The sequence below is a fragment of the Lepisma saccharinum genome, chromosome 20 (genome assembly GCF_977018435.1).
Source record: "Lepisma saccharinum chromosome 20, izLepSacc3.1, whole genome shotgun sequence".
NCBI lineage: Eukaryota > Metazoa > Arthropoda > Insecta > Zygentoma > Lepismatidae > Lepisma > Lepisma saccharinum.
This window is the reverse complement of record NC_139248.1, coordinates 36,433,351-36,577,529: the sequence shown is the minus strand read 5'-3', so window position 1 is coordinate 36,577,529 and position 144,179 is coordinate 36,433,351. Positions and strand designations below refer to the sequence as shown.

General features: G+C 37.5%; 1 protein-coding gene across 2 annotated transcripts; it reads right to left on the bottom strand.

The window, feature by feature from the left end:
• Positions 1-28,692: 28,692 nt before the first annotated feature.
• LOC146003578 (rho-associated protein kinase 1-like) lies at positions 28,693-125,266 on the bottom strand. 2 transcript variants are annotated; one of them, XM_083141878.1, is made up of 17 exons: positions 125,141-125,266; positions 109,734-109,835; positions 102,832-103,044; positions 101,892-102,050; positions 97,425-97,671; positions 93,687-93,847; positions 92,013-92,241; positions 86,960-87,111; positions 83,504-83,758; positions 80,496-80,744; positions 66,191-66,290; positions 63,850-64,076; positions 60,591-60,879; positions 59,255-59,414; positions 55,208-55,286; positions 33,263-33,455; positions 28,693-29,496 (listed from the first exon to the last, which is right to left on the bottom strand). In XM_083141878.1, exons 2-17 carry the CDS (start codon positions 109,806-109,808, stop codon positions 29,276-29,278), a joined length of 3,009 nt encoding a protein of 1,002 aa, XP_082998004.1. In that variant the 5' UTR covers positions 109,809-109,835; positions 125,141-125,266; the 3' UTR covers positions 28,693-29,275. The 2 variants fall into 2 exon arrangements, with proteins under 2 accessions (XP_082998004.1, XP_082998005.1); XM_083141879.1 differs by lacking the exons at positions 102,832-103,044; positions 109,734-109,835; positions 125,141-125,266 and having other exon boundaries at positions 97,425-97,676; positions 101,892-102,030.
• Between the last annotated feature and the right edge of the window lie 18,913 nt (positions 125,267-144,179).

Genomic DNA, 144,179 nt, shown 5'->3' with positions numbered 1-144,179 from the left:
AATGGATCAAATCTATATTCGGGAACTTCCACAACGCTAAAGAAAACTATTTCCGTAAGTACTTTCTCCTGTAAATTTGAAGGAAATTTGAAGAAATCCGTTTCCCTCATACGATAATGTTACCATTTTCTCCTATACTTCGTGAGAAGAAATCATTCAAGGATATCTCTAACAGACATATTACAATCCAAGTAGTAATTTTATAGTACAACATCTAAAGTTAATAAAATGTACACATTGGATCTAGAGAAGATAGAAGATTTTGCAAGAAAACTCTGAAAGAAATTACACTCGAAAAACTACTGTCCTTAGACAGTTTGAAGCAAGCGGTGAACGCAGTTCTGCAATATGAATTAGGACCGAAGAAGGCTGGAATACAATTCATTGTACCTAAAACTACGCTTCGGAGGGCGGTAAAGAAAAAGCAAAAGCAAGGAACAGCAGAAATTAAAAAAAAAAAAAATGGGTAAATATGTTTGTGTTTTTTTGGCCTGCTCAAGATCTAGAATTAGTAAACTTATCTTAAAGATATGGAGACCAGGTTGTTTGGCTTAACAATGCAAAACTGTCGCCGTCTGGCATTTCAGCTAGCAGAAAGGAACCAACTTGCTCATCCATTTAATAAGAACTCCGAAATGGCTGGTGCAGACTGAATGAAGTATTTTCTAGTGACAACGAAGAAGATGTTCCTTGCCTTTACTGCAGTGAACTTTACTCACAGTCTGTAGAAGGATGGATAGTCGTAGTTTGCCAGAACTGCCTCAAATTGGCTCATAACTCCTGTGCCGGAGTTGATAGTGATGATGAAGATGCTGTATTCATTTGTGAACTTTGTAGTTAATTACTTGTTAGCAGTAATTATTTAAAATACCAGAACACTAATTTGAAGTAGAAACATTTAATTTACAGCTAATGTTTTCTTTATTTGATTCATGCTGTTCTTAACAAACAGTAAGTTAAAGAACTATTAGTTGAATTAAGCCTGTAATGTATGCCTTATGGGTTATTCCATGCCAATTCATCCAGGCCAAGTCACCCACCATCCCCGATTTTGAGGAAATACTTATAGAACATTTGATGCTGATTACAAAAATAACACCTTTTTTTAGATTAGTCAAGGAATTCAGAAGTTACGCGCTTCTTAAAATCACCATGTACAGTCATGGAAAAAAGTTCTTCCCCATAAGGCTTTAATAGGAGCAAGTAATGCAGGAGGGTAGGCAACACATATTGCACCCTTCGATGATCGGGTGATTTTGCCTGTCTTAACACCGAGAAATGTGTTCCACGCGAAGGTCAACATGACAGGAAAGCAAAGAGGGTCACGTGACTATTGGTTACGTGGAGTGTTGTGCTTCTCCACGTCCCCAGTTCTTGATCCACATTGCAGAAAAAGTAGAGCTGCATGCAATATATGAAAATAGGTTGTTTTCAACTACACGCTTAATTATGATTTTCCCAATTGTAAATCTATCAGACGTGTCTCCCGATTTAGTCGGGACAGTCTTTTACTTTGAATTCCTGTTTTTTCATAGGCGTAACTTGACGGGAGCAGAAAGGGCATTTGTAACCCCCCCCCCCCAAAAATCAGGTTTCTTAAAGCTGCTAAAACAGGAATTAAATACTATGATTTGACGCGTCCAAAAAAAGTATTATATTGAAAGATTGTTCCCAAATACGTAGATAGCAATTTAATACTTTGAAAGTGTCTCAGATTTGTTTATTATGTCACATCTTAGTGTGGCACAGGTCTACTACAAAAGTGGAATTTCGTAACAGAAATATGAACCCACTCCTTTTATTTCGTAGCCGATTTCATCTTGAAACTGAAATTAAGAATATTAGTTAACAAGGTAAAAAGGTAAAGTGTTCCCCTGTGCATAGCACCACGCCATGAAGGCGTATAGGGGGTGTGGGGGTAACGCCCCACACTTTCTTGATCCGGTCGTGAGTGGGGGTGATGTGATCAGCATCACGCCCCTGACCGCCTTTACCCCCCAGGGTTTCCCCCAGGTACCCATGTTATTCGACGCTGGGTAGACGCCGGGACCGCTTCCACCGTTAACAAGGTCATTGGTAAACAATAAAAAAATGTGTTAGACCCAATTCTTTAATACCTTATCATAATCTTTATCGCAATTTTAAATTTTGTTGTAAGTCCACTTTATGCAAAAAAAAAAAAGGTAAAGTTCTCACCTGTGCTTAGCGCTACGCCATGAAGGCGTATAGGGGGTGTGGGGGTAACGCCCCACACTTTCTTGATTCGTTCGTGAGTGGGGGTGATGTGATCAGCATCACGCCGCCCCATACTTTCTTGATTCGTTCGTGAGTGGGGGGTGATGTGATCAGCATCACGCCCCTGACCGCCTTTACCCCCAGGGTTTCCCCCAGGTATCCATGTCATTCGACGCTGGGTGGGCGCCGGGGCCGCTTCCAACGTTAGAAAAGTTCCCGGGCTTGAACCGGCCGGGGATCGAACCCGGGGCCTATAGCATGGTAGTCAGACGCGTTACCGACTGAGTCACCGGCACAGATAGACTAATCTGAACTGCATACAGTTTAAAGTGGGATCCGAACCACTATGTGCGATCACCTGGTATCGTACCCGAGACCCCTTGATTACAAGGCCTTACCACTACGCGATCAGTGAGGCGCACGCAATCTTTGTATTTCGACCTTTTTAAACCTATATGTATCATATAAGAGGTTGTTTAAGAGCCCGTATCAGCGTCACTCGAAAAACGCACCGGACAGATGTCAAATTTTCTTCCTAGTCTTGCCAATATTGATTCCATTTCCCCCTTCGAACGCAAATCCATTGCATGGTAGACCGAAAGAAACAGAAGACAAGGTTCCCTGTCCGCTACTCCCCCCCCCCCCCGGGGAAGGTCAGGCTCTGACCATAATAGACCTTTCTTTTGAGCCCGAACGTTTATAACTCCGAGCCGAGAGGGTTTCTGTGACAGGACAACACATGTTCCGAGTGTCTGAAAGAAGAAAAACACACATTGACGAACATCGCAATACAACTTACATGTAATAGAGCCAAGGACTATTTAGGGGAGGCGGGGTGTCCAGGGAGTCCGAATCTTCCACGAGAGACTTACTAAAATTAAATTATGTAAATATGCTTGTTTTGTTTAGCATCTGTCGTATAATCGAGATAGGTGTATTTCCGTCAAACTTATTGTAAGGGAAGGATTACATTGGGGTCATACAACTTTGGATGACTGTATCAAAGAAGATTTATACACACCACTACCTAAGTAATATGCTTAAATATTAAATTAAGAGCTTTACTTTTCGTCAAATGGATCTAGCATCCTTTTTCGTTATTCAATAAATATTCAATTCCTTATCTGTTTCACAAACCCCTTGCCAGGGGAGTTGTTTTTATACAAATTGAAGCGATCTGAACTATTCATGAGCTAGATAATGAATATGTGCGGCTATATTCCTATTCATATACCGTCTTTTTCCCATTCATGTAATAACAATATTAATTAATATTTTAATTATTAATTTAATATTACAGTTATTTTAATTTCTTTTTATTATTAGAAGAAGGTACCAACATCATAGGCGTGCGCAGACCCTCTGATAAGGGGGGGGGGCAATCCCCACCCCGCCCGTGCGCACGCCTCTGACCAACATATATGGAATAGTTTATAACATCGAGTAGCAGGATATCTCTCCTGTATGGTGCCGCGGTGGCTCAGTCGGTAACGCGTCTGACTACCATGTTCAAGGTCCCGGGTTCGATCCCCGGCCGGTTCAAATCCGGGAACTTTTCTAACGATGGAAGCGGCCCCGGCGCCCACCCAGCGTCGAATAACATGGGTACCTGGGGGAAACCCTGGGGGGTAAAGGCGGTCAGGGGCGTGATGCTGATCACATCATCCCCACTCACGACCGGGATCAAGAAAGTGGTGCTATGCACAGGGGAGCACTTTACCTTTGTATGGTGCTGTAAACTAGGGAAATAACGACGATGTTTTGTAGTAGTGCATAGCTATTCACCCTGTTGCGACACATGTGCAGAACAGGCGGAAGACATTCTTTTGTGTTTTCTGCAGTTTGTGGATTATCCTAGGTGAGGGGGTAGTGAGGGTTGGAGTCCGTCCGTCAAAATAGTTCTTAGCCCTCAGATTTGTATTGTACAGTAGAAGCATTTCGACCGAAACAAGATATTTTTTTTTTCATTATAAAACTAAAACTTTCATAAAAGGTCATTACAATGCTCAAGTACATTTCCTACTTCAGGAAGATGTTACCTTATTACCATGTGTTCTAAAATCGTGGAAGGGCAGGGCAACATCTTATCTGCCTGGATCAACAATGGCCACTGATCATTTGATACTAAGAAATTGTTAAATCATGAGTCGCCAAACTTGTCACGAAATTGACATGATATTCTGCTGCCTACCTGGTAAGTGGATTTATTCAGTAGCTGTGAGATTGTTATTTGGTTCTATAGGTTATACATAGAGTTAAATGTGTAAAATTATTATCCTCTACAAGTGGTGTTTCCAATTTCCGGAATAGGTGTGAAAAATGATTTTTTGAAAGTTGGAGGACGTTCAACATCTCAAGAACCGTCAAGTTTATTTTCTGTTTGTAGTGATTGATTGATTTAGTTTACTTTACATGGCTTTTCCGTCACTTTTGGCTAATTGCGAATATGGGGGATGAGTGATGATATGATGAAATTGATGAATGGACACCCATACCCAAGCTGGGATTCGAACCCAGGACCTCTGGCGTCGAAGCGCGATGTGCTAATCACTCCGCCACGGGGGGCAGCTTTTTTGATTGTAGTTTATCATTCGAGTATTTGCAATGAACATAATTGTCAGCGATGTTTTCTCAATCCTTTCATCGTTACATCTATTTTTGTTATTGAAAACATCCGAGAGGCAAAAATTTTTAAGGAATTAAAAGACTAAAGAAACTAACTAACTCTTAAATGTTAATAATTAGAAAGATTATGAGTGAACCTTCCCGCCTCGGTTAGCGGTAATAATGATGCTTTGTAATGGACGGGTCACGAGTTCGATCCACGGTTAGGCACATTTAATTAAGTGGCCCGGATTCCACTATAGGCTGTAGGTTTTGTCCCGATTAGCCTTTGTGCAACTAAACATTGCAATTTAGTGCAAAAATCAGCAAGCTTGGTCAGTTTTATTCCTTGTAAGCCTAGGTCTACATGTTAATAAATTATTATTTATGACGTTGGAAAATAATTTATGCCGAGTGGCCAATTTCTATTCCATGGAGAAGAATCAGATGTGAAACACACATAAAACTATTGGTAGTTATTTTCACTACTAATCACATCTGCCCAGTGCGAGAGCTGCAACTGTATCCATTGATTTATGTCAATGATATCGATAGTCAATGCTTTTGTCTCCTAGTGCAGGTGAATTTGCAGTGAAAATATGTTTGTTCTCTCAGTGTTACCTTCACAATACAATTGGTAACATCCTCCAACTTATAAAAAATAATTTTTAACGCTCGTTCCAAAAATAGTGACATGATTTACATAGGATAATAATTGTTAACATTTAGCTTCGTAGGCATCGTATTATCATCGTTTGACCCTCCAACAACCAAACAGCAATCCCACAGCCACTGAACACATCCACCTACCAGATAGGCAGCAGAGTATCTGTAAATCTTTTTTGGCAATTTTGGAGACTTGTGATTTAACAATTACTTAGTACGTATTAAATAATCAATGTCCGTTGTTGATCCATGCAGATCTGCAGCTGCCACCTCCAACCACGATTTTACGTACAACACGTTGTAATAATCTTGCGATCTTATAAAAGCAGGAAATGTACTTGAACATTGCAATGGCCTTGCCCTAAGGGAAGTTTTATAATGGAAAATATTACGTAAGATAGCTTCTACTTCTTTAATTTTCGATCGCAAGGCGTCTACCGTACTATAAAAATCTGGGGGCTACAGGGAGCTTAGATATGTTGTTGGGGTTTCATCCCCCCTAACCTCCTTGTAGCTCCGTCCCTGGCTGTATGTATTTCGTCCAATGAGTACAAGCTAGCAAAACTGTGAATTTCAACAAGTTTGTAGATAATTCTGCAGCTGTTCATAAAAACAGACGTATTTTATTAGTTTCTTGCTGTGGTTCATTTTCCCATTTCATCAAAAACGTATTCACACTGTTTGCATACGGTGAGTAAATGGGGGGAAGGGAGAAGTTGCCCCTTAATAGCCTCACTAAGAAATTTAGTGCAGAGGAATCTAATAACCGTTCTTAAACAACATTATGCTTTTATAGAAATAAAAGTAAATACTATTTTCAGACCTACGAAAGTTCCAAGTAACTACGTAAGGAAAGGGTAGTGTATTACTTCCTATGTAATTGGACTCTCCCACTAGCAAATTTCTTATTAACACCTCCACATATTTTATTCTTTAGTTGTATTATCTGTATGTGTCTGCAGAATAAATTGCCCATATATTGCACATGAATAAATCATGTGTAGTTCTTTTGAATTTGCGGTACTAAACCACGTTTATACGTACAATAGTCTTTGAACGGCAGAGATGGAAAATAATGCGCCAGCAGAGAACAATGGTGCGACTGAAGTTGAAATTCATCTAATAAAGTGATTTTAGGTGCGTCGGAACACACACGACCCTGTTTTGTTCCCATCAATGTAATAAAAACAGTGAGATGGAATGAGGGCTTTATTTCGTCAGCTGAACTCTTATCAAGGCCCTTGCTCCCCATAATCGGAGGATCTGTCGTATATCCAGAAAGTTGATTGATTTGCTTTATTTTACTTCGCTTTTTGTGCCACTTTTGGCCAATTTGCGAAGATGGGGATGAGTGATGATATGATGAAATTGATGAATGGACAATCACAAACATCCGCGGCCAAGCCGGAATTCGAACCCGGGACCCCTGGTGTCGTAGCGCGATGTGAAACACACATGGCCGGTGGCCGGCCCCAGAAAGTTGAAGTGAATGAAATTTTTATGGTGTGGGTTGTATGGTCATTATCAATAGTAAGTCTGTCATATTATTCCACTAAATAACGTCTTTGGGAAAGAAAAAACAACATATAATTAATGTATTTTATTTTACATAAGACCTATGCCTAAAAGTATTTTTGTATATGATGACACAGAACTATCTTATGTTGTGACTTCTTTGGGTCTGACTGTAATATATATATATATATATATATATATATATATATATATATATATATGTAATTGGTGATAAAATAACGCAGTAAAGTATTAAGTAAATATATTTTATCCCCCTACTTACAAATCATGAAGAGAGTCAAATTCGAAATTAAATTGAACGGACGTTCAAAATTTTTAAAAATAGCACTATTTCCATAACAGGTCATCAAGTATTTTTTACCATTGACCCTCAGGAATATCTCAAACTTACAATGAACGTTCATTGAACTTATTTATGATCGACAGCTAAAAAGTCATTCATTTGCATGACTGGATGATAATCCACCACCAGATAGAATTTACACAATATTTACCTAAAAACTTTGGGTAAAGTCACTTTCACCCTAAAAAAAAATTCCTTGGTAATGGACTTTCGTGTTCTCACAACAAAAAAAAGTTATAATTTGGCACAATTTTTCTTTCGCGGGCAAACCTTTTGTAAAGGTATACTTCAGTCTGTGCAATCAGCCCTTCCCATTTGTGAACAATATACTGGGGAAATCCACCGTCCTTCACTGTTGTCATTGCACTACAACCCCATCGTGATTTAGTATGAGGATATCGCGTAGTGAAGAACTGTTTACAAGCATCGCCCAAACCATTGATTCTCCCCCCAAAACCTTTCCCTGCCTTCTTTTTTCTTTTCCTAGCTCTCAGCATGCGGTTTTCTTGCCACTTGAGGAAGACTGGCCGATTGTGAAAGAAACAAGGAACGGGAGAGGAGGGGAGTTCATGAGGGGCGCGAGCGGTACAGAGGGGGAAACGGCTAGCGCGACCAGCTGAGAAAAGTCGAAGTTAAAATTTACATACATTGCTCTGTACGTCGAAAAACTACAGACATTCTAAAGAAAATTATGTAAGATCAGTTTCATTTCTTTGCTGTAGAAGAACAGTAGAAGCTTTCTTGTTGTTTAAAATGTTGATTTAAGTTATTACATATAATTGGCGAGCAAGTGAATTTTACGAAATTGAGATAAGGAAAACTACGTAATAAATAATGTATTTAAAAAAAGGCTTAACGACATAACAAATTTCATATTTGATCTTTAACTCAGTAAAATTTAAATGCCACACACTTGACTGTTCGAGCACAGAAGGTCGACGCAAGAACCTATTTTTTAGGTATCGTCACCAGCGGTGATACGGGCTCTTAACGTTGCTATGCCTCTATGGATTATATATAGCCAGTATTCGAGCACATAGCGTCAGGTTTCATAGAATATAAGCTTCTCTTGCATGTTTATGGTTTCCTGTCTGCAGTAGAAAAACTGGCAGGTTCCCGTAGCTTTTCTTTCAATAGTCTTCCAATGGTTGCATATCATATCACTCAAATTTGATTCATTCGTTGCGAACACAATCCCCGATGGCGGAGTGGGATCGTGGGCGCCTTGTAATTAAGGGATCCCGGGTTCGGTACTCGGTGGAGGAACATAGTGGTTCGGATCCCCCTTTAAACTGTAGGTCCATTCACGATTAGCCTAACAGGACATAAAGTGAACTTAAGACACCAAATCAAGCAACCAACACAATCCCGTTATTGTCCAGATTATCGAATCCAGATCCTTCGTCGCGAATAACATAAGCAGGAAGACAACGTGAAATAACCGAACAGAAACAGAACCTAAAACCTACATCGGATAGATTGGATTAAGTCGACGATACAGCACGGGTTCTGAAATGAAACAGAATACGAAAGTTGAGGGACCTCTATACGCACCCACTTTTCCTCCACTCAATGGGGAAGATATCCTTCTAGCTGAGAAGCCTTTACGTAGGAGTGCCCTGAGGGAACTTCAAGGCCACGACGATAAAGTGTTCTACGTGCAGCGGCGTATACTCTGGGTCATCTAGGTAATCGCAGATGACCCGGCTGTAATTCTTTTATATATATATATATATATATATATATATATATATATATATATATATATATACATTTCCTCGCAATATTCTTCCAAACCAATTTCGATGCATACATTTTCTTGCTTCCAGCGCGCGAATACTTCCAATCGTTTGCCACCGAATGTCCGGGAACCTTTCTCCAGCCGGTGGAATGACTTCAGGGAATCTCACCCTGACGTCATTCCTCCCGCTTTCCTTACAACCCTTTGCGAGGAGGGAGGAGAAAGGAAAGAGGGGGAGGAAACACTGCTTTTCAGGCGCGGTGATTCCGTGCCCAGGGTAAGCTCCTTCTTGTGAGAGTCCACCGGTCGCACTCTCAACCTTGAGAGCCTTTCCGTTCCCTCCGCTCAACTAGGGAAAACATACCCGGTAGAGTGCGAAGAACAGGAAAACTGAATAACATGGGCAAACCAATTCTACGCTAATTTTCACTTTACATTTGCTTCTGTCTTGCTGATTTCTGTTACTTGAACATAAATTTATCAAAAGGGAAAAGCTTAAATATTGAAGATGAAGCAAACTGAATTAAAATTCAAGGCTTAAGCAATTAAAGCACCTATTTGCTGACTCCCCCATCCTTGTATTTACAAAAATAGTGATTGTTTCTCCTCTCTAATCTTCAAAAGCAGCGAGAATACTTATCTCACGGAACTGAATATTTTTTTAAAGGGAAACCCCCCTCCCCGAAATCCTACAAATATCTAATTTAAAAAGTGTATAGTGGTAATTCATTTTACTTCATTAGCAGGATTAAACACTTTGCTTAATACGTTGTAATAATCTGAGATTCATCTTCAGGACTTCTAACCCCACTGTTTCAAATTTATGTGGCGGCTGCTAATAAGGGATGATCCGCATCCCGAAATAAAATTCTGACTCTGACCTGCAATGATTCGAACTTTTAAAAACCTGTCATTTCGAGCTCGGAAAGGGATTTTTTTTATTATTCATAGGGAATTTCATTCTGAGCCAGGAACACAACAACAGAAGTTTGGCGCGTGAAACTGAATGCGTGTAGTCGTTGGCTTCGTGCTGTGCTTCGTGTTTATTATTTATTTAGGTGTTAGTGTTTGTCGTGATAGTGCTGTGTTAAAGGGTAATGGATGTGATACAAGATTTGCTGGTGAAACCTTTTGGAACAAGATCTTTTCAGGAGAAGTTGCAAATTGTTAATACAGGTAGGCCAGTGTCATCGCTTGAACTTATTTCTACACACAAAGACAAAAATCGGGAATATGTGAGGCATATTCGCAAGCAAATTATGACAAAACACCATGGTTGACAGGAAGTATAAGTGTTAATAAGCTTTGCATTTTTGTTGGCCGTGCTTACTTTTCGGGGCTGAAAAGAATGTATGGACGCGTGGCTGATACTGTAATCTTTGCAACACTTGTGTCAAACATGAAAAATCCAAAAGTCACATAACTTCCTTTGTTAAGCTGCAATCTTTCGCAAAGACACGTATTGACGTGAACTGGATAAACAGCGTGCTTTGGATGTGGTACGGCACAAGTGATCGGGTCCTGGAGTAAGTTGAATTTTGCACTTAAATTAATATTGCGGGTTTTTATTTCACTAGTGCACGTCTTTCATTTTTATATTTCACAGGCTGTTTTTTTATAGCTTTATAATACTGTCTTGTTTTATTATTTGAAATTCTACGCGTATAGTAAACTGCAATAACGAGAATTAATTGATTGTGATCGTAGCAATAAGACAAACATTCCGACACAATATTCCTAAATCCAATATGGAGCGTGACATAAATTGCACGGAAACTTTTGGAGTTTGAGGATTAAAAGGTCGGAGATTACCCACTCGTTAGAACCAGCATACGCCACTGTCTACGTGCAATGACGGGACCAAAACATACGTCAGATAGCTGTGTTCCTCCTTATTTCGTACGCCATTGATAACTGGAACACGTGACCTCGTCTTTGGTAGAGCAGAAGCCTGCTTGCTTGCCACCACCCTTTAGTTCAGTGACCTTCGCCCGTAGTCAGCAAGAGTGAATGACTCACCAGATACTTGTCTGTGAGGCTACACAAGAATAGATATTTCGTTAGTGGCTGTAAGTACTGTTTCATCTGCAGTTATATCAGTTAACATTTCAATAGTTTTCTAATGGTTACGTTAGTGATAAACATGTAAATTAGTTCTCGAGAGTGAACGTTTTATCTATTTGAACGGGGGATTTTTATAGAGCCTGCATGTATTATTTTTTCCTGAAACAAGAAGAAATTCGAAGACGCAAAAAGAGTTGTATAAGAGTAGTTAACAAAAGGAAAAAAGAAGAAGAAAACGAAAATGTAAATTCTGAAATAAATTATGGTAGAGATCGAGTGAATAAAATTTTGTCATGGGGCCTCCTCGATGGAGTAGTGATAACGTCGTCGCCTTGTAATCAGTGGATCCCGGGTTTGATACACGATGGATGCACATAGTGGTTAGTATCCCACTTTAAGCTAAAGGTCGAGTCCAGATTAGCATATCTGTGCACCAAACCAAAACTAAGAAAGAAATTGTCACAGTGTAAGAAAATTTCATGTTCAACCAGATACGAAACAAAAGGGAATAATATATTGCAGGTTGGAGTTCACATCTGTAGCATCTAACCAGCACAATTATGAATCGCAACATATCGTATGAGATCCATTTTTATTATACATGTATGATAATATAAGAGAAGTAGAGGAAAGAGAAAACCAAGCGAAACACGGACGCCTTCTCCAGAATTTCAAATCTCGTTACATAAGGTTCTGGGTTGGAGTCCCGAACAGGCATGACTTTCTTGTTCTTGCCCTTTTATCTGCTTCATTTCATCATAATTCATCGTTATGGTTTACCTGCAGGGGAAGAATAATGACAATAATTGCCAATACAAAGCCAATGACAAACAGAACAACTCGATTACGGAGGTGCCAAGAAGAAACGAGACTTGACAGTTTCTCCGCCTCTCGGTTTGTCGAATTGAAAATTGCTCTCCCGTTCTCGGTCTCGACTAGTTAAATATAGAAATCGAAAATGTATGTGAATGAATATACATGTATTTTATATATTCCGGTTTTGTAGGAGATTTCGTGAGAGATGAAATAAGTACTCTTCCATCGTATTTATTTTTATAATTTTTATTCCCTGTTCGATGATCGCGACGATAAGGACGAGTGACCATTACATGAAATTGATGACGAAATAGTCAAACACCCCCGACAAGGACGGTACTCAAACCCGGGAACTTTGGCGACGATATCGAATGTCAATCACTTAATGAGCTTGACCACCGAGCCTGCTTAATGTTGTTTCTCTCAGGAAATTCGTAATAACTGTCAATATCCCACATTCACTATCATTTTCTTCATAATTTATCTTATTGTTGTGATTAACCTGAATTCAAAGAATTAGTTGAAAGGCAAAAATGCAAGATTGAATGTCTCTGATGTTACTTCGTGCCGAATAATATGACGTGGTATTATGATATGAATTTATTAATCATATAATATGCCTATTCATTCCATTGATTGATCCCAATTGAGCACACAAAATATGCTATAATGTCCACTCCATGGAGGAGTGGTTAGCACAGCGCCCTACGATGCCATGGGTCCCTGGTTAGAATCTCGACTTGGGCGTGGGTGTCCTTGGTAAGTGTCCCTTCATCAATTTCATCATAGCATCACTCATCTTCATCGTCGCTATTTGCCAAAAGTGAAAGAATAGCAAATCTAAATAACAAACATCCAATCAAATCGAACATCTCTACCGATTTAATTCTATACGGTACCGAATTCCCACTTTATTACTGCATCTTAAGTCATTTTACAGCATCTCAATTGTTTTCCGATTCGAAAACATTTGGAATGTTGTTTTGTGCAGTTGATTGTGCATTGTTTCGTTGTTTGGATTGTTTAATTAACGTCACATTAATTAGTTTTAGACCAATCGTGACGGGGGAAGCAAGAGCACAAAGAAAGCGAAAAAGACAAGGAAGAGACCACGGCTTTCTTTAAAGATAGCATCCCGTGAATACAACTCAAGTGACTGCAGAATATTATGAATAAAATTTATTTCGCTTTTTCCTTTTATTTCTGTTTCAGTTATTTTACTTCGCTTTTCTTCTACCACTCGCGTTACTCGTGTCGGTGAGGAAGAATTATAAACTCGTGAAATGGACGATGGTACAAAAAAATATATGCCCCTCCCACGGTTCGAAACTGTCAGTACAAAATATTGTCTTATATTTAAAATTTACGGGCAAATATGGTTTGTCAGGTAGCAATTTTCGCTTATCTCTTTCTCAAGGGGTTCCATTGCCTCTCTGATGTCGTAGTAGTAACGTCTTCGCCATGTAATGAAAGGCTTCCGAATTCAATACCAAGTAGAGAGGCTTTGGTTCGAATCCCATTTTAATCTGTAGGTCCAGTGCATGAACTAGACTTAAACAATTAACGTGTGGCATGTGGTCTGTGATGAGAACCATCATTTCAGCGAACCTTCTTGACAATGACTCTAATATCACTTGATAGAATAGTATTTCCTTACGAGTAGCTCTTGTCAAGAAACCAGTTCCTGAAATTTTCTTCTGGAGGCATCGTAGCACCCAGCTGTTTGTTGTGGCTGGGGCACGAGTCATGTGACTCATGCTATCAAAGCTCAATCCTTCCCGAGAAGTCAGAATCACCAGGCAAACTTAAGCGAATATTTTGTTATTTGGGTTGCATAAACAACAGGCTTTAAGACGTTACGAAATTCTACGTCCCTGGCCCAGGTATTTTTTTCTAAGACTGTACACCACATGCGGCTCCACTTTCAATGACACGCATTATGTTATAAATGATCGTATCTTCCCTCAGGTTTGACGTAGGACCTTTAAGTTTGTTTTCGTTTGTTCGAATAGCGCAAGCTTTCATTTCAATAAGGTTTCAGATGAGTATATCAATAACCATGTATTTTTATGTATAGTTTCATGAATATTTAAAAAAAATTAAATGACTAACTTCAACAGCAAATTTCATACAATGCCCCTGCTTCAATTTCCCCACAATTTTACATGTAGGTACCTCAGAGTGCGTACTAATGCCTAATGGAAATTGGGATAGGCAGTTCAGAGACAGGGCGATAAGAAATCATTTACATCGAATGACATTTAAAGTTAATCTTATTTAAAATGCTTATGTATTTAGCACAAAGCCTGAATTACAGTATGCCTTAAGGTATAATATTCAAAATTTCTGTTCACCATGTGCGATGGTAAACATGGGCTTAACCTGGAGGGGAAAGGGGAAGCACTTGCCCTCTCCCAAATTTATAGATTAATTAAAATTTACAAGTTAAATATGTTTTGTGAACCTCCTGGCACTTGAGGAACGAACATATAAAGAGTAATAATTGTGATTTTTAAAATGTATTTAGCAAATAATGCTGCTATTTTTATGGGATAGAAAACTTTTGATTCTCTCAACGCAAAGATAGTTCCCAAGTTACGCCCATTAAGATTGTACCTAATAATACTATTTTCATTGCCAAAATTTAATGTACTATAAATTGTGCTGTTCACATTTTAGATGAATATTTTGACCATTTCGAACACACTGAAGTATTTTAGTTATCACTAGGTACATATGTCCGTTCATTTGTGTTGTTAATGTCCACTGGACACAGAATACTTTGTGGCCAAAAGTAGGAAGTTGATGGACCAAATGGATGCAAGAATTTTATTGCTGCATCTTCTTTTATCATGTGGACTTCTTGAAGCAATCCTACAAACAAGTTTGAGTCGCACACACATGCTACTACATAACTGTTTACAGTTGGAATTCGGAAAGCCACTTCTTCACAACTGCCAAATCATACAGTTATATAAACATATTTCATCAGCACTTACTATTTTTGCACTGACTGTTAAACAACCAGTGCTTCGAAGTAACTAGTTACAAGTAACAGTTACTTTTTATTTAGGAATTCAAACTGTAACTAACTACTTTTAAAAGTTAATAACTGTAACGTTAACAAGGGTATCAGAGTTACATTTTGCAATAAGGGAAGAGATAAATTTGCTGTTCTCAACTATAAAAAATATATATGTGTGTCTTCTCTGGATACTAGGTGAAAAGATTTCCTTGGAATTGCTGGCAAGGAAGCTATGCTTTGTTGCATTCTAAATTTAGAACATCCACGCTTTACTGCAATTCATTTCTAATTGTATGTGATAACTTCATTGTTTTTTGCCGGCCCCGTGGCGGAGTGTTTAGCACATTGCGCTACGACGCTAGGGATCCCGGGTACCTAGCCATGGATGTTTGTGAGTGTCCATTCATGAATTTTATCATATCATCACTCATCCCCATCTTCGCAAATTAGTCAAAAGTGGCACAAAGCGAACCTAAAATAAAGCAAATCAATCAATAAATATATAAATTCAGTGTTTTTGGTGGACTGCTGCGTTCATTTGGAATGTGTTGTCGGCTAGGAAAAGTCATTGTCGAGGAAGTGGATCTTTGGATCTTGTTGAAATTGCAATGGAGGAGAAAGAAATAGGTGCAAGTGGAATCAATGACACCATATTCAAAATACCGTGGTCGGAATACAAATAATTTCTTAATTAAAATCGTTCCAACAAAACTGACTCTGTGTTCCATAATTTATTTGCAGTAATAATGTAAATATATGAAGACATATTATGTGCTACAAACATAAGTAAAACACGCAAGTCTTCATGATCATTGATTGTGTGTAATTTTTACAGAAATCAATGATCATTCACTGTAAGTTACTTTCAATGTACCAGTAACTGTAACTGAGTTACTTCTTAAATGAGTAACTGTTACCCGGTTACTTGTAAAAAGTAACTTACCGTACACTGTAAACAACCAGTAAGTTCAAAATTGTGCATACTTGCCGGTAATCTTCCTGGTACTGTTCTAGTACGCTGACACATTGTACTGTGGGTTGTTGTCATTTCACCTTATATGATTAATGATAAATTTGTACCTTGAATACTATTTCTGCAGAATTGATACATCATTGCCGCACTTGTAATTGAATACTGTAGAAGTCTATACAAATCTTCTAACTGTTCAAACCATTCCGTCACAAGGAGATTTTTTGTGATATGTGGCAAAATAGTTCCATTTGGAAAAACTTCAATCAACACAAATGTGTATTATTAATTCTTACTTCATATTACGTATCCCCGTGAAGAGTAACCAAAAAATAACTTCTATATTGAGATAAAAGGAACAAAATGAATGTTCTCGAAGATAAATTTGCTAAACTTTAGAATCTTAATAATGATGATTATATTTTTTTAAAAAATGAAGACAGTTGAAACTAACTTAGTTACAGCGGAACCTATATTTTACGTAATTCAGGGGACCTAGCTGAAAAAATCTTAAAACGCGGAAAAATGTAAAATCCAGGAACATTTCTTAACATTTTGCTATGTTGGGACCACCAAGAATGAATGTAAAATGCAGGAAAATAAGGAACTTAAAATCGGGGTTCCACTGTAATTATTATTTGAAAATTTTAATTAATCTATAATTTTGGGAGGGGGTAAGTGCTTACCTTTGCCCCCGCTAGGTTAGCCCTATGCTTACCTTCGTACATAGTGAACAGAAATTTTGAATATTATAGGACCTTAAAACATGTTGTAATTCAGGCTTTGTGCTAAATTACATACATAATTGAGATTACATAAATAATCATTTTAAATAAGATTAATTTTTAATGTCATTTGATGCAAATTATTTTTTTATCACCCTGTCTCTGAACCGCTCATCGAAATTTTTCCAGGCATTAGTACCCATTCTGAGCTACCTACATATAAAATTGTGGCGAAATTGAAGGGCATTGCATGAAATTCGATGTTGAAGTTAGTCATTTTTTTCTAAAAAAATACATGAAAATATACATAAAAATACATGGTTATTGATATACTCATCTGACATCTTATTTAAATGAAAGATTGCACTATTCTGAACAAAAGAAAAAAACTTCAAGCTTCTACGTCGAACCTGAGGGAAGATACGATCATTTATAACCTAATGCGTGTCATTCAAAGTGGAGCCGCATGTGTTGTACACGGAGATTTTAAGAAGCGCGTAACTTCTGAACCTCTTGACCAATCTAAAGAAAGTTGTCATTTTTGTAATCAGCATCAAAAGTTCTAGAAGTATTTCATCAAAATCGGGGATGGTGGGTGACATGGAATGACTTAAGTCAATAATATTTTTTCTTCTATATAATATAATTGGAGAGCATTAGGTAAACAAACATTAAATCCTTAAATTTACACTTATGTTAATTTTATTATACTTTTCATTCATATTGTTACCAACAAATAGTGAGGGTTCCGTTTTACCCCGACCCCGGGGAAAAACGGACCAAAGTGCACTTTTATTCCCTATTCTAATATCTAATTATATGGAAAAGATATTGGGCTCTTTCTGATATAATCATGTAAATAGGTTATAAAACTTGGATTTGGTAAATTTTCAAATGTTTTTGTGCATTATTTTCCATTCCACAGAACTTCAAAGCTTAAGTGTTCCATACGGCCCCGGGTTCCCCTACATGAAATGCATGCTTTTCATCAATCGACTTGGACTGCTCCGAAGATATACTCCAAGTAACACCTATGGTGGGTACTATTGTATAATTTGATAACATTGTGCTTGTGCATCAAACGGTATTTAATAATGATAATTTGGGTATAAGCTGAAAGAAAAAGTTGCAGAGCGTGTAAAATATTGGAATTTTCTACCGTAATCACATATTTTATGTGAATATTACGTATGATCGTACGCTATTGAGTTGTAGCTGATAAGAGAAGATTATGAACATGTAATTACAATGGCATATTTATAATTAAATGTGTAAGTTCTTTAATTATATGAAACATGTTGTACACAATGTATAAATATGATTGCACATTTTTGAAATGGTGAATAGGAGGGCTTTATACACGTGTGATGTTGAGACGATTCCATGCATGGAAGACAAGCAGAATATTTAGAACTTTGCCCACCGCCTTAATCTACGCCATTAATTTATTATATTTTCCCCGAGACTTTTATCCTAATTCATGTCGTAACATTATTATGGTAAGGTTAGTTTCCTACACTTCGACAATGATTTCCTGTCAAAGCTGGCAGAAAATTCTCCCATGGGGAAGGATAGTGTGCTTAATATAGTTAAAATGGGTTTTTAGGCCATCATTATTTAAACTAATTTTTATAACATGAAATATCATTCCAGTCATGGAAGTTATCTACTTCCAGTGCGAATTTCAGCAAACTTGAATTCAATTTACGGCAGTTACCTAATAAGTGTCGCAACATAGATGACTTGCACTCTTGCAATCCCCGTCCGGGGTAAGGTTCAACGTCTCTGTTGTCAAATTGTAGGGCCTTGCATATGGGTTGCCTTGAATTGCATGAGCTGAAAACATTATAGCAAATACAGAGCCATCAAAATGTCAAAAAGACCATAACATGAAGAGAAAGGTATCTTTCCGTTCACGGTACTGTACGTCGCTTGTCTACCTCTTGCTTTCATCGCGACGACGTATTATGAATGTGTGATGGATCAAGCACAACGATAAATCCTTGCTTAACCAGGGTTCGAGCCTGGGAACACTGACTTCTTTGCGTTAGACGCTGACCACTCCAACCTATATACTTAACGTACACGTGTATCTATCTTGATTATGACATTTTAAAATTTTGAATGGTACATATATGGTGTGCATTTACTCCTATATCAATGCTTAAAACGCGGTAGCGTTCAACAGGTTCAACAGAGTATTTTCTTGTAGCGAAATACAGAAAAAATGCAGTGCGCATGCAGTCATCTTGGGAAATGCTTGCAGAGAAAGAAAGACATTACGCGAGAAGACAGCTATCAGCATTGGTGAAAACACAGATTTAGCCTCCTCCTTATCATTACTTGGCGAAAGATGTTCCAGACCACGTTTTTAGCAATGGATATTCGTGTGCGGAAACAAAACGGTTATCCAAAATATCTACTTACTACTTATTCTGTTCCTCGTTAAATGCAAGAAAATCTGATGGGACAATTGAAGTAACGAAGGCTGATTTCTTTAGCTTCCAGCACTAAAACTATATTCTTGTTCAACACAATGCTACGAACCACAGGATGGGACCCCTGTCAATGAGAGACCTTTATACGACTCAGAACAAAGAAGAACATATGTCGACATGTCAATTGATTTTCATATTACTTGCCTGTGTCTTGTTTATGAAATATCGAGGAAAACGTGGAGCAATATTTACCATTACATTAACTTCAATATCATCCGAAGACTAATGGTATCATTACACAGCGAACAATATGTAGGCGAAATGCGTGTCTTGTACGGAACATCACCAAAAGATAATTTACTTCGCAACATACATACAATAACCCATTAGTTGCTCACGAGGGATATTCTACTTGTAAGTCTTTGGTCACCATTTAAGCTATAAAATTTCATAACTATCTTCATTTTGGTCCGGAATGGAAAGGGACAACGTGTCTGGTGTAATTAACAATAATACGGCGTAAATATCACCTGAGTACTCTATTTATTTATCTCCACCTGGCCGTTTCATTTCATTTCATATAATTTATATTGTACAGTCACGGACATTTCTGTATTATAACAATTCCATTAACTTTAAATGGAATCGTTACAAACAAGAAGTGTCCATGACTGTACATGATCGTCGGAAAAAAATTTAAGTGCCATCTCCTACCCCGGCGAAGATTTGAGTATTCTTGTTGTCAAACCTGTTTGAGCTTATTGGACGCCAACTTTAGTCACGATTATGTCGAGAACCAGCAGACAGAAAATTTTGAAACTATACTTGAACACTGAGAAAGGTTGTTTCTAGAGAACCACTTTTGATATTTTCATTTACTACAACAACGTGCCGAAAATTTATTCATTAATTTTACTCTTGAAATATCTTATTTTTCATGTCCCTTGACAGGCCAACCCTGCAGTGGGCTATCCATGTAAACACGTCCCAGAATACAATAGGTTTTGGAAATGAACAGAAAGCGGCATGACTCGTTAACTTTTTTGGAATTATGGACTGGAGTTGCTGGAAAGAATCTGGTAAAATGTATTCCATAGGTACGTAAGTATTAAGTAGTGTGGTGGTGAACGGATTTGGGTTTTATTATTTTTAATTTCACTGTATGCAGAGAAAGGTTTGATTTGGTGTTTTAAGTCCACTTTATGCACAGTAAGGCTAATCAGGACTGGACCTACAGTTTAAAGTGGGATCCGAACCACTTTGTGCCTTCACCGGATATCGAACACGGGACCCTTTGATTACAACGCTACCACTGCGCCATAGGAGAGGCCCTATGCAGAGAAAGGGTAATGGAGACTAGAAGTAGAGTTTAAGGTGGGATCGGAACCACTATGTGCCTCCACCGGGTATAGAAACAGGGACCCCTTGTTTACAAGGCGACGACGTTACCACAACGCAATTGGGGAGGATTTGTTTGTAAAAATCAATCAGGAGACAAACACAATATTGGCAATTACCGCCAAATCTCACTTCTACCAATATTCTCCAAAGTATTCGAATCACTCATTTTCGATCACCTCAGATGGAATCTAAGAACTGTCATAGCCCCTCAGCAGCATGGTTTCGTGCAGGGCAGATCCAGAACCACGAACTTAGCAGTGATAACACAAAGCATAGTGGACTGTATAAACAACAAAGGACAGTTGGACGTAATCTACACAGACCTCAGGAAAGCATTCGACAGAATAAACCACTCCATCCTTCTCCAGAAACTACTTAGTGTTGGAATCTCTGGTAACTTGCACAAATTGCTAGCAAGCTATCTTTGTGATCGCACACAAACAGTTGTACTAAACGGGTTCCCCTCGGCCGAGAGAAGGGTTTCATCGGGAGTCCCCCAGGGATCCAATTTAGGTCCAAACCTTTTCCTTCTGTTCGTCAACGATATTTTGAACCACCTGAAAAAATTCAATATTCTAATCTACGCAGACGATATGAAATTGTACTATCCAATCAGCTCATTGAATGACTGTCACACGCTGCAGGAAGGCCTAAACTCCTTGGGAAACTGGTGTAAGCAGACGGGAATGATCATAAATGTGAATAAGTTGCATCGTAATGTCATTCACCAACAAAAAAACAACCATTACATACGACTATAAAATTGGCAGCTCGACGGTGAGGCGTACGAGAGTTGTCGTTGACCTCGGTGTCTACTTCACATCTGACCTTGTAACGAACCTGAGAGTTTAGGGTTTTATATTTGTAAGAAGTTAAGATTTTTAAAATGTTTGTTACTTTAAATAATGTGCAAGTTGTCACAGACAATTATAGTTAGATTGATACAGTTGTAGTTGGAACTTTTATATATGTTTATAAATACGTCAAAATCTGTTCGTGTTGACGTCACTTTCTCATCTCAGCAGAGGAAGTGAACCCACCTGAATGTTTCTCACCTGACGATAGACTGAGTTTGGAAAACAGGTGAAGGGGAAGTATCAATAAGAACTTGGAAACGGAGAGAATTGAAGTATATATAGATTTGGGGTTTTCGAGTTTTCTTCTTGCCGATAAGTTGAAAGTAAGCAATTAATTATGTTCTTTGACTTTCGCTATATGTGAGGGAATTGACCAACGTTAGTATTGAATGTTCTAGTGTTTTACTGGTAAGTGATTATGAAATATACGCGATTATAAAACTGCGTTTTAACTTTGAAAACAGTGTTGTGTTTCTTTTCTACCCAGCAAGTCCTGATGATTTGCAGATTCTCATGTTCCCGACTAAAGGAGTAGCGGACTAACTTTGTGATGACTGGTGTACAACCGGCGGACGTTGCATAGTTATTTTGGCACACCAACGTGGGGCTTGAGTGCACAGTTATTTTGGTACAATCGTGGGAGCTCGAGTGCAAATTATTTTAGCAATTCAAACGTGATGCCCGATTTAGTGCATACTGAAAGTGTTCGTCCATAGAATTCACGAAGGTGATAGTCCTTGGAATTCACGAAGGTAAAAGTGTGATAGTGAAGTGAAGGTATTAACTGGGAAGAGCCATAGACGGTGTTGTAGAATGGAGAAAGACGCAACAGGAATGAATCTGCGAAGCAGAGGCAGAACGACAATGGATGCAGAAACCAAGTTTGGATGCTGTGATGATCTTTGCAATGACAGGGAATTCTTCCAGTGTTGCCAATGTTTGCAGAGGTTTCATAGTAGTTGTGATGGGCAGGAAGTAACGTCGGTATCAAATAAAGAGATGAGATGCACATCATGCTTGTCAGCACAAGAAACAGAACCAGAAACGAGTGTTCCTACCAAACCCTCATCTGATCACTGGCTACTTGATTGGTTGATGAAAGATAAAGCAGAACGAAACCAGAAAGAAAAAGAGGAGGAGAAACAGCGTAAGAAAGAGATGGCTCAAATAGAGAAAGTTCGAAAAAAGGAGATGATGGAGTTTAAACTCATAGTTGAGTCTACAGAAGAAAAGAGAAGGAATGAGAAAGAGGTGGAAGAGGAAAGAAGAAAGAAGGCAAAAGAGGAAGATGAAGAAAAGAGAAGGAAAGAGAAAGAGGAAGAAGAAGGAAAGAGAAGGAAAGAGGAAGAGAGAAAGAGAAAGATATATCACACTCGTTTGTCCAGTACTGGAATACTGCAGTCCCATATGGAATCCACATTACAAAACATGGCAAGAGGAAGTGGAGAGCGTCCAAAGGCAGTTTGTGAAATGGCTGTGCCTTCAAAATGAACATTGAATATCACAAAAGAACTATACATCTTTATGCAAGAATTTCGGTCTAGAAACTTTGTTCAACAGAAGAGTTGTCAGTGACGTCATTTTTCTTTTACAGAAACTGATTAATCACGACTGTGAGTGTTCTGCACTGCTAGAAAGTATAAACTTTAATGTAGGCCGACACAGTGCAAGAAACAGAAAATTATTCTACACGGAGAGGTCAAGGGTCAACACGCATAGGATTTTCACCTGCAGTGTGCATGCAGGACACGGTGAATGAACTATTAAAAACTGTAGACTTCGATATGTTCACAGACTCACGTAGTGTGCTGAAAATAAAGATAAATACAACAATATGTTCATAAATTGATGTAAATATTGTGTACATAGACGCTCATACTACCATATATTCTTTTTCTTTTTCCTCTTCTCTCTTGTTATTTATTCACAGTGTCCTATGTTCAACATAATTGGGAAATGTATCCTGTGTTGAACAAATAAATAATAACAATAATGTATCATCGGATGTTGAAATTACCCCCACGCCCGGCTGAATGATTGACACTGACGTTTGGCAAGTCTTGTGATGACTACGTAAAAATGTCACGCTTCGCCACTGGTTGGTTGAAATGAACACCATTTTCTATACTGCTCTAAAACATGTTTACAAAGGTACAACATTGATTGTGGATCAAAATCCAGGTTGCCTGTGGAAAAAATGCACGACAATGTCAGCAAGACTTGCATGAAGCCTGTAGCAACAATACCTAGCCGTATCTGATGGTTGCATAATGGGTAAGTGCATTTCCTTAGGAGGTTGCGATGCATCCGTGAGAACAACCTCAACATGAGGAAAAATGCATCATGCTGGGTTCCCGAAATTGTCACCATTGTGCAACCATCAGGTAAGGCTAGTTATTGTTGCGTCAGGCTTCATGCAAGTTTTGATACATTCTTGTGCATTTTTGTCATGATCAAACCTTGATTTTGATCCACAATCACTGTTCTACCTTTGTAAACATGTTTTAGAGCAGTACTGAAAATGGAGTTAATTTCAACCTCCTACATACACAACAGCACTCGCTGCACCAACCACTTTTGACACTCCACACATCAGCATGGCTCCAAAATTGCTCACTGCCTGATAGCACATGCACGGTGTCATTACCTTTTCCTGACAGTGTTGCCACTTTATGTACAACCCACGTATACACATATGCATGGGCGACCGGAGGGCGGGGCAAGGGGGGAATGCCCCCTTGACAATGAGTGTCCACCTAAAAGGTATATATTGGTCATAATTTCATTTGTGAAAGTAATTTATGTTAATTATTATAAGGGCGTTGAAGGAACATGATAATTTCAGACTGCAGCAGTGTCTTTTGAGGGGGCATCAGCATTGTGGGGAAAAAATATGCCTCCTTTGCCCCCATGGAAATATTACCTTGCTTGCCCCTCCCTGGGAAAAATGCTGCGGACGTCCATGTACGTATATATATATATTTATTTAAATTGTTTCTACAATTTACACGTTGTTTCAAATTTCTATTTAGTTGGAATGTTGATATTTTTAATAAACCATTAACTTCATATACGAGGGGCGATCAGGTTGCTCCGACCCTAACATAGAAGGAATGACGCCACGATTGATTTTTTATTTTGTTATTGTTTAGTGATCCTTTATATGCTTTCAATCTGAATTGCAAGTCTAAGTAACGTACAGTTTTCTTTTTACAGGGGGTTTAACTGAGTGAAGTTGTGTCAATGTGCCAGAATGGAGAAAACTGAGGTGAGAGCTGTGATTAAATATTTTGTGAAGAAGAAGTGGACGGTATCCAAAATTCATGAGGACTTGGTGGATACATTAGGGGACAGTGCTCCTTCATACAATATGGTGAAGAGATGGTGTCGTGAATTTAATTGTGGGAGAGAGTCGTGTGAGGATGAACATGCAGGTGGAGCACCAAAAACTGCCATGACGACCGAAAACATTAACAAAGTCCACGATATCGTGCTGAAGGATCGTCGAGTCACTATCCGTCATGTTGCTGATATGTGTGGCCTGTCATATGGCACTGTGCAAAACATAATTACCCAGGAATTGCAAATGAAAAAAATTGCTGCAAGATGGGTCCCTCGAAACCTCGCCCCAGATCAGAAGCGCACCCGAGTGCTCATCAGTCAAGAACTTCTTGACAAGTTTCGTGCTGATATAGACGATTTCCTTGCCCGATTTGTAACTATGGATGAAACATGGGTCCATCACTTCGACCCAGAAACAAAATCACAAAGCATGGAGTGGAAACACCCACATTCTCCACCAACGAAGAAGTTCAAGGTGCAAACGTCAGCCAAGAAGGTGATGGCCTCAATTTTCTGGGACTGCAAGGGTGTCCTTCTTGTGGACTATCTACAAAGAGGCCAAACCATCACTGGCACATACTACAGTGACCTAATCAAGAAATTACGTGATTCCATCAAGAAAAAGAGGCGTGGGATGTTGACCCGTGGTGTGCTCCTTCACCAGGACAATGCACCTGTCCACACCTCACGCATTGCGAGGGCCGCTATCGCAGATGCATCGTTCGAATTGCTGCCCCACCCACCCTATTCCCCAGATTTGGCCCCCAGTGATTTCCATTTGTTCAAACATTTGAAGAATGACATTCGTGGGCAAAAATTTTCTGATGATTCTGAGGTGATAAGGGCTGTGGACTCATGGTTGGAGGACCAGTCGGAAGATTTTTTTTTGCAAGGTATCCACGCGTTGGAGCACCGATGGGAGAAGTGCATTGGAGTTGCAGGGGAGTATGTTGAAAAATAAAAATAAAATTGAAACCCTATTGCCGCTCTTTCTATGTTAGGGTCAGAGCAACCTGATCGCTCCTCGTAACTTTATTACAAGCAATTCAGAGATCTTCAACGCATGTAAAGATTTAAAGTTTATTGTATGTAAGGCATACAGCAGACTAAATTCTTATAAAAATTTAATACGAGCGCTACGTTTGTGCAAGACTTAAATTAAGGTGGGTACGGATCGTCCTTCTTTGAGAATTAGAGGACTCATTGTATAATTTGGGTTCACAAAATGTTATCAATCAATTTGACTGACTGTCTAATTCTTCTCGCTGTAGAATAGTATCAGTTCGGAGACAGAATTTGATCGAATCCATGCTCCCGAATGGTATAGATCAGGTTCGTTTCTGTAGAACCTGAAATTGGCGCATTGAGGTTTTTTTTTTTTTTTTTTTTTTTTTTCAGTAGTATTGCTCTTTGTTGAAGTTTGTTTGTTTGAGATGAGGACTAATTCGTCGCATGAGAACCACAGGAACTTAACTCCAAAAATGTTGTTTTCAGGTTTGTTTAAAAAATTCCCCTGAAGAGCTCTATTTAAATTCAGATGGACATATCTCCACTTATAATCCCTAGCAGTAAGGTGGAGTCACGGTGTCCAATATTTAAGAGTCAAATGTATAGTCCGGCCAAGGAAGACGAAACTACCTAGAAAGGACGATTCCAAACGAGAGATGGGAAGCAGGGAGAAGCACTACCCAAAACTACCCTATTTTATTATTGTGTTTATTACCGCTTTCTGTGTTGTGTTTGTGATTTGTGATGGCTCTTACAATTCGCAAGAAACCGTTTCGAAGTGGAATGAAGGAAATTTGGACGTTTTGGTCCCCTGTTGGACATTCTACACCCTCGTTATGCTGTCACAAACCTTTTAGTTACTACATTTACAGTTATAATACTATATTCAATAATACTATTATTAGTGAATACTATCCTCAATAATGCTGTGCATATTTGTGCTAATTATAATGTTTACTAAGGATATAAATTTAATTGAATGATCTAAAATAAAGATACTGGTTTACAAAGAAGTTATCTACTAATGTGACGTGATGAATACCGTCCTCATATGTTATGTTTGCTGATGGATGGCTTTAATTTCGTTCTGAACCCTTACATAATTCGTGAACACCTCTCTATGTATCTTGGCGGCGATGTTACTGTGCTGAATCTTCATTGTTGTTTCCACAGCAGACTATTTTCAAGGAACCCGCTCCCTGACCAAAGTGCTGTCACCCCTATTTAGCCACTGGACACGTCCGGTTGGCGCATGCGCACTTCCGTCCATGGTCTCGGCTAAGGCAGCCAGACAGTATTTCTCAAAATGCATTATTTCCTCCCTCCTGTAAATTTGATAAATTGGAGCTATCCCAAGTAACCAAAAGTGGTTGGTCCAACGTTGGGCCAACCGTACTGGAAATGGTTGGCCAACGGTTGGCCCTACGCAAAAACATACCGTTGGCCAACGGTAATTCTGGCCGTGGTTGAAACGTTGGGCCAACGTGTGTCTTTTACGTTGGCCCAACGTATGGTTTTACTACGTTGGCCCAACGTACTGAGAACTAAAGAATGGATAGGTTTATTTTCTGATATATACATAATTTATTGTGAGGCCAAATGTAAACAATAGTTCAACTTATTTATGGAAAAAAATACACCTTCTCAGTCACATGGTATCATTGTTTTCAAGGCACCATACCTTCAAGTTGTAGCACAAAAACCTTCTAGAGTTTACTTAGTTTTCCACCTTTCATGGAATTTAGTCTGCACATAACATTGCTTAACCACCTTCACAATAATACCTGTAAGAATGTTCTTGTTACTACAGCAAAAGAGACAAACAAAAAGCAAACCCAACACATCCTTCATCCATGGCGGCTGACAAAGGACTGATGTGTGACTACAAGTTAAAAATAACTTCTACTTTCATTAAAAATATATTATATTTCCAGTATGTGCTGTAACTGAAATATTCGAAAAGAAACACTGTTACATTTCACTTATTGTAAACTCTAGAATTTTAAGCATTCTCCTAAAAGTTGTCTTAGCATCAAAAAAAATTATAAAACTAATTTTGACTCACGTTTCCATGGTTGGGCAACCACCGTTGGCTCAACGTAAGACCAACGTCAATTTGCCAACCAACGTAAAGCCAACCTTTCCCACGTAAAAAATGACGTTGACCTAACGGTGGTGGTTCTCAAACGACGAGGTGTACATTTTTATTTTTAGCTCTCCTTTTATAATGCATATTTTAAAATTATTTACATAACGTTTGCAAAATTTATGTTTTGATATAATTAACAGTAAATCTTCAAATTATTTAGAGGAGAAAAATATTTTTTTCTCATTTCAACCAACAATTTTTTTTTGTTTAGTTAAGGATGATGTAATAGAAGCAAATGATGCTATAGGCACACAAAATAATATTTATTTCGAAATATACAATAAAATAGAAAAATTATCTAACAGAGTGTTAATGTATTGTAATTTTACAATTACAAATTATAATACATATTATGTATGCACTGAATATATATATATATATTTGTGAAATAATAACTTTATCTTTTTCATTCAATCCAACACCAGCATTGGCTTCTTGATATACAGATGTATATTATACAGGGTGTCCGAAAAGTCACACAACCGAGATTTTGAACGTCCGTAACTTTTGTAGTATCTGCGGTAGAGACATGAAACTTACACTTGGTATTAACTTTGTCTATGTGGATAATTATTAAACATTAAACAAGAAAATGATGATCAACATGAACTTTCAGTATGTGGAATAATCTACTAAGATGAAAAAGTTTTGGTAGGAAGTAAAAACAAACATGAATGAAGGACACTTGTTGAGTTTCTAGCAATAATTTACGGTATGTGTCTATAGTCTCTGTGGATATTCATCTAACTGATAAAGGAACAAACATTTTTGTGCATTTTATGCATTAGAGACGATTTATGCGTATAATTATGACATATTCAATTTTTTTAATTACTTGCAACATTGGTCGTATCAGAGGCAGTACCGGGTGTGCTTGGCATCTGGATATATTATTCAATGGACGCTCTGACGAAATATGAGTTTTACAATTATTTTATCAGTTAGATAAAATCCACAGAGACCATAGATACACATTGAATATTATTGCAAGTGACTCCATAGCTGTCTATTATACATGATTGCTTTTCCTTTGTACAATACTTTTTTAACCTAGTAATTTTTTCCGCATAACTGAACATTCATGTAGAGCATGGTTTTCTGTTTTAATATTTAAAAACTATCCACATAGACAAAATTAATACCCAATGTAAGCTCAATGTCTCTATTGCTTCTTGTACAAAAGGTACATACGTTCAAAGTCTCGGTTGTATCACTATGACTTTTTTGACACCCTGTATAAACTGACTAATCATTTATTACAATGTACCTACTAATAGCTAAGAATGTTTAGCGAAATGCAAGTATGAACATGCTTGAATACTACCTAATAATGATAATAAAAATACAAATTAACTTTACACTTCGTCTGTGTCTAATGATGAGCTTGACAAATAAATTTTATTTGCAAGTTGCTGAGACTTTCTGCTTAGATGTTTCACCCAAAAGTCTCGATCCTCCCTGTCAGATGCTAAAAGAAGTAATTCCTTTGCTGCATTCAATGGAAGGCTCGCACTGCACAAGGCTATAAGCTCAGGTTCACGAAGGAGGTGATCCTTGTGGATTTTCATCTTACAACCTGCGAAGTTAGAAGTAAGAAGTCAGTTGTAAACAAAGTAGGGCACCTTTTTGAACCAAAGGTTTGTGAGATAGTTTCATACTAGATACACTCCTTCAAAGTTTGAATTGTTTTTGTTTGCATTGGGGACTGTATCTAAAGTCTACAGTTTAAAGTAGGATCCGAACCACTGTTCAATGTCGTCCAAAGTTTCAAAGTACAGCTTGACAGCGTTAAGTTAATATTAGCTGAAATCAATCTGCGAATCAAGAAATTCACTATATTTCCAAGACCAGCGTTTCTTCCTTGTCAAGAAGTATTTTGCAATTTTTATCTCAAGGTATACGTAATATTGGAGGTTGTTGAAATTTTACTGGAGCTAATATGTTAGTAGAAGACCTGTATTTATATTTGGCCCCTAACCATTAACAGGGTGAAAACATATCTGCAGAGCATATCATCCAAATACTGTTTGTACGATTTTGTTGGTCTATTTTTCAAGAGTAATAATTGTTGAACACCTCATCAAGCATATTTCAAATACATTTTCAATGATTTTGTTCTACAGTATATGTCAACCAGAAAAATTCTTGATGTTCTACATACTTCATTAAGTACAGGGTGCCTCAATAAGTCACTTAACATCCCCAGTACAAGGCCACTGCAGCACGCAACATGGAAATGGTGATGACCAATCGTTATCAGGCCAAGGGGGAACCACATTGACGCCACCCACACGGTCGGCGGCCATCTTGATGTCCGCCATCTTGAATTCAACTTCAGAATTTTAAATGGGAAGGGGTTCGTGCGACATATCGAAATGAGCTAGAATTCGACGAGAAATGCAATGGTGAAGGTTTTTTCGACGTATCTTTAACCAGTAAAAAGTTATGAGTGAATTCTTGTACCAATTTGCTCCTTTTCGAGGTGTTAGAAAAATGCCTTAAAATTTGTTTAGCGCTTCGGTAATGCATCGAGATCAAAGTGACGTCTATGGAGAGACGTTCACATGCCATTGCACATTATTTTAAACGGACAGATCAATCCCATTTTCGACAGATCAAAGCTGAATGGTTAGTGTTGGTAAGTTAATGGTGTGGCGTGCTGTGTGGAACACGATTGGTTAGTCAATTTTCCATCAACGGAACCTTAAATGCTTATGGCTACTTGGATTTGTTAATAAACAGTTTTTTTTCATCCTTGCTTATGGAAGAAGGTACTTTTTACAGAGTTTTTTCAATAGGGAAGAACACCAGAACAGTTATGGGAACGTTATGAACCAGTTTTTGTCCAAAGTTAGTTATCAGATAAAAATCATCGAATATTCTGTTTATGAACTTACTTATGAACATAAACATTAGCCTTGTCACTGTGAAGGACTTTTATTTCAATGGAAGCGTCACACTGTAAATTGTTCGCGACAACCATTCATAATGCACAGCTCTTCATGGATGTATCCGAAAATAATGTGCAATGGCATGCGAACGTCTCTTCATAGACGTCACTTTGATCTCGATGCATTACCGAAGCGCTAAACAAATTTTAAGGCATTTTTCTAACACCTCGAAAAGGAGCAAATTGGTACAAGAATTCAGCCATAACTTTTTACTGGTTAAAGATATGTCAAAAAACCTTCACCATTACATTCCTCGTAAAATTCTAGCCCATTTTGATATGTTGCACGACCCCCTTCCTGTTTAAAATTCTGAAGTTGAATTCAAGATGGCGGACATCAAGATGGCCGCCGACCATGTGGGTGGCGTCAAGGTGGTTCCCCCTTTGCCTGATAACGATTGGTCATCACCATTTCCATGTTGCGCGCTGCAGTGGCCTTGTACTGGGGGTGTTAAGTGACTTATTGAGCCACCCTGCATATTACTGTAAATGTCCATCTCTAAAATGCAATGAATCAAATCAAGTACATCTAATAGCTTGACTTATTGATAACATACTGATTTATTAAACCTATCAACAACACGTATTTCCTTCTTTCCTATACATCTATGAAATTTGATAATGTACTGTTATTTAATGCGATCACATATAAGTTTTTTTTTCATGAAATTAAAATCCAACTGGCTTGTAGATTTTTAAATGTCAGAGTCAAGTGAGATTTTCACATGTAAATTTAGATCACGATATCACTGCATCAATCATTGTTTCATTGTATGGGAACAAATATTTTTAATTAAATTACATGTGCATTGCGAAAACATGGGGCAGATGACGTTTTAAAATGATAACTGGAGAAAAGTTAAGGCAGTCAAGATGTTTGGCTGACGTCATTTCTAAACTATTTCTTCAAGTACAGGTAATGGCTATTAAAGTAGGGAGTTCCAATCTATGTAATTCGCAAGAGACCAAACGTATAGGTGTGTTTCGCCTACGTCACATGATTGAGGCCAATTCTTGTAAGCATACGGAATTCAAGCGGGCGGGCGGGAGATACTGACACACACATTCGTGATCTAAAACAAATGTTCAGTTGATGCAGATGTAACGAACGTTACGTGGTCTATATTTCCTTGCAAATGACAAATGAAATTGGCCGCAAACATGGCGGCTGTGCGCATTCTGACGTCACATGAAGTATCTATAAATGAAACTACTTCTTTGGCAATTGTTTAGTTTCAATTCATTGTTTCATCAAAAGTATTTTACTTACTCGACCTACTCACTTGTGTGTGTCCTTATTTCACTACTAGGTGCATTGTACAGTGGTTCGGATTTGACGTTAACTTGTACACCCAGTTCCGATTAACCTATCTCAGCATAAAGCAGACTTTAATGCAATGAGGCTAATCTAATAACTAGTTGTTACACCTGTAAGATGTTGTATTGGTGTTTACGCATAATCATTTCTCATTTTCAAAATCTTCGATTCGTATGGCATATCTCATTCAAACTTTACTGTTAAAAGATAGCTAACCTGATATGCCCTGACAAAATATACTTAAAAAATCGTATCACATAAAAACACAGTGTTTGAAGCTTGAGAATCATCTGAAATAATCAATGATGTAAAATGTAACTTTGGTTGCAAAGAAGGCAGATATTAAGATGAGCTTTGAGTTATATGAGAGTTATATGTGATACAAAGGAATATTACAAGACAATGTGTATTATGTCATACTACGTGAGGCCGAAGTTGACGATGTGTGGAGTCCTACCACTATAGGTTACTAAAAATGACTAAGTTTACTTTGGGCTTGAGAGACAGTTGTTATTCAGTTTTGACTAAATGTTGCTCAAAAATGAATATATTGATTTCTCACATTTGACTATATAAACACTGAAAATGAACTAAGGAAGTACATCTTTTGACAAAATTCCAGTTGGCGTTATTTTGAGTTGCAAATTTAGTCAAAACCTAACTCTTTTATATTCACTTTTGAGGAAGTCGTTTTGTCAGTGTACAGTTCACATTTTTCTGCGTATAACTGCCGAAGTAAGTTAACTACGTTTGATTTCATGAAAGAAATATTGCTTGCAGAAGCTATGATAGAAAGACGACGAACAATATTAAACTCTATGATTATTTTTGTAGTGATATTTCAAATATGTTATTTTCACATACATTTAGCTTGCATTTTCTTGTAAAAATTACTTACATTAAATAGGAGAGTACGATTTATTTTAAGTTGTCCAACGAGAGTTTCAGGTTTTTTTTTCTTTCTTTTTGTATAATGCGACGAATAATTAAGAACCTTTTTCAGTTTGAAAGATATTGAAACCACAGTTAGACTTATCGCAATTCCAGGGTCACACAGCCCAAGATCGTACTTACGCTTGCATTCTAAAGCTTCAGTGGCCCGCACTACGTTAGAGAGAGATTTTCCACAAGTGTCGCAGGGTACTGATTTGAAGAATGTAGCATGAAAGAATTCGTGTTCCTTTGCTTCAAGAACTCTAGATTTTGAACTGTGGCGTTTTGAATCTTTCTTCTTGCTCCTCATTGCATCTTGTTGAGAATACAAAACCTATAACAAAGGATAGTAGTTAGTAAAAAAGTGATCAACGAGTAATTGTACATTACAAGTTTTTCTTCTAAAAATAGTGTACAAGAACATAATTTTTACGCATATGTGCAACCCATGCACAGGTATCGAACGATCTTGCAGCCAAAGCACTGATAGCTACAAAATAAATATGTAAATGTTCAAACTTCATCCATTGGTTTCTACGAATAAATTTTAAAACACCCAGAAGAATTAATGGTATTCGGTAAGTTTTCACCACCTTCACTAATATTTTATTTTCGCAGAAACGAAGTTCTTTTTTTTTTTTTGTTTCTCTACGCAGGATTGTTTGGAATAACCAAACAGTAGGTTTTGGTCACCGAACAATTGTGTGAATGTGCGATCTGTTCAAGTATTTTCCTTATTTGTAGCTTATAAAACGTTTTCAGCATGCCGTCATCTTTTTCAAGGTCAACATAAGCGAATCGTTTCAAGTTAGTCGTTGTTATTCTCCACGAATTCAGTCAAACGGCCAGAGTGGAAATCACAATCTCAACTCCACTCTGTTGAGGTTCCCTGGGAGCACCACCAAAAGTACATTTACACTTTGGTGGGGGCCAGCACTAAGGTACTAGTTTGCTTCACATCTTGACAAAGAAGCTTGTTTACTGATATGGTCAAATGTTTTAAGCGTGAAAGTCAGAATCTTCCCCATTCCAGTTTCAGCAATTTCCACAACAGACGTTTCTGGTTAATTTCAAAAAATTGCTTTTTAGCCTGGTGCAAATTCTCAGAAATGTGGCTGTAAAAAGTGTAGGAAGCATTTTTGAGGAAAAGCCGGCAAACAACATTTTCTGAATGTAATTGATGTCCTGATTCCGAATATTTTGTTTGCCACTCTCGATTTTGATGTTATGTGCTTCAAATCGCTAAAGAACAAAATGGCGGCCATACGAAATGATCTCCAAATAACTTTTGAAGGAACAGAAACAAAATAGTGATCTTGGTGTCAAACATTATGTTTTTGAGTATGCTGAATCCAAATATTATGTTTTGTAATCTGAAATTTTAAGCTATGTGCTCCAAATCGCTAAGAAACAAAATGGCGGCAATACGAAATGAGGTCCTAATAACTTTTGAAGGAGCAGAAAGAAAATAGTGATCTTGGTGTCAAACATAATGTTTTGGGCATGCTGAATCCAAACATTATGTTTTCCAATCTGAAATTTTAAGCTATGTGCTCCAAATCGCTAAAAAAAACAAAATGGCGGCCATACGAAATGAGCTCCAAATAACTTTTGAGGGAGCAGTAAGAAAATAGTGATCTTGGTGTCAAACATTATGTTTTTGGGCATGCTGAATCCAAATATTATGTTTTCCAATCTGAAATTTTAAGCTATGTGCTCCAAATCGCTAAAAACAAAATGGCGGCTATACGAAATGAGCTCCAAATAACTTTTGATGGAGCAGAAAGAAAATAGTGATCTTGGTGTCAAACATTATGTTTTTGGGCATGCTGAATCCGAATATTATGTTTTCTAATCTGACATGTTTGAAAATTGTTGTGGTGTTTTTCCCCTTTTTTAAACAAAAGAACCACAAATATGACTAAACCTATGATACATTTTTTTTTCTTTTTTTACTTTATTTCAGAATGATAGAAACATAGAACCATGGATCCACTTATGAATTTGAAAAGACCTGCACCTGTGAGCCATCATCTTAAGATGTTTCTTATCAGTTCCTTCATAACATTGCCACAAACAAAGGATTTAGCTACTTCAGATATTTAAGATACTCTCCTCAAAGCTGAAACACTGGGCCAGGTAAAGCTAGACACCTTCGTGAAGGAAAGGATGATGGCCCCTGGTAAAAGTCACACACAAGGCAAGTTAAGTGATCCTCTAAATAAGTCAAATGCAAAGACCTTTAAGTCCCTCTATGAAGTTAAATTGGTAGTAAGTGGCAAGGAAACCATTTTGAAAACTGCCAGGAATATTCTCCAGCGCCTAGTAACTGCCTATGAGGCAGGTCATAATGTGGATCTAAATCGCATTTTGTGTCATGAACTAATGCCAATTCCAATCTTCCTTGCCAACACAAACGGAAGTCTGAGAACAGGAAACAAAGCCATTCTAGCTGATGTGATGACCAAGGATGTAATTTGTCCACCTGATATATCAATTCCGTCTGCGTCATGCCTTATAATAGATGGTCAAGCATTAGTTGTTGTACTTGGAAACCCTGCAGGAGTTTTACACTTTGGTCAACTGGCAGATGCATTTCTTAACCTTGTTGTTTCTATGGGAAGAAGCTTTAAGAGGATTGATGTCAACTTTGATCGGTATAACGCAACTTCAATCAAGGCTGGAACAAGGGATAGGCGCTTGAAACATGCTCATTTAGTAAGGAGAGTAATAGAAAATGGATCCGTGCCAATCCCCAACAAATTCAGTGACTTTCTTGCTAACTCGGAGAATAAGAAACATTTGGCCTGTTTTCTCTCTAATCAATTGATCAACAACGCTCCTGAAGACAAAATATTTGTGGTTTCCGGTGGATTTCACAAGGAGGATGACGTACGGACCAACAATCGTGATTTGTCTATTGAAGGATTGCAGGCAAACCACGAAGTGTATAGTGCAGGAGGCCTTAGAAAGATCGCTTCGCGGGCTTACAGCAGACGACAATATGGGAATGTGTCTGCGAGAACCAATCAGGTCTGCGAATGAGCGAGCCCGGTTGCCACAGCTAGCTCGCTGCACCCTTCTGGAAGGGTGAGTGACCTCTGCCTTTTGCTACCTCGGCCTGTTTGTTCGGCTGAGGAGCAGACGACACTAGAGGATCGGCAATAGTGTGCGAGCGACGTCTGCTGTTAGCCCGCGAAACGCTCTTTCTAAGGCCTCCTGCACTATAGTTCACTGTCTTCATTCTGGTGCTGATAACATTGCTGTCTCAGCACGTGATGCAGATGTATTAGTGCAATTGGTAGCGTTATTTCACAAGATTAGATGTACGAAATTGTGGTTGCGAGCAGGAACATAAAAAAAATACCTTCTAGTACATGAAGTCAGGCAGAAGCTTTCATTTACGGATCCTGTCTTCGAAACTCTCATCCCACTCCACGCCATAACAGGATGCGACACAGTATCCTACATTGCTGGGATCAGTAAGAAGACAGCATGGAAAATATTTAACACTAATAATAATGATCTACTAAATCTTGGTGTTGACGAATTGAAACAAGAAGCAGCACACAAGGCAGAGAAGTTTATATGCAAGTTGTGTGGTGTACCGAATGCAAGCAGCTGTGATGAAGCCAGAGTAAAGCTGTTCAGCAAAGAAAAACCCCACAAGCACTGCCCCCCCCACTACCGATGCTCTACGGTTACATGTACAACGGGCCCACTATCAAGCCATGGTGTGGAGGCAGTCGGTCATACCAAAACCTGTGTTACCACCACCTACTATCTTGGGATGGAAAATGGTTGATGGACAGCTCGTTCCAAAACTTCAATCGCTGCCACCAATTCCACAACCCTGCTACGACATTGTCACCTGTGGATGTTTGGGTGGTTGTATATCCGCTACATGTTCCTGCCAGCTTGTATGTACTGCAGCTTGCAAATGTGCAGATACTGGCACTAAGGAGTGCATGAATATTCGTGACTAGAAAAACGTTATACTATTTTTGTAGGCAAAATAAGGTTGAATAAGGATAACGTGCAGATTTATCATACACTGGTACTGTTAATATTTCAATATGGTCTTATGTTTTGAATAATATTATTATTTTGCATCTTTACTTCAGAAATGTTCTATACTTTTTCTCTGTATTAAAAACGTACTGTTACACTGTTTTATTTCTAGTTCAAAAGTATGGATACGAAACATTGTATGGATGCACGTATTATTTTCCTGTAGTTTACGGTTATTACAAGCATAAGAAAACAGTTTTTTCTTTGTAACGTTTCAGGAGAACACACGCTCCTTTCATCAGACATTATTTTCCTGTAAACTACAGGAAAATAATTCTATCATGCAAGCAATGCGTACATACAAGAAAAACTAGGATGCACGTAACCGCCATTTTGTTTTTTAGCGATTTGGAACAAACAGCTTAAAATTTCAGATTAGAAAACATAATATTTGGATTCAGCATGCCCAAAAACATAATGTTTGACACCAAGATAACTATTTTCTTTCTGCTCCTTCAAAGTTAATAGGAACTCATTTCGAATAACCGCCATTTTGTTTTTTAGCGATTTGGAGCACATAGCTTAAAATTTCAGATTGGAAAACATAATATTTGGATTCAGCATGCCCAAAAACATAATGTTTGACACCAAGATCACTATTTTCTTTCTGCTCCTTCAAAAGTTAATAGGAACTCATTTCGTATGGCCGCCATTTTGTTTTATAGCGATTTGAAACATATAACACCAAAATCGAGAGTGGCAAACAAAATATTCGTAATCAGCACATCAAATACATTCAGAAAATGTTGTTTGCCCGCTTTTCCTCAAAAATGCTTCCTACAGTCGGAATTTTCGAAAATTGTCCCAGTCTATTTCTCTGGTCAATGCGCTTTCCTGTCACACTTCTGTTAACGTTATGATTACGCACATCTTGTGGGCCCAGACTTACAGGCACCTCCAATTATTTACTCCTTATCCAGCCTCACTCTACTGTCGTGAAACCTTCTGTACACTGGTCAAATGAGCAGCAGAGTTTGTGAATGATTAAAAAATAAGTGGGGAGAAATGAACTCGAGAGAGTGGCTGCCTCCTTTCGATAGCGACTCCACAATCCGAGCTGCTCGGATGAATGCTCACCCGGGTATTCTCCTTAAACGTTTACTTTATTGCCACATTGGATCTGGTTTCATCGGATCAGGAAAATCGTCATTGTTTTGTTAGTGTGATGTGCAGAATGTATCGAATAGCCCAACGAACTGTTACTGTTAGAAAACCCTTCAATAAATATTGAAGAGTGTGCCAAGGTTGTTTCCAGGTAGCCAGTGATTTGAGGCTGGGTGAGGCCCAGAGCGGCTTTATGAGGGGACAAATCCGAAAAAATTCCGATTGTAATATCTAAAAATTAAATTTAAACCACAGTTTCCTGGCTCCCAATTGTAATTAGTTTTTGGTTCACCTGAGACCAATGGTGTCAGTGTTTCTTTCAGGCACCTTACCGAGAGAGCGGAGAACCCCCGGAGGAAATCTACCGCCCCCGGACAAAATTGCACAACAAAACCAAAGTATAAAACTTTTCTGCTTCCGTAGTTTCCCTCGCATCGGACCGCATTACGTTGTGTGGCGAATATTGTTGCCTTTATATTTCCCTCTGTAAATAACAACGCCCACACTTGTCCAATTTTACAGAAGAAGCAGAATAAAACTGGCAACCGCAAGGCTTTGTCTCCTCTCTCCCATCTCGAATGTGCAGTAGTGGTTTCAACACCAAAAGCGCCGACTCCTTGTCATCAAAGCCGACGCGGTATTTTCTTTGTAATTGATACACAACAATATATTTGTAAACGATAAGTAAATCGATTGTTGAGTCAAAGATGGACAGTAGTGGTTTCAACACCAAAAGCGCCGACTCCTTGTCATCAAAGCCGACGCGGTATTTTCTTTGTAATTGATACACAACAATATATTTGTAAACGATAAGTAAATCGATTGTTGAGTCAAAGATGGACTGACTGAAAAGTGTTGAGTTAAAATTGAGTCTGGCCAAAGTCATCCCTTTAATTACTTCAACCAAATTGCATTTGCAGGATATTGCAAATCAGTGTGAAAACATGATCTGCAAAAACGTATTAGGACCGAACTGAAGAATATCGGATCTGAAGCGCACCTGGTTGCTGATGAAGATGCTACGAAAACTTTCTGTGGGATGAAGGAATACGTGGAAAGTATAATTAAAGAAATGGAAAACAGGTTCAACGATCAATCTATTGATATCATGAGATTCGCAAGTCAATTTGAAACCTTTCAGTCAGTAGTAGACTTGTAAGACACCGAAGTCAAAAGGTTTTGTGCTAATTTTCCCACGCTTAAGGTGGAAGGCGTTCTTGCTGACCTCAGTAGAGGTTGACCGACTTAAGCTCGCTCGCTATTTAATATTCGCAATTCATTTGCACGTACTTATAACTAATTTGCACGGGTGTTAATTAATTTTCACGTACTTAGAACTAATTTGCACGTACTTAGAATTAATTTCCATGTACTTAGAGTACTTTACATTTATGTATTTGCATGTTTATAACTTTTTATGAATATATAATTATTTATTTTATGAAAAATATGTATATAAAAGGTAATTAGAGGTACTAAACGGTATGCATATGGTTTTATATTCATTACTGCAAAGTATGTAATGTATAAATCGATAATAATTAATGTTTATAATATTGAAAATAAGTTTTCTATGGTTTATGAACCGCTATGAACGGTGGTAATGGCTGTAGGTACAGGTCCAATTACGATTGGGGACGGTCCCGGTACTCGAACCCGCGATATGCAACGTTATTAACTAGTACTATGTAATAATGTATTTCATTATGTTATGAAAGACGATGGTACGACATGCTAGACAGAATACTGTCTCCGAATCTGAGCTCCGCGCTGAGGGTAGACGAGAAAGGAATTTGGGAGATGTGCGGTCAAGGTCAAATGACGTCACAACGTCAGAACAAACAAAGAACCCGATTGACCAATCAGAACCGGTTTTTTCAAGGTTAACCAGTACGCAAGAACAGGGGAAAGCTATGCAATACTGTAGGGCAGGGGAGGGATTCAACCAGACAACAAAGGATGTCTGAGAATGCGCAGCAAGCTATGCGTCGCTTGTAGAACCGGTTTCCGCCGCCAATTAATATTCCGCTCAGATTTGCCTCCAAGGCACAGGACGCTTTAGCGCAGGTTTTTTTTATCTGTACTATGAAGAAGGGAGAGCTATTAGGGACGGGGCCTACAGTTTTCACCATTTGCTTTTATCACGGGGTAACGAACCTAGGACCCTTTGATTATTGATTTAGGTAGTAAATGTATGTTACTGTGTGCTATTTAACTTAATTTTGAGTTTATTTTTTACCAAACTTTGACTTTATGTCAAATCTTTTACAAGTTTTTATGTATTTTTACCAAAATAACACTATTTATACTATTCAGGCAACATTTTTTATTAAATTCTGGACTCGCAAAGATATTTTTACAACTTTTTAACTTATTATTTTACAATTTTATGTTAATTTTTTTACCAAAATAACACTATTTGCACTATTCAGGCAACATTTTTTATTAAATTTTGGACTCGCAAAGATATTTTTTCAACTTTTAACTTGTTATTTTACAACTTTATATTAATTTTTTACCAAAATAACACTATTTGTACTATTCAAGCAACATTTTTTATTAAATTTTGCACTCACAAAAAACATTTTTACAACTTTTTAACTTATTATTTTACAACTTTATGTTAATTTTTTTTACCAAAATAACACTATTTGTACTATTCAGGCAACATTTTTTATTAAATTTTGCACTCACAAAGACATTTTTTTCAACTTTTAACTTATTATTTTACAACTTTAAGTTAATTTTTTACCAAAATAACACTATTTGTACTATTCAAGCAACATTTTTTATTAAATTTTGGACTCACAAAGACATTTTTTTCTACGTTTAACTTATTATTTTACAACTTTATGTTAATTTTTTACCAAAATAACACTATTTGTACTATTCAGGCAACATTTTTTTATTAAATTTTGGACTCACAAAGACATTTTTTCAACTTTTAACTTATTATTTTACAACTTTATGTTAATTTTTACCAAAATAACACTATTTGTACTATTCAGGCAACATTTTTTATTAAATTTTGTATTTACAAAGAGATTTTTTCAACTTTTAATTTATTATTTACAAGTTTATGCCTATTTTTTTACTCAAATAACACAATTCAATCTGTTCAGGAAAGACTTTTAGTTACATTTTCGACACACAAAGTGTGTGTTCTCAACTTCTATCTGTTTATTTCACAAGTTTAGGCTTATTATTACCAAAATAACACAATTCAATCTGTTCAGGAAAGACTTTTAGTCGCATTTTCGACACACAGAGTGTGTGTTCTCAACTTCTATCTGTTTATTTCACAAGTTTATACCTATTTTTAACCTAAATAACACTATTTACACTATTCAGGAAAGACTTTTAGTTACATTTTCGGCACACGAAGTGTGTGTTCTCAACTTTTATTTGTTTATTTCTCAAGTTTAGCCTAATATTTACTCAAATAGCACGATTTGATCGTGTCTTTTATTACATTTTGGACGCACACACACACACACACACACACACACACACACACACAGAGAGAGAGAGAGAGAGAGAGAGAGAGAGAGAGAGAGAGAGAGAGATTTTTTCCAAGTTTACAGGATTATTCTCTAGTTTACTCAAATAACACAATTTAGATGTGTTTTGAATTATATTTTGGATGCAAAAGTATGTTTTGACAAGTTCTACCCTTTTATTATTTTACAAGTTTAGGCTTATTATTACTCAAATAACACAATTTAATCCAGTCAGGAAGGATTTGTTATTATATTTTGGATGCACAAAGAGAGGTTTTCAACTTTTTTATTAATTTTTTGCAGGGTATGTATTAATTTTTATTTATTTTGTTTTGTATCATATATACATTTACAAATTTTTAACTTAGAGTTTAGTATTTATTTAATTTTTTCAAAAACACTAAAAAAAGTACTTTTAGCTAAAATGTAAGCCACAGAATATATTATTATTATTATTATTATTAGGGTTTACTGATTTCCACTATGCTATTTTTTGGTTCTGTATTTCTATATGTATTTATTTAGGGCAGGTTACGCCTGCCACGTAGGGAAGTTTGTTTATTTTAGAGTTTGCTGAGTATTTTGTTATTGCTATACTAGGTAAAAGTTTTCTAAATATACCAGATAGAGCTCTCTATACTTTTGTTTTTGCTATTTTGGAGATGATGCGATCAGCACCACTCTCCATCTGCTTTTTATTTTATGTACCCAATATTATTTTGAGGCTTAGTGAATTCTAGAGCCTATTTATGCAGGAGAGAGGAGAGAGGACTTGAAAATTTTGATCTCAGACAACCCACAACTATTTGTCAGAGTATTTTAAAGGATATTTTATACTTATTATGTGCCACTAGAATATCAAAGCTTGCTTAATTTTTATGTCTGTAACGCATTTATTGTATTTCTAGCTAAGGCTTACTGGATAAAGTACACGAAATGTTTAACATTTCAACTATTTGCTTTTATACGAGGGCAATTTTTTAGTGTAACGAAAATTATGATGTGTCTATGAGGTCTGAAACCCCTTTACCGAGGGTCCATATTTGGACGCTTACTAATATTGTTTTTTCCCCTTACATATAACAATTTAACAATATAATTACAATACGAAGTTAACAGACGGCTTAGGGGCCTAGGTCCACTTTCCAAACTTTTTTACTATTCTAGAAGAATTATTTAGCTTTATAGCCTTTTTCAAGGTATTTTTGAAGTATTACTGGCTTCTTTGGGTGCATCAACACTTGGGTTATTTCCATTTGGTTTATTATACGAGGTTTATTTTTTACTCTAAGATCAATATATGTCTCCGAGGACTAAAATACATTTATTGAAGCTAAAAGCTTAGGCTGTAACTAGGGACTTAGCATGTATATCGACAATTTATAGGACAACACGAACCTTACAAAGGATTATAGGTGATGTACGACCACACGCCAGAGCTTTGTTAATCTGCAAGAAGCAGTTGCAACTAATGCTATGAGGATATAATGTTAATTTTTCATTGTTTCACAAGGAGGCTATTTTTTATACAACCAATATTTGCTTTTTCAAGTAACTACATGTACCAGAAGCACACATGCCAACACTAACTAGATTTTGATTTATACTATCTCAGGTGCTAAATGTATCAAGAACACTGATTGTATATATTTTTGAGAATCCAACTATATCAGGATTTTTCTATGTAAGTATATTTTTATTGACTGGCTTATTTAACAGATCAAACAGAAAGACGGCAAAATTCACTAAATGTAGGTGATTGCATGAAAATAACTAGATCAAGGGGTGACCAACAGTGAGCTGAATGTATATATAGAGGGTTGCGCTCTATTATTCTCACCTTCGCTGGATTGGCGAAGGAACGCACTTGTGGGCGGTAGAACCTGAACGGGCTCCACCATGGCATCGGAGACTCGAAGCAGATGTTTTGGAGGATGAACCCAAGTAGGGTCATAGGCGCTACGACCAATTTGGTCATTGCTTTTTATATGAGGAACCAATTTGGCCCACTCCCAAAATTAACTTAGATTGCTTATAACTTATGAAATTTGAAGTCTGCACAAGATCCGATGACAAAATTTAAAAATTGTAATCGCCCAGACAGGGATTCGAACCCTGGACAGATAGGTTAAAAGCCTAGCGCTATACAAACTAAGCTACCTGCATTTTTAAAAAGTTAGTTATGTTAAGAAATATATTGAAACACCTGAGAACACTCTTGGTCTGGTTCGACAGAGAAGGAGACAACATTTCCAAATTTTTACAGACTGGGTGTATTTTTCCACTATAGAGGCCTTCACTATATGTAATTCGAAACGCTAAAGTTCAGCTAGCTTCCAAAATTGAGGTAAAAATTGTGTTTGGCGAGATTAACAAGTTACAATTATATCCAGTTACGGACAAGTAAAGCTAAAAGTCTAAGATTTGCTGTACTAGCCAAGTTTTAGTAACATTTTCTTCACTTTAGTACAAATATCAAAGAAATAGGTATATTTTATTTATAATTTGACAAAATGTACTAGTATTTAATTCACAAAGTTAGGTAAAAAACAGTATTTTTTTTAAATATTGTTACTGCCTTCAAATTTTATGTTATTTAGCCACTAACAACTGGTTTACACTGCTTGGCATTTTTTAAATAGGAAAAGAAGAAATTATTTGTTTAGTATTTTTACTACTTTATATTTATTTAAGAAAACAATTCTACACTTTAACTTAATTTTAACAAATTGTTACTAATTTATATATCAAAGTTATGTTATTTAGAGTACATAAAGGCGTATAAAGTTAATATTTGTACTTATCAGTTCAACTAACAATTATATTTTACACACAAAAGATACAGTTAAATTACTTGAATCAGAGAATAATATTTTACAGTAATTGATTCATTCAGCACTAGTCAGTACTTTTATGCATCAGAAAGTTTTCGTAATTTTCTATTACGCATGCTATTTTGGGCTATTCTTAAAATGTATTTCTAGGGCAAACTGGTTTAATTTTCTGCTTATAATGCAAAGTTGACAGTTTTCGCACAATGCATTGTACATTTGTTATATTCTCTACGTACAATCCAAATATTATGCTTATTTAATGTATAACTAACTAACTCTCTATTCTTCTTAAACCCGAAGTTTCATGGCTGCAGCAACACATGCCTTTCATCTGTCCCTGTCCTGAGCAAGATCTATATACTCCTTTCCTTCCCCACCAATTTCCTTTAGGTCCATCTCTCCATTATCCCTCCATCTTTGTTTTGGCCTTCCTATTGATCTTTTACCATCAGGTTTCCCAACAAGAATCCTGTATACTCTTCTTTCCTCTCCCATTCGTACCACATGATCTACACACCTAAGTCTTCTTGATTTAATCATTCTAATAATATCTGGACATGAATACAAATTATGTACTTCTAATTTATGTAACCTTCTCCACTCATTTGTCTCCTCATCTGTTTTAGGCCCAAATATTTTCCTAAGGATCTTATTTTCAAATAGTCTCAATTTATGTTCCTTTTTTCAATCTAAGGGACCAGGTTTATTTACTGTATTTAACTTTTATTTTTTGTAATTAACAAAAATTAAAAGCTTATACTGTAGTTATTATATCATTTTCTATCAGCTTATTTTGAAATTAATATTATTAGTTATAGTCTTTGATTTATAACTATATTGCTTTTTTATCAATTTATCTAAGAGTACACGCAGACAAACACATGTGTACACACGTTTATGTAAATAGATATGCCTTTTTTCAATAGTTTAGTATGAAGATTGCACTTTAGCTATTTAAGCAAGGGTAGGAAAGGTAGGATTTCTGAGAATTTGTTGCAGGATTTTGTTGTCCAAGTATAGATGAGAACTGAGCTGGGAGACTGTTTTGAACACTTTCATGAGAGTTTGCATGTGAACTGTATGCAAATTGAGCACTATTGACTGTGCATGCTTCTAAGTTTTGCTGTTATTTCACATCAACTTTGTGAGACTGTAGACAGTTTTCCTATTTCAAGTAGTTTTTATTGATTGTATTTGTATATGTTTTGGGGACTTAGCAGTTTTATGTTATGAGGCAGTTTGTTGTAGAATATTTTTACCGGATTGTTTTGAGATATTGAGTGTCTGCTGTTTTACTTGTAATTATTTTCCTTCTTGTGTTGTGTATTTGACTATATTTTGTCCAAGTTCATAGTATTTAGAATAATTGTTATTGACTTGTAGATGTAGGGAGTAATAATCCTTTGCAAGATGCTCTATACTTTAGTCTGAACATTATTCTTAGTGTTCACTTTTGAAGCCTTAGTATTCTGGTAGTATTATTAATGTAGAGGTAAATTAGGCTGAAATGTAGGCATTTTTCTGATACATTATACTCACTTAGTTGTTTCAGCAGGTAGAAGTTGCATGATGGTTTACTGCTGATGATGTTAATTTGCTCTTCTTATGTACTACGTATGATGTAGCTTACTTGAGTAATTGGAATTTTCTACTGAAAAAAGGATTGCTTGTCTATTTTATTCCTATGTTGTTGAGTTTGTCCATAAGCAAGCCATGTTTTTACTCTATTCTATGCCTTGGAAGAATCTAGATATATTGTGTTTGCAGTTTTATGTTTCTCTAAGGTTTCAGCTATGTAGTTTTTTAAACTGTGCTAGGGGTGTGACTATTGATTTCTCTTTCTGGATGCCATGTTGGTTTCTGTGTATTCCTCTTGCTGGTTGAATTTGACTTAGGTTGTTTGCTTTTTTTCTTAGATCTTTATATGTTTATTTGTTCAGTACTTTTTATTTTTTTAATATTCTTTTACATAAAAAAATCAAAGTACATTGTTAAAGTCAAAGTGTGTTAAAATTCAATTTTTCAAAGTTAAAATTTTAAAAATACAATTTTCTAAAATAAAAAGTTATAATAGTATATTTTTGTTAGTAGAAGTTTTTATACTAGGGCAAATTATTTTGTTAATGTAAAATTTGTTAGTTAATGTAAAATTAAAGTAATTAAACATCAATTTTTCAAAGTTAAAGTTTTGAAAATACAATTTTCTAAAATTAAAAGTTATAATAGTACATTTTTGTTAGTAGAAGTTTTTTTACTAGAGTAAATTATTTTGCTGTTAAAGTAAAATATGTTAGTTAATGTAAAATTAAAATAATTAAAATTCAAAAAAATAAAAAATACTGAACAAATAAACATATAAAGATCTAAGAAAAAAAGCAAACAACCTAAGTCAAATTCAACCAGCAAGAGGAATACACAGAAACCAACATGGCATCCAGAAAGAGAAATCAATAGTCACACCCCTAGCACAGTTTAAAAAACTACATAGCTGAAACCTTAGAGAAACATAAAACTGCAAACACAATATATCTAGATTCTTCCAAGGCATAGAATAGAGTAAAAACATGGCTTGCTTATGGACAAACTCAACAACATAGGAATAAAATAGACAAGCAATCCTTTTTTCAGTAGAAAATTCCAATTACTCAAGTAAGCTACATCATACGTAGTACATAAGAAGAGCAAATTAACATCATCAGCAGTAAACCATCATGCAACTTCTACCTGCTGAAACAACTAAGTGAGTATAATGTATCAGAAAAATGCCTACATTTCAGCCTAATTTACCTCTACATTAATAATACTACCAGAATACTAAGGCTTCAAAAGTGAACACTAAGAATAATGTTCAGACTAAAGTATAGAGCATCTTGCAAAGGATTATTACTCCCTACATCTACAAGTCAATAACAATTATTCTAAATACTATGAACTTGGACAAAATATAGTCAAATACACAACACAAGAAGGAAAATAATTACAAGTAAAACAGCAGACACTCAATATCTCAAAACAATCCGGTAAAAATATTCTACAACAAACTGCCTCATAACATAAAACTGCTAAGTCCCCAAAACATATACAAATACAATCAATAAAAACTACTTGAAACAGGAAAACTGTCTACAGTCTCACAAAGTTGATGTGAAATAACAGCAAAACTTAGAAGCATGCACAGTCAATAGTGCTCAATTTGCATACAGTTCACATGCAAACTCTCATGAAAGTGTTCAAAACAGTCTCCCAGCTCAGTTCTCATCTATACTTGGACAACAAAATCCTGCAACAAATTCTCAGAAATCCTACCTTTCCTACCCTTGCTTAAATAGCTAAAGTGCAATCTTCATACTAAACTATTGAAAAAAGGCATATCTATTTACATAAACGTGTGTACACATGTGTTTGTCTGCGTGTACTCTTAGATAAATTGATAAAAAAGCAATATAGTTATAAATCAAAGACTATAACTAATAATATTAATTTCAAAATAAGCTGATAGAAAATGATATAATAACTACAGTATAAGCTTTTAATTTTTGTTAATTACAAAAAATAAAAGTTAAATACAGTAAATAAACCTGGTCCCTTAGATTGAAAAAAGGAACATAAATTGAGACTATTTGAAAATAAGATCCTTAGGAAAATATTTGGGCCTAAAACAGATGAGGAGACAAATGAGTGGAGAAGGTTACATAAATTAGAAGTACATAATTTGTATTCATGTCCAGATATTATTAGAATGATTAAATCAAGAAGACTTAGGTGTGTAGATCATGTGGTACGAATGGGAGAGGAAAGAAGAGTATACAGGATTCTTGTTGGGAAACCTGATGGTAAAAGATCAATAGGAAGGCCAAAACAAAGATGGAGGGATAATGGAGAGATGGACCTAAAGGAAATTGGTGGGGAAGGAAAGGAGTATATAGATCTTGCTCAGGACAGGGACAGATGAAAGGCATGTGTTGCTGCAGCCATGAAACTTCGGGTTTAAGAAGAATAGAGAGTTAGTTAGTTATACATTAAATAAGCATAATATTTGGATTGTACGTAGAGAATATAACAAATGTACAATGCATTGTGCGAAAACTGTCAACTTTGCATTATAAGCAGAAAATTAAACCAGTTTGCCCTAGAAATACATTTTAAGAATAGCCCAAAATAGCATGCGTAATAGAAAATTACGAAAACTTTCTGATGCATAAAAGTACTGACTAGTGCTGAATGAATCAATTACTGTAAAATATTATTCTCTGATTCAAGTAATTTAACTGTATCTTTTGTGTGTAAAATATAATTGTTAGTTGAACTGATAAGTACAAATATTAACTTTATACGCCTTTATGTACTCTAAATAACATAACTTTGATATATAAATTAGTAACAATTTGTTAAAATTAAGTTAAAGTGTAGAATTGTTTTCTTAAATAAATATAAAGTAGTAAAAATACTAAACAAATAATTTCTTCTTTTCCTATTTAAAAAATGCCAAGCAGTGTAAACCAGTTGTTAGTGGCTAAATAACATAAAATTTGAAGGCAGTAACAATATTTAAAAAAAATACTGTTTTTTACCTAACTTTGTGAATTAAATACTAGTACATTTTGTCAAATTATAAATAAAATATACCTATTTCTTTGATATTTGTACTAAAGTGAAGAAAATGTTACTAAAACTTGGCTAGTACAGCAAATCTTAGACTTTTAGCTTTACTTGTCCGTAACTGGATATAATTGTAACTTGTTAATCTCGCCAAACACAATTTTTACCTCAATTTTGGAAGCTAGCTGAACTTTAGCGTTTCGAATTACATATAGTGAAGGCCTCTATAGTGGAAAAATACACCCAGTCTGTAAAAATTTGGAAATGTTGTCTCCTTCTCTGTCGAACCAGACCAAGAGTGTTCTCAGGTGTTTCAATATATTTCTTAACATAACTAACTTTTTAAAAATGCAGGTAGCTTAGTTTGTATAGCGCTAGGCTTTTAACCTATCTGTCCAGGGTTCGAATCCCTGTCTGGGCGATTACAATTTTTAAATTTTGTCATCGGATCTTGTGCAGACTTCAAATTTCATAAGTTATAAGCAATCTAAGTTAATTTTGGGAGTGGGCCAAATTGGTTCCTCATATAAAAAGCAATGACCAAATTGGTCGTAGCGCCTATGACCCTACTTGGGTTCATCCTCCAAAACATCTGCTTCGAGTCTCCGATGCCATGGTGGAGCCCGTTCAGGTTCTACCGCCCACAAGTGCGTTCCTTCGCCAATCCAGCGAAGGTGAGAATAATAGAGCGCAACCCTCTATATATACATTCAGCTCACTGTTGGTCACCCCTTGATCTAGTTATTTTCATGCAATCACCTACATTTAGTGAATTTTGCCGTCTTTCTGTTTGATCTGTTAAATAAGCCAGTCAATAAAAATATACTTACATAGAAAAATCCTGATATAGTTGGATTCTCAAAAATATATACAATCAGTGTTCTTGATACATTTAGCACCTGAGATAGTATAAATCAAAATCTAGTTAGTGTTGGCATGTGTGCTTCTGGTACATGTAGTTACTTGAAAAAGCAAATATTGGTTGTATAAAAAATAGCCTCCTTGTGAAACAATGAAAAATTAACATTATATCCTCATAGCATTAGTTGCAACTGCTTCTTGCAGATTAACAAAGCTCTGGCGTGTGGTCGTACATCACCTATAATCCTTTGTAAGGTTCGTGTTGTCCTATAAATTGTCGATATACATGCTAAGTCCCTAGTTACAGCCTAAGCTTTTAGCTTCAATAAATGTATTTTAGTCCTCGGAGACATATATTGATCTTAGAGTAAAAAATAAACCTCGTATAATAAACCAAATGGAAATAACCCAAGTGTTGATGCACCCAAAGAAGCCAGTAATACTTCAAAAATACCTTGAAAAAGGCTATAAAGCTAAATAATTCTTCTAGAATAGTAAAAAAGTTTGGAAAGTGGACCTAGGCCCCTAAGCCGTCTGTTAACTTCGTATTGTAATTATATTGTTAAATTGTTATATGTAAGGGGAAAAAACAATATTAGTAAGCGTCCAAATATGGACCCTCGGTAAAGGGGTTTCAGACCTCATAGACACATCATAATTTTCGTTACACTAAAAAATTGCCCTCGTATAAAAGCAAATAGTTGAAATGTTAAACATTTCGTGTACTTTATCCAGTAAATCTTAGCTAGAAATACAATAAATGCGTTACAGACATAAAAATTAAGCAAGCTTTGATATTCTAGTGGCACATAATAAGTATAAAATATCCTTTAAAATACTCTGACAAATAGTTGTGGGTTGTCTGAGATCAAAATTTTCAAGTCCTCTCTCCTCTCTCCTGCATAAATAGGCTCTAGAATTCACTAAGCCTCAAAATAATATTGGGTACATAAAATAAAAAGCAGATGGAGAGTGGTGCTGATCGCATCATCTCCAAAATAGCAAAAACAAAAGTATAGAGAGCTCTATCTGGTATATTTAGAAAACTTTTACCTAGTATAGCAATAACAAAATACTCAGCAAACTCTAAAATAAACAAACTTCCCTACGTGGCAGGCGTAACCTGCCCTAAATAAATACATATAGAAATACAGAACCAAAAAATAGCATAGTGGAAATCAGTAAACCCTAATAATAATAATAATAATAATATATTCTGTGGCTTACATTTTAGCTAAAAGTACTTTTTTTAGTGTTTTTGAAAAAATTAAATAAATACTAAACTCTAAGTTAAAAATTTGTAAATGTATATATGATACAAAACAAAATAAATAAAAATTAATACATACCCTGCAAAAAATCAATAAAAAAGTTGAAAACCTCTCTTTGTGCATCCAAAATATAATAACAAATCCTTCCTGACTGGATTAAATTGTGTTATTTGAGTAATAATAAGCCTAAACTTGTAAAATAATAAAAGGGTAGAACTTGTCAAAACATACTTTTGCATCCAAAATATAATTCAAAACACATCTAAATTGTGTTATTTGAGTAAACTAGAGAATAATCCTGTAAACTTGGAAAAAATCTCTCTCTCTCTCTCTCTCTCTCTCTCTCTCTCTCTCTCTCTCTGTGTGTGTGTGTGTGTGTGTGTGTGTGTGTGTGTGTGTGTGTGTGCGTCCAAAATGTAATAAAAGACACGATCAAATCGTGCTATTTGAGTAAATATTAGGCTAAACTTGAGAAATAAACAAATAAAAGTTGAGAACACACACTTCGTGTGCCGAAAATGTAACTAAAAGTCTTTCCTGAATAGTGTAAATAGTGTTATTTAGGTTAAAAATAGGTATAAACTTGTGAAATAAACAGATAGAAGTTGAGAACACACACTCTGTGTGTCGAAAATGCGACTAAAAGTCTTTCCTGAACAGATTGAATTGTGTTATTTTGGTAATAATAAGCCTAAACTTGTGAAATAAACAGATAGAAGTTGAGAACACACACTTTGTGTGTAGAAAATGTAACTAAAAGTCTTTCCTGAACAGATTGAATTGTGTTATTTGAGTAAAAAAATAGGCATAAACTTGTAAATAATAAATTAAAAGTTGAAAAAATCTCTTTGTAAATACAAAATTTAATAAAAAATGTTGCCTGAATAGTACAAATAGTGTTATTTTGGTAAAAATTAACATAAAGTTGTAAAATAATAAGTTAAAAGTTGAAAAAATGTCTTTGTGAGTCCAAAATTTAATAAAAAAATGTTGCCTGAATAGTACAAATAGTGTTATTTTGGTAAAAAATTAACATAAAGTTGTAAAATAATAAGTTAAACGTAGAAAAAAATGTCTTTGTGAGTCCAAAATTTAATAAAAAATGTTGCTTGAATAGTACAAATAGTGTTATTTTGGTAAAAAATTAACTTAAAGTTGTAAAATAATAAGTTAAAAGTTGAAAAAAATGTCTTTGTGAGTGCAAAATTTAATAAAAAATGTTGCCTGAATAGTACAAATAGTGTTATTTTGGTAAAAAAAATTAACATAAAGTTGTAAAATAATAAGTTAAAAAGTTGTAAAAATGTTTTTTGTGAGTGCAAAATTTAATAAAAAATGTTGCTTGAATAGTACAAATAGTGTTATTTTGGTAAAAAATTAATATAAAGTTGTAAAATAACAAGTTAAAAGTTGAAAAAATATCTTTGCGAGTTCAAAATTTAATAAAAAATGTTGCCTGAATAGTGCAAATAGTGTTATTTTGGTAAAAAAATTAACATAAAATTGTAAAATAATAAGTTAAAAAGTTGTAAAAATATCTTTGCGAGTCCAGAATTTAATAAAAAATGTTGCCTGAATAGTATAAATAGTGTTATTTTGGTAAAAATACATAAAAACTTGTAAAAGATTTGACATAAAGTCAAAGTTTGGTAAAAAATAAACTCAAAATTAAGTTAAATAGCACACAGTAACATACATTTACTACCTAAATCAATAATCAAAGGGTCCTAGGTTCGTTACCCCGTGATAAAAGCAAATGGTGAAAACTGTAGGCCCCGTCCCTAATAGCTCTCCCTTCTTCATAGTACAGATAAAAAAAACCTGCGCTAAAGCGTCCTGTGCCTTGGAGGCAAATCTGAGCGGAATATTAATTGGCGGCGGAAACCGGTTCTACAAGCGACGCATAGCTTGCTGCGCATTCTCAGACATCCTTTGTTGTCTGGTTGAATCCCTCCCCTGCCCTACAGTATTGCATAGCTTTCCCCTGTTCTTGCGTACTGGTTAACCTTGAAAAAACCGGTTCTGATTGGTCAATCGGGTTCTTTGTTTGTTCTGACGTTGTGACGTCATTTGACCTTGACCGCACATCTCCCAAATTCCTTTCTCGTCTACCCTCAGCGCGGAGCTCAGATTCGGAGACAGTATTCTGTCTAGCATGTCGTACCATCGTCTTTCATAACATAATGAAATACATTATTACATAGTACTAGTTAATAACGTTGCATATCGCGGGTTCGAGTACCGGGACCGTCCCCAATCGTAATTGGACCTGTACCTACAGCCATTACCACCGTTCATAGCGGTTCATAAACCATAGAAAACTTATTTTCAATATTATAAACATTAATTATTATCGATTTATACATTACATACTTTGCAGTAATGAATATAAAACCATATGCATACCGTTTAGTACCTCTAATTACCTTTTATATACATATTTTTCATAAAATAAATAATTATATATTCATAAAAAGTTATAAACATGCAAATACATAAATGTAAAGTACTCTAAGTACATGGAAATTAATTCTAAGTACGTGCAAATTAGTTCTAAGTACGTGAAAATTAATTAACACCCGTGCAAATTAGTTATAAGTACGTGCAAATGAATTGCGAATATTAAATAGCGAGCGAGCTTAAGTCGGTCAACCTCTACTGACCTCAAGTCCTACAAATGTTTTGTAAAGTCGATGCTTGAGAAGCTGACAGTCCATTGTTGAAAATCTTAGAAGCTGACGTGGGATATTGCGAGTTGAAGAAACTCTATGAACCATTCCCGTAACGACAGCCGGCGTAGAAAGGTCTTTCAGTGCTATGAATATGATACTAACTAGGACAAGAAGTAGAATGCTAACAGGAACTTCAATGCATTGCATGATAATAAGCATTGAGGGACCTACGATTCCAACTGATGATTTTCTGGAGAAAACAGTAGATTTATATGCCACGAAGAAGCTCGCAGGATAAGATTGCTGTAAATTCTTCATGCCATCTTAAGCTCTGCATGATGTGTTCTATTGAGTTTAATAATTGTAATATTTTTCATGGTTCACAATCTAGGAATTTGTTCTGGATGATAAAATGTAAAAGTAGGTGATATTTTGTAATTTACTATTTACTATTGTAATGCTAATTGCACAAGATAATATTTGTAAATGTTACACAACAGACTAATAAAAAGAAATAAACAAATAAGAAGAGAAACCTATGTCTTTCCACATTGAATTACTAAGTATACTTAGTTCACCTCATCCTACTTTATTTTTGTTACTGTACGTCATTTCCCACCTTTAACGCTCAGCGTCAAGTTCATTGACGAACCACGAACGATCACTGGTTCGTAATTCACAATGTTAAACGCACATATGTTGTGTTTTGCAGATAAGATTCACAACGCCCTCCCGGCTCTCTGGAATGCGCCCCCGAGCAAATTTTCTGAAAGGAACACTAAATGGTGTGTGTTCGTAAACCAAGTCAATAAACTTTATATTGTCCATACTGTCACCCAAACAACGCAATAAGCAAGTATAATGACACTACTCTTGCGAATTCGGCCGGAAATAACAAAATGATTTGGTTCCATTCGATCATAACTTTCTCTCTCTCTCTCTCTTTCTCTCTCTCTCTACACACGACCGTGCACACCAGAGTAGCAGAGTAGCCAGGTTTCAATGTGATCGACCACAGTTGTTTGCATGGTGTTGTTTGTTCTGTCTTTTTTCTGTCGCGTACACACACTAGCCGTGCCCAATGTGACCATAGCCTTACACGAGGAGCAGCTTCCTCTACCCAAAACGCTCCAAGTACTCGCAGATTCATAGACTAATGCAAAGCATCACTTACTTCAAAGACACGATTGAAATCCTTAGCATTGACTTGTCCAGCGTCTTCTTGGGAGATTGGTCTTACAAGGAGAACTTTCCTGTAACAGATCAAAGATTTACATTGTATTTCACTCCTTGTAAATCGTACATATTCTTTCTTGAACTTTCGAGATTTTAAATTGTGGCATTTTGCAAGTGTGCACCCACTTTTCAACAGCAATATACTGACACTTGAAGAGCTCTAGTGGATGAAGGTGTCTAAACGCACGACCATGAAATTAGGCGGGTGGCAGAAGTTGGCGCTGTTGCCACGTCGGAGCACAAACCCGTGTGTTCGGAGGTTTAAGAGAATGGAAGATATCGTTGTAGAGTTGGTCTCTGTAATCCATGCGATACAAACTGACAGTATTTCCTGTAAAGGTAGGAGATGACACAAAGTTGCTCCGGAGAGAAATCTGTCTGACGCTCGAACTAGGCAATGCAGCCCGGTTGACGTCGCCGCAGTGCGCGGGAACCAGCGACTTATGTCCCGCTCTAGCTGCTTTGCCCGTATGTGACATCAGCGCAATTATACCCAGCCGCATATTTTCATGGTCGTGCGTTTTGTATTCCATCACCATCTTGAAGTATTAAGAATATACATTATCATACTTATCAAGGTTTAAAATATTATATGTACTATGTATTTGACTTACCATCAAACACATTAATTATAATTACATACATAAATTCGTAAATGTATGTAAGTCTGTTAAAGTTTTCTTGCTATAATGAATTCCAATGTTTCTTTATTATAATTTTATATTAGTTGGTTTCCATTTTAGTTAACGAGAAGAAATATGTATTACATTTACAATCTTCTTGCTCTTGAAATGTTAAGTAGTCGACTTTCGGATTTACCAGCGAAGTTACCCGGCTCGAATCTCGCCTGCTCATGGATGTTACGTGTGACTGTCCCTTCATCAATTTCATCTAAGGATCACTCATCCTCTTGGTCGCGATGAACCAAAAATGACATAAATGTGACTTTAAATTAAAAAAAAATACAAATATGATACAACATTTTGACTAAGATTTCATAGCTTATCCCAAAATTGTAGAGGAATATAAATATTCAATGGATAAACAATTCGAATACTTGATGGTAAAATATGTGTTGGTAATTGTCCTTGAGTCGATTTTCTGCCATTTTAGGCTATTGACGTTGATGAGTATGAAGCGGAGTTTTAGGTGTTAAAAACTGAAAAAGATTGGTCTTCTTTATGTTTTAATTACTAGAAGCCATAAATATTTTCATCGAAAATGACTGACTGAAACACACTTCTTCTTCTTCATGCCCGTTTGCACCAACGCCGATTTACTCGCGAGTAAGAGTAACTCACAGTTAACTCGGCTGAATACCTGTTGCACCAACAGAAACGCCGGGTAAGCTGGGAGTAAAAGGAGGGTAAACTTTACCCTCCGATATCGTCGAGTAAAAGCGGAGTTAATCCACGCGCAGCGGAGTAATGGCTGCCGTCCGCAACCGGTAATGTATCACTTCAGAATTTCAAAATTAAATAAATGTACAATGGGAAGTAATAGACTCAAACTGCGAATGTAGAAAGCTATAAATATATAGTATGCTATTAAGTATATACTTTGGCAGATGCTTACTGTGCACATTCTTCAGTACAGAGTTTCTAGAACTGAACGTGCAATACAAACATATACATACACCCACTAGCCGGAGGAAATGGAATAGTCCTAGCCATAAACGATCGTGAATACTACGTGAAGGTACATGTATACATCGAAAGCTATTGCAAACATCACTGTAGAACTACTTACTATGATCGCAAGCTGCAATAAAATATCAACATTTATTCACGTAAATACTTTTCCTCAACTTTATCACGTGCTTGAGATTTTCTTGTGGCAGTCCGTTGTCACTGTTTACGGAGATACCAAAGTCCCGTTATCGACATCCTTTCTCTTCTTTTGTCATGGAGCCACACCATTAGCGGAAACACGCCTTCTCGAAGCAGGTAACCAATCACGTGCTTCCATCTGTATGACGTTTAGGCACTTGCTCCGATGCTAGCTGCTATCCTATAGTGAAGCCGGGGTTTCGTGACTCGCGCGGGGTGGAATGTCTTTCAGATTGGCGCAATTGAAAAGGATCCTAACTCGAGTGTCACCCTGACCCGTGGATTTTCCAACTCGCGAGTTTGTTCAATGTTCGCGCAAACGGGCACAGTTTCTTCGTAAGACTGTGGGATGTGGTGTTTACGTAACGTGGATTCATTGTGTGGAGCAAATTGCATTTATTATGACAGAAAGTTTCAGAATCGTATTGTTTCTTTTCTTCAGTGTGATGTTCGCTGCATCGTAATGCCTGTCTCCTGACAAATGCTGGTGAATTTAGATGAACACTGTTCTAAATGAATGCCAAATGGTTGACAAAACAACAGAAACAGTAGTGACCGGTATGTTGTGGAGTTCTGTATAGACAGTAATTTAATAATTTATAGCATATTTTGTCTATTTTATGCGTTAACGCCAAAATATGTATTTACACAAATAATTTGGAAAACTTTATAGGTATTTACTGGAATGTCTAATAAATATATGTATGTTTTTTTGTAAAATAAGACTTAGCAGAGTACACTGCAACCGCATGATTATTGTTAATTGATTTGTTTTACTTTACTTCGTTTTTATGCCACTTTTGGCTAATCTCGAAAATGAGGATGAGTAATGACATGATGAAATTGATGAAGAGACACTCACAAAGAACACCCATGCCCAGATCGGGGCTCGAACCTGAGACCCTTGGCGTCACCTTGTGCGGTGGTGCTCCCGCACTATGCTAAACCTTATCTGCAAAGAGAAATATACTGTATTTTCCCCACCAGTTTAAGCACCTTGCCCCCCCCCCCCCCCCGGTATTGTAACCCAATCGCCACCACTTGTGTTAACCACTCTGGAGGTCAGCCTATTGCAGCCGTATGGTCGGCACTCCTACCAAGCAACAATATAAACTAAAGCTGTAAACTAAAATGAAAACACTATTATATGTTGGATTTCACTTGGAAATAAAATTGGAAATTTTAAATTGCTTTTCAATAGGAAATTAATATTCTTCCTGGCACAAAATCTTACTCTTCTCATTGATAGAACATGAAATCGGATTGCAAGTATTAAAACAACAAACTGAAAATAAGTCCTATCTTGTGCATTCTCATGAAAAAAAACATGCATAGAGAACAGTTACCATTTGGTACGCTATCAATGTAAGGTTTTAACAATGTTCTCTTCTGATTTCGCTTGCATTAATTTCACTAAATCACATGTAGGGATGTAGTACTTCACTTGCACGTAGTACACCGGTAACTGCAGCCTTGCAGGTGAACGAGATTCTAACGCCTGAGCACAGCTGCGAGGCTATATGTTGTAGATTTGTGTGCTCAGTGCTCCTTTACAGCCTCAACTTTTAGCATAGGCCTCGGATATTTTGATGCTTTTAATAGAGTAAAGAATTTATCTCCACATTATGAACTTTAATAAAAAATGTTTGTCTTATTTAAGACCTGTCCTTGGTATGGTTATTTGTAAGGTACATATTGACGATGCAGCTGAGACACTCAACATTTTCATTTCAATACAAAAATGTACTTACTACTACAGAACATTAACTAAACGCACGGTCATGATATTAGGCGGGTGGTAGAAGTTCGCGCTGTTGCCACGTCGGAGCACAATCCCGTGCGTTCGGAGGTTTAAGAGCAGTTCGACGTGTAGATATGGGACTCCGATTCTGTGGCCTGTAACGAACTTTCAATTCACACGACCACCAGCTCTGTATCGAATGGGATTCCAAAGTGACCCGAAGAGAGGTCGGTCTGAAGCTCGAACTAGCAACGCAGCCCGGTTGACGTTGCCACACAGTGCGCGGGAAGCAGCGGCTTTTGTCCCGCTCTCGGTTTGCTTTTCGCATATGTGGTAACAGCGCAATTCTGTCCAGCTTCCTATTTTCATGGCCGTGTGTTTAGTGACATTTAGATACTGCTGGTTATTTTCTTACTTCAAGTCCAGTGCGAATGATGGCTTGGCACTGCTCTTTCCTTTTAAAGAAGTGTAGAATACGAAATGTTCCGATGTGAGGATAACATACTGATTCTTCCATCCGTGTTTCTTAGGACTTCCTTTAAACGGCACTCCTAATGAACCTTCCAAAAGACTTTCTGAAAGAAAAGTTGAAAGGAAAGAAGTACATGTTAGAAAAAAAACATTAATTGTTAAAGACATTTCTAGTCAACTGAAATTTATTATCCTTAGGAACATTAGTATTATTATAACTAAGGCAAGAAGACATAATACCACAACATATCTTTCAACGTGATGTTGCCCAGAAAACAACACTTTAATGAATATTGTAATAATATTAATGATTTAAAACTTTCATATTATGAAGATATAAGAAGCCGAAATACAAAGTTAACCTTTTAACAGTTATCCATCCACATTTAGTGGAAAATTTAGATTCGAACAGGACTCGAACTGAGTATGAAGTCTACCATGCTCAAGACGGATGGAAGAGTTATGCCATGCCAGAGAACCGGGATTCGATCGTAGTTTAGCCAAAATGTTCCATAAAGAAGCTGTGGTTTGATAATGTCATTATCTAATACAGTTACGAGAATGGTTGATGTTTCTAAATTTAGGCTGTTACAGACGTAAGTAAGAAAATAGAATACAAGAAAAATTATTGAAATTGAAACCACAGCAAAAATAAAAATATCAGAGATTGACATAAAAGTGTAAATGAGTTTAGAAAAAGGATGTAAACCTAGAATAAACTTGATATATGCTAAAACAAAGAATTCTTGTGTGATGTGAGTTACATTGTAAACAAGTTAAAAATTACTTTAATTAATTGTTCATACAAGAGACAAATCACAAGTAAGAAACATCCACAGAGGATAAATCTGTACAGAATCTACTGTTGCTAAAATTAAAGCTACAATTATACAGTTTTAAAATAACCAGCACGTTTAATGGGTTTCATATCAGCAGAATTAATTAAATATTGTGGAAATTCACAGATTAACTTGTCTGTACATCATAATTTATCGATCAAACACAGAAAAAATAAAAATACAATTAGAGCTATTCTATTCTCTATCAGATGTAATATTTATGTTAGTGTTTACCGAGTAGATGAAACTAGGTTATTTCTAAATAAATCTTTCATGTTGTAAATATGTACTAGAAGTTGTGTGTTAAGGGGTAGTACAGATTAAATTGAGTTTGAGCAAAGAAATTAAAGCTAGCAAGACTCATTAATTGCTATCAGGATAATGCTCCACCTCAAGCAATTCAATCAACTAGGAGAAAGGAAATTCTTAACCTAGTCTTACCACGGACTGATATTCTGTCTGCATCGTCTAAAGATCGGATACGATCATCAACTTCATGACTATCTGTTGATGTTACCAAGGATGAATTGGAGTTTGAAGCATCGATCGGGTCCACCGATTTCGTTGAAAACTCTTGGAATGACGTAATTGCTTCCTGGTCCTCCATCTTAGGCTTTCGCGGAAACTGTTCTTGTTCTCCACCAACCTGCGACTTTCTTTGGTCTTGTTGATCTCGATTTGTTTTGGTGGGAGTTATCTCTTTACTGTTTCTCAGCATCTTCGTTCTCTCCTAGAAAATAAAGAAAACCTACAGCTCGACCAAGACGAGAAAACCCCTCTCAGAGTTGGGGATTCAACTAGTTACTTACCATATAATCCTGCATTGTTAATCAGATCGTTGCCACATCGTTCAGTGCTTATCATGAAGGAAAATATCGTACACTGTGTAAACACAGGCGTAATTTTTAACGTAGTTGATTTTTTTATGACTATGCAAGGGAGGGAAGATTTGAATATTGCAACACGGGGGTACCTGAGCACAAGCGTGGGAGAAGCAAGATGACAAGACAAATCACTGTCCACTTATTCAGTTTAAGGGCCATTTCTTATTTTGGTCGAGTTATACATAGTTTTTATTTAAATACATTTGTATGTTAATGGCTAATTCGAAACTGACCTACAGTAGAATTCTAACAAGTACATAATGTACGCCCACCGGTGCAACCTAGACCCCTCGATGGCTAACCCCACAGTCCTCACCACTCTGTAGACCTAACATATGGTGATCTAGCTTTGTTTAATAATGAGACAAATAAAGTTTTATAAAGTATGACTCGTGAGATTTGAAATTTCTTTGAAGTTGCACAATTTCGTTCACTTTTTTTTCATGCTACCACGGAAAAATTCCGGAGTTGGGTTAATATCTGTGTCATGGTTACGTTGAAGTTATATAATATTTACACCCACACGACCTTGAACGTATGTCCAGTGGCATTCTGTTACGTGGCAGGAGGGTCCTTAATAACGCCTTGTGTGGTGTTTCAGCAGCTATTATTTTTTTATGGCAGTTGACAAGCAAGGAGAACAAGAAGTGGATAACACCTTCCTTTGTTTAACTGGAAAAAATAATAATCAGTAAAATCTTAAGGCTTTTACAACAGGCTCACGGAGACAAGGATTTATCGCAAACTGTGTGTTTCAATGGCACGATACGAAGGTGTCAGTGATGTAAAAAATCCATAATTTGAGTCTCCTTGAATCGCTTGTACTTGAGTCAGAAACAGGCTACGAGAACAGAACATGTTGTTTGATGAAATCACCATCGTGCACCAAATTTTACGAGAAGATACTGGAAACGGAACTTCTCACTTCTGGACATCTGGTGTAAGGAACCTGAGAGTTTAAGGTTTTATATTTGTAAGAAGTTAAGATTTTTAAAATGTTTATTACTTCAAATAATGTGCAAGTTGTCACAGACAATTATAGTTAAATTGATACAGTTATGGTTGGAACTTGTATATATGTTTATAAATACGTCACAATCTGTTCGTGTTGACGTCACTTTCTCATCTCAGCAGAGGAAGTGAACCTACCTGAATGTTTCTCACCTGACGACAGACTGAGGTTGAAAAACAGGTGAAAGTGAAGAATCAATAAGAACTTGGAAACGGAGAGAATTGAAGTATAGATTTTGGGTTTTCGAGTTTCTTCTTGCCGATAAGTTGAAAGTAAGCAATTAATTATGTACTTTGACTTTCGCTATATGTGATGGAATTGCCCAACGTTAGTATTGAATGTTCTAGTGTTTTATTGGTAAGTGATTATGAAATATACGCGATTATAAAACTGCGTTTAACTTTGAAAACAGTGTTGTTTCTTTTCTACCCAGCAAGCACTGATGTTTTGCAAATATTCTCATGTTCCCGACTAAAGGAGTAGCGGACTAACTTTGTGGCGACTGGTGTACAACCGGGGTGGACGTTGCATGGTTTTGGATTCTCCTGCATGATATTGCCAGTACACATATTACTCTTTCGGTGAGAACATTTCTTGCAAAGCGCCAAATAAAAGTACAGGGTGTCCCAGTGGAAAGTGGCCCAGCTCCGATCAACAGTTAGCTACATGCCAAGGATCATGAAATTAAGTGTGTGCACTCATGGCCTTGAGTACCTACCACGGTTCACATTACAACGGACTATTCCATTTTTCGCCAGCCTCGTGGCGGAGTGATTAGCACATCGCTCTACGATGCCAGGGGTATACATAAGAAAATATTGTTGTCAATACTGCCCCACAATATTGATACGAAGTTGGCACCCTCTCATCATCACACTATCGAAATAAGCCAACGCTCGGGTAAGGAAGCCTTGTCATGGATCGAAGTTCTTTTCATACAACATGGAAATAACACTAAAAGTGTTTTTTTTATTTACGTGTTTGGTTGTTTTTTAGACATTTCTTTTATTCTGCAATTTTGTACTCCCCACCTCGGAAAACGTGAAAGCCACAGAAGTGTTAACTGGATCATAAAATTTCAAATAAGAAATTGATTGGTATTGTTCATGAATATACTTGCTACTGATTTTCCTTATCTTGATAAACTAATGTAAATTTTTAAGAAAAGCGATACATCTTACAGAAGAATTTGTGAGCCTTTCTAGTTATCGACAATATTCATGAGATGTTCATATAAAAACGTATACGGAGTCAAGACATGAATATACTTTTTTTTAGTATTGAATCATTGATACTAACCAAAACACTTATGTCTTGAATTTGTTTAGGTGGGCAATCGGGTGGGCAGAGGAAATTTTTGGTGGGCGCTTGCTCACCCTCGCCCAACCGTCACGCCGTCCCTGTTTGAAATAGTGTTTCTACATTTCTAGTTTACCTATAATGTTTAACGTAAGAGCTGAGTTGGTAAATCGAATGAGAAATCTCAATCACGTATCAATTTCGCGATTCGAGAAGATGAATTCACAGAATATTATGCTTTTAATACAACACTGACGCCAGCCATATATTTTTGCAATAACAGTGCGACACTGGATTCTTGTTAATTATAAAATTAAACTATATTGTAGCGTTTAAAACGTCATGTAATCTATGTAAAAAGGGAAATGTCCATTAGCTTAATTAATGTTGAGGCATTTAAAACACTTCCTCAACATGAAAATTAAAAAACAACAACTTGTAACATATTTTGATAGTAGTGGAATTGGGAAAAACTCACAGAAATGAACAGTTGGGTGAGTCTTACCTGATGCAGCTCCTGTTGTGCTTTCAGACACTCCCGCTCTTTCCTTCGAATTTCTGCAACGGAAGATGCTTTGTTCGGTGAAATATTTGGTCTTCCTATAACTTCCCTCTGGCTCATGAGCTCTGCCAGTTTATTGACGGCTTCGTTTTTCAGCATTTGCTCCTCCTGTAGTTGTTTTCTCAGCTTCTCAATTTCTGCATCATTAGCTTCCTTTATAGTCTTTTGACCTATATTTACAACGGACAACCACACTTACATTTTACAACAGTTCTACAATATTAATTATATTTACAGCACAAATATGTATATTAAACGGATGCTAACGAGCTATGTAAAATAGAATTTAGTTTAACATTAGACTAATTTCGAGGGTAGAAAAGCGCTGGTCTAATGATATCTGAAGAAATAACAAAATTATTGTTATCAAAAATGTGTCTATTTGACGAATAACGTGTTAGTAAATCCTTCAAGATCTTCATTAAGACGTTAAAGACAGAGTTCCCAAAAAATTATATTTTGAAAATTAATATGAATATTAATAAGAATAATTATTAATTAATATATTGTAAAAAATTATACTATTAATAAAAACTTTTGTTTCTTCACTGGATTGAATTTTTTCAAATTTTTCAGTTTTGACGGGCTGCGCTTTCAAGTTTTTCAAGAGCGAAAAAATTCATTGAAATGTAATGTTAGTTACAAAAGATAAATGACAACAATATTATAATGTTAGAAATTTGTGTATGCATGTATTATTGAAAACTGAAATCACATTTCATATTATGTAATTATTTTGTGGGTTTGAAGTGATGTAAAAACTTGAACGTGGTGACTTTAATTAAAATATTAATTTAAGGTTAAATTGTAGAATTAAAGGTTATCTTCCAGGTCCTGAATAAACCCTAAAATGTTTAGTACAAAGAAATAACATATTTTCCGGTTTGGAAAATGGACGCCATTTTGAATCCTGAGGGCGATTTGTGAGGGTCTCGATGTGAAAAATATTTTCTATGTTTTTCATGCTTGAATTAAACGACATGCTTTCACTCTCATTTTCTGCCGTGGTTTACAATTTACTTAGGGATGACGCAGTTTCCCCAGCCGTCTCAATTGTCCCACTTTCCTTACACCTGTAGGAAGGTCAAGACGAATGTGGAGGTATAACATTGAGATGAACCTAAAGGAAATCGGTAAGAATGGGAAAGTTTGGATTGATGCTGCCCAGGATAGGGACAGATGGTAGGTTTTTCTTGCCACACACCTTCGGGTTTAAGAAGGCTAGAGATTAGGTTAGTTAGATATATACAGTACCATAAAACCTAGCAAACTGTATCCATTGTATGCTCTCAATTAAGTGAAAGGCGCAAGATTGTCATTTTATCAAACCCATCAAAATTATTCTTGACTACATTAGTCACCTATCGAAAATAAATGAGTTAATTTAGTTCAAGGTTCTGTAAGACAGTTTAAAATTAGATATAGTTTAGAAAGAAAAGTTCACTTCATGTAAAGTAGGTTGAACAGGTTAAACTTACTTGTGAAATAAATGTCCTTGCTGTTCCGGAGTAGATATCGTGGATGAATCAGAAAAAAAGGTTACAACACTTCTCCACGTAATCGCCAAGGTGTTTAAAGGCGATTGAGACATTTATGACACCGCTGGACTAACTTTTGATGCCGTCTTGGTGCAACTCATGTCCCTGCTCATTGAACCACGTCTTGGCAGCTGCTTGGACGTCATCCTCGGACAAGAACCATGCTCCAAACAAGTGCGCTTTCAGCTGTGCAGAAAAGGAAAAAGTGACTGTGGGGAAGTCCGGAATGTATGGGGGTTTCCACACTTCCCACCTGAAACGTTGCAGCAAATGTTGAGTCTGGCGGCCGTGTGAGCTCTTGCATTGTCATGAATGAAGATGCCTGGCTGTTAGTACGTCAAACAGCCTTTACGATTTTGCAACATGATGTCTACGATGAGTATCCGCTGCCGGAACATTCCTCGCCCACAAGATGGGTATGAAACTTTGCACTTCCACGGCAGACCAATTCTGTAATCGTCTCGCCATTACAAGGGCTACTACTACGCCACTGACCATAAACTTAAAGTTGTCGAAACTGGCCACGCGTATATGACGTCATCTGTTGCACCTCCGAGTAAACCAATCACCTCCTATTTCGTGGAATGCTTGTTGTAACCTTTTTTCTGATCCATCCAGTATAACACATATATTGTATTTGTTAATAAGAATCATAAAAAATATATAGCTCGCAAAGATTACTACCACTACGTAGTACAACATACGTGATACCAGCAAAATTATACATGTGAACTGCAGCAACCAACCTTCTTGTTCACTGAAACGAATCTTCGTGTTTAGCATCGATTTTTCTCTTAGGAGACCATTTATTGTTTTCCTATATTCGTCTTCCTTCTTCTTGTATTCCTGAAATTTTAAAAGAAGGAAGTGTACTCACGAAATGAACAATGACTCATGATAGAAAATCTCTATTTCTGTGCGATTTTATTAGCAAAATAATTATGCAGGGCTTAAAGTGAGCTGGAACGCACCGGAACTCAGTTCCGGCAAATCGGTTTGGTGACCTCCGACACTGGCATCTATTTTATTTATTTAACACGCAATACAAAAGTCCATCCTTTGTTACATTAATTCTTGTAAATAATAGATGAAGAGGAGAATCGGAAAGTTATTTTTCTAAATTTGACTCCTGTTGGTGGGCGGTCCGGAAATTTAGAAGAAATAATAGCATATTTTGGAAAGTGCTATTCGTTTAAGATGTGAGAACCTAATTTACTGAAATTATATATGTGATAGATGTTATATTTGTATATTTATTGTGGATGCAATAGTAATAATAAATATCATTATTATTTTAATATGAACTTATTGGTAGTAGCAATAGTAGTACTAATACTTCTACTATTGTCTATTCACTTGAGGGACAATTACGCACTAGTTGTGCATTTATTACAATATCGTCGGATCGGACACTGCTATTTAGAAAGGGGTTTAGTATGCAAGACAGTATGAATTTCTCTCCATGTTTCAAGTGGAAACTGTTTTTCAAGTTGATTAGTAAACTAGACACGATGTTTGAAAAATATGATTAGTAAGTATTTACAGATTCCCATGTATTTCTTATGGGAAATCAACTTCAACTTCAAATTACAGCTAATCAAATGGGAGTTTCCACTATTCCTTCTACTATGACATAGTTCAACGTGTCCTTTTCCGACCATGTACTTTTCTAAGTCATTGGATGTTTGATATTCCCGAGAGAACGAATGAAAGAATGGTCCCATAAACCTAATGCATTTCTTCTTGCTTCATACGGCCATCCTCGCAGTGTTGCCAAACCTGATGTGCATAAAAGAGCTACATTTCACCATTAATAGAGCTAAAGATGACTTTCAAGGAGCTAGATTAACGAAGGTGCATAAAGTGCCTCCTAGGGTAATTTTAGGTGTCAGAGGGGTGGGAGCGCTGCTATTATAATTAGCTATAAAGTGATGGGAATTTATTCTTACTTTTCACCGCCTAGATTTGGCGGCATCACCCATCTCAATAATCCAATGATGTTCATATGAAATCGAAAATAAAGGATTCCCGGATAATAATATTGTCATCTTCACCTTAGCCATGGCGCTATATATAAAAATACCTCGGGAGGAAAGAGGGGGTGGGTGACGCAGCCTATATATGAATATCACGTCACGTGCAAAATGTACACTCATGGCAAAGGTTGGTCTTTATGGGCCAGAGTCAGTGGTGACATCATGGTGGGGCAGAGGGCGGGTGCCACAGTTCACAGTCAAACGAGTGCACGAAAGAGCCAGATCTGGCTCCAAAAGAGCGAAGTTGACAACAGTGATCGGCAGCTCCCCAACGAGGAAGACCTAGGGGGAAATGTCCCTCCTCGCCTTAACTGTCATTATGCCTAAGATAATGGAACTAATGGTGAAAAGAAGGGCACAGAGTAGTGTAATTGGTGATAGAACCAGCTCCACTTATAAGTGTAGAAAAGAAGAGGTCATATAATTAAACAGCCCGATTTGCCCACACTTAAAATTATGCCAAGATGCCCTTATTCCCTATTTCTTCAAGTGTGATATGCTCTTAATTCTTAAGAATTTTGAATCCTAGTGTAGAAAAGAAGAGTTCATATTCCCCGATTTGCCCACACTTAAAATTATGCCAAGATCCTCTTTTTCCCCAATTCTTCAAGTGTGATATGCTCTTAATTCTCAAGAATTTTGAATCCTAGTGTAGAAAAGAAGAGTTCATATGCCCCGATTTGTCCACACTTAAAACAATGTCAAGAGGGGGCATATAGCCCAATTGGCCATGTGTGTACATATTAAAATCTAAAGAATTTTGAATTCTAGTGTAGAACTCCCCTCAGACAGATTTGCCCATGTGTGTAAAAGCTACATCTCTCAGTTTTGTTGTCCATAAACTTGTCAAAAATATGACCCTTTTGATATTGTTTTGGCTACACTTAAAATTAAGGCAAAATATCACTCTCACCCACCCACACCCATTTATATTTACTTCCGGTCCGGTAATAAGCAGAGCTCTTCTAGAATTGTTCTGTGACTCTCTCATTTCTTACATCATAAACATATGATTTTTCCCCTATGAGAATAACACTACATATGGTGTCATCAGGTAATGCCTCATGGAATTCACAGATAATTTTAATGTTTGTCCTGTCATTAACCACAACTTGTTTCCTTTTTGAAGTGTTGATTACAAACATGGGTCTCTGTGCTTTGAATTCATCTGGTGTGTAATACATGTCAGTATTGCCAGTAGTGACCCTTTTGTATGCTGTAAATGCTTCATATAATTTAAGGAAATCATCCTTGGAAATGTCTAAATTATAATTTTCTCTAGGGAATACCTCATTTCTGCCATTTTTAAGATATATGTTCTTGATGTTGCAGTTATCAAATTTACTTGAATTCTTTTCCTGATTATTGTGTCTTCCAGTCTGAAACAGAACCACCACAAAATCCGGCATGTCATATTGTATACTGGAGAATGAATTTGTAGCATCAAACTCATAATAAGTACCAGTTGCAGGCTTCTGTACACATTGATATGTATAAAATTGTAAAGGAATCTGTGGATTTTTTATTATATCTGCTTTGTATTTAAGAGCATAACTGGCCTCATATTCAACAACTGGGATTCTTAGCTCCATAGTCTGAATAATGCATTTGCCTTCATCAGGTAGGGTATTGGGCAGAGCTTCCCCTGTAGAGTTTAATGTGCTGTACCTCATCAAAGCATTATTATCATTGGCAGCTCTTCTAAATGTGATTCTTAAACCACCCTTCCACATAATATCTTTGTAATCTGAGAAGAATCCTGGCAACAGGCGCATAGGGAACAGCACTGTGTGGCTCTTGGATAATATTTTATCACCAGCCTCAAATCCACCTATTTTGTAGTAAGAAGCCTCGGTTTTGGATAATTTTAGTGTGGCCAAAGCTGTGGAGGTAATGCCGGGATAATCCACTCTGTTTATAACAACACCATGCTTTCTGATCTCAATTTCAGAGAACAGATGTGGCACAAAATTGTCCACCAATCTTATATTTGAATTTGCCGGATAATCTGTTCCATCGAGCTTTACAACATCAAATTTGATGTATAGATCTGCTCTGTGGGGGTGTATAAAGCCATCCCCTACATCAAGATCAACCTCAATTTCTGTGTCGGGTTGATTTAAATTTGCAAATGTCCTCCTGTTTGGAGGGAATGATTGTAGCTCATAACTCTCAATATTCTCCATTTTTTTTGTATGTATTTTTATTTAAATATTAATCTCTATGATTGCAGTTGTTGTGGCTCCAGCAAAATCAACTAATTCTTCTTTTTCATTAGTGACCATCAATTCAATATTATCTATTCTGTTATGACACACAGGAAAATATAATGTTGGGGATGGAGTGTAGATGATGGGCTCCATAAATTCAGAATTAGGTTTGAATGTTGCAATGATGCCAGTTTGTTTGTGAGTGCCTATGCCATTTGATTTTGTGATCATACCCTCAGCCACATTACAGTGAATATTCAGAGTCTCTATGGCTAAGAATTTAGGTATATTAATAGCAGTGTGTTTGATGGCCGGTTCAAGTTTTGTGTTGTTCTCAAAGCCTAACAGCTCTCCAATAGTACCCAGATCCACTGTTTCTGTAGCAGATACAATCTCTACTCTGTGAGTGACAGAATTTTGAGTTAACACTACACCTCTGGGTAATTGAGCATTTAGAGTGGATAGATTATATTGCCCTGGAGTGATGACAATTTTTTGATCCCCTACTGCAATTTTGTTGTTGTGGTGTGTAATATTAGGGATCAAGTACATGCCATAAAATGCTCTGAGAGCTATTGTTTTGGGATACACTATATCATCATGCAATTTGAGTTTCAATATTGAATTTTGGCTGGTGAGATGGAATACCCCCATGATGTTTTAAATACCACAAGGCTTTTTGAAAATTTTCAATTGATGGTTTATTTATTTGAGACATATATCTAAGAACAGATAAACACATAATGTCCGCAATTAACATCTTTGAAATTTTGAACACGGGCATTATTGTAATAAAGATTAGCTGATTTTAGATATTTTATTAAATTTTCAGGTGGAACACTTCCAAATGAATCAAACACAAATGCCTCATTGTTTAAATATTTAAGATAACAAATCCAGTGAGTACCCTGATTTTTGTACTTATCCAAATTAACAATGCCACACTCTTTGTTGAGTGGTTGTTCTGGTAAAGAATCAGACATGTACACACCTCTAAAATTTTTGATGCCCAGTGGCTTGATTAAAGCTTCAATATCTTGGTTTGTAAGCGGCTCTTGTTTTTTTTAAACTTATTCATGGCTCTCTTAACACCTTTGCCTTGTTTCTCTATGGCCAGGTTATGGCGCTTCAATTCATCTAATTCTGCCCTATTTTTTTTGGCATCTATTACTGTTTTTGCTATGGCAGCTGATCCCCCAGCCAAGCTCCCCACAGCCCCGAGAGCAGCTAAGATGGCAGGGATGGTAAATATAAATCCCCCCACATGTGATTTTTTTCCTGGATTGTTGTAATTTTTTTAATTGGGGGGTACTAAGCAACAATTTCATACCATGTCCCTTTGCAAGGCAAGAATTTTTTTTCTTGCGCTGCTTTTTGGTCAAAAGGCTATCAATAGGCCCAAGAGATTTGAGACCTGCATAAGGTATTTACATAACACCCTTGGCCTTCATTGTAGGTTTATTATATACATATTCACAACCCCCACCCCAGTTTTTGTTTGGTGTTCATAGCTATGGTGGTTCCCAATGCTGCTATTTTTTCACTTAAAGAAGCATCTTTGCTTACAAATCTACCAAATGCAGCCTCTTCTAATTTTTTGTCTGCAACATGTCTCTTGTCAAGATCAGTATGTGTGTTGTATGCTATGTCATGGTCTCTACAAGCAGCATCTAGGGGATTTACACCAGGATCCCCTCTGTTTAATCTATGATCCAATTTTGTGCCTGGACCACAATACTGATAGCCTGGAATGTGTAGTTCAAATGGCAGCTTGTTTATAATGTCATTAACCAGGCCCCGACCCTCAGAAATATTCCAAAATTTAGGTGGTAGAGTATTAATATTTTTTATGAGATATCCAATCCCCTTAGTGTCATTCACTATAAAATTAGATAATTTGGTGCTTATCATGTCCATAATTCCAACCTTTTCATTGTAAAAATTGTTGTTGCCAGCATTTTCCTCCCCAGCTATCACCAATAACCTATCTACAAGTTTCCTGACATCATTAACCCACACAAATTCTTTAGGCAGGGTGTTGTATTGTTTGATTCCACTGCCAGTCTTGATCTGTGACCATATGGGCTTGATTAAATTATTGTATTTTGCCCCACTGCTAGACTTGACTCTTTTTTGTGTGGGATCATTGTTCTGGTATAGAGCATCTGATTTTATTAATATTTCTTTGTAATATTCATAATCTTGATCTGTATAGCTGCCAGGCCTTTTCCTAGTCATCAGTTCCCACAACCCAGGTGTGCCGGGATATTTAACAAAACCACCTCTTTGTCCAAGATGAGATTCTGAATATACAATTATATCATCTCCCATAAATGTTACTCTGAAATTGCCAATTCTATGTATGATGCTACCATCACGCTCTGTGTCAGCATATAAGCCAAAGACCTAATCTTTGTTGTCTTTAGGTGTGCTTAAATATTTTTGAGCAAGAAGACCCAATTCAATAGGATCCTGTGTAGCTTCAATTCTTCGAGGAGCAACAGGACTAGGTGTATGAATACTGGAAAGTGGGGTGATTGGATAATCTAATATGTTCCTTGCAGCTATGGTACAAGCTCTGTGATCAAATTTTGATTTTGATCTGTAACAGTTTTGATATTTTTACCTAATTCACTAATAGCATCAATAATAGGCTGTTCTGTTTGTTTGTGTTGTTCATAAATTCCTCGGTTCTGTGATTTCCATCCCTTAAATCTTTTTACAAGATAATCTCTTATTTTAACATCATCAATGATTGGCCTTTTCATGGTTATTTATATATGTTTCAATGTCTAGAAAATTGTTGATTTTATTTCTGTATTTGCCACTATTGGGTTTTCTTCTCATATCAATTGTGACAAACCCATAACTGTCTTGGTTCCAGCACCCACTGCAAAAATTGGAAAAATTATTGTAGCTCAATATTCATCATGTATGTGTTTGAGGTTGGTATGATCTTGATGAAACACACATATAAAATTGCTGTTGTCTCGGATCAGCTGCTTCGGTATTTTTGAAAAAGTCTGTGCCAGGTAGAAGCAATCTATGTTTTGTGCCGCCCCTGTGTAAAGAAATTTCTAACCTTGTTTTGATTATCCAGTATAATGTCATCAAACACAACAACAGAATTATCGAAACATTCATGAAGTGGCTTAACATCTGATTCAAAAGTGGCTATATCCAATCCATCATATAGCTTCATCAGCTGCTGATATTTTAATTGTTCCAAGCTCTTAGAGAAGACATACAAGTGCCTGTTTTTCCAGTCTAACCAGTTGGATGCCAATAAAAAATTATCAATCATTAGTGTAGTTTTACCACAAGCCGATGGCCCAACAATAAGATATCTAATATTTTCAGGCAGCAACTTGCCATTTCTCTTAATCTGCTGTTCAGGTTCTGGCAGTCTCTTTATAACATCCCAGGTGCTCATATTATCACTTTGTCTGCATCGATCCAGCTGTGTTCTGGAAGTCCTAGCCATTTGACAAATAACTTGTTGCCTTTTCTGCGGATGATTTTTTCTATGAGATATGTGTCAGGCTGTTTAGTTTTGTTGAGTTCTTCTTCATAGAACCGGCCTTTGAGAATTTCTCCTCGGTGATCTTTTATTATATATGTGTTAAGGGTCCCAGGTTTAACTTGAACCACTGTAAATAATTCAGTGCTCCAGTTTCTTGTAAAGCCTCTTTTGAATAAGTGCTTATATTTGCTGATTCTTACTTGATCACCCACCTTGTATTTGGCCTTTCTTGTTGTTGGCTGGTATCTAGGATAATAAACAGTCCTGATCAATTTTTGCTCATCAGATGAAGTTACTTCAGAGGGTTTCATGTTGATTGTGGAATGAACCGAGTTGTTATATTTATGTAGAAGTTCTGGAAGAATATTAATCCATTTATAATTACCTTGAAGTGTAAATTGTTTATACATAAGATTTTTTAAGGTTTTGTTGAATCTCTCTACAATTGAGGCCTTGAGATCACTGTAACTCGAATAATGTTGTATTGCCTGGCTTTTAATAAATTGTTGAAACACTGAATTATAAAATTCTTTGCCATTATCTGTTTGCAAAGTGCCATATTTTCATCATAAATTCTTCTATAATTGAAATTAGGCTTTGCAACCAATTTTTTGCTCAGGCTGGGGTCAGTAATTATTTTAACATCGGTATGTTTTCTGACATTTTCAATAGTTTTGCCATATACAGAATTGACCATCAATTTAAACAAAGATTTATCAAATTGGCTTATTGCAGATGTTCGAAGCTCTGTGTTTGTTTCAATATATGGTTTCAACCATTTTGAGTGCCTGAACCTCAAAACTTTTCCAACTTTGGTCACTTGAACACCATGATTCATCAGGAACTGGAGGTTTTTGTAATATATGACATAACCCTGTTTTGGCTCCAGTGTCATCATAAGCTTCTTCTGTTTAGAGCCAGGTGAGCACTTAACCTCGGGAATTGGGGGCAGATCAGAAAATTTGTTGTGTAAATCATCAGGAATTGTCAGATCAACCTCTAAGAAGAGGCCATAGTCACTGTCATCAAAATCCTTAAGATTCTCAATATTGAAATCTTCAACCCATTCAAGCCCTGCATATGGCAGTTTATCCATCATGGCATAACCATACAGGCTGTTTGCATCTACATACAGTATATAATTTGATGGCAGTGCTGGATCATAATCAGGAATATATTTGTTATTTGCTCTGGCATATCTCTGAGAACATTGCACCATGCCTCCTCTTATACATTGTTCCATAAACAGATACATATCTTGATCTTGGATCAGATCCAATTGCATTTTAGTGTTTAAAAACATTGCAGACCATGCTAGGCCCGGGGCACTGTAAAAATACATTGGATCCAGTTTATAATTTTGCATGGAAGATTTTCTGAATGCCTGCAATATATCAGCTAAGAGGGTCACATCAAGTTTTAAATATGCCTTGTGATAATCACCAAATGTCTTGCATTTTAAATTGTTCCACATCAATTGGGCATGGTGATAATCATCATCAGTGATTCCAGATGCTCTGATTTTGCTGTAAAACTCTTGTTGTGGTGGCAGAGAACACTCATCAAATTTAGAAAAATCTGTAACATAGTCATATGGATATACACCCTTCCGCCTAATTAATTTCAGGTCCTGATTTGGAAACAAGGCACATGTGATTTTGAATTGATCATCAGATAATTGAGTGGCCAGTGTAGCCAGGCTAGCCGATAAAATTCTGTAAGAATCAAGAAATCTTATGTGAATAGGAACACCATTAACTTTAATTATTTTGTTAATGGGAATATATTTTTCATCATTTTCAGCTAAAATATTTAAATTATGCTTCTCAAACCCCTCGTACCTGATCAAATGATGAAAATCATAATTGGATGCTCCATGGCAAAATATAGGGATAAATTTTGGTCTCTTGATCTTAATATTACAGCTATTACACAGGGCCATTAAGAATTTACCATCTGTATGAGAATAGTGTTTCACCTTGATATTTATATCTGAAAATTCAGAATCACATACCGGGCATTTTTCTGCATTGTTGAAATCTTCAATCTGTTTCTCTGTTAAAGGCAACATGGGTTTTGATTTTAATAAAATATTAGATGCTATGTCATGGCACTCATTTTCTATTCTAAGTGCAAATTCTTTGATGGCATCTGCTCCCATGTATAAATTTTCTTTACTAACAACACCATCCTGAACAACAACATAATAAAAGCTGGAAGGTTCATGTAGCTGGTATGGTGTAATTGAAGATTCTTCAGGATCTGGATTGCAGAATGCAAGAGGTTTGAGGTTTGATTCAAAATCACAGACAATATATGCTGGGTGTTCCAACAAGGCTTCAAACTTTTTGAATTTTGCATTTTCACTTGGCATTGGCATCACCATATGAACAGGTTTATGGTTGCCACAGTATTTCAGATGCTCAATTAACTTGTTTTTAGCAATTTCTGCATTTTCTTCCCGAACCCCATTCACCATTTTTCTACCATCAAAAACAGTTAAACATCTTCTGCACAACTTAAATATTCTATTAAATTTGTCTAGTTGTGTTCTCACCAAAGCTTCAAGACTGTGTATCAGAGTGTAATGATATGTGCCATCCCCTTCAATTAAGAGCAGATCAATCGGAATAGCAGATTCATCATCAAGTGTACTGATTCTGAGAGGATCTATCAAGCAATTGTCACGGCCAGTGGAACAAATAAATACATTAATAGATAATTGTTTTCCATTGATATTCCTGGCCTTTTTTTTCAAATTTATCAATATTCTGGACAGACATTGGATATTCTAAACCCTCCATTGCCTCATCAGAATCATTTTCATGTTGTTTATAATAAGTTATTCTCTCAGGATTCCTTGAAACTGGATACAAAACAGCTAAAATACACCACAAAAAGCATTTCTGGTCATTATTTTTTATATTAACCACGGCTGTTTTGTTTTTGATATTGGCAGGTAATGGCACATAAGTGGAACCTTGTAATGGGTTGAATTCAGAAATATTAACATATAACTTGTGTGAAGATCCACATAGGCTCCATCCAGACTCTTTTGCTGCAAATTCAGAGTGTTTAATATTCAATTGATCTATCAAACTGCTTATTATTTTGTCTGAATTTGTATTTGAATAAACAGGTACAGTTTCTGTTATGTGGGGCTGTGTAAATTTTGTGCCATTTGGTTTCTTATATTGTGCAAACAATTTGAGGGACAGCTTATAAGAGCCATTTTGTGCATTTAGAATTGCCTGCACATCAGGATTTACACTGTTCAAAAAATTATTAATACCACATCTTGGCTCTGATACAAACCGATAATCTCTTAATTGGCCTTTAAAACTGCTATGAATGGGTTCATAGCGTGGCTGCTTTGCCGGTGAAGCATTAACAGGTGTTTCATGCTTCCTTTTCAGACCAGATGTAGAAGGTTGTGGGGGCAATGTTGATGACTGTACACAAGAATTACACTTGTGAAATTTGTAATATGCCTTGCTTAATATTTTATGGCATCTTGGACACATTTTTGTGGTTTTTCTGCATTTCTTAGAGTCACAAATATGCCGGTGCCTAGACCAATTAGAACTAGATATATTTTTATTACACTGATTGCAATATTTTTGATTTGGCATTTTTGTTGTTTGTTTATATATGGGCAATATGCCAAAACAATTATAACAGCAGTGAGTGGCTGAGCTCGTGCTTTTATACCCAAACAACAGCAATAACTATGCTCTGGTGATCCCCAATATAGAGTAGTTTTGTTGTTTTATGCTGTTGTACAACACACTTTACCAGGTTTCAAACCTCAGCTGTATATCAGCTAGCAGTGAATATTCTCAAAATATCACGTGTGGGGATATTATTCTGCTACATGTATTTCAATCTTATACATTTTGTCAGGCCTCAAACCCGAGCCTCTTGTTTACAAGGCACCAATATTAATACTTTGCCATCAGGGGAGGCATTACATTTTATCAGGATTCAAACCCGAGCCTCCTGTTTACAAGGCAATAAGCCATGGGACTATGTCCACATTTTATTGAGAACCCAGAGCTCATAGCTCTATATCAGCTAAATACAATTCAAAGTTGGACTTTAAAATTGTGCAAATGTATATTCTGTAAAGTCCCGCTCGGGGTTTATATTAACACAACAAGACAAGACCAGAATTGTGCTCTGGGTTCTCTGACAACACGCAAGAGGCCAATGTTCTTTTTCCTAGGAATTTCCCTTGGAATTAATAACATGAAGGCACGCATAGAGAATTTTCCCTGAAAAGCACAGTGTAGATTTTATCTCATGCATGCAAGCATATAAATCTCCCAGCCATGCATGATTTATTGCTGGCTGGGACATGAAACATGATCAAAGATTAGAAAGAACATGAAACAATTTGCAGCCTGACCTTGTATTGTATTGATTTTAAGCAAAAGCTCTTATGAGCATTTTTGCCTTAGTTTTAAGTGTAGCCAAAACAATATCAAAAGGGGCATATTTTTGACAAGTTTATGGACAACAAAACTGAGAGATGTAGCTTTTACACACATGGGCAAATCTGTCTGAGGGGAGTTCTACACTAGAATTCAAAATTCTTTAGATTTAAATATGTACACACATGGCCAATTGGGCTATATGCCCCCCCTTGACATTGTTTTAAGTGTGGGCAAATCGGGGCATATGAACTCTTCTTTTCTACACTAGGATTCAAAATTCTTGAGAATTAAGAGCATATCACACTTGAAGAATTGGGGAATAAGAGGATCTTGGCATAATTTTAAGTGTGGGCAAATCGGGGAATATGAACTCTTCTTTTCTACACTAGGATTCAAAATTCTTAAGAATTAAGAGCATATCACACTTGAAGAAATAGGGAATAAGGGCATCTTGGCATAATTTTAAGTGTGGGCAAATCGGGCTGTTTAATTATATGACCTCTTCTTTTCTACACTTATAAGTGGAGCTGGTTCTATCACCAATTACACTACTGCACAGGAAATTGAAATCGTCCATGGAATTTGTTATTGCTCTTGTCTAGATTTACGGCGGGCGCCCTACATACTGGCAAGCGAAATTGGGAGCGATAAGAAACACAGGAGAGGTGCGCGCAACACATCCTCCTCCGACGTGGTAATTGCTGTGGTCTCGTTGGTCTGCGGCGTATTCCCAGCTCCCCACTTTCCTTGCCAGCATGTAGGTTTCCCGCCATAAGACTACACAAGAGCTGTATGAGCTGACAACGGGCCGTGTGAAAATTTTTATGCCGATACTAATATTAGGCTGACCCACATCAAATACAAGCAAAGGATAAATCCTATATATATTTTTCTCTTTTATTAATATAAGGTAAGTCAGAGATAAGTGGCCATTGTTTTTTCAGTGTTCTACCAAACAAAGAATTGTCAAGATATTTTTCATCAAATAAGTTAAATAAGGTTCTTCAAGTTAAATATTTACAAGGTGTTGTTTTATTAAATGGGTGAGAAAAAGTGGAATTTTTAAAAAGTATATACATTGGCCATCTCTCCCTAGGTACCCGGGAGAGATGGCCATAGGATAGTGGGATAGATAACCACATATATTTCAAAGTTAACAAGCGTAGCTAAACGTGTATTAACACAGGAAGAGTATCTTATTGTGTTCATTGTTCATAAATAATTACAAATTGAACTTATGTAAAGAATGTCTCGCTCTTATGATCACGTTCCTGCATTATAAACAAAACCGAACTATTTAGACATAATTTTGAAGACAAACATTTCTATCAAATGTTCTGCCGCAGAACAAACCACACCCAGCCCCCTTTGGTGATCCAAAAACTTATCACTACTGGACTCGTCGTCTTTAATACCGACTCTCTTGATAGATAGATGCCATATAACCAGGGTTCGGAATGGACCGGACCGGAGTTCCAGTTCGTGAATATTTGGAACATTCACGTTCTGTTCCGTCAGAAATGGCAACGGACCGTTCCGGTTCATTAATTTTTAAAGATATATCACTACATTTTCCTATTCGATGTGAACTAAGTTGTTAATACTTTTTAATAGTAAATGTTATAGCATTCATACAGATAAGCTCCCCTTCTATGTGGAGTGTGTTGGCCCAAGGAAGATCAACCGAGTATGATGGTGTCTATATTGCCTTCATCTTTTTGTGCCTTGTGGATCTGGTCCTTACATTTTGTTTGTTAATTATTATTGATTGTCTTGTGTTATGGATTCGCTTGTTCTGACAGAGGTATCCTCCTTCACAAAATATTTGCACAATTTTCAGTTCTCTTCTTATGGCCATTGCCTGATTTACCTAATCAAATCGTTCTTGTGGCATACTTCGTGTATATCTGATACTAAGCTGAGCAGACGTATTGACATTCTGAAGAACAACGCAGAATAACATATTTTGCACTCGCACAAAGTGATTTTTTAACAAGAATTGTTAAGGCAAAAATATTTTGGATATCTACGTACATTTCATTCAATTTCTTCCCCAGTTGGGTGAGCTGACTACCATTCACGATTTCCGTGTGGTTAAATTATTAAATGGGAAGAAAATTACAAAATTCCAGAACATTCGTTTCCAATATACTTATTTGATGTTTATGTAAATATTTTAATATTAACTATTATTAATTGCAATACATAATTCACTAGTCGTTAATCTCGTCGCTGTAGTAGTTACTGAAAGAGAAGACAACAGTATCTTAACGAAAGTAAAGTGTTCCTTTTCGTGAAAATTTCTAGTGTGTCCCAAAATGATTATCGGGATTTCATAGTCGTTTAATTTCCCTTATATCTGGGGTTCAAGGACAAAGCTTATGTGACAGTAAACAATCACTCAACAAATCTAAAGAGTGTACATAACAAATGTTCAATGTGAGCACCTTTCATGACACACCACACATGCATCCGGTAGTCCAATTCTTTCCAAACACGGGTCAGCATGTCTGGAGTGACAGATTGAGCAGCTGCAACAACCCTGTTTCTCAAATCTGGCAAGTCGGCAGCTAGCGGTGGTACACTTTATCTTTCACATAGCCCCACAATAAGATGTCGGAACGTGTAAGGTCAGACCGAGACCCTACAAATAAACAAATGAAATGCACAATAGGATTTCTGCTATCTTGTAATACACCTACGCCGCTGTGACTGATGAATGTACATGTACCATATAAACATTCACATTTCTTGCAATATAGCAACTACTTGAAACATCGATAATCATTTTGGAACACGCTGTATTTCGAGCCCTGCCTAGAACGTTTCTAGCAGCAGAAACTTACAGTCTGAATAGATCTGTCCTTGTCAGTGAGGAGTTCCTGCTGCTTGGTAAGCAGTTCTGCTTTCTCTTTCTCCAAGGCGTTCTTTTCGTATTCAAGATCTGCGATGGTCACCTCTGCCATTTCAGCGCGTTCGACGGTGTTCTTTACCTTCTTCTCCAGCTCTCTTATGTTGTCTTCCAGTTGTTCCTTTAACATTATCTGCTTCTCCAGTTCAAACTGCGCATCGTGTGATCGGGTTTTGAATAATCTCTGCAAACATGAAACAATACAATTAATTAGGGAATACGAAACACAGACCTCTAGATACAGACCGGTTTTAACATGGGTCAACTAGAAGCCAAAAATTTCGAAGCTGGGGGATAATATCATGGCGGTGAGCGTAACTTCATATTTCTACTTGTGACAACTATGAGTCAATGCACCGCACAAGACTACAAATTTTAGGTTTGCTAAGAAGGATATTACACCCCACAAGTGAGTACAAATAATTTATTCACAAAAACGTAAACTTAATGAGCTCTAATGCGCATCTCCGCCATATTTCTATCCCCAGGGCCATGCACGAGTGAAGATGCGCGGCTTCAAATAAAAGCGAATCGTTTCCAGTCTAATTAGAGGTCTGTGCCCGTGCGTGGAAGCGCTCCGTCCCGTTCTCTCCCGTTGATTTTGTGTACCGTCGAAGTCGACCGAATCTACATGTCCCCTTGAAGTTGTCACTTTTTTCACCAGGTGTCGCCCCTAATGTCACCCACCGCGCTCTTGTGCGTAGGCGTACAGGATGGAAGCAGAAGGCAGGCGCCAACCACACATTTCAATGATTTCTGCCTATTTACTACTTATATTAAAAATGTAACATGTGATTTCTTCATTTTCAATTTTTTTACATTCAGTTTTATCGATAAAATGTTCAAGAATCACTGAGTCTTATGTGGTGATCTATTCAGTAAATGTTGTCTTCGCAAAGCGGAAGTTTCAATATGGCTGCCAAGCGCAGGGGCACAGCGAGTTGTAACGTGAATCTGTCGCGCCGTTCGTCTCTCCCTCCGACTCCACGTCTGCCATCAATTCGGACAACGGAGGTAGCCTGATTCCCCGGATGGAACGGTGTTTTAGGCGACATTTGCTGCCGATTCGGACGCGGCCTGTAATACGAAAGTCATGTGAACGTATCGGCTCAAATTCTCAGACACAACCTCAATGATATTCTATAAAAGAAATGTTGGAAGAGATTGTTTTATTTACTACACTTTCGAATATTTATAACATTATTAAGATTAGATGTATTTACGTAAATAAGGAAAAATGAATGTCTCCTTCAAGTTGTTACGTGCAGATAGCGTTAAAATTGTATTTCTTCAGGATAAGAGCATATTTTTGTTTTTCTGGATAGTGAGGAAGATTTTGCTGTGAAACAACGTATTGAAAATGTGGCCGCAATTATCTGAAACTCTATATGAGAAGATAAACACAGCGTGTGCCTTTGGAAATTCGTGCATAAGTTAAAAATGTCTGAGGTGACGTTTCATCTGAGTGTACATTTTTAGGAAACTCTGTTGCCCAGATTTTACTCTGTGATTTCTAAAGGTAATATCAACTCGATTCTACTGCTTAAAAGGTGTGAAGAAAAAAACAAATTGCCCACTTGATGACAAAGAGACATTACGTAGATGATTTTACCAGATAGTGAAGTTTTCCAATTCATTTTACACAATTTATCGCATTTATCTACATAAATAGGCTTTATATGCTCGTCCCGTATGAGATGACATGAAAAAGGGATCAAAGGAATAGGGAGGAAAGGAAGACCTGCCCTGGCTAGCCACGTAGCTAGATATTTTGACGTCCTAGGCAGGATTGTTGGTTTTCACCCCACCACTATCACTACCAAGCACCATTTTATATGCATCCTTCGATATTTTCTTCTTTTGCCATCGTTTGTGATATTTATTTCCAAATTTTGAAATGTGGAAAAATTATAAAAAAATAATATAGGTACCATTTAAAGATTCTTAGTTTGGATTCCTCATTTGAAAAGAGTTTAGCATATTTCAGAATATTTCAGTCATGTCTTAGTGTCTTCTCCCCTTACCTTTGACAAGTGTAAATTTCTTCATCGCATATCCTGACACTTTCTTTGTTGTTATCTTTTATTTTTTTAAAAAACAAGAATCTTTGAATGGCGCCCTCTGTGCATGGCACCCTAGGCTTCAGTTCCCTAGCACACTCCTCGCTACGGGCCTGGCCCTGGCAACTATTACAAAAAAGTGTATCACGAAGTCAATGTTCGATATCGGTACTTGTTACGATATGCACCTCCTTAATGAAGTAAAAACGTAACAAGACATGTGTTTGGAATTGTGGGAAAATGTCAGCCTGATATACAGGGTGGTCCAAAAGTATGTAGACACCCGAATAAAAGTTGAATGGCATACTGTTCCGCAAAACTAACACTGCACGTTTGTAATAGGGGTAGGGGAAAATGTTATAGGGCATATGACGATGACAGCCGCCATCTTGAATTCAACTTCAAAATTTTTAAATGGGAATGGGGTGATATGATATATCCAATCAGGATAGAATTTCACGAACAATGCAGTGGTGAAGGTTATTTTGACGTGTCTTTAACCGGGGAAAAGTTATGAATTAATTATTATACCAATTTGCTCCTTTTCGAGGTATCAGCATCAAAATGTCTGTAATGCGTTAGTAACGCATCGAGATCATACTGACGTCTAGGAAGAGAAGTTCGCATGCCATTACACATGATTTTGATCACGGATATTCCCGAAGGGTTGAATTTTTTGAATGTTTGTTTCCAACAATTACAGTGTGTTGCTTCCACTGGAATGAAAAGTCCTTCTTAGTGACGAGGCTATTTTTTATGTTCATAAAGAAGTTAAGAAACAGAATATGAGGCACTCCTCTCAGGTAAGTTTCTTATACGGCACGGTTAATATTTTAAAAAATACAATCAACAAATACTTCTGATAATGAAAAAAGTAACTTACAACATTGTAACGCTCCTCTTCTAGCTCGTTGGTTAATTCTTTTATTTTGCCATATTTTTCATTTAGTTCTACCTTAAGCCTCCGAACTTCCTCGTCGAAATATTTGTTGTCTTCGTTTGCTGTTTCTAGTTCTCTCATTAGTCTCTTTTCTTTCAATCTCAGATTCTCCATCTCCGTTAATTTCGTGCCAACTTCTATTTCGGCTTCAGAGATTTTCTTCTGTTCCTCTTCAATTTGCATTTGCAGGTTTCTCATCTGTTGACAGAATACAAGGATTACGTAGTTATACCTATACCAGTGACGTGGCCTGGCGTTCTCGAAACTTTCAACAATTCTAGTAATAAACCCATCATTGACCAGTAACTGCTCAACAGCTTCACAAAAATAATGAATTTCACAAAGGCCTACTTTCGAGGTACAATAGTATGGACAGGGGTTTCCAAACGTTTTCGTCGATACCCGGTGGAGGCTCATAGTGGTTCGGATCCCACTTTAAACTGTATGTCCAGTCCCGATTAGCCTTACTGTGCATAAAGTGAATTTAAGACACCAAATCAACGATCCAAATTCTCCCTTAGTGTTCCAAGATGTTTCCGCGGCGCCCAAGTCAGAATGTGGGCATATCTAACACTTGCAACGCTCAGTTACTGTGGTTAGGTTGCATAAGTTATAAAATAAACACATACTTCAAATTCAGAAACATTTCAAACATAAAAAGTACTAAATAAGCACATGGAATAAGTGTCATTTCAGTGAAAATATTGGAACATTTCGCGGCGCCCCTGTAAGCCAGCCAAGGGTGCCGCGGCGCACACTTTGGGAACCATTGGTATAGATCATTAATCCACATTTATCTCAAAATTCAGTAATAGACAGAAAAGCAGTAGCATGTACTTGTTTCATATTCTGCTGATTTTCTGCTACATAAGGAGAATGAACACTGGTAACACTATGCCTGTTTCCGTAAACTGAGTTAGGTGCGGTTTAACATTGTTCTTAGTTTGGCCCATGCTATATGCCAGAGGTGGCTGCTGGTCTGACTTTATGGGTCTGCACTCGCGTCCAGAAGAAGTGTTTTATCGCCTCTCAAATACTCGCTTCCGTTTTTGCGTACATAATGATGCTAAATGTATTAATAACCCAAGTTATGAGCACCTTTTACTGAAAATGAGGCTATGAGAGAGTTTATTTCGTGAAAAATATACCCAGTAATAATTCGACAATCGAAGGATATATTAAAAAATTGTTATATACAACTGATATTATACATGATACAACATTATGGATATTTTGTTGGTAGATATCATGAAAGAAAATCCATGCAACCCTTTGACATACACATGTATTAATGTACAAGTTACAAAAACCTGTCTGACCCTGTGACATACACATGTTCACATGTTACAAAAAACTTGTCTGATTATGACAAAGCTTCGAAAAAATCTCCCGCATTGTCCACAGCACGCAGCATGGAAGACGTCGAATATCATCGACAAGCAGCATCCTCTTCACTATGCCTGAAGTGTTTGTGATCTACAACGTGCCGTTAGGGAGAAACGTCCAGATCCACTGCATAATACAATCATACTCCCCGATAATGCAATGGACAATGCGGGAGATTATTTCGAAGGTTTGTCATAATCAGACAAGTTTTTGTAACATGTGAACATGTGTATGTCACAGGGTCAGACAGGTTTTTGTAACTTGTACATTAATACATGTGTATGTCACAGGGTTGCATGGATTTTCTTTCATGATATCTACCAACAAAATATCCATAATGTTGTATCATGTATAATATCAGTTGTATATAACAAATTTTTAATACATCCTTCGATTGTCGAATTATTGCTGAGTTGCCATGACTTACTCCCCAACCCTCGTATAAAAACAAAAAATATGAAATATCTCGCTGAATTTTCTGTCGATCACGAGAAGAGCGGTGTTATTGGGTACAGATAATTCAACATTCGATAACCTGACTAAGAACACAGGTATACCGATCTACAATATTCAATATTATTCTAGATTTGCAAGATATTTATAGAACTTTCTCCCTCGCTCCGCTGACAATAGTGAACAATAAGAACTTTTTTGTATACATCTAACAAGCATACCCAGGGCGCTAAACTCGGGCATCCTCCTTGATTAGAGCCAAATCCTAAGCGTAGTTTTATTATTTTAGTCCACTTTATGCACAGCGAAGCAAATAGAGAAGACTTACAGTTAAAGGAGGGGTCCGAACTACTATGTGCCTCCAACGTGCGTGGCTATTGGTTTAAAGACTGTACTTTAAGAGTTTGATTTATTGTTGACAAGACTTAATTGAAGCTGCTGCTGAATAACTTAAAAAGTATATTACAAAATTATGTAGCAATTGAAGCTAAGAGATTATTATTTATAGTATTGGCGAAATCTGACACTGTATTAACCTATGGGATAAGTAGTCCGTCACGATGCAGAAGAGGAAATTTGGCGAATTACTGATTCCACATTAGTGTCATCTGTCTCATGGGCGTAACTTGGGACCTAATTTTGAGGGGGTAGAATCAGACTTTGAGCCTAATTTTGAGGGGGCAATCAGACTTTGGGAATAATTTCGAGGGGCAGAATCAGATTTTATGCCTGATTTTGAGGGGGCAGAATCAGACGTCTTGCCTAATTTTTTTAGGGGCAGAATCAGACTTTGGGCCTAATTTTGAGGGGACAGAATCAGACTTCGGGCTTAATTTTTTAGGGGCAGAATCAGACTTTGAGCCTAATTTTGAGGGTCAATCAGACTTTGGGAATAATTTCGAGGGGCAGAATCAGACTTCTGACCTAATTTTTTAGGGGCAGAACAGACTTTGGGCCTAATTTTGAGGGGGCAGAATCAGACTTCGGGCCTAATTTTTTAGGGGTAGAATCAGACTTTGGACCTAATTTTGAGGGGGCAATCAGACTTTGGGAATAATTTCGAGGGGCAGAATCAGACTTCTGACCTAATTTTTTAGGGGCAGAATCAGACTTTGGACCTAATTTTGAGGGGGCAGAATCAGACTTCGGGCCTAATTTTTTAGGGGTAGAATCAGACTTTGGACCTAATTTTGAGGGGGCAATCAGACTTTGGGAATAATTTCGAGGTGCAGAATCAGACTTTAGGCCTGATTTTGAGGGGGCAGAATCAGACTCGAGGCCTAATTTTGAGGGGATAGAATCAAACCTGGGGCTTAACTTCGGAGGAAGAGGCCAAAAGTTACGCTTATGATCTGTCTTCTGTAAATATTATTCTGTGGACTACATTTTACCATTGCCCGGTACCCGAGACGTGTTTTACTGTTTTATTTTCCAATGTGTTCACATGTTTGGATATTTTCTTACTATATACATCACTGGATTCATCTTATCATTTAATTCTCTTGCAAAACAGATTTAATACAATATAATATAATCAACTAATAATTTATCCAAACTTACCTCGTAATTGTGCTTATCTTTAAAAGTCTTTAATTCTTCTCTTGCCATTTGCACCTCGTTCATCAATATTGAAATTTTCTTGTCCTTCTCTTTGCACAATATGTCAGTAACAGTTTTGCCTTTCCTCTCTTCTTCTAATTTAACCTGGCATTCTGAGAGAGGGAAATACAAAACGACACTTTTTTTGAAATTTTATATATATATGTGTGTGTGTGTTATATTCTATATATATTTATTTATAGATAAGTCAAGTTTAAGCATTTACATTTCGTTAACTCTTTTCCACAATGGACAAAAATACTTAAAATAGCATCCCAGTTGAATCCACCTTAACCTAACTGGTACTGGACCTGCAATTTAAAGTTGGATTCGGACGATTATGTGTCACTATTAGGTATAGAGCCCGGAACCTTGATTACAAGGTTTCTTAATTCGCATTTATATCGCTATACAGGTATGTCGTATGCACATCTTAACACTTATCACAAAAGTAATATGGTTGGTATATTACTTTATATTTATTTCCTTATTTTCCTCAAGTTTCACACACACGTTAATATTCTATATCATCGGAAAATATATTTCATATACTCGTACATAAATAGCTGAAAACTACCAGTATATCAACGAGATTATTACACTAATTTCAATAATACTTGTTGAATCCCTGTCTTGACGTGGAAATTAATCGTCTATACAACATAAACTACCGTTATTCCATGTTACTAACTGGTACATAATGTAGCACATCACTATTACTTACAGCACTGCAATTTTCAAAATACCAATTTATCCATGTGAAGTACATCATCTTAGTGAACATAACACACTGCATTACCATTGTTCTGTTTTGGATCATGCCCTATATAATGTCACCGTTTAAGGTTAAATTTTAGTACAAGCGAAAAGTTATGAAATTGGAAATATCGTCTGTAAATAAAAATTGCTATTCTGCATTTCCTACGGTAACGTCACTAGAAAAGTGAAGGTGTAGGCTGTAAATAAGGGGAAGGGGAGAATGATATAAATGCATCTTTCTTATAATGTCTAGAATATATGCCGGCCCCCGTGGTAGGTTGGTTAGCACATAGCCAGAGGTCCCGGGTTCGATTCCCGGCCTAGACATGTTTGTTAGTGTCCATTCATCAATTTCACCATCTTCGCAAACAAGGAGCGAAGTAAAATAAAGCAAATCAATCAATCAATCAAAGTTGGAATATAAACTCATTAAAGATTCTGTTGTGGAAGAGCTACCAATCGTTGTAGGTCACTTGTGTGTGTGTGGAAATTCGGTCTACTTTGTCCCTTGTCATTAAACATATTGTTGAAGGAATTGGGAACGAAACTATAGAGAAACAGTTTACTGAAATCTTCCTCAAATCTGAACGTTCGATCACCTCGAATATCCACTGGGTGCAGAGCCGAGCGGATAAGAAATTTCCAACTTGGTTCTCTTAGGTAGTATTCGAAAAAAAATTACCAAAATAAAACTGCGTTAGATCGAAAAAAAATTGTTAAATACAGGAACTAGATGTTTTTTATATATTCTACCACTTAATTCAAAGATTAAACGATTCCACAGATTTCAAAATTCCAAAATTATTTTTTTTTGTAAGAGGTACAACAAACATTAACATTTTGAGTAAAATAATTTTCCCCTTCCTTAGAAAGCTTTTTTTGGAGGGTTGTAAAAGTAAGAACAAAATAAAATAACTATGCAATTAGTACAGTAACTGTCTGAAATGTAAAAACATATTAAAAAGAGTTGTGCTGGAAATTCACTCATGTAGTGGAAAAATTATAAAAGTCTCCCGAAGGACATACTTTTAATAATAATAATAATAATAATAATAATTACACTATCTTCTTCCAATGTTCAATAAAACATTCAAAATGCTAACCATGGCAGAATTTTGAATGTTATAATAATATTTTACATAAAATTGGTTTATGCATATTGGTTTATACCTAATAATTGAAGGGATCGGGTGTAAAACATGGTAAGTGACATTTTGGTCATTTTGGAGTTACAATGTGCATCGTGTAGTCCATCGTAAATGGAGTGGAATCGTACTCGAAGTGTTTCGTTTCGTCAACAGATGACAGAGCTAGAAGTGTTGAAAGTTATGGTATCTACCAGTTGTTTCATGTAAAGTATGGTAAGTAACAAAGATGGCGGCGAAACGGCTGTTACTGAATTACAACGTGTCTCGGGAAGTTCGTGAATATTGAGGCAACAGCAAAGATGAGAACGAGTTAAAAAGTGTATATGATTCCCATAATGACCCGGAATATGTACCACCGACTAAGAATGCGGAGAATGAAGAGGTTGCCAATCAAAAATGCGACTAAAACTTTGCATGCCCACGTACATTCTATTTCATGTAAAACGTAGTATCTACTGTAGATACCATTGTTTACATGCAGCAGTGCTCATAATGGCAGTTTCGAATTAAATTTTACTCTCGTACCTGGATGTGAACTGTGATCTAATAGAGATGCACATACTTTTCTTCTACTAGATATAAATAACTGTAGTCACATAGAAATTCGTTTGATTTTTAATTGGGTATGCGCATTTAAGGCTGCTTAAGATACCATGCCTTACAAGCAACGTCAAAAATGTATTACACTTAAGGAATATGTAATATGATCTGAATCATATCAATTATTTGGAACAGTTTAGTTTTTTTATAAAATATTTCTTTCATAAATCTGTAATGAGCATTTTAAAAGTTATAATATTTTTATGGTGGACCTAATAACGTATTTGTAATTTAATTAACTTTCGTATTTATGATATATGTGACTTTGATGAAAGCAAATTATTTTACTTTTGATATTGCAAATATGTCTTCTTCTTGGTTCGAAATTATAACTATTTTAATCCATCGGAGCTAAATATCAGTGAAAACGATTAAAAACTTAAGCCCTGTGTACATTTGAAATCATTCTTTACAAACATGTCAAGTTAAGGAAAAATACAACAGAAAGTTACAAGGTAATAATTGTGTCTTCATTGATTTGCTTTATTTTACTTCGCCTCTTGTGTCACTTTTGGCTTATTTACGAAGATGGAGATCAGTGATGATATGCACTAAAAAAAGATCAATGCCCCTGGCGTCGTAGCGCGATTTCCTAACCACTCAGCCACGGGGCCGGTAATTGTCATCAGAAGATAGAGATTCAAACTAGGGATGGCCTTTTCTAAAAAAATGTTTTTCGATTTTCGAAAATGAAAATTCTTGATTTTTCGTATATCGGTTGTTCGGAAAAAAAAATTGGTTTTCGAAAAAAAATGTTTTTCGAAAAAAAAATCGTTTTTCGTTTTTCCAAAACAGAATTCGTTTTTCGAAAAAATCGATTTTCGTTTTTCGTTTTTCGAAAAACAATTTTTTTCGAAAAACAACAAGTAGCTCAGGTTATTGTTTATTGAATAAAATTATTATTATTATTATTAAAAGTTTTCAATTTTGTGTTACATATTTTTTTGGCTGATATAAAAAGTCTAATGTCAAAATATTATTATTGAACTTACATCACAAGTTAGCTTGAAAAAAATTGTATAACATCACTCATTTTGATAATATCGTTGCATGTAAAGCATGGTAACTACAACAATTCCTTGAACAACCCTCGAACAAATCGCATGTAGCACCACCGAAAAAAAAATAATTCGGATGAAATATCATGTTTGTATGATAGTAAACATAGAGGTGAATCATATTTGCTGTAAATAATTTAGAAATTTGTTTTCATTTGTAAATCAGTTTTTTTTAAACATCAACTTTCAATATCTCGAAACCTGCATTTTGTCACTTATCATGTTTGACACCCGAGCCCTTCAATTAAAGGGTGTCCCACTAGCTTTCGAACCCGAAAAAAACGTTATATTCCGAACAAACGCACATAGGAAAATGAAATTCACAATACACGTACCTTGTTTCATGCTGAACACGAGGCAGTGTTGAACATAAACGCACGTGTCAAAAAGACGGTAGGTGGCGCCAGGGGAAGTGGTGCGTGTGGGTTAGTGTGATGCGCGAGTCCCTGCATCGTGAGGATGGATTGGTACACCGTACCAGAACCATTGTTCATTGTAAAGAAATATTGGATATCGGGATCGTATCAGACCGTTCAACGTGAATTTGGACGCCGTAAAGGACCATTGAAGGTGGGGGTTTGGTGTGCAATTTTCCGACAGCGTATCATTGGACCAATCTTCTTTGAAGATACAGTAAACACACAAGTTTACTTACACATCTTAAGTGCATTTGTGAATCAGCTGGATGATGAATAACTGCGTCGCGGATATTTCCAGCAAGACGGAGAGACATGCCATACTTCCAACGTGTCCATGTCAGAAATTGAGTCCTTTATTGGTGACGGAATCATCTCCAAAGGATTGTGGCCGCCAAGATCCCAGATTTGGCACCTCCGGATTTCTTTTTATGGGGTTTCCTTAAAGGTTGTGCCTACAGAAACAAACCACGATCACTGTAAGAGTTGCGAAACAACATCGAGAATGCGATTCACGAGATCACATCCGAGACTCTACATCGGACTTTTCACAATATGGAACGCCGTGTATAAACATGTCTGGACGTCTAGGGAAGACACTTGCAGCACCTGCTGTGATCATCATGTATTCAGCATGAAACAAGGTACGTGTGTTGTGAATTTCATTTTCCTATGTATGTATGTTCGGAAATTATAACGTTTTTTTTCGGGTTCGAAAACTAGTGGGACACCCTGTATTATTATTGTGATTATTTCTACTATTCATGTTTTCTTGAATGGCCTGATCCCGCTACTTTTTTTTACAGCAACGCCTATGTGTGTGTGTGTGTGTGTGTGTGTGTGTGTGTGTGTGTGTGTGTGTGTGTGTGTGTGTGTGTGTGTGTGCATTTCTGTCCTCGGTTGAAGCACTTTTCTACAAGAAATTTCATCATCATACCTCATTTGCTATGCACTGCATAAAATGAATAAATACTTTATAGCTTAATTACAACCATACCATATGAAGATAATGACAATAAAAGTAACTGCTTACTTTCTAGTTCCTTTGTCAGTGAAGCTACTCGTTCCTTATCTTCACTCATCTCCTCCTGGAGGGCAGAAATTCTGATGAGAAGAGACCCCATTTCTTCTTGCAGATTTTCGACCATCTCGTTTTGGTTTTCGTTCGCTCTCCCTCGAGCTTCGTGGAACTTATCTAACTCCTTCTGCAGCCGAATGCAGCTCTCCTGTTCCACTTCTAGCTTTCTCCTAAGTCCCTGGGCCTGCGATTGAAATAGCGAAAATCAAATCGAGCTTAAGCTCTCATTTAAAATGAATTGCAAGTGAGACGATTCTCCAAATGAAACAAGCATAATGAAACACTACACGCATTACTTTCTTGACATCCGATAGTAACGTATGATAGTAACGTATCAAGAGATCCTTTTTTAGTTTTAAATGTTTTGCAATCATGTTATTAGACGCATGTAGAAAATTTATTAGATCTAGCAGGCCTGATTTAAGCTGTGTTTTGAAAGGTATTAATCTGCCTTATTATAAACAAAATGTTTGCACTTTTTGACTTTCCAGCAAGTTGAACGCATTTATTTATGTACTCAAGTGTGTTTTCTGGCCTTTTCTCAAGAATCAGGTTTACAGATTAATGCATTTTATTTATCGTTTGTAAAGCTAGCGTCAAACTCCATCCTATCATGCAAGCGAGTATATCTTTCTTTGTCTAGCTGTACTTTAATGCATACAATTGATGCATTTTAATGCATCTTCCTTCATCTTTGTTGATTATGCATTTAAACACTTGGTCTGAGCTGCAGACTTTATGCATTTTTGCTTCAACTGATAAATGCACTTCTCTGTGTGTAGGTGCTTCTCTACGTATATAATAAACGATAATGCCAGGATTGTTTGAGAGCCATGGAAGTTTTTGTGACGTCCAAACTTCTTGTATGGAGTAATTAGCTGAAGGTATTTGTACGCACCTTCAATTACTTTAACAAGTTAAGTGCACAGGGAGTGAAGTTTGAAAGTGTCTGAAGATTTTAAAATTACTCACCTTTTGAAAACTTCCATTCCAATTTCATATTCTCCCTATTGATTATCCCAAAACCAAAACATCAGTAAAAGAAGCATAAAAAAATCGCATTAGGAAGACTAACTAATACTATCTGAAACCTAATAAAAATTCTTCGAAGTACTATGATGACTTCTTAAGAGTTACGAGGTCGAAAACTAGGATTCGAGGGAATCTGTGAAAGAATGAAAGAGATGGTTTATAATCGTATAATTATCGTTCCTCAATTATGGTCCTGCCAATTTTACCATTCTAATATTTTTTTACATGTGCCTGCAATTGAATTTTTTAATTCCTTCTTCAGTGTGTAATTTTGAAGTTATGGAAGTCTGAACGAACTCTCGACATTCGAAAAAAATAATTTGGAAATTCGTTTCTACTTGTTCAATTTATCAAGAAAAGTGAAAAAAAAGCAACACGCGTAATTTCTTTGTACATACTATTGGGATTTCAAACTGCATATAAAATATTAATGATGCATTTTGGAAGTCAGAGATGTCCCTATAGATCAAGAGACATCCTGAGGCATTTTTCGTTGTTGTTTTTTTTCATTCTTTTGTAATGTTCGTAAAACGATTTTCCTGATAGCGTTATTTCATTTACTTAGAATTGAATGTGAATTTTGAAGAATTTTCTTACCGTACTTTTCTCATCGCTGAACTCATCTTGAAGATTCAGTAATTGCTCTTGTAGTTTGCGAACGCTGGAAGACAATTCAGAATTTTGGTCCTCCAATTCTTGACATTCCCAATCGGCTTGCTTTTTATCACTTTCTTCCTTTGCTAATTTCTTCTTCAGTTCTGAAATGCAGAGCAAAGAAATATCTGGGAAGTACATTAATATGAAAACAGCACAGATTATATTTATTTTATGTTTCACTTGAAAACTATGTTATATTAAAACACATGCGACGATTTATTGGAGACAATGTATGATCGTTTATTTGTGTGCATGTGTGCCCTCTTGTAAAATTATAACATCGTCTTGGGGTAGAAGAAATTACTTTTTTGTTAATGTATATCGATAGGCTAACTATTAGACGTCTCTCTCTAAGATATTTTTCTGATGTGGAAAGACTGTACTGTCTTATCGGAATGCTTCATTTCTTCTGCATCTTTAAAGTGGTCAGCACCGCATTTTTTAAATGAAGCCGAAGATGTCCATTTGTATCATTCTTCTCTACTAGCTACTCGCAGTAACCTACAACGTAAGCATCTGAACAGTGAATACGCTTAAGCTTTCAATATTTCGGCAGAACATATATTACCAGAAAATAACTGCAATTGTCTGATTGAAGACAGGCTATTTGTGGGTATAACGTTGGTCCTCATGAAACACACACACACATAATTTTTAGTGAATTTGGGTATGTGTGGTGGGGGGCGGGGAGTAAGGTTATTCCATTAGAGCAGGTCACACATCGTTCAATTTTTAAAATAAAATGTTCCTAAACTTCTATTGCAACTATATATAAAAGCAATACTCACAACTTGATTTTGCTTCAAAAGATTAAAGCTAATAGTATTTAGCACGAAGGAGAGAGAAAAAAAAAACAGACGAACTCTACATTTAATTCCAATATTTTATAATCATTGTAAACAGTTTTCACGCTCTTATAATGTTCTTTGAGAGATCACATCACTTTTTGCCACAGTGCTGAATAACAACTTCACGGTGCTGAACCTATTATTCTGCACTGCTGGTGCACTTCACTTTGTTGGATCTGAAGATAATGTAGACAAAACAGACTTTTTGGTTACTAACAGGGGTGTGCATAGGGGAAGATTATGGCGCAGGCAGAGCCATCGAGATTTTTGCGGTGAATTTTTTCCCTTAAAATAATATAATGTTCCAACATTTATATATTTTTCAAAAATATATGGAAAAAATTACGCGTTAAATGCACCATATTTAATCCATTTAAGATAATAAATTATTTAATGGTTTAATCGAAGGGGGGTGAATATCCAACTCTTACATAGCAGGCCTTAATTGACACGTGGTTTCTGGGGGATTCTGAAGTAAACGTGGGGGGAGGGGGCAGTATCCAACTTTAGGTCTTAGATTATGGAGGGTATTTTAGTTAGAGGGGGATTGATCATTAAATTGAAGGGGTATCCAATTCTTGTGTATTATTATTGTCTTAGACTGTTGACTTAGAAATTCTGGTGTGGAGACTGAGAATTAATTTTTTGGAGGAGGCAATATCCACTCTTCAATATCAACAGTAAGTCTAAAATTGGTATGGAAATTTTGGTTGTAGGATTGAGTATTAAGGAGCATAGGAAGCTCTTGATAAAGTGTTAAATTTCAGATTGTCAAGGGATTTCTATAGTGAAGAGAGAGTTCGAACATTCAATTTTGCAGAGACTATTTAGCGATATGGTATCCAAATGTTTTCGACATTTCGTGCCCAAAGACAAGCTGGAAAGGACTAAATATCTCGGGATCCAAAGAAAGCATTGAAATCCCATTAAGAAATGGATGTAAGAATTTTCTTGCTCGTTTCGCTAGCTATGGTGTGTTACTAGAATGCGTGTTTGTCACTTTACTGAGGTGAATGATAAGTTTTATACTATAGCTGCATTGCAAGACATAAGCGATATTCTCGACATTCATAATTGGTATACTGCTTAATTTAAAGCAGTTGTATCATTTGGTACAAGAATCTATCGAATCTGCATTTCTAACTTCTTGTCACAGGAAAATTTTACTTTAAGCAGTTAAATTTGCATTGAAGATAAAATGATAAGTTTTATACTATAGCTGCATTACAAGACATAAGCGATATTCTCGACATTCATAATTGGTATACTGCTTAATTTAAAGCAGTTGCATCATTTGGAACAAAAATCTATCGAATCTGCATTTCTAACTTCTTGTCACAGGAAAACTTTTCTTTAAGCAGTTAAATTTGCATTGAAGATAAAATCCACGTAATTATTGTTATGGGATACAAAAATAATTATATTTACCCAAAGAAAAAGGGGCGTGGGGAGATGAATCCCTTGAATGAGCAACCGTATTATATTATCGCCCAAAGCTTAAGAATTTCTAGCTAGGGTTCTGTAATGTCTCGTGAAATAATAATTTAATCGGTCATACGGCTGGAGCGTGTAATTTTGTTTGCCAAAGTGGAATTTTGTGTCTTTATTTTAAGTTGTGTTACAATTTATGTTAAATACTCAAATTGTGAGTTTAATAAACCCACTCACAAACACTATTTACATGCATATTTACATAATTTGATTTACTACATTTAACCAATCAATGTGCTAGCTTTAATGTTTTTCGAAAATCAGTTTAACATGTTATTTCTTTTTCATTTTTTAATTTAAAATTTTGGGTACGTCAGCACTTAGGCTATTTTGCACCCGTCACTTTATACCGAGTCGAGACCCATACATAACTGTAATGTTGGAAGACTAGAATCTTCTGACTTAGGTTAACAGAACTAAAATAAACATAACTGTAATATCGTGTCGTAACTAAAATATTAAAATATTCTGACTTCGGTTAAAAACTGAGGCTGTAAAGAGGCACTCAGCACACTTAAGGACAAGACATAGGAAAACACACAGAATTATACTGGCCAAGGCCAGTCGCCAGAGCCTCGTTCGTATGCAAAATGCAGTCAAGGGTGTACTACGTGGAAGTGAGGTTGACAATTGGGTGTACTATGTGGAAGGCCACAACTTACATCCCAACATGTTATTTCATTCAAACAGACATTAATTATTACGTATTCATCCAAACTATTTTTGGGGGATTATGATGAACGATTTTAGGGGCGCTCTTGAATGATGGGCTTAAGGAGGAGGGACATGTATAGTGTTCAGTAAAGATAAGGAAAAGTTACTTTCTGTAGACACGCTGTCTTAATTATATACCTTGTGGGGATTACGATATGGTATGAGGATGCGAATTATATAATTTGGGGGGACGTATGACATGATTTTGGAGGGATGCGCCATTAGTCTTTGGGGGGAGTGGTCTCCACTGGTTACTAAGAATGAGATTATTTGAACAGCAACATCTTAAGTCTTTTGCCAAATTATTTGCGGAAGGTACAAGGAGTGCAATCCATTACTGAGCCTGCTAATGTATTCGTTGCTGAAGTTAAATTTTATGTGGGGACTTAATTACTGAATTCACATCCTATTATCCTTGTGTACATTATGCAGGAAGTGTCAGATCAGCTGATTGGGCACCAAAGATCAAAGAGTATAGAATTCTAGGTTAAGCAACCTCTAATGAATAATTTTAAAGAATGGAAAAAAAAATACGAGTAAACTACAAGAAAGAGTGTTATTAGAAAACAACACATTAACAACAGTGTGACATTCCAACGTCTTAAACATGAATTAAATTTAATACCTTCAATCTCATCGTGAAGTTGGACGGTTTCTATAATCGCCTTTCTCTCATTGATGATCTCTTCCTGAAGTTCTGCCACCTGCTTTCTTAGAAGGTCTTTTTGCTGCTCTAGATTCTCAAGCGTATTCTGTGAAGGACCTCTGTTTTCCAAACCCTGCGGCTGAATTGACGATAATCTCTCAACTTCCTCGCTAAGTTGACATTTAGCCGCCATCTCGTTTTCAAGTTTCTCCTCCAAACTTTCAACCTGCACTGACAAAACAATTCTTAAAAGCAAAATACTGTTGAATACAATGGTATATATCACATCCACTCATTTGCAACGGAAAGAAGTATATATGCATTTATAATCAGAATTAAAATTACAGATACATCGTACTCATTATGACATCAATATTTTTTATTTTGGTATATTCCACAGTAATATATGTACAATCTTGATTTATTAGGTTTATTTAACTTCACTCACTGTGTCACTCTTGCATGTATTCAATGTATGATTATAACACAGATATTTGTTACTGTGTGGTGAATAACAAGTGAAATATCTCTATTGGTTAATTGGATTTTTTAGATTATTTAATTGATTAGTTTACATTTTCACCCGCTTGGAAAGAAACAGAGGAAAGGCCAGTGGTGTTCTCATCGCATGGCTGCCAAGTGCATGTAAGTAACACCATTTTCATTAAAGTTTCCAAGTTTCTTTTTATTGTTTTCAGTAATTGCATGATGTATACAGTTTTGAAACACGCCTTTTATGGCATTGAAACACCAGCAGTGTTGCCAATGCACAGTCTTAATTTCCAAAAACAACGATTTTCCTAGTTCCCCTTAAAGACGCCTCATTCGATTGGCTATGGGTAGAAATGAACATTTTTTTTTTCACTTCCATAGATGCCGAGCTAATACACCTAACCGAACTGAAATTTACGGTGTGCATGTCGTACATGTGTGTTATGTGCCATTTTTCATGCTTTGTAAAATTTCATTTATACTTCCCGTTACATCTGGCAACACTGGGTGGACACTATTGAAATCCAATCTTTGTTCCCCGGTTTAAAAATATATGCATGAACAAGGCTTCAATTTGGTATAAGGATTATATGCGTGCCGCTTCCGGTTCAAAAGTTGTACTATCCCCAACCTCGGGTTGCGTTGTAATTGGAACACGCAGCAGTTGTCCCAACTGTACATCAGTTTGTGTAGTATTGTCACAAAGAGCAAACTCTTCCTCAGTCTGTATACAATGGAACATTTACAAAACGCAGAAGACAATATGAGAACGTTTAATAAAGAAAATCGTAACTCAAGAGCTAATTGTCGTAGAGAGGTGAAATTAGTTTTGTTTTCTACCTTAAAGACTGGACTAATAACAGGGGTAATATTTATACATTTAGCCTATCCTTAAGTGTCAAAGGGAGAGAAGAAAACTGAAACTTTAAAAAGAATGTGCCACTCCTGTGCTCACCCCACCTCATCCTCCAATAAACCGAAGTTAATGAAAAAATGTAGTAATTATATTGCGGTGGAACATTCCTAAAGTTTGTTTGAAATCAGACTGATACTTCTTCGCAAAATAATAATAATAATAATGTTGCATAAATCTGCAGTGTTGCCTGCTTATGGAACATTTTCCGAAATTTCGCTTATTGGATATGAACACTGGATAAACCATATTTGGATACAAGCACGACAAAAGACCACTCTATGAGTATACGTAATGCCCGTGACACAACGCTGATAAAAACCGAAATTACCGCGGTGGCTCAGTCGGTAACGCGTCTGACTACCATGCTAAAGGTCCCGGGTTCGATCCCTGGCCGGTTCAAATCCGGGAACTTTTCTAACGATGGAAGTGGCCCCGGCGCCCACCCAGCGTCGAATAACATGGGTACCTGGGGGAAACCCTGGGCGGTAAAGGCGGTCAGGGGCATGATGCTGATCTCATCACCTCCACTCACGACCGGATAAAGAAAGAAAGGGGCGTTACCTCCCACCCCCTATACGCCTTCATGGCGTGGTGCTATGCCCAGGGGAGCACTTTCCTTTTTTCGAAAAAGTTCAGTAGTTTCGGAAAACTTTGTGCCTTTGGGCCCGCTTCCCTCTGGACGCTTTATTGTCGGGCGTTGCTTAAAATGTTGATTATTACTCATTCTTACATGTATATTTTTTTTAAAAAAAAAGTCAGTAGTTCAAACGTTAGAGCCATTTACATAAATATATCCCATAATATTACGTAGGTAATGAAGGAAAACAATGAACTTTGTTCATAAAAGTAACACTGGATATATTATTTTGTAATTCGAGAATGTCATACCTTCATATGTGCACTAAAGAACAAAAAATACAGAACTGAAATATCGTTTGCAGTTTTCTAGAAATGGCACGTTAATTGCTTCCGCGCGTTGATGGTCTATACATCAAACATCCGTCATCAACGGGAATACTGACGTGGTCGAAATATCGACAGTCCGACCATGGAAGGTATGTTTCTAGAATTGTATTCTGCGTTTTGTTTATGTTCGAATATACACAAACTGTGGAAGATTTTGCCCTTCGTAACAAGACTACACAAACAGATGTATAGTCGCAGGCAATAAAATTGGGAAGCCTAGATCCTGAAATATTCGCTTCCCTGCAAGGAACACTCTGTCGTTTCTCATCTCACCCTATTTCTTCATCTTCTCTCTCTCTCTCTCTCTCCTTTGTATCACACATCCTGTTTACCAACATTTTTCGACAAGATAAAAGAAGATAGGCAAGAACTCTCGCAGTTAAATTAAGTTTGAATCACTCTAAGCAGAATTACATTGTAGGCGTATTACCTTCCACATTCGAACAAATCTCATAATGGATATCTTTAATATGTAAATAAAGTGTCTCACAAATCTAAAAACATGTATCGTAATAATAAATATTTAGTATTTACAGTGTGTACACAAACGTACACACCCACCTCCTAACGTATTCTTTCAAATATGTTCCATGATCCCTTATCTCTCTTTGCTATTAATTGGCTATTGCAAATCATTGGTACAAGGCTGTTGAGGGTAGGCAGTTTTCTCGTATACGTAACCAATAATTCATGACGCTGTGTTCGTTGCTTAGATACGAGTACGTAAACGTTCTCTGGAACCCTAGAACTACTCCCAATAATTTCGGTTTCTTTAGATCTTCCTTATCTTAATCCAGAACCAATTTCCTTATCCTGAAGTAATAAAACCTTGAGAAATGTACCATTACACGTAAGATTTTTATGAACTTGAACTCATATCGTATTTTAGATGAATTTCGCAATTTCCCTGTGAACGGGAGAGGTCCGTATACAACGGGCACTGGACTAAATCTTGTTTTTCTTAAACTAAACTAAACTAAAGAACTTCAGAATACCAATATATTAAAGGAGTCTGACTTCCTGGAAGAAACTGACGAAGCATTTGCATATTTTTCACTATTTTCTTATTCTCCAACTGTGAATGAAGTGAATATCTAATAAGAAAAGATGGCCATATATTCCTAATTTCTAACCGAAATATTAAGTTGATTGATTGATTTACCTTATTTTATTTCGCTTCTTGTTGCCACTTTTGGAAAATTTGTGAAGAAGGGGATGAGTGATGATATGATTAAATTGATGAATGGACACTCACAAACATCCATGCCCAGCCCGGGGTTCGAACCCACGACCCCTGTTATCGTAGCGCGAAGTGATAAGCACTCCGTCACGGGAGCCGGGCAGAATGTTAAGTGTTTATTATTCTTATTACGTAGTCTTTCATTCGCGAAATGAAATGTTTGATCAATTCCTTTCTCCCCCATTCGGTACCCTTGGCTTCTAAATGTTCCCCTCATATATCTCACTTAATATTGCTACTTTACTTAGTTTTCCAGCTCTCAAGTTTGTCAAAGTTTGTTTTGAGTTAACTATGTGTTCAGATTTGCTAATCAGCACGAGACCTACAGTATAAAGTGGGATCAGAACCACTACGTGCTTCCACCAGGTATGGAATCCGCAACACCAGCATTTCACTGCGTCAGTAGGTATTTCATCTTTTATCTTTAGCTAAATACGTATCATCCTTCTTTCTCCGAACTTTTATTTTTTTATTACGAAATAGTTTTCCATTATTTATATATTTCTGTTTCTTACCGTATTATGAATGTATTCAGTAAAGCTATCATATATGAAAAATACAAAGTGAGATATTTTAGTTACTATAATTTCCATTTCATAAAATGGTGATTGAACGATTTTAGTATGAAATGTATTCCTTAAATTAAATACTACCCTGAAGTACGCCGTATTTCTAAGTCCAGGAAGGTTAATTAAGACTGGCCCTAAAATTTGAAGTGGGATCTGAACCATTTTGCTCCTGCAACGTATATTGAATCCGAAGCGCATTGATTACAAGATTAAATTGGAAAATACAAGAAAACTTTATTTGAAACACATAATGTGACACCTACTTGCTTTTCCAACTCAGTGATTCTAATCTTCACTTGATTTTCGTTGTATACCTCTCTCCTCTTTCTTGATTCTTGATCTTGCAACTTCTTCTCGACTTCCTCTAAAATGGTTTCGGTTTTTCGTTTTACCTCTGCTTCAGTTTCCGCTTTCTTTTTCGTCTATAAATAAGAAACATTATTAAAAAATAGAAATATTAATTTAACGGTTGCAATACTGTATTACCCCACTTATTAAGCCAGACGACCCTGTAATTAATCACATAGCCTTAAAAATTCCAAACTTTTATAAAATAAGGAAAGAAGAATACAGTGATCACATTGTGACTATGAATATATTGCAAGTCTAGGTGAAAAATAATCACACCAAGAAATCAACCAAATAGGTTACTAAAGAAATTCAGTGGTTAACTGAAATTAATTTAATCATAAAATCAGCATATAATGCATACCTAACAGCCTCCCACCATATACACACACACATGATGCACTACTGAAGGCTTATTACTTATCTTTACTCCACAGTATACATACTAATCAATTCAGTGGAATATTTTATCATTGTATAATCTATATAGTATTATCATGATCATTATGTTTTTTTACTGAACCAGAGATCGAACCCATGCCGTCAGTCGCCGTCCAAAGCAAGGTGCCTTAGACCGAACGGCCACGGAGGAGGACCTATACATAAAATAGATAAACGAAAATTTTGAAATCTTAATTTATCTTAGTAAGTACTATACTACCCAGAAAGTTAAATTTAAAGTGAGAATTCAGTACGTAAGAATAGCACGTTTTGTTGACTTGTTCAGAGAAGAGTTTCAAAACGCGTGTTGAATTAAATGAAACTTTAACGGAAACATTATTGCCTTGATGAAGATCAATCGCATTCAACTTATAAAGTTGATGTGAAGTACAGTAAGGTCTCTAATCTACTTACGTTTTCCAGTTCCCTGTGGAGGACTGTGATTCCTTTCTCTAGCTGAGACTCCTCATTTTTCAACTCCAGTTCCCTTTCAGAAATTTCTTGCAAATAGTTCTCAAGAACTAGTTTGTTGTTTTTCAATTGCTCTACTAGATGCTTTTCCTCATCTAGAAGTTCTTCTAGCTGACAAATTGGACTCTTTCTCCCATTATCAATACAGCTTGTTGGCTGTAATAAACAAAATTTTAAAAATGATGAATCACTAATATTCTTTTTTTCAAAACAGACACCGCATAAGATTTTTTTCTGAGATTTCCATTTTATTATATAATGTTAATTTTTGTCCACTATACAGGATAATTTTCCATGATGACAAGAGGAAATTCTACTTCGAATACACTACGGATACCATATGATGAGACTTGTTCTCGCTTTAATAGTACATAGTGACCACAAAGTCCAGTTACCCCTAAAATAATAAACGCAAGAACATCTACTTTGTAGTAGTATTTTTAGATAACTTAAAAATGAAGTTAAAATACTGTTCTGTGTTACGAACCATGGATTACCAAAAGGCTCAGTGTGTGTACCATGATTCTCATGGCAAAGGATAATACACAGTATTATTAACCAGTCTACATTGTTCTCCTCTGGTCGAAGGTCTACCACATTTCCCTGGTCCTTTACACTACTTTTTGAGAAAAATTTATATTCTTTTCAACGCAAAAGTGATTGATTCACCGGGGTTTCTCGTTGAAAACGTTGCAGAAACTCAGTATGCAATTGTTTAGTAGTTTTTCCCGTTTGATAGATGCATCCAACTATCAACAACAACACGTTCTTCAATATTGAAATTAGAATTACCAGCCATGGTTTAGTTTCTATGACTAAACCAGAAGGAGAAATATGTGCTCATTGTTATCTGTATAGAGGAAACGGGACTTTTGAATCACCCTGTATATTGATTTACAAACATAAGAATGACTTGTGTATCCATGTATGAATGCTAGTGTTATTGATTAAGAGTTGTCCCATTGGAAGTTAAACATGAAGAGTCTTATTCCATCCAAAGTCATTTTCGTACATATATAATATTGTTCTGGATTCAGTCAGTCTACACCACTGTAGAAAGTTTCAGATCCGGGGAGTTTACTGACGAATCGTGTTTCACATGCACAAGAATTAGAGCAAAACTTGGTACATTTTTAAGACAGTTAATGTACATACTTTTTCTAATAAATCGATTATGAGGTTACAGGAAAGCTAATATTTGGAGAGAACAAACAGAATTTTATTCAAATAAACCCTGCCCGGATCAAATATGTACACTAATTACTGTGGATACATGAATTGAATTCTTGGTTATATTGTACATGCAAAGAGAAAGTACACAAGAATGAAATATCTAACAATAATGAGGATAATTCAAGAATATATCGACAATATAAAAATAGTCCTCTCCGATGGCGTAGTTTAACGTTGTCACCTTCAAATCCGGGAACTTTTCTAACGATGGAAGCGGCTCCGGCGCCCACCCAGCGTCGAATAACATGGGTACCTGGGGGAAACCCTGGGGGGTAAAGGCGGTCAGGGGCGTGATGCTGATCACATCACCCCCACTCACGACTGGATCAAGAAAGTGTGGGGCGTTACCCCCACACCCCCTATACGCCTTCATGGCGTGGTGCTATGCACAGGGGAACACTTTACCTTTTTACCTTGTAGTCAAGGGGTGTCGGATCCGATCCCCGGTGGATCCTACTTTAAACTGTAGGTTCAGTCGCGATTAGCCTATTTATGCATCAAATTGATTCGATACAGTTCGATACAGAACGATACAATTTGGTCTTATTGAAAGATTCGCTCACTTCGACATTTTCTCCCATATTTTTTTTTTCTCGAAAATTCTAAAAATTTCGAGAACCAAGATGTTCATTACAACGTCCAGTTCAGAGATTGATATACTGAAAAATACATATACCGTATATCAAAACATGACGTGGAAATATAACTCATTGTTGAAAGAATTGGAAATATTGCAGCAGATTTAATAAATACGTGGGTTGGAAATTTAATAGTGGCAACACTGCTGTATATACGCCATGAAACGGAATCGGTGCTTCTCACTTATACCACTTGTTAGTTCGATACCTAAGCTACCTCCCAGTAAATGGACTCTTCCTTTCAACACTAGGCGCATGCGCAGTGACGAGAGGAATAGAGTATCGTTGGAGTTGACAGTCTAAAGTTGCGTAGTCAGAACCCCACTAATCCGCGCTTTCCAGATTTCACCGGTGATGCACGCTTCGGCTTTCCGTATTTCATCGGGGCGCACCAAAGCTTTCACCAGGTTAAACCATAACGTCATCAATTTACACCTGCCTCAAGAGCTCGCGCGGCTGGTGAATCAAAATGACGTCGTCTGCACTGAAGCTTCTTCTGATTCGTGATACGCGTTCTGTACGTAATAGTACGGAATGTCACGCCGATTTTTTTTGCACGGAGGGCGAATAAAATGGATGCAGGCACAAACTGTCAACATTTTAAATACTACTACCCCTACTCCTCCACTTGCCCGCAAAGTGAAATAAAGTCTGCCGATGCATCAAAACATGCGTCTACCTTCTGCTGCAACATGCATGAATACATCCATTTGCAAGATCTTTACAAAAGATCTTTACAAAAATATCTTTACAAAAGAATACCACTTAAATTCGTACTGCACATGCAAAATAAGATGTCGTTAAATGAAAATATATAATATTCATGAAATATCTTCTGTGATTTAGTCACTTATGGTGTTTTTTTCCTGATAAACTCAGATATGCGTGCGCATTCCGAATGTAACTTTCATTTGTTTCAGTATGAAGCTTTCCGAATTTCACCGAAATTGACGTCATTTTTGGTGCACCAGTGTGATGCACGCTGGTGAAATCTGGAAAGCGCGGAATGTGAGAGTTCTGGTGATTCTCGCCGTATCTCCAGGACAGACCGTCAATGCGCAGTTTTACTGTTCATTTTTGGAACATAACCTGCGACCTGCGTTGCAACCTGTGGCTGATTTGTTAACTCGATGGGGCTGGCAGATGCTCTAGCAGTCCCTGTGACTTTGATTTGGTCCCTAAGATGAAGGGCATTCGCATCTGAACTGTTCCAGATAATCTTCAGGAAATAGACAGCTCCATTCAAACCATCTACATAACAGGCTCTGCTACAGAAACACTACGACTTCCACATCGCCGGCAACGGTTGTACACAATCCTGGTGACTACATCGAAGGGCTGTAAAAGTTTCACGCAGGTATCTCTTTTGATTCATTTGAGAATAAATAGTTGCCACTATTAAATTTCCAACCCACGTACCATCAAAAAATATTTAAATCATCCTATGTGGAATGTACAGTCACCTGTAATAAAAATTGGACACACGAATCCTTAAATGCCCGATCACCTGCATGGTGTTATGCGTGTTGCCTAACCATACGGTAGAACTTGCTATTGAAAATGTTTTATTAAGATCCACTCATCGACGTAGAGTTTGGCAACACATAAGCATTGCGGAGAAGCGAGTATTTCAAGATCTATGTGTCTCATTTTTTTTGCAGATGACCGTACATAATGGTGAACATTTTTAAATTAAATATGTGAAAACGTAACACTATATTCAAATTTTTCTTTTGAATATAAATTATGTGCTTTTGACTTTTAACAATTGTATATACTTAATTAGGAGCAGCAGTGGTCTAGTCAGTCTGACTGCCACGCGGAAGACCTTGGTTCGATTCTCGGAGTGGTTTGGGTAGCCCGGGGCTATTTCGACCAAGGGGCTATTCCGATCGATGAAAGAATATTCGATCCTAGCGCATTGTTAATGTTCGTGTTGGCGAACTGCATGTCATTAGTGGAGAAGGAGAACCTACACGGTTGAAACGCGCAAGACACTGCTGTTGTTTGTAAATTGATAGTTAAACAGATAAGCTTTGCAACGTAAGCTGTACCAGCCACATTATTATGAATAAGTGAGTAACTACAGGGTGGCTCAATAAGTCACTTAACACCCTCAGTACAAGGTCACTGCGGCATGGAATTTGAAATTGGCGATGACCAATCGTTATCTGGCCAAGGGGGAACCACATTGACGCCACTCTCACGGTCGGCGGCCATCTTGATGTCCGCCATCTTGAATTCAACTTCAGAATTTTAAATGGGAAGGGGGTCGTGCGACATATAAAAATGGGCTAGAATTTCAGGAGAAACGCAATGGTGAAGGTTTTTTCGACGTATCTTTAACCAGTAAAAAGTTATGACTGAATTCTTGTACCAATTTGCTCCTTTTCGAGGTGTTAGAAAAATGCCTTAAAATTTGTTTAGCGCTTCGGTAATGCATCGAGATCAAAGTGACGTCTATGGAGTGACGTTCGCATGCCATTGCACACGATTTTAATCGGATACATCCATGAAGAGCTGTGCATTATGAATGGTTGTCGCGAACAATTTACAGTGTGACGCTTCCATTGAATTAAAAGTCCTTCACAGTGACAAGGCTAATGTTTATGTTCATAAGGAAGTTTATAAACCGAATATTCGATGATTTTTATCTGATAACCCTTTTTCGACAGATCAAAGCTGAATGGTTAGTGTTGGTAAGTTAATGGTGTGGCGTGCTGTGTGGAACACGATTGGTTAGTCAATTTTCCATCAACGGAACCTTAAATGCTTAGGGCTACTTGGATTTGTTAAATAAACAGTTTTTTTCATCCTTGCTTATGGAAGAAGGTACTTTTTACAGAGTTTTTTCAATAGGGAAGAACACCAAAACACTTATGGGAACGTTATGAACCAGTTTTTGTCCAAAGTTAGTTATCAGATGACAAGGGTCACATATTCTGTTTATAAACTTCCTTATGAACATAAACATTAGCCTTGTCACTGTGAAGGACTTTTAATTCAATGGAAGCGTCACACTGTAAATTGTTCTCGACAACCATTCATAATGCACAGCTCTTCATGGATGTATCCGATTAAAATAATGTGCAATGGCATGCGAACGTCTCTCCATAGACGTCACTTTGATCTCGATGCATTACCGAATCGCTAAACAAATTTTAAGGCATTTTTCTAACACCTCGAAAAGGAGTAACTTGGTACAAGAATTCAGTCATAACTTTTTACTGGTTAAAGATACGTCGAAAAAACCTTCACCATTGCATTTCTCGTGAAATTCTAGCCCATTTTGATATTTCGCACGACCCCCTTCCCATTTAAAATTCTGAAGTTGAATTCAAGATGGCGGACATCAAGATGGCCGCCGACCGTGTGGGTGGCGTCAATGTGGTTCTCCCTTGGCCAGATAACGATTGGTCATCGCCAATTTCAAATTCCATGCCGCAGTGGCCTTGTACTGAGGTTGTTAAGTGACTTATTGAGCCACCCTGTATATATGTAACAATGGGGTAGGTATATTTCTTGTTAGTCATACACGTTCCTGGAGCCAAAGTTGTATAGTGCAGTGTAGCCAACCAATGAAAGAAATATCGGCTTTTGGGGCTTTTACGATCATTTTTCCGGGGCTAGTATATCGATCAGCAGATTTTGTGCTACTCCACTCCAAAATTAATTACGATAACTCTTGTTATCGTTGCGGATGGTGCGCACGTACAAGTCGAAAGGGATTCGAATGAAATGGTCGGAGGACAATATGAATATGACAATATGACAATAGGGCTGTTTCAAGCGTACTGCGTGGAGATGTAAGTTTACGTGCTGCGGCGGGCCTCTTCAACGTGCCATATACGTCATTATAACCAGTGCTAGAAGAACCTACACAACCTAGACCTAGCCCTAAGTCTGTCCCTTCTACTGCACCATCTTCCCCTCTCAGGGCCTCTACAAATTTATCAAGCACATCCTCTTCCACTTCACCATTTTCTGAAATAATCCCCTCTCCCACCAAAGAGCCAGAAAAGACAAACGATGTAGAAGAAAAGTGGGAGCATTTAACAACTTAGAGCATACGCATGTAGGAAAGAAAATTAGAAAACGACAGCAAACTAAGAATGTCGGTAACGATGAAGACAATATCCCTTGCGTTTATGCGGTCAGTTGTACTACTCCAACGAAAGTGCTGTTAAAGGTGACTGGATACGAGGTCAACGATGGAACATTTGGTTTCATGAAATATTTGTCGGGGCTTTTGGTAAGAAACAATTCTTTTGTGGAAAATGTATCTAGACATGTGATTTTGCAAGTGAACAGAATAGCCCCGTCAATGATCTGAATTACCCCGTACTTTTGGAAAATCTTGCAATGTGTAGTGTTTGAGTTTCTCCATGTTTGAAACTACCATAAATATAAACATATAATTTTAAATTGTGCACTTTTGTAGCCAAAAGAATGATGTTTCAGAATAAATTAACAGTTTTGGGAGAATTTTTTTTTTCAATTTTTTATATATACTGTACAATGTGAAATGATCGATATAGCCCTCGGGCTACTCTAATCTAAGGTCTGAATTTTTCCGACTTTGTCCCTTCATAAAGCGGCACTGGGATTCACCCATCCTCAAATGAATGGATACCTGGGAGCAGTCCTTGAGGGTAAAAGCGGCCGTACCGTACATCATCTCCAAAATGAACGAGATCGAGAATGTGTGGGACCTTACCTCCATCTCACGGTACAATATGCACGGGGAACTTTACCTTCCCTTATACCTAATTGCTCATAGACAGAACTGATCAACACAGCCTAATGCATATGAATTGCATCAACAATTTGTTAATAGTAGAAAAAGAAAGCGGTCATGGTAAACATTTCTGAATTATTTAAAGAAAAATATACACCGTGTGTGGGGGTGGAAGGAGGTGTTTCTGGCATACAATTGAACCAGACGTAGAAATTAATCAAGCACGATATAAATACCTCTTCACTCAATTGCATATCCAAGAAACTTCTACGGCATTGTGAAATATGTGTTCCACGATCCGCATTGTCCATTGAAACACTTGGAATGAACAGAGAAATCTGCAAAAAAAAAAAAAAAAAAAAAAAAAAGTAATTTACTTCATTGTTGTTTCTGTTCTATCTGTTACTATCCCATGTATTGTAGATATTGAATAATGGGAAGCATTAATATTACTTTACTCAATCACATATGTATAATAATGGGTTTTGAAAACAGCTACAAAGAGCTTCAAAACAAGAAGAAGGTCGTATTTGTAGGACTACCCGATACTAAAAAAAAATTGTTTCACAAAATTGATAAGAATGTTCGTTGTCCGATTTAAATAATCTGAAAATTAAGACTTGTGTTTAAAACCTTTATACCTGCATTTAATTTAAATTTCATCACAAGATTTTTTTTATTTATAGAATTTGAAGGAGATCAGTCGTTTGAAAAACACAAAAAAGTGGCACTTTTTGTTCTCACGACGATGAAAAAAGTTTGGTCATTGTAGTTTAACGCAAAATATATAATGCTATATTTTGATATACGAGGTGGATTAGATAAGTTTCCGGCCTAACACAGAAAATGAACTCATATTTGAAAATCCTTTTAGTATGTTATGTAGCCATGTTTTAGAGAATTCTTTGCCTAAAACCATAAATGCAATAATCCTAATAGTTCTCTTGTGTCGCAGGTTTGAAGTGACCGTGGCGAAGCAGCGTGTGACTTTTACCAAATGTGAGAAGAGAGCAGTCATCAAGTACCTCCTCGCAAAGAATATGGGAGAGAAGGAAATTTATGAACTGACACAGACAATGGCCAATGACTGTCCTTCATATAGCACAGTGAAATCGTGGGTGGCAGAGTTCAGGAGGGGGGAGGATGAGCACCGAAAACGAGGAGCGGTGTGGCCCAAAACAATGGTGACCTTGGAAACTGTGGATAGTGTAAACGACATGATCCTCGCAGACAGGCGATTTGGTCTGTCTCGTATTGCAGAGACCCTAGGGATGAAGAACTGGGTATGAAAAAATTGTCGGCCAAGTGGGTGCCCAAACGTCTCACAGTTGATCACAAGCGGTCAAGACGGGACTGTGCACAGAGTGTGTTGGACCATTTTTCAGCTAGTGCTTTCAACTTTACTAAACAAATTGTTACTGTGGATTTTGATTTGATTTGATTTGATTTAGTTTATTTTACTTCGCGTTTTGTGCCTCTTGGCTAATTTGCGAAGATGGGGATGAGTGATGAAATGATGAAATTGATGAATGGACATTCACAAACAACCAAGCCCGACCGGGATTCGAACCCGGGACCCTTGGCGTCGCAGCGCGATGTGCTAACCACTCGGCCACAGGGTCGGGTGGGTGAAACACTATTACATGTATATGATCCTGAGACCAAAACTCAGTCTATGCAGTGGCGCCATAGTGGGTCACCAAGTACGAGGAAAACTGTCCAAACGCATCGCCTTCTTGCAAAACAATGCTCCTTGCCACAAGGCAGGCGTTACGATGAAAAAACTGCTTGAATTGAAGTTCGATATCATTGACCACCCCCCCCCCCCTTATTCTCCAGATCTGGCTAACTCAGATTATTATCTTTTCCCAGAACTTAAGGAAAGTACGTTGAATAAAATGCCCATCACTGCGTCCCTGCTACCATGTTTTCATTGCTAGACCGGAAACTTATCTAATCCCCTCGTAACTCGTTTTTATTTAGGACTATGGTTAATTTTTAATTGGAGTTCAATATCGAGTATCCATAATTTTAATCCGATAGAAGACTCTCTATTTCTGTAAACAGATGTGTCTCTCTACATCCATGATGAATAGCTGTCTTACACATGACAATAACAATGCAAACAATGAACAACTCAAATGGAAACTAACAATAAGCTTCAAAATGACAATAGAATAAGATGGTTTAATTGAATCATGAAGACTAGACGGGGAGAATCTTAATGGAAGCTTCAGTAAAGAGAAAACGAAATTGTGGGTGAAATAAGATATTCAAACCAACATGAATGCAATTTACAAATATTATAGAGAGGAATTGTCCTAATATAGGGTAAAACATATAGATGACTTATGTCACTTACTAATATTTCAATTGTTACACATTTCATGATACGCGTTCTTGATGACCGCCTTCAGTGAACGAATCACGTTCTAGCCTCGGAATGTTCTGGAGTCCGGTCCTCGCTTAATAATGAATTTTCCTTCCATAAATTAAATTTCATCATAGTTCATCCTCATTTTGTGATTAATGGAAAGAGGTAGAAACGCGATGTAAAATTAAACAATAAAACTAAATAACTGTTGAATTTCAGGATAGGCCATTGTTGGGTAACTTGTTTCCCCAGTCAAATCTTCAATATGAAGATATGACTTTATTCCTGTTTGCTTTCTATTGAATCTCCTTTCACTCTCTATGGTGGCTGTTTCCAACATTTCAAAATACTGAATTCTAAAATAGTATTTACTGTATTACCTTTATATCTCTGATGGTCGTTGTTTTCTAGATGGCATCAGCTCAATATTATGTTTCTCAATATGTTTCTCAGTTGCATGAAAAATGTGCTCAAAATTCCCACCTTTTCTTTTTTCTTGAAACAAGAACTGTTCAGTTTCAGTAGCTGGAAGTGCACCTGCAATGGTTTGCTGCTTACCTTGTGGACTCCGGTTAAGATTATCCGAAGGACTGAAAACATCAATATCAATTTGCAGGCCAAGAATAGTCCAGAAGCCGTTGTTGGTCTATATCTTCACAAGTTCAAGAGCATAGAGAACAAGTATATATTGCTGCATTGTTTCTACAATTGGTGAGACACGAGCAAATCAACTATCTGGTTGCGTAAAGAGGTTTAGTATTGTATGGAGGTCTACCGTAAGAAGAGGATGTTCAATTTTTACAATTTCACACCATAATGTATCATGAGTTTTGCTCATTTCTTTGTCTGTTGGAAAGAAGAAATACTGAAATAGACTAGACGCACAAGCATGCTGGACACTATAAAGACTCTACTGGGAAATAGGTTGCACATTGTTGATATGTCCCTTTCAGAATATAATCCTGCGTAATTTACCGCTTGTTTGTATAGGTATTCATAGTTCCCGTGCAAAATGTTTTGTAATCTTACATAAAATAAATAATTGAAATTAGGAATCTGAGGAAATAAGAACTTAAAATATTCTCACACAGAATCTTCCATCAATTAATGATTTTTTTTTATCAAACAACTAATATTTTGCTGCAAATTGAATAAATGTGGAGAGTTATAAATCGAGGACCCAAACGAAAACTGTGGGAGCCAATTCCCCCTGTTTTGGCACCCGTCCAGTCATAAACATTTATCCATGATATGAAAAAAGAAGAAATATCCGAAGAGTAACGTATAGGACTAATTTCATTAAAATGGAAAGAGAATGAATTGCTAAAATATACAAGATTTTCACCAATGTTCTGACTAAAGGTTTAAAGGTAATACATATAGCAGATTAGCCGGCCCCCTTGGCGGAGTGGTTAGCACATCGCGCTACGATGCCAGGGGTCACGGGTTCGAATCCTGGCCTGGGCATGGATGTTTGTGAGTGTCCTTTCATAAATTTCATCATATCATCACTCATTCACATCTTCGCAATTTAGTCAAAAGTGGCACAAAGAGCGAATGAAAAGAAAGGAAATTAAATCAAATCAAATATAGGATATTATCCCGCGTGGAGTTGCTGGTCTTTCATCAGGCACCTCAGGCGCGTGGCGGAAATAAAATATTTGGGGAGGACAGAAACCAGAACATGTCTCGTGTGTATGTTGTTATGTTACTTTCTTAATAAAGTTGAGTGTTTAAAAACAAACATCCAGGTGCCGGTGAATTTCGAAAAAGGACGAAAGAAGAGGAAGAAAAGGAAATAAATATTTAGCGCACGGAGGATTCTCCGGGGGGGGGGGGGGCTGGGATTGTAAAGGTGGATATTGCATAGTATCGTTCAACGTGAGAGAATATATCCACCAACTCTCCACAGAACACAACAATGTAGAGTGTATGAACCTTAAAATATCTAGTAATTTCAAATTTAAACCATCATTCTAAAATTTGTTCACAGACAAAAATGGTCATTGAAGGTCATTTTAAGGGGAGTATGCATTCATCACTTTGTATTTTCGAAAATTTCTGGAGGAGTTGTAGCCCCATCATCTCCCCACCTGAGTACGCCAGTGACAGAAGGAATGTGTTAGATAGCTATTTGTTGACACAAACGTGTCGTCATATTCTATAGTATTATCTTTCTTTTGAATGGGTATCCGCTCGACATATCAGTAAACTTCAGATGTTGAAATATTTCTGCAATCGAAGCCTGATAACTGCTTACGTAGATTGTTGCAAATCAATTTTCTCTCAATGAACTGTATTTCCCTTTCTTCCGTTTAATGTTATGCAGTGGCGTATGCTGGTTCTAACGAGTGGGTAATCTCCGACCCTTGATCCTCAAACTCCAAAAGTTTCCGCGTAATTTATGTCAGGATCCATATTGGATTTAGGAATATTGTGTCGGTATGTTTGTCTTATTGCTACGACCACAATCAATTAATTCTCGTTATTGCAGTTTAATATACGTGTAGAATTTCAAATAATAAAACAAGACAGTATTACTGCACCCGATTACTTGTGCCGTACCATATCCAAAGCACGCTGTTTGTCCAGTTGCACGTCAATACGTGTCTGTGCGAAAGATTGCAGCTTAACAAAGGAAGTTATGTGACTTTTGGATTTTTCATGTTTGGCACAAGCATTGCAAAGATTACAGTATCCGCCACGCGTCCATACATTCTTTTCAGCCCCGAAAAGTAAGCACGGCCAACAAAAAAGCAAAACTTATTAACACTTATACTTCCTGTCAACCATGGTGTTTTGTCATAATTTGCTTGCGAAAATGCCTCACATATTCCCGATTTTTGTCTTTGTGTGTAGAAATAAGTTCAAGCGATGACACTGGACTATCTGTATTAACAATTTGCAACTTCTCCTGAAAAGATCTTGTTCCAAAAGGTTTCACCAGCAAATCTTGTATCACATCCATTACTCTTTAACACAGCACTATCACGACAAACACTAACACCTAAATAAATAATAAACACGAAGCACAGCACGAAGCCAACGACTACACGCATTCAGTTTCACGCGCCAAACTTCTGTTGTTGTGTTCCTGGCTCAGAATGAAATTCCCTATGAATGATAAAAAAAAAATCCCTTTCCGAGCTCGAAATGACAGGTTTTAAAAGTTCGAATCATTGCAGGCCAGAGCCAGAATTTTATTTCGGGATGGGGATCATCCCTTATTAGCAGCCGCCACATAAAGTTGAAACAGTGGGGTTAGAAGTCCTGAAGTTGAATCTCAGATTATTATAACGTAGAAGGTGTTTAATCCTGCTAATGAAGTAAAATTAATTACCACTATACACTTTTTAAATTAGATATTTGTAGGATTTCGGGGAGGGGGGTTTCAGCCCCCCGAGTCCTCCACCTGAATACGTGCCTGATATGTTTTTTTCGTTTTTTGTTTAATTCGTTCATCTTCATCACTATTAATCTAAAGAGGCGGAATATAGCAACTTAAATTAACATATAATTCATTTTTGATATCTTTCCCTTTAAAAAATATTCAGTTCCGTGAAAGAAGTATTCTTGCTGCTTTTGAAGATTAGAGAGGAGAAACAATCACTATTTTTGTAAATACAAGGATGGGGGGAGTCAGCATATAGGTGCTTTAATTGCTTAAGCTTTGAATTTTAATTTAGTTTGCGTCATCTTCAATATTTAAGCTTTTCCCTTTTGATAAATTTATGTTCAAGTAACAGAAATCAGCAAGACAGAAACAAATGTAAAGTGAAAATTAGCGTAGAATTGGTTTGGCCATGTTATTCAATTTTCCTGTTCTTCGCACTCTACCGGGTATGTTTTCCCTAGTTCAGCGGAGGGAACGGTAGGCTCTGAAGGTTGAGAGTGCCACCGGTGGACTCTCACAAGAAGGAGGTTACCCTGGGCACGGAATCACCGCCCCTGAGAAGCAGTGTTTCCTCCCCCTCCTTCCTCTCTCCTCTATCCTCGCAAAGGGTTGTAAGGGAAGCGGGAGGAATGACGTCAGGGTGAGATTCCCTGAGGTCATTCCACCGACTGGAGAAAGGTTCCCGGACATTCAGCGGCAAACGGTTGGAAGCATTCGCGCGCTGGAAGCAAAGAAATGTATGCATCGAAATTGGTTTGGAAGAATATTGCGACGAAATGTGTATATATATAATTTTTTTTTTAAAAAAAAGAAATACACCCGGGTCATCTGCGATTACCTAGATGACCCAGAGTATACGCCGCTGATGTTATGCTTTTTCTTTCTTGTAGTGCATACAAAGTATGTTAATTATTCGTTTTGGAACTCTGTTTAAATAAAATATTTACGACCATCAAGTATTTGAACATCTCTTGCATCAAAACTTTTTAAATGCACTTTATATGCTGCGAAACCATTGGAACTAGAAGCAGGAAATTTGGTAGGATGAAGGAACTGTAAATTTTCTACATGATAACATCGGCAATTTGTTGATCAGCCAGTCGGCCTCCCCGATGGTGCAGTGGTAGCGTCGTCGTCTTGTAACCAAGGGGTCCCGAGTTCGATACTCGGTGGAGGCACATAGTGTTTCGGATCCCAATTTAAACTGTAAGCCCAGTTTCGATTAGCCTATCTGGGCATAAAGTGGACTTAAGACACCAAATCAATCAATCAAATGGATCAGCCAGTCGATTTGTCTGTTCCAGTCGATAATCGAAACAAATGGACATCTGTCGATTTCTCGATAATTACTTTGATTTGATGGATAGAAACGTTGTGCATCAGCACACATATGGCCATTTTCCAACCTTCATTATTCATGGAAAATTTTTTCTTTATCTAAAAGCCTCACCTGGGAGTTGAAGAGGGGTGCAAAACCCCTTTGGAAAGGTTAATTGTGAGTTGCAAAGGACCTGTACAGGACATGCACAACGTATTATAAAAGGTAAGGACATAAAAAATAAATTACCCGAAGAAAGTGTCCAGCTCTTCTCACAAAGATTAGAACATTAGATAAAACACCCTCATAATCACCCAACATGGATGATAAATCGCTGGAAAGGTTTAAACATGGCCCAAGGAAAATAAAATCATCACATTTGATAAGGATGTGCCGAACATTTAAAACGACATTACAGACACATAGAACTGTCAAGCCCTTGAAGCAATTTACGATGCGTGAGACGGCTGTGTCCAATTCGAAGTCGGGTTAAAATGACCTCTTCTCAACGGGAGGGACGGTACGAGGAACACCATCCCACTCCTCTTGTCACGTGTCAAGAAGATAACAACGAAAAATATTCTGTAGTTCCCTAGCTGGCAGGAGGCTGACGAGAAAATCACCGTCTGCATCAGCAGACTTGGCTGCAGGATCGAATGCTTCGTTACCCTTAACGCCCACGTGACTGGGGACCCAGGAGAAGCGGACTTCAACACTGGCAGATAAGGACACGAGCGGGCAGAGGATGCGCTGTACTCTGAAACAATGTCGGCGATACAGGTTTTTCAGTCCCTTTCAGAACTGAACTAGACAACCCTATATAAATCAGGCTCTTAACTTGTTCCTGTAGTTCCAATACGCTAGGTCTTTATACATGCATAAATCGAACAAAAACTCAACAATTATAATATGCAAGAATAATCGAATAAATGGAATAATATGATTGCAATTTACCTAGTATGTGGCGAATACAACCTTGCAAATTTTCACACGACGTATAGATGGCACCAGTTTCCAACCTCAGATCGAATACCACATTACGTCGTAGAGTAGATACGCCCTTCTTGTGTTAATATCTTCAATTGTATTATTTTAAATACAGATTATTAGAATTACATAATATATTTTTAATAGTTAGAAAGTTTTAATACTTTACAAGCAAACATTAACCCCCTGATTAGGAATGGTTTCTTCAATCAAGTACTGTCATGTTTCAGATTAATCTTCATAAAGGGAAATTACGATTTTAAACTACACCATTTAATTTTCATGTAACTGCTTTACCGCTTTATAGTATTTTTTCCTTATTTTTAGCTTTATGACTTGTGTCTTTACTTTATCTTGTTTCTCCATATTGTAATATTAAATAAATTAATCCTCTTGGCTCTTCTACAGTTGTGATGGATAGATACTTTGTTTTCTCAATGTTTTACGTTAAGCACTGGCCGCGGTGGCTCAGTCGGTAACGCGTCTGACTACCATGCTCAAGGTCTCGGGTTCGATCCCCAGCCGGTTCAAATCCGGGAACTTTTCTAACGGTGGAAGCGGCCCCGGCGCCTACCCAGCGTCGAATAACATGGTTACCTGGGGGAAACCCTGGGGGGTAAAGGCGGTCAGGGGCGCGATGCTGATCACATCACCCCCACTCACGACCGGATCAAGAAAGTGTGGGGCGTTACCCTCACACCCCCTATACGCCTTCATGGCGTGGTGCTATACACAGGGGAACACTTTACCTTTTTTTTACTCATATTACATATACGAGGGTCGTTCAAGCGTTAATTGCTATCATAAAAGTTCTCTGCGCAGATATTCTCTGTTAGAACGAAGTTTATATATACAAATACAAGTGGTTGTGAGAAATTCCAATGTATGCTGGACAAGAATCTTGAGCTTAAAAATATAGTGCATGCATTGGCGGCATGCAGTCTCCCCCCTCCTCCCACACACTTTTCACCCCATCACACCTTGTCAATAACGAGAAAGTAAACTGTCCTTGCTCCCAGAGGCACCAAACTTCGTATTGTGGGAACAAGATTGACAGCAATATTTTTTATAATGTATATACTTAATGAGGATTATTTGGAAGCAGAAAGTTCCTTCCCCTGTCAAGTCGGCCCCTGTGCTTCCCACCCACACAGTTTTGACACCCAATCACCGCTACTGAGTGCATGTGATAAAACCAACGTAGCTAACATATTTAAGTTATTATTATGAAATTATATTATATACAGGGTGATCCGTTTGGGTATGGATAAAATAAAATGGATGTAAATTTTTTGATCAAATGTAATTACCTGAAATATTGTATACAAAAAACTGAAAGGTGGGAGTTTTTTATACACTACTAACAGTTTGGTACAGTTTTCAGTTTTCTACATGGGCCCCTCCATTGCGAACTCTGCACAACTCATAACGGTGATTCAATTCATTCCACGTCTGGTGTAACATCTCTGGGGTGATTCTGTCGAAAGCCTGTGTGATTTTGAGTTTCAAATCATCAATGTCTGTGGGTTTCTGTGAAAAGACAGTGTTTATTCATATAACCCTCCAGACGTCTGGGAAGAAGTCTGGAGGGGTTAACACTCTCACACTTAGAATACCAAAGGACACATTTAGCCCATTACTGATTCGTAAACGCCATTTTAACGATAACGAATCAGTTCAAACTTCATTGTTGTCAACACCCACACACTACAGCAAAACTACCATGTTTCACGCACGAAAACACCAACATGAAAATTTTCCTACCATAACATTTACGTTTCTATTAATGTTTTATTTTATCCATACCCAAATGGATAACCCTGTATTATGAAATGTACTTCTACAACAAATATACAGTGTGTCCCAAAATAGTGCTTACACACTTAGAGCGTTCATAACAGGAATACTACTAACTGCAAGTATGAACTTTTCTTTATGTGACATGCCTGATCATTGGCAGAATTACATCGTTTGCAACTATAGACCAGGTGGGGAGACAAACAAGAGATATGGTTTTCAAGGGAAGAAAGACACAGGTAACTTTACTCGCATGTCACATGCCATCTAGTGTTTGTGGTCGTGTGGTGTACACATCGCTCTTCGCAGTTCCCCTCAGGTACAAATCTAACGGTGTCAAATCTGGAAATCTGAGTGGATGTTCGACACTTACGTTGCTCCAAAGAAAAAAAGGCTAATGCCTACCCCCTGGCGGGCTGTGACAGAACAAAAACCACAGAGACATTCCAGCTTCAAATACAAAAGTCCAGTCATATTAGCTTTAATTGTTTCTCTGTTAACTAAGTACGTTCAAAGAGTGTAAATATTTTGGGACACTGTGCATTAATAAGCAAAACGGACCCAGGTTCGGGCATTCTTTGTGAGTGCCCGAACTTCATCATATCATAACTCAACCCTATCTTTCAGATTAGCCAAAAATGGAAGAAATGGAAGGTAAATTAATCCAAATCGATAATGGAAAAACAACTCCTGATCTAGAGAGAGAGCACGTGTTTTTTTTTCCTTTAACTTCGTACTTAGTACATTTTCATAGGACTAAACGTGAAGAATAGTAAGTTATAATGCTATACACACGGTTACTACTATTGAAAGGAAAAATAAACATTCAAAGCCCTATTAAGATAGGAAATTAACCAAAACAACAGTTAGGGAGTAATGTTCATACATAGTAGGGATTACATGTAAGAAACAAAGAAAGATTTATTTCTATGCAATACTTGAATCTAGTATTTCAAAAATATAAATAAATCTTGGCAAATAAATTTATGGAAGCATTGTTCTCTCAAAAGTAAGATGCACGAATCAATTTTATGTTTTCATATTCTACTGAGAATCAATTGTATCACAGTTTCCAAAATTCCAAAAATTAGTCTTATTCGAGAGGTCACACAACATAAACACTAAAACTAAAATTCGCTCCTAGCTTTTAAAGCTTTTTCTTGAACGATGTGTCTTAAAGTTAATAGAATAGAATTACTATGCACCTTAGTACACTAACTGCACAAAATTAAGAAAAAATATTACAAAGCAGTTGTGCATGATATTGACTTATCTGGTGGATCTAGTAGAAAAGTCTCCCCAAGGATATAATAATAATAATAATAATAATAATAATAATAATAATAATAATAAAAGTTTTATAAAATTATATCTTTATTTTGAGATTATAATAGTCATTATTTTATAATCATAAGCATTATAATAATAATAATTATTATTGTTATTATCTCTAGTATTCAAAGTTTGATTAATTTCTTGACCCCTACAATTTTTTTTTGCGACGCTTATGGTAATAGTGACTAATAAAGTAAAGAACCGAATAACTGAAAGATTGAGAAATGAAAGAGCAAGATCAATAATTATTTTTGTACCTTTCTGGACCAAGATTCTGACATTCTAATTATACAATCTCTTTCTCTCGCTCTTTTGAACATATATATGCGTGAAATAAAAAAGAAACTCTTCTGTGGTTCACACGATATTACCGAACACAACCGAACACGTCCTTGACGAGAAAAAAATTGGTGTTTGTACCTTTTACTATCACGCACAGGTATGACGCCCTTGCATAAAATTAATTCAAATGTGAAAAAGAAACTTCTTACCTTTTTCTCATGTTAAAATATGGTACATATTTATGTATATTTTTCTTCCTTTTTTGATTGATTGATTTAGTGTTTTAAGTCCACTTTATGCACAGTAAGGCTAATCGGGAATAGACCTACAGTTTAAAGTGGAATCCGAACCACTATGTGCCTTCACCGGGCATCGAACCCGGGACCCCTTGATTACAAGGCGACGACGCTACCACTGCGCCATCGGGGGAGTCTTCTTCCTATTTTGAGGTATTGCAAATTAAAGAGCAGATAATATCTTTCTCCCATGGTCTTCTGCGAACTTGTTTCTCCAGAACCAATTTTGCAAAACAGACATTACTATACTTTGTCTCAGAAGCCTGTCGAGCAAGGCCGCGCATAGCGGGAGAGAAGGGGGGAAAGCGAGTGGGCAGAGCGAAGCATTTCGCGCTACTGCAACAACTGCAGTGGCGTTGCTCCTTCCATGCCTCGCCTTTTCCTCTCACGTGTTCGTTGGTCGAGCTTTCTCGAGTCACTACTTGCCCTCCAGGCCTGTATACCCTGTTCGGGGATCTCTGGAGCAAGAGAACCAAAACAAGTCTCTGCGTAAGTAGTGACGCTAAAGTGGTGAGACAGCTCCACCAATGAACACGCGAGAGGGAACGGTATTGCGTGGAGGGGGGATCGACTGCAGTTACCAGCCTTAGAGCAGCGTGTAGTGCTTCGCTCTGCCCCTCGATTCTCCCCTCCTTCCGTGGCGCTATTTGCCGTCTTACTCCAGAGATAATTGGGACAGGGCAATCAAAAGTGTGACGATATTAACTGAATGTAGTGGGGAGCATTAAGTTACTACAAAATACAAAATTTTGAAATATCATGCAAATACTACAGTTTTTTCTATATCTCCTAAAACATATCTTCAAGTGTTAATTGACTGCTACCGACATCATCCCTTACTACACACTCTCACTCTATACTAATTTCGATAATCCAGATATTTACAAGAAAAAAAGTGTACATTCAATCACAATGCATTCCACCCTCGGTCTGAGCAATATATCTCCCCTTCGTTTCCAAAACTTGGGAGCTATCGACCTTTGTGCAGATGTGGAAGGACTGTGGATGATGACGTCAGTCACAAACTTTGTCTAAAGTGTCAACAAGGCCAGCAAAGTTACGGATAGAGAAGCTCCCCCATGAAAGAACTTTCTAAAGTCTAGAGAATCTTCCAAATACTTCCTGCTACTTAGATTCCCACTCATAAAAAAGATGAACGAAGGTAATATGATCTGTGAATGTATCCTTAAATACGAAATAATTTTACCTAATGTCACGGGGGCTGGCTTGTGTTCGCATGCTCCAGAGGGTCCAGGGACAGAGTATAGTTGGCACTTTTTCATACTTTCATACCACTCACAAGAAAGGCAAGGGGTTATTTTTTTATCTCAAATAAATCTGAGGATTTTGATCGATACCGACAACAAATCTATCCTTTACATCCATTATTCACTTTCGAAGATGTATATGTTTTCCTGGTGTGCATCTTTCTCAAAGTTTACTGATCGATTGATTCGGCAGCTTTTCTGTTACTTCTGGCTAATCCCGAAGATGAGAATGAGTTATGGAATGATGACATTGATAAAGAGACACCCATGTAGAACGCCCACGCCCAGACCTGGATTCAAACCCGGGGACCCTTGGCGTTATGATCACCAATCTGCCACGAATTCTTCAGATTCTCAATGAAATTAAATATTTCCTTCAATTATGCCCTAGGGGTCACTCCACGCCATTTTAACGAGGTCATGACACCCACCAACTCTGATTTCGATTAAATTAGGTATACACCTTTCCTTTATGGTTGAAAGAAACCCCATACATTTTTTCACTCTATCTCAAACGATTTTCATTTTACACCACATTGAAATGTCATCAAATCAGTGTTGTCTGTCACTCTTGAGACCCTCGACACAATATACCCTTGCTTACAATTTATTTCTTTTCTCCTTAACCAATGATCACATGTCTTTTAAATTTTTCACAAAGTTCAATGAAATAGTGAGGATTTCAGAAAAAAATACATCAGTATTCAAAAAATTTTACAAATGCCTATAGAAAGACTAATAATGGATTTGTAACCTAATTTGAATGTCAGTCAGCTTTGACCCTAAATTTCAGTCATTTGCATTATATGTGGTGAAAAAAGATACGGAACATAAAATGTAGATTGAAATGTACTGAAAACAATGTTTTTTACCCCAGATTTCTATAATTTTTCTTAGCTGAGTTATCATAATTATCGCAACTGTGTGCATAGGCCAAAAATGTTGCAAGTCATTAAACAAAAATGGCCGCCATTTTCAAACGAAGTCCAGTTTTAGAAAAATAATGCCTGTTTTGAACTACCCTTGTACAGGGGTTACAACGACAAACAAGTGAAAAATTTTAAAAATGGTCGAGCAACCAGTGCTGGACCATTTGGTACGGATTGACACTGACATTTTAGGCAATTTCCAAAAATCGTAAAATTTTCGTTAAAAGGAATAAAAAAAACAAAAAAAAATTTTTTTGTAGAGGAAGAGCATGTCCTTGCAATGATTTTCAACATCAAAAGTTTTTGGTTTCATCATACCCACATGATGAAAATTCTGATTTTCGTAACCTAGTTTTCCCACCACAAAAATTAGGCTACAAATCCATTATTAGTCTTTTTATAGGCATTTGTAAAATTATTTGAATACTGATGTATTTTTTTCTGAAATCCTTACTAGTTCATTGAACTTTGTGAACAATTTAAAAGACATGTGATCATTGGTTAAGGAGAAAAGAAATAAAATGTAAGCAAGCAATGGTATCTTGTGTCGAGGGTCTCAAGAGTGACAGATAACACTGATTTGATGACATTTCAAAGTGCTGTAAAATGAAAATCGTTTGAGATAGAGTAAAAAAGAAATTATGGGGTTTCTTTCAACCATAAAGGAAAGATGTATACCAAATTTTATCGAAATCGGAGTTGGTAAGTGTCTTAGTTTTTTGCGTTGATTTGATGTGAAATGACCCCTAGCGTACTTTCTATGTAAAAAATCAGGCACACAAACTAAAGTTTCATCTTTACTTTTTGAGCAAGTAAAGTCATGGCTTCGTAGTTAGTTACATGTTCACCAACTACCTGTCCAAATATGTACTAATATGTTTTTAAATAATATAATTATAGTGTAGAAAAGGTCAAGTAATACTATTCTGGTCAACCCCTTTGAAAGAACGTGCATACATAATGTTACTGTTCTCCATATACCATTGTTATATTTGCCTATACAAACTTACTAACAATTCATTAATAAATAATCAGTTCTTATTATGAACTCATTTTGAAAGGAAATTTATATTAACAATATTCCTCATGACTTTAATCGTACTTGTAACAACAACAAAAATGCTTTTGTGAAATTCAAGCACTTGTTTGGTAAAATTCAAACAACAATTTAACCTCTTACACTGTTGTTTATTTTTCTAATTGTGGGAAAATCATAAATAATGATAAGTTATTCGATCATCTTAACATGATAAAGAAAACATTCACTGGGTGCTTATATTTAGTTCAATGTGATTTGAGGACTAAAAGTGGTAAACGTTGTAAGTGCCAAAAGCGAAGTGTTGGGAAATCGCATCGTTATGCACATCAGCCCGTAAGAACGTGTACACTTGTGACCTCTTTACGCGCCCTTTGAACTACTTAGAGGGTTACCAGCCACATTTCACGTTTACCACGTTATAAAGCATGGCACATTTCACAGTTTAACTTGGAAAACGGTGTTTGAATTATTCTGGCACTTTCAGCGTTTGCTTAAAGATATTTGTTTAGGTTCACGAAAATTCAGAACAGTGTTGTATTAACATGGAAGAAGCAGTAATACTAATTGACATATGTTCATTGCAGAAAGAACTAACAAAATAATAATAGTCAAAACAGAACTTACGGAATAGAAAAATGTGCTTAATCTTCTTGTCCGACTCAAAATTTTAACATACTACACAACACATACTCAGAAATAACTCCATAGAATATCAGAGAATATCCAACTTCCTGCTTATCACTGTAGAAGTTTTATCAATACACTATCTTATCGTGGGGGAAAACTAGATTAGATTTCAACAGAGGAGTAAAATATCTTGCTTTATCTGTGTTTACTTACCTTCTTGTGGCATGTGTAGATAATAACCTAACATAAATAATGTGTTAACTGAAAAAATCATTACTTTTGAAGTATTTACTAGAGCATCGAGTTTCCAAAACTGTCAATAAATGTAATGGTAACATGATACTTCTTAACACTTTAGTTTAATTACGTTCCACTACCTAGCCAAAATCAGATTTGCACATTTTACTTGTTAAAGAAACTGTTTTACTGTAATCAAATCATGTTGATTTTTATTTTCTCAGAATTAAATACTAACGTGTAGAGACGATATTAATGATAAAAAACACAAGAAGCAAGAGAATATCCTAAAGCTAGTGAACCCCTTAACCGTTCTGCTCAAATTTTTATTCTCGAATGTTTATTAACACAGGCGAACTCAAAATTTGACATCGATGCATGGAATATTGCTTTTATTTGGTTCCAAATTCCAACTGAAAAATAAAGCAACAGGTCCACTCATTCTCTTCCTAGCATAATCTGGCTAATGCTATTTCCAATAAGGAATATTATATATAGTATATATATATATATATATATAGGAGCCCCTTGTTGGACGAGTGAGTTTAGAGGTGGAATGAGAGACACGTCCAGCTGCTAACACATGGCGAAAATTGGTTGCTAACAGCCCTAAACCTGACCTTCTATCCCAGGGGTTTCCAACTGGCGGCCCGCGGGCCGCATGCGGCCCCCGTTGCCTTTTTCTGCGGCCCGCGAAGCCAGTTTGCAAAATACGTTAATTTTATTTATTTTTATTAAAATACGTTATATTTTTACTGAAGGAACGGAAGCTCTGTGAAGAAAGACCATATCACAGGTAGAATTGATTTTGCAGTCAATAATGATCAACAGAAGAATCTAAAGTGACGTAACTTTCTCTTCACACCATGCATTCCACCCCTTCGCTATGTGGGATGAACTCGCCCGCTTCCGTGAAGGCTTCACTCTTTGTGTTTAGAAACAAACTGCGGCGCTATAGAGATCTGTTTCACTACGCACGAAGTACGAAGAGATTTCCAGTGTTCCAACTCGGATTGTACTGTGACTGTTAAAGTTTGTGCAAATATCGAAATGAGCAATATCTCCAAAAAACGTAAGATTGAAAATGAAAATAGCTTCTCTCGAACCTAAATTGCGTGATTTGCAAGGCGATGTGTTCCTTCAAACTAGGCAAGAAAAGGGGCCAAATTTTTTCAAATACCTTATAAAGGAACGCTTTCCAAACCTTCGTAGTTTTGGGCAAAGAATGACATCAATGTTCGGCAGCACATACACGTGTGAAAGTGTTTTTTCTTCAATGAAGTTCATCAAGAACCGCTACAGAAGCAGACTGGCAGATTCTTCACTCCTTCACCTTCTGAGACTTTCAAATACAGAAATTCAAATACAACTTTAATAAAACATGCAGATCGGGCTCAATTCTTACATTGAACACTTACTATGAAGTAGGGACATTGAATTTTCGCGATGCGCGAAATCGCGAAATGTGAAAAAAAATACGCAATTTTGAACATTCTGCACGTAACTACACCCCCAATGATGAAATATGCATGAGTTTTATTCGCGAAGTAATGCGAAATGTGTGCTTTTCCACGAAATGAACGCTTTTTCGCGGAACAACCGTGAAATATCATCAAATTAAGTAGAAAACACCCAAAAACCGGCAATCGAGGTTGTGCGCGCAAACTGTCGATTTGTAACGAAACGTTTGCCTAAAGCTTCCTACCACTTGCAGCTGAAGAACGTTTTTTAACTTCCATCACATCAGGAAGACGCTGTAAATTGGGATTGCCTATGCACATAATCTGAGTTCGAAAACTTCGCTCCATGTCAAGCTGCATTCCTTTCTTCCCCGGAATATGCATTTTAGAAATGAAGTGATTTTTTCTTGGTGTTTTCTTTTTGGTTGGGCAGCTAAGTACTTGTGTATGTGTAAAGTATATAAAAATGAAGAAATAGTTTATCAATTTATAGCTCTTTTGTATGTTGTTTCCTCTCATGATGAAAAAGTGTGTGCCAATTCTTTTTTTTCCATCGCTGGTATATACCGCTGATCTAACATTTTATTTACCGCTCTCCTCAGTTTTTATTTACCATAAATTAGTGTCCCTACTATGAAGTATTTTGTGTATGGTGTGTCTTTAATTTCTTTCAGTTCATCAATAAGTATTGGGTTTTTGTGAAATAAATTGTAATTATACAATTTTGATTTGTAATTCCATTGTTTTATTGCCTCATTTTAGAAATTTAGGTCATGCGAAAGTACTACATTTTCAGTTCAGTACTTACAATTTTTGTAATTTGTAAGCCCCCCCCCCAAAAAAAAAATGCGGCCCGTCTATCAACTGCTGGATATAATTTTGGCCCTCGGACCTTTTGAAGTTGGAAACCACTGTTCTATCCTAACAACCTAGGTATTATTAGAATTTGACATATCCTTCCTGAAACCCCCTTGTAGTTGCGCCGAGATCGAGAGTAATTTCATTTTCCCACTACATACTTATGAACAGTGTTCTCTTTAGTTGGGAGAAGCTTGACTTTGCAGATTGTGATTGTGCCGAACTGTTGTGTTGGAGCCGTATCTGTGTTTCATTAACACGAACACTTAACTCAATGTAAAAAGTTTGACGTGACGTGTTTGGTTCACCATGGAATCCTGTGTATGTTTTTCGGTGGAAATGAAAGGACATATCCCTTAAACAGTCTTAAGCACGCAATAATTTATGCTATTGTTATTGGGAAATTTACGTTCCGTTTGTGCTACAGATTTCGATTTATTTCTATATTTTATTTACTTTCGAAATCTTTGAGTGACGTCAGACTGTTGAAGTACATAGTCTCACCTTGTATATATTAATCTTGTTGCTGACGTTAGTTTTTATAGTTTTCTAGTAAAGTTTTCAGTTATCTGATACTAGTAGTCTGTGGCGACAAAAAATTGTATAAATACGGGCCAGTCGACCCAGATTCTGAACCATTTTTCATTTGCTATTTGAAGTGTATAGATGTCTAATGTGATTTACTTAGATTCGCCTTGGTCCTCGTTGGGGATGGTTCCTGTGCCATTGTATGTTCTTTTTGACTGACTGGGTAGTTTTAATTGGTTTATTGTTTTGTATAGTTTTGCCCTTGTACATTTATGTACGTTTTGCTTTTTTTTTAAGAATAATAACTTCGTATTCGAGAATAAAGAAATAGATTCCTGAATCTATATTTGAAAAGTTAGTTCTGAGTTTGATTGACTGCAAATCGTAATAATTTCCCGTGCTCTGAGAGGTGTCATTTGTATACCAATATAGAATCTCATGCTGTTCCTGTATTAATGTATTGATATTACTGCTACTAATGTTCTATTCTTGAACCAGGCACGAACATGTCAAGTCCTATGACACCACTAACTTTGGTTCAGAAAGTCCAGATAGTCGCCAATTATTTGTCTGTTACCTTAAAATTTATTTTTATATAGTGCTGGCAGAATACATTTAAAAAAAAAATCTATGCAAGAAGGGAGACTATTACTTGTATAAAACTTCCTGTTTTATATTTGTTTCAACATATGTTTCATGAATCATTTAGAAAGATATCAAATAATAAATAAATCTGCTTCTCAAGTGTCAGTCTGTTACCTCTGGAATTGTTCATCTGGCTGTCGAACCAGTCTCCAAGAATGGTGTTCTACTTGGAAGAGAGGTGGAGATTTCAGTTCCGAGCAGGTCACTTCTTCCTTTTCCACCATTGGGAAGGAGTTCTTCCATTTCGTTTCTTGAGCTAAGAGATCATCCTCAGTTGGGGTATATATCATCTGCAAATAGCATAACTACCAAGGTGGTGCAGGTAGATGTTGGTGGAAAGCCCCACAACGCCGTCAACGTCTCTACCATCTGTGGGGGCCTCTTTTGTTTACAGTTGGAGAGGGACACAAGGCCGCTTGCATCGTACAGCCTTGCGCCGAAGAACCAACCGTGTGCTGAGTTGAAAAACATGTATGTGTTCCATATCTCAAAAAATTGTTCACCATCCACCCTCGTCGTCACAGAGAATCACGATAGAATATAGAAAATGAGAAATCAGAAAATACAGAGTGTTCCATATTTAACCTTACAACGGTTACCTTCCATAAAATCTAAATGAATTAAGAGAGCAAACTGTTCTGTTTCTTACACATGTAACGGTGTACCCCCTGTACTATTCACGTTGTGTTCGTGAGTGTCTTGATGTAACCTTTCCTGACAGATGGATTGGATGGGATGGTTCAATTCCTTGGCCTCCAATTTCACCGGACCTTAACCCGCTAGGCTTTTTAATGGAGTATTAAGGATATAGTGTACGGACAAAGGTTTGGATGACCTGAAGCACAGGATTAGAGTTACATGCCGTGGAGAATATGGCTGGAAGTTGAATGGTACTCATGCGGTGCTTCGACTAGCACCACAACAAATATTGGAACTTGTTGCTCAACATGAACAAAAAACGATATTTTTTTAATCTTTTTCCATTTCTAAGTTCATTGCCTTTAAACGTTATGAAGATAATTGTGGAACACCCTTTACCTTTTTGGTGGTAGTAGCAGCAGCGTAAGAGAGGTAACGAACATTTGTTAAGAAATGTAACAATAAAGTAAAAGATAATGGTGACTAATTCACATTTCTGTAATGACCTTATGATATTGAGGCAATAAGTACTAACGTAGTTAACATATGTGAAAGTCCTTTTCAAAAAATGCAGTTTATCTTCTTCATTCTTTGAACACCATTACAATTTTGATTTGTTGTTTCTAAGCAAAAACAATAACGCCATCTCTGTCAATTGTTTCTCACCTATATTCTTTTGTTATCGTGCTCTTATATCTATGCGGCTTGAATAACTTTATTGGAAAGATTGAAGTTTCGTATCTATAAACAATTACCTTATTTGCCGGTGCATAACACGTACTGTTTTCCTTTAAAAATATGTCTGAAAACAGGTGCGTCTTGTACGCCGATAGTCAAGAAGAGCCTTCACATTTTACAAGTTTGTGAATTGGTCAAAGCAGCGCCGGATCTACAAGCCGCAAAACCCCGCAGTGCAGGTACCGAAAACAAGGCAATCTTTAGGGTGCCCTCAGCCATTGACATAGTAGAGGGTTCGCGTATGTAAGAAATAAATGTAGTTACTCAGGGGGTAAGTAGGTGGAAGGGGCGACTCTGGGCCTGTCCTTTGACCTACTTTTCTCACCTTAATGGATTTCTCTCGTAAGACATGAGCAGTGTTGCCAACTCCTCACTCGAAAAATCACCAAGGTTTTTGTTTTTGGGTATAACCTAACCTACAATGAGAGAAAAATGGACAGAAGAAAAGCTCTGGCATTATTTTTTAAGCTATTTTTTATGCTAACTCGTTTTTTGACCTACATTTGAAATGACTTACGATATTTTCCTATAAGGCTGTCTCCTCTTACTGTAAGGCCCCCCCCCCCCAGTGTAATCTACTACAACCTGCTAATAGGCTTTTGCTCTCGGCGTAATCTGTTTTACGCACTAAACTAACCTACAATGAGAGAAAAATGGACAGAAGAAAAGCTCTGGCATTATTTTTTAAGCTATTTTTTATGCTAACTCGATTTTTGACCTACATTTGAAATGACTTACGATATTTTCCTATAAGGCTGTCTCCTCTTACTGTAAGGCCCCCCCCCCAGTGTAATCTACTACAACCTGCTAATAGGCTTTTGCTCTCGGCGTAATCTGTTTTACGCACTAAACTAACCTACAATAAAAGAAAATTAGGCAGAAGAAAAGCTCTGGCATCAGTTTTTTAAGCTATTTTTTTATCTTCTGCAAATCTTGCTCTTATGCTACCTCGCTTTTTGACCTACATTTGAAATGACTTACGATATTTTCCTATAAGGCTGTCTCCTCTTACTGTAAGGTCCCTCAGTGTAATCTACCACGACCTTGCACTCTCAGCGTAATCTGCCACAATGTTTTGTTATTAAAACTCTCAGGTGTGATCTTCTACAATGTGTGTGTGTGTGATAATCAAAATTTTATTTTTTTGTTAAGGAAATCCCTGGCCCCCCCCCAAAAAAAAATATCCCGCCAGGGGTGCGTGGTGCCCAACACAGTTCTAATGGCCACGGCTAACAAAGCCATGCCTTTGTAGAGTTTCATGGGTTTTTTTTTTTAAACCCCCCCATGACTCCCTACAGAGGACCTCCGTGTGTAATGTGTGTGTTTTATGATTGAAGAGAAGAAAAATTTTTTGGTTAAGAATGGAATGTGTAAGAACTAAAAAAAGTTTCCGTAGGGGGTGCAGCATCTGAAAGAAATAAAAAAATATCCTCAAAATAGTGTACATAATATGATAGAAAAATATAAAAAAAAAAAGTGTGAATGCAAAAATTAGTGTGAATAATTGTTTTTTTTAAAAAAATAATAGAAAAATATAAAAAAAAAGTGTGAATGCAAAAATTAGTGTGAATAATTGTTTTTTTTTTTAAAAAAAAGTGGTGCAAGAAATAATACGTACTTTTTTGATGCGGAAGTCTAATGGTGCGAGCAGATTTCTTCCTCGTCATGGTATCCCCATTCTCGGGTGTGGATGTTGCAGTCCAGTAGCCTCAATTTGGTGTCGTGGGGATCAAGCGCCACTTTGTTGATTGTGGATGTACGCAATTGGTCGATGGTGCTCGTGATCCGATGTTCGGTCATGCGTTTGATTTTTTTGTCGAACAAGCACGACTTGTAATCTTCTACGGTTAGTTTGTTTGTGCTCGAACGCCCCACCCCTTTTGCTTTTTTTATTTCGGTCTCATCCTGAATTTTGATGGCATACATTTTTGCTCGAAGACCCGCAAACTCTGTGATGATGCGGCTGTTGACTTCATCCTTCATCTTCCCGATCGTCATTTTCTGGCTGTCGTCGAAGAGAGCGTGATCTTTCGGATAATTAGAGAAGTCGAAATGCTGGCTCATGTTTTTCAGATCTTCGTATAGATCATCGGTGTGGATGTTGTACACGAAGCTGTCCGTGTCGGTGTACGCCACCTCGATCGCCTCTCCATAGCGTGGTTTCATGATGTCGTAGTGAAACTTGTACATGGCCAGCTTCGACAACTCGAGGATCGCGACTCCCGCGGCGATTGGTTTGTTGAATGTTATGTGGTGGAGAGCACGTTCGATCAATACCAACGTGTCGCTCAGTATCGTGAAGTTTTTGTACGTGGGCTGAGCGACGTGCTTGTTTATTTTCTTCGGGTTGGAGACCAAGTTGATATTTCTTTTTTTCCTCGCATCTTCCATGCTCTTGCCGTAGATGCTGTTGTTCATCAATTTGTATAGGTCTTTGTCTGCGGAAGAAGAAGCTGATGCTCGACGTTGAGTGTTGCCGTCGATATAGGGTGCTAGCCACCTGGTCTGTCTAAACTTCAATCCCGAGTGCACGCGCTTCAAAACCAATCCATGCCGGAGGTACAATTGTAGGAGACGATAATGCACCACGTAATTCTCTTTGCTCTTGAAGGTGAGCATCAGCTTCTTCTCCGGAGCCGATTCCATCACAGGTGCCATCGCAAATCCATGGTGTTTTCGATGAAGCGATGCAGGATATTCCAAATCTACTTTCAGAAAACATCCATTTTCATGATCTTCGCTCCATTCCAAACAATCTTGAAGTTCCTGCTCGCTCATCCATTCGTATTCTCCGATGGGCAGAGGCTCGGACATGGCATAACCATACAGGTTGTTCATGTCCTAGTATGCCAAGAAGTTTGTCGGTTTTTTTGCATCAAAATCAGCAACATATGGATTGTTGGCTTTGACGTATCGAAGGGGACACTGGACGATTCCACCACGTTTTGCCTCTTCAACAAACAAAAGTTGATTGACGTCTTTGATGAGTTCTATCTTCACCTTCGTGGATTTTAACATCGCCTGCCAAGAATAACCCGGTGTGGTGTAGCTGAAAGCGGGGTCCAAACCATAACTTGCTATTCCTCTCGAGCGATGGAGATGAAAACGGTCGCTCAATAGCGTAACATCCAGTTTCAGATACAGATCGTGATAGTCGGCCATGGTTTGACAAGAGAATGTAGACCACACGAGCTGAGCATGATGGTAGTCCTCTTCGGTGCAACAGGTGTCGCTAAGGCGACTGTAGAATGCTTCTCTCGGTGGTAACGATGTTTCTGAGAATTTGGAAGCATCCGTCATGTATTCGTACGGGTAAACACCCTTGCGTCTCAACAGTGCTAAATGTTGGTCGCCGAAACATTTCCTGGTGGCGACCAAATCATCGTCGGTGAGTTGAGACGCGAGTGTCGCCAAACTCGAAGACAGAAAGTTGTAGGAGTCCAAGAAGCGAATTTCTACGTGATTGCGATTTCCAACGTCCACCTTCTTGCTGAATGAAATGAATTTCTCGTTGGTGCGAGGTATGACGCTAATGGGTTGAGCGTCGCATCCCATCTCCTTTATGAAGATTTTGGCGTCGTAGCCCTCCAAATTGTGAATGAATACGGGAATAAAATTTGGTTTTTTGATTTGAAGATTACAGTTGTTACACACGGGGGCCACATATTTTCCCGTGTGATGGTTGTGGTGGCGAACTTTGACATTTTCGAGGGTGAAGTTACTTTCGCACACACCACACTGAGAGGCAAGGTCGTATGCTTCCTTCTCTTCCTGGGTGAGAGGCTCCATTGCTTTGTCTTCTCTTAGTAGAGGAGCGAATTGTATGGCCATCTGTTTCAAGGTTTGAATGAATTTTTGTGGAGCATCATTGCCACGATGTAAAATAACATTGCCTGTGTTGTTGACCATCAATCCAAAAGCGCAGGCTTCGTGATGTAGAATTTCGGTGGTGCTCGATACGCTGGGATTCGGTTCGCATGTGGCGAGTGGAAGTTGGAAACTTTCAAAGTCGGCGCATATCACCACGGGATGCCAGAGTAATGCCTTGTAGTTGGAAAATGTCATGTCATGAGAAGGCATTTTGATAGCCGTAGCCGGATGTTTACTACACATTTCATGATGATCTTGGAGTTCTTCATCAGCATTCTTTTTTCCTCGACCGTAGAATATACTCAGACATCTGTCGCATACTCGAATTTTATGTTGATGTGTGGTAATTTGACTTCTTGTTAATTTTGGAAGATTCTGAATTAGACAGTAATGATAATTATCATCATCTTCGATCAGGAGTAATCTGATGACACGATTACTTTTAATGTTGCTGTGTCTGAGAACGTAGATGGTGTTGTTTTTGTCTAATCCGAAGATGTGTACTGCTATACTTTCGTTTTTATCTGTCTTGTACTGTGCCTCAAATTTACTAATGTCTCGTAGATTTACAGGGTAATTAATGCCAGCCATAGGTTTTTCAAATTCTGAGAGATATTCTGGCTTGTTGTAGTGGTATAAACGATGTTTGTGATCATTGACTGGGTGATGATCGGCAATGATGCACCACAAAAAGCATCTGTTATCCTCATTTTGTATGTTGATTATGGCTTTCTTAGCGGCTATTTCCCGAGGCAAATTGATGTAGCTGGATGCTCCCATCGGGTTGTATCGTGCCACCTTCAAAGTTAAAGTGTGAGGCGAACCGCAAAGTGTCCAACCCGATCCACGTTTTTGGAAAGTCTCGTGCTTGTTCAACAAAGCGTCAAACATCTGGTTGCAAATGGCATCCACCTCATCGACGTCGGCGGCGTGGAGGCTCTTTACACCAGTGTAATGATGGAAAGTTTCTCGCTCTTTTTTCATGTTTTCGTAAATGACGGAAACGATGAGGTGGATTTTCAACGAGCATTGCAACAAAACTTCGGTGATAGACGAAATTAACTTGCTTTTGACCGAGCGAAAAATGTTGTTTAGATCAGATGTTTCTTCAGATCGGAAAGTCTCCTCGGTTAAAATATTTTTAATATTTTCGCCGGCACTTTTCTGCTTTTTTCGTGGCGCTTGATCGTCAACATCGAGCTCTCTCTTACTTGATCCTTCGCCATGCATATCCTTCCGATGTCTACTCAAGTTAGAAATGGATATATATTTCCCACATTGGTCGCATGCACGTTTCGCTTCCTTCTTCTCCATTTTTTGTGCTAAGAAAAAAAAGATGAAGTTACTAAATTGCACACATTTTTTTGTGGTGTTATTTATATTAGATACGATCTCAATTTTTTTCTTAAATAACCAACATGAATCTTTTTGGTTTCCGAAAGCAAACAATGGAGACTGTATACCGCACGACGACAGATCATGAATTTCTACCTTCCGCGTTAACTAAACTCAACGGTCTGTTGATTATTCACCTCAACAGCATTTGGACGAAATTGGATGAGGACGTGGGCAAGATGTTTTATGTTTTTAATAACAATTTACATTTCTATGAAATTCCGATCGAGGGGAAACTTCGGATCACCGTGAATCCGGAGAACGTAGGCGAAATCAAAATATCTACCGGCAAGAACATTTTTCGAATCAAGCACGACAAAATGCTTTCTAACATGGCATACGATGTTTCCGCAGGAGATTACTTTTACGTGGAACTCCTCGGAGATTATGACAAACTTATTCCTTTCTTCGTAGAATTACGAATCGTCTATCCTATTATAAATAACCGTTAACCAAAAATGCCTAACGACATTTTCGGCAACACCAAGCGTGTAGACCATGCAGAAGAGATTCTCATGTTGGACATTCGAGTTAAGAAGTTGAGGAGCGATTTGATTGCTTTGCAGGAGACCTTAAACAAAAGTTTAGAGTCGGAAATCGCCACGCTCCAAACGCAATGTCTCGACCCCATTCTGAAAATCGATTCCGAACTGAAGACGCTGATAAAAAATTATGTCGACGTACCTTCTTACGACAGCGTTCAAAATATACAGTTGAGCGTGGATTCGCTTCAAAATGATTTGACCAAATTACAACAATTTCAATCGAAAAATGAAGATTTGGAAAAATTGAAACTCGAAATCGAAGAACGAACTTCCGCAATCGAAAAAAATTTCTCCGAACTTCAAACCGTGGTGAACGATATTGATGTAGAACGCTTGCACGTCGTCGTTTCCAAATTACAAGAAGAATTCACCGGCACGTTGGAAGAAATTAAATCCAAGTTACAGACTTTGGAAGATACCATAACGAACCTACCATCGTCGGACGAACTGCAGGTCATCGGTAAAAGCGTCGCGAACATAAAAATTCAATTGGAGGCGTATCGAGATTTCGAACACATTCAAACCACCATCGCTACGCTTCAGGCGTCCTTGGAATTGATCAACGAAGAAATTAAAAATATTCACGCTGAAGCAAGAGCGTTGACGAGCATTCAAGACACGTTAAGCACGGTTCAGCAGAAGATCGAATATTTAGAAAATTTGAACGTCGAAACGAATCTCGCTCATTTTCATCACGTACTCGACAACATACAGGGTGACTTGAAATCGTTACGGACGAGCGTGCCTTCGAGCGAAGATTTGGAAAAATTGAAAACGGCGGTGACGGCACTATCCGATTCGAGCGACATCAAAAGTTCGTTGAGCGAACTCGAGAGTAGGGTGGCCAATCTCCCCACCTCCAAAGAATTACACGCTTTGAAAAGGAACATATCACGTATGCTGAAACGACTGGAAACGGAAACGGCGAACGTGGAACAGATTCGAGACGAAATTAGTTCGCTGGTGTCGACGCTGCCCACTTCGCAGAGCGTCGCCGACCTTCACACGCAGTTTACAGAGATTCGAAGCATCGTGAACGATCTTACCGAGAAGAGCTCGAAATTGAATCAAGTCGAGAACCTTCAGAACATTGTCGTCAACATCAGAGATCAAGTTGGAGTGCTGGAATCCACGCAGGAATCGACGCTGGCCTCTTTCGGTGCCAAGTTGCAAGAACTCAACGAAAACTACAAGCAGTTGAACGTGGAAGTGAAAATCAAACCGTCGTTTTCTGCCGTAACGGATACCATAGTCGAGCATTTGCTGCCCATCGAAAATAAACTCGGACAAGTTCACAGTAATCTGCTCGGCGTCGACACTAAATTCGCTAAACTGCATTCTCTGCAAGCCATCGAAATCAACAGCGTACCCAATCAACAGAGAATCTCCACGTTCGTCGAAGGTAACAAACTGTACATGTTGCATCCTTATCATCCGTACTACAAGTTTCTCCTCGATGGCACGATTCAGATAAACGAATTTTCGTACTGGTCTCACGGTAGAAAAGCTAGCGTTCCCACCATGACCTTGATATCGAATCGTGGTGTCCAGAAAGCAGGAAACATTCCTCTGGCACGTTGGAACGAAACGCGCAACATATATGAAATACACGAAGACGAAGATCTCACCGTTTTCGACGTGAGTGCCGGCGATAAGCTGATCATTCAAAACACGAGCGAAGTGCCACCCTCTTTGAATCCCATCACGCTTGTGCTTCTCTTGAAACGTAATCTCTAAACAAAAAAATGTCTAGGCAAGCCATCGTCGAAGAATTGCATAAACCTGCACGCCGCAACTACGAACGTTTGGCTGTGGTAACCAAGGGCATCGACGACCTCTGGCAAAGTGACCTCGTGGAGATGAGTAGCGGCAATTTGAAAAACGTACATAAATTGAACAAGGGCAACAAGTATCTTCTCACCGTCATAGACACGTTTTCGAAATTCGCATGGGCTCTACCTTTGAAGGCGAAAACGGGATCGTGTGTCACGGAAGCATTCAAATTAATTTTTCGCGAAAGCGGCGGCAGACGACCTCGGTTTCTGCAAACGGACAAGGGGAAGGAATTTTACAACGCCGTATTCCAAAAATTTATTCAAAAACATGGCATTCGACATTATTCGACCTTCAGTCACATCAAAGCCAGCATCGTGGAAAGATTCAATCGAACCTTGAAAACACACATGTGGAAACGATTCACGCTTCCGGGAAATTACAAATGGGTCGACATCCTGCCGGAACTCGTCGACACCTATAATGATACGGTACACAGAACGATAGGCATGAAGCCAGCCGACGTTGCGAAATCTGACGAGCAGCGTTTAATTTCTACAGTTTACTGTCCAAAGTACACACCCGCGACAAAAAAAGCTAAATACAAAATTGGAGACCGGGTGAGGATCAGCAAATTCAAACGCACCTTCGAGAAGGGATTCACAAAAAATTGGAGCACGGAACTTTTTACGGTGGTTCGAGTTTTACCCGGAAACCGACACACGTATATAATAAAAGATAGTAGCGGCGAGATTTTGAAAGGAAGATTTTACGAAGAGGAACTCTCTAAAACGAAACACCCCGACACGTACCTCATCGAGAAAGTATTGCGTAGGAAAGGTGACAAACTGTTTGTCAAATGGCTGGGACTTCCGGAAAAGAGTTGGATCGACGCGAACGAAGTGATCTTGTGAGTACGTGGAACGTGGTGAAGCGTCTACCGGATCCAGAAAGTCAAACGAAGAAAAAGAACGGTAAGTTGCTTCCCGACAGCATCCGCTGTCTGATCGTAGGTCCTTCGGGGTGTGGGAAAACGACACTGCTCGTGGACAATTTTCTCCTCGCACCGAATTGGTTAGATTGGAAGAACAGGCACCTGTACGTGTTCTCGAAAAGTTTGGAGCAATCCAAATACCAGCAACTGATGAAAGTGTACGATGGTCTGGACATTGCAACGTTCGCCTCGGAAATAAAACCACTCGACGATTGTCGTGAAAATTCAGTCGTTGTGTTCGACGACGCCATCCTGGAAAATCAAAATGAAATTCGCAACTTTTTCACGCAAGGTCGTCACAAAGGAATGGATTGTTTTTACCTAGCTCAAACGTTTTCCAAAATTCCAAAACAGTTAGTGCGCGACAACGCTAATTTCATATGTTTGTTTCGTCAAGATCACACCAACCTCAAGCACGCGTACGATGACTACGTAGGCGGAGACATGAACTACAATCAATTTTCGGAACGCTGCTGCTCTACTTGCTGGAACGGTGACGATTTCGGATTCGCGACGATCGACATGACGAGGAAACCCAACGACGGAAAATACAGAAACAAAATCAACGACTTTCTAAACGTTGCAACGTTGTGAGAAACGACGTGTATAAATAACGTCATGACAAAACGAAAAATCGAGGACGAAAATCTCAAGTTGCGAAAATACCTCGCGAAACGCTTCAAAGGTTGGAAATCCGAGAATCGCGGATTCTACGAAGAGAAGAAACGTCAGGATCAACCCGTGATCGATGCCATCAGCAGTCTAGGTAAAGAAATTAAAAGTGTCACGGAACAAAATAAAAATTTGATCAACGAACTCGTACCGCTCGCAGCTAAAAGTTACGCCGTACCCACACCCATTTCGAGCATTCCTTCGACACCGTTCGAACTGAAGGATGCACCGGCACGACGTCGAGCTATTGGTAGCACGTCTTCGGATAAAATCGAGTTGGGACCTTTCGCACAAAACTACCTGAGTACGGGGAAATTCGACAAGGATGAAGTGTTCGGATTGTATCCCAGCATGGAAACCAACGAAGGCGGTGGTGTGGTGTGGAAGATTGGGAAATCGAAGGTGACCTTCGAAGGCAACGACATTAAAGTCAATTTAGGTGACAAGGATAGTTGGAACAGGTATCCGGGTACGGTGGGACTGTGGGAACTCGTCGCCAAAAAGCAGCCGAAAGATTACACCGACGAAGATTACCAAAGTTACAAGGAAATTCTGATCATGACGGATGCCTTGTACCAAAACAACGACGCCTCGCAGAATAGGGTGAAATCGAGCAGCGGCGAGAAGTACAGGAATCTCATCAAACCGATTTGGAACCAGGTCAAAACAGGCAGCGGCGTCAAACGCTACAACACGTTACCCAAAGAATTCGTTTGGGTGGACGACGTTAGGAAACTCGTGGACCGATTGTTGGTGATAGCCGGCGAGGAGAATGCAGGCAACCGTAATTTCTACAACGAGAAGGTTGGCATCGTGGACATGATCAGCACGAAACTTTCCAACTTCATCGTGAACGACGACAAGGGCATAGGTTACCTGATCAAAATCATCAACACGCTGCCTCCGAAATTTTGGAACGTGGCCGAAGGAAAGGGACTCGTGAACGACATCATCAACAAGTTACCTTTCGAGATGCATCTACCTGGCTACCAGTACTGCGGACCGGGTACCAAACTCGAGAAAAGATTGGAGAGAGGAGACAAGGGTGTGAATCCGTTGGACGCCGCATGCAAAGATCACGACATCGCCTACAACACCACGCAGACGGATCTGGATGCACGTCACGAAGCAGACAGAAAATTAGAGCACGCAGCTTTCGAAAGATTCGTGAGCAGAGACGCATCGTTGGGTGAACGGGTCGCCGCACTGGGTACCACCATCGCCATGAACACAAAACAAAAATTGGGGTGGGGTATATAAATAACATACAGTAAAAAAAAAAAACATGGCTTGCATAACTGATTTGCCGCACGAACTACTATCTAAAATATTCAAAAAGGTAGTTAACGGAGATGTTAATAAACTTGTGATCATAGCTAGAACGACGCCGGCATTTCGCATGGGATGCGAAATAGTTCTCAAGGACCATCTTCGGGAGATCAGCGGTCTGAGGTGCGGTGATCTCAACATTCTGCTTTTGGCTGCAGGGGAGAAATTGAACGAGAGGTTGGATGAACTGCACGAGGCGAGGCAGGGAAGAAGACGGTATACTGATGATTGGCGTAAGTCCAAACAGGAAACTGAAGAAATCATCACGCAAATCATCGCGTTCTCCGAAGCACGAACTTTCTTCCTCTGTTAAAAAAATCTTCGATACAAATCGTGAAAAAAAATATATATAAATAACACGCATCGTGAAAAAAATAATCTTCGGTATAAATAACACACATCGTGAAAAAGAAAATTAAATTCCTCTAACACACACACTGAAAATTTCTCTTCTTCGATATGACAACTGAAAAAAATGAGTGACCTCCAAGCATTAAAACAAATGCTAAATTTGTCAGTCGAGTATGTAAAAATTCGGGAATTGGAAGTCGACAAATCTTACACGATAACTTCCGGTTCAATTGTTTCTACCCAGTATGGTCCCAAGGTACGCCTGTTGCTCAACGCACAATACAGTCTATTTTTACCAGATCGATACGCTAACATGTTATCGGACGAGAAGCTATCTATTTTAATCGAGAACAAAACTCAAATCGTGTACAAGGGGGCAAAGGAACTTCTTGGCAAGAAAACGAAGCACGTAATAGAATTTGTGTAGCGACTGCGGGGCCGTGAAAAAAAAAATCTCAGAATATTTATATATAAATAACATACCGTAAAAAAACTACACAAGAAAAAAATATCAAAATATATATATAAATAACATACTGTGAAAATAACACATAGAGCATTAACATGAAGCCCAAGGGTGTCGTGTACCAGATACCATACTCCAATCTGAAAAATCTAGGTGCCCTCGATGGGTTACTCACCAAGAAACAACGTGAGAAGAAACGTTCTTGCTTGTCGAAAGGACACGGAATGAAATTACTTCTCAGCACACCTCAATTGAGACGCTTGCAGCGTTCGCGGAAACAGCAAAAGGTCGGAGGTTTCATATTCAGCATCCCGGCCATCCTGGCAGCATTGGGGGCCGTTGGAAGTTTAGCCGGCGGTAGCGCCGCCATCGCGAAAACCGTCATCGACTCGAAGAAGAACAAGGCGGAATTGGAAGAACAGAAACGTCACAACCTGGCCATGGAGAAGAAAGGGGGCAAGGGGGTGGGTGTGATGAGAAAGTTTAAAAAAAGAAACAGAAGCACTCACCAACCGAGACATTGAATCTCTGATTGAACCGTTACAAATCAAACACTTCAGAGGAGTTTTCATGTCCGACTCGCTACCTTCAAGCGTTAAAAAAAGAGAATGCGGAGTAGTCAACTTGGACGGTCAAGAAAATCCAGGCACGCATTGGATATGTTACCACAAAAACGATGATAAAGCATTTGTTTTCGATTCTTTCGGAGGTGTTCCACCTACAAATTTAATTTATTATCTGAAAACGAACAAAACCTCTATATACTACAACGACGAACGCATTCAAAATTTCGGAGACGTGAACTGCGGCCATCTCTGCCTCTCCGTGCTCGCGTTTCTCTCTAAAATAAATAACCCTACGATCGAGGATTTCCAGAAAGCATTGTGGAACCTCAAACAGCATCACTAGGATGGGCGTGTTCCATCTCACGAGCGAATCTTCAATCTTGAAACTCACGCTGCACGACGACATCGTCTATCCTAAATCCGTGGCTCTGCGTGCATTCTACAGCATGTACCTCATACCTAACGTCACGCAGCACAACAACAAAATTAGCGTCGGAAGCGAACACATCGTCGTCACGCCAGGACAATACAATCTTTCCACTTTGCAAGCTCAGTTACCCAAAGGCACGTACCTTTCTCAAAATTCGGTCACGCACAGAGTGGAAATCCTATCCGCGACGGAAACCGTGGACCTGGGCACCATGGGAGAACTTTTAGGTTTCGAGAACGACACCAAACTCGAAGCTGGCATCAAGCACGTAGCAACCAACATTCCTAAATTCTTGGCCATAGAGACTCTGAACGTACACTGCAACGTGGCGGAAGGTATGATCACGAAATCTTCGGACGGATTGTTAGGAAGTCACAAGCAGACGGGAATCATAGCCACTTTCAAACCAAGTTCCGAGTTCATGGAACCGATCATCTACACGCCCTCTTCGCCGATCTATTTTCCAGTATGTCGCAACCGCATAGACGACATAGAGTTGGTGGTGACGAACGAGAAAGGAGACGTGGTGGATTTCGCAGGTGCCACTACGACGGCCATCGTGGAGATCAACATATAATAAATAACCATACATGTAAAATGGAGCAAATCGAAAGTTACGAATTGCAATCTTTCCCTCCCAACCGTCGCACGTTCGCCAATCTCAACGAGGCGAACAGAGAGATCGAATACGACGTGGACGTAGGCGATGGGTTCGTTCATCCTCACAGAGCGGACCTCTACCTTCAATTCGACGTGGTGAAGAAAGAAAGCGGAGACGCGTTTCCGCCCAATGCCAATTTGAAACTCGTGGACAACTTCGTGCCTCACCTGTTCTCGCAGGTGGAGGTGAGGAAACACAACACCGTCATCGACAGAATAGATTATCCTGGCATCACGTCGACGGCAGTGGGAACATTGAAATTATCCAAAACGGACGCAGCGTACTACCAGGCCGGGGGATTCGAAGCCGGGGCCAAAATATCGACGAGAAGTCACACGGTGCTCTTTCCCATGCGTCTGCTGCCTGGTTTCTTCTCGGACTACAAGGAGATCATGTGGAAGGGAGGACTGAGGATCACGTTTCAAAGAGCGGCCAACGACAACGACGCACTGATGCGATACACCAACTTGAACGCCGACGGCACGCTGATAGCCAACACTTTACCCGAAGCGGCGAAATGCGTCATCCGGAGCATGGAATTGAGAATGCCAGTGGTGGAATACGAAACGAACTACGCCCTCAAGTACAAAGCGGAGATCTTGAAAAGTCCGCAGGTGCCGATTCACTTTCACGGTTACCAGTGCGTGCAGAAGATGGCGTCGGGAAGTCACATGGAATTCGACGTGACGACGCAGTTCAACAACATACAGTTCGACATGCCAGATTTCGTCGTAGTGCTCTTTCAAACCGGGCGCGATAACAATCAGGAAAAAGATTCCAGCAAATTCGACGACTGCAAGATCAAGAACGTTTATCTCAAGAATGGACGCAACGAAGTGTTCCCGCGCGAGAATTACAACCTGGACATAACCAAAGATG

Bases quoted from the DNA above. Each gene is read 5' to 3' on its own strand.
- LOC146003578 (XM_083141878.1), bottom strand. From the start codon at position 109,808: ATGGACAATGCGGATCGTGGAACACATATTTCACAATGCCGTAGAAGT. The intron at 83,759-86,959 runs GTAAGTTTGGAT...TTCTGTCAACAG, and splicing joins AAGATAAGCACAATTACGAG to ATGAGAAACCTGCAAATGCA. The intron at 33,456-55,207 runs GTAAGTGATGCT...CCTTTGTTATAG, and splicing joins ATTTCAATCGTGTCTTTGAA to GTTTTGTATTCTCAACAAGA.